Below are 144,179 nucleotides of genomic sequence, written 5' to 3' on the forward strand. Positions count from 1 at the left end.
TTTCGCCGAAGTAAACTAACTGCAATTTCTAATCCAGCTATACGCCGATGTTTTAAATCGCCTGCGATAAATCACTCCGCACCGATTTTCCCCCGAGCCCGAGCGTGCAACCACATTGCAATGCCACGCTACTAAATATATACGTATGCCGAATGTTGCAGCGTCTCTGGGGAAACCATGGAGGAATTTAATCACGATATTCGTACCGACGAGCAAAGGACTTAAGAAACGACATACGTGAACGAAACGCGTCCCAGAAATTGATCAATTCGCGGATTAAAATGGTTCAACTCCGAATACGTCGAATACTATTTTGTGTTTCGAGGAAAGTCGAGACAATATGTGCATATGTATATGCATACAGTCAGTGAAATAGATAAATATATGAATAAGAGTTAGAGAAATAGATAAATAAATCAGATTCAGAGAAATATCATGGGTGTAATGTAATGGGTGTAAACTGCAATACGTTCCAGCGATAATCAAGAGGCAGAGGCATAAAGACACGATTACTTGTCTTTTCCTTTTCTTATTTTTTGCGACGCCCTCAGACTACGCAATCGTCTCCCCTAATTATTCCCACAGTCGATCGGCCGTTACACTCCTATTAATTGACGGGTCAATTGATCCGAATTAAAGTGACGCCCAGTGGATTCAAATTAAGATCAATATCTTAGTCGGTGAATTGGAATATTACTGCAACCGCGACTCGAACTGTAAATTTCTGATGCCCAAACAATGGGAAGCCGTGTGTAATTTTGCCCGAATATACTCTGTACTCGATAAGCATTGACGATAAAACGGTAACGTTACGCGCAGCTTTAATGTTACTATAATTTCTTCGAGTAGAAATCCGTTGTTTGTATCTGCCATGTGCCACGGGCTACGCTAAGTGTCATTAATTTTAATACGATACACATATCGAATTATTATCAATTTCACATGGTATTTTCTTGTAATGTTCTATCGAATTTGAAACATCGCGCACATATCGAATAATTTTCGATATTATAGAACGCTTCGACGAAAAGTTCGATTAAACTGAAAAACAATGGCCAAAGCAGAATTTTGATTTCACGTCGACACTACAAATCTCATTGAATTTGACGATAAAATTTGGAGATCCAAAAGGAACAGAAAGAAGGAAATTTTGTAAAGACAAATATATGTACAACTGTTACGTGTCTAAATGTATATGTATAGAAGTTTAGTTTTAATCTGATACGATAACAGGAATAAGCAGAAATGACAAGTGCAAAATGGAACTTGCAATCCAAGAAATATTAGTTGATATACGAATCAGTGCTTGCAATATTTGCCGTAAATTCGAAACTTCGACTCAGAAAAGTACGCCTGAATGCATATCAAGTTATTATTAATTTTATAAAATATTTCCACGTAAGTTTTTAGTATAGCGAAAATATGGCCGATGAATTTAATCATTTTTATTTCTGAATAATCTTAACGTAAAAATTTAATTTTAATTCGATGGAACTTTTTTCGTTACGAAAAAGTGACTCTACGTTGCCTCTTTACAAGTGTCGCATCTCTCGACTTTCCGGAGCGTATAGCAGATTACTTGGTTCAACGTGTGCAAGAAACAGCCCTTAACAAGAATGTCCCTTTGCCTTATGCAACCTCACTTCGTGATGCAGTCGCATGCATTGCGGCCATCTGACGTAAGCGAGCATCGCGTAATGCCAGCATCAACTATATTATAGGTCTCGCCTACGTCATACCGTGAGTATGATGTCATCTTGGTGGAAACCTTCTGATCATTTATCTCAATGCGAGCTACTTAACTTTTGGCATACACGAATAACGACCGGTGCTCTGTGCTTTAGAAGAAACATATTTTTCATTGCGCACTTTGTACGATGTGTCTTTACGACGTTACATCGCTTCAAATTAGTGGATTATACACCAACCATACTGAGCCGTTGTGTTTCCTTTTCTTGTGCTTACTTTCACAGATATCACGGATAATCAGAAGAGTGTCGAAATATGATATGACTTTAAATATTACTACGGAAATCGAATCAACAAAGCAACCTCAGTCGAGACTGTGATATTTGGAATATTATCGCTGAGTGCAAGCTGTCAAGAATGCATAAAGTGGGGTCTACTTTGGTCGTAGCGTCGTAAGATCGTCGTAAAAGTTCAACCAAATCTTTGCTTCTACGATCTTACGACAACACGATGACTACACATATCCAATCAGCGTTGGCGGTCACGCAAGCACGAAACTTGCATCATAGGTGAGTATCAATAAGGCCAGGAGTTCAGGATACCGACATAACTCTCCTCTGAGAGGCTGGGTCCGCTGGCGTCATCACTGTCAGTGACGTCACCGCCGCGCCGGTGGGAACAGGTGATAGCCACTGTCAGGGAGTGACGTCAAATCGGAGCGGACATCGAACCTCGGCCGGCGCGTTTGCGCAAACTGCGTGTCTCTCGGACGTCTGCGGAATGCAGTGCATACAGATATATCTCGCGATGATTTTACGAATTTCGAGGAGCATCTCATGTGAGAAACTGCGGCCGAAAATAAATGGCGAGAAAATCACGTAACGCGATAATGCGGCCAAGAAACGCGCATGTCAGCCGATAACCTAGCAGTCTCTAGTGACACTCACCTCGTTCAAACTCGTCTTGTATAAGATGTCATGACTCACGAGCGACGCAGGATTATCAGTCATGCTTTGGTGAAGCCTCCCACGGCAGCGATGTCCTTCCCAGGCGATGGCTCACCCAATAAACTTCATGCGCACTCACAACACTGCACTCGAAATCGCAGAAACTGTCACGGCCATTTTGATACTACGGCGACGTCGTTCGCGACGATTTTGCGCGACGTAACGGCCACTGAGTCGCCATCTCGTGATTGCAACGATGCAACGGGGACGAGACGCGAGCGAGCGAGCGAACGAACGAACGAACAAATGAACGAATGTATGTGTGGATAACACGAGCGAGCCGAATGAAACTACGTCGCCGAGTGTGGTCGCCGAGCTCCGAGTATTACCGTCCGCCACAGAGGACTGTTAGCGGTCGAATGCCAAGCACAATACCGACGCTTGGTCGCTAGCGCTACTGTCCTAGGGCTACTGTGTTTATACAGAGTATAAACAACCAAGTGATCCAACTTTTTATCGCACGATTTAACATTACCGACTTTAGCACTTTAGTCAATGGTGTCGCGTATAGATATTGCACGCATCGTGTCGTTATCGGCAAGTTCGGACTGACTTCTCGGCTGCTTAAGCTAAGATCAAGTAAGTAAAAGATGTAGATATTTAACGTGGTAATGCATTATAAAAGTGTAATAAGAATTAACATTATGTACTACGCGCGTTCGAGCTTTGTTTACCTTTTTTGTGATTCTACCTGTTTTATAACCACGACGCGTTGTATATGTTTGCACTCTGCTTGTCTATATACGATATAACTTTTCTATTTGTGACGAATGGTTGATTTTACTTTACGAGTTATTCATGAATTTATCACTGGACAAACACGAAATTCGTAGTCGCATTTATTGCACGGTATTGCAGATTCTGTTTTATCGACACTTACCAACTTCTCCTTTGGCCGAAAGCGTAAGAGCGCTCGTTATCGCGAATTATTATTGCTGACGCGCGACTTTTCACTCGATACTCCTGTTAGTTTCGCCGAAATATTCCACGAAGTATTTATCCTGTTAACGAATACGCGAGACATTCTTTTGGCACTCCCGACAATAATAATCTATACACAAGAAACACACAGAATGGCGTCTCGCATCCGCACTGTAACGTCGCGAAGTACACAGCAACTGATCTGTTAATTGCGATTCTCGAAGTGTCGAACGCGTCAACTTCACTCGGTCAACTTTATTCTCGACTGTTCCGCGATGTTTTCTCGTACGATGACTGTATGGCGATATTTAGGCACGACAGATGCACGAAACTTATTTTAGCCACTCTCGATGATAATTTGCGAATGAGATTACTGATTCGAAAAAATAGCTGATTGAACTTCGAACTGACATAACCTGACAATCGCGCGACAATACTTTCGGTTTCGCCGACCGCGAGATATATTCATTTCCGACGGTTCCTCGATGATATCTTGACATGACAGACGCATGAGCTTTATAGTTTTAATATTTTCGGTTGTAACTCATGCGTGAAGCTTATTTTTGACTAGTCGAAATCGCGAAAAACAGAACGACTTGTTGAGTCCGCCGCGACCGTTTCTTGACTGAATTTTCCTAGATCTCCTTCGAAGTATCCTATTGGCTCAGACAACGTGAGCCAACCAATCGCAAGCGTCTTTTCTATTTTTCAAAATCTACACATATCAATAAGCACAAGATGCTCGAGATAGTTCCGATATAGGAGAGAGATGTACAATTTCGATATAGTGAACATATTTGAAACTTGGTAATATTTTTAATGAAAATCTGCTCACGAAGCCCTCTTTGCGTTACTCTATTTAATTGTACGTGTTGGAAACTACTAAAATTACGATTGTGGTTAACGCTTTACTTTTAGTGTCGTGCGTGAATGTATATCGGAAGTCCGGAATTCAGTGATGGGCGATTGTTTTGCGTGTTCACGGTCCACGAGAGCGCTTCATCTCTCAATGTTCGTAACCGGCGTCTGTAATTGAGTCGTGTCGAAATTATACAGCCGTACGAGGATGCGAGAGAGATGGAGTGACAGAATTTTTTCATCTCTTGGCGAAACGTTTCGAGATTCAATCTTGTGTCTACAGTTTCGGTAAGTTTATGCCTTTTCCCTACATTAATTCTACATGCAAACAAATTCATCGTAACTGTTACACACGGACGAGAAGCTGGTGCATATCAGCATGAACATGTTCGTTCGTGTCTATCAGTGGTGCTCAACGTTAATCAAAAAGCATCGAAGTTACCGATCGTCTCGATCGCTCATCAGATATATTCGGTTAAGTAAAAGCGCGTGATATTGTCTTTTCATCAATTATTAGTCATATCTTAAGGGCTTATACGAATTCGGTATATTTTTTATAATTAACACAGATGCTCGAAATAATTGCATGAACATTTTTCTATCCTTCGGTCTCTAACTCCATTTCAATTATGACATGATAAAGAACAGAACTTTTTTTTTCTTAAGACGATTGTGAGATAAAGCAAACGATAAGAAACCGTATTATGGTAGTTTCCATCAGTCTACGTGAATTTGAATAGCGACTTGCAATAACATCTCGTCGGTGTGTCGGCAACGACCTGCCTGTTGCCAGTAATAAAACCAGTAATAATTACCAACACGAGTTCTCTCGTACCAGGGAACACCGCTTCGTGGTTCACCTCCCGCCATTTTTCCCGTATAACCTTTCACACGGCTGAAACATGGACGTAGACACAGCGAGTGATAATACGTCCATCGACGATAAAATAGACGATTTTTGCGAAAATCCTACGCGAGATGCACTAACGGAGGGTCTTATGAGTTTGTTGAAGCCCACAGTGGACCAGTTGGACGAGAGAATTCGCGCTACAAGGTGAATGAGAATTTTTCATTGTGATTCGGTGCAAAAGTTGCTTACGAATGGTAAACTCCCTTCGCGATATCGTACATATATTATACATAATTTATTGTATTATTATGTGCTTACTATTCTTATGACTTTCATGGAGGGTAATCTCAAACAAATGCATATATATATTCGTTCACACATTTCTGCAATTGCAACAATGAAAAAGTATATCCGATAATTTATTGTTATCTATCTTTCAAATATTGTCGATATAAACTGGGACAGGTTCTGCTACAAAAGGCTCTGATATAAAAATTTGATTTATATAATTATTACTAGAAATCAGGCAGAATCAGCAGAGATTCGGGAGATTTTAATTTGTATGTATTTTTCTTTTTTTACAGGATATGTCAAATAGAGCTGAAACAACGGATTGAATCATTAACCGAGGAACTCCAAAGGATCAATGAGGCACTGCAGTATCCATTAGATACAGATTCTTACGTAAAGAAGCTTATTAATGCTAAGCATAAGATCACTATAGTTAGTAACATCTTGCAAACTACTCAAGAACGATTGAACAAGGTGCATCAAGCTGTAGAAAAGAGTACTGCCAAGAGGAAGACATTGTTAGATAATAGTTCAGCATACAGCAGTGCTACTATCGAGCCAGATAAGGAAGAGCCAGTCCAAGTAGAAACTGATAAACAGAAGCAATAATTGTCTGATGTCCTTAACTGTAAGATTTATGTGATATTATTTCCAAATTATTACTTGAAAATTACTACTTTACAAGTTTTATATCGGAACTTTATATCATTTACATTATAAAAATCATGGAGACACCTATAGTTAAGCTGTCAGACGAAGAGCTCAAAACAGTGTATGAGCCTTCTGAAGATTCGTATCTTCTCATAGATGCTTTAGAAGCAGATCTAAAAGTTCTAGAAGCGATGAAGCCTGTGATTTGTTTAGAGATAGGTAGTGGTTCTGGTGTGGTTATCACAGCTTTAGCGATGGCATTGAAGAGACATCATAGTGCTCAGTTTATTGCAGTTGATATAAATCCTGATGCATGTAGGGCCACCAGGAGAACTAGTCTGGACAATTCTGTTATTGTAAATGTCCTTCAAATGAATCTGTTAGATTGTATACAGATTAGAGGGCAGGTCGATGTTATTTTATTTAATCCTCCATATGTAGCTACCGAATATGAGGAAGTGTTGGATGACAGACTTGTGTTTAAAACTTGGGCAGGTGGTAAACATGGTAGGCAAGTTATGGAACAGGTATTCAGCACGATTCCTGAGATCTTGTCAGATTCTGGGTTATTTTACTTGGTTGTAATTAAAGAGAACGATCCTGAATATATTCTAAGTGCGTTTCAAAAGTTGAACATGTCTGGTAGTATCGTTTGCGAGAGGAAAGTTAGGGGAGAGCATTTGTATGTTTTACGTTTTTGTAAAACCAAAGTGAATGAGATAAGTTAACGTTGCATTTTCGTTGTGTCATCTATTGCATTTTTAACTCTCGATTTCCATTAATGATGAACTGTAAATAGGAGGTATCACATTCATTTGAGTCATATTGTAGATAACTGTAACATCAGTTAGATCACTTTATCGTCGTTTACGAGCGATTGTTATGTACTTTAATTAATTACAGTTAATACAATTATAATATAATTCCTTATTCGGTATATTTTCGGTTTTACTCTCATATCTTTATAAGTTACAGCAGGTAACAGGTGAGAAATAGCGATTGTTTGCTCGCACAAAAGGGGACGATCGAGATGAGACAGCCTTTAGTTTCTTTTTTACAAATATCATAATTTATTTTAACGCTCTTAAGAACTACATTGCTGGGATCGAAGTATATAATAAATACCATGTATATCGCGGTATTCAATATTATGCGGAATGAGCACTATATCGTCGTCCACAAGGACTGTACGAATAGTTTGTTAGATATATTCGTATATTGATATGTAAAATATGGCTGCACCCCTGTTCTGCTGACGAAATGGAACGAATTTACTAAGTTCGGACAACGTTAACGCGCTGTATAAGATTTACTTATAGAGATATGTAGAAGCAACGAGTTCAATAAAATTATCGACACATTATTGCCGTTATTCGCTAACTGTGGCTCCAAACAGTTACTCCAAACATTTCGGTGTGATATTCTCCGGCGTTCCTTCCATTCCTCGATCAGTTCCTTCGTAGGGTAAGTAATAGTAGTGAAGCGATAGGATAACGGTCACTTGTTCCTTAAGCAGGTATTATTTGATTACTGGCACGCGTTCATTGTTCGCTACGCAACTTGTTTTCTGGTGTTATGCACGATGATAAGGAGAAAGAGGTATTACGAGTAACACCTTTCTACGAATCCACGAATTTCGTTCTGCGGATCCGTTGCAATTTGATGTAGAACACAGCCGCGCTCACGATCGCGATCGAGAGCATGCTCAGCATGAGAGAGAACGTCGTGTAAAAGCCTCCGTTACTCATGCAAACATTCTTCTCTTTTGTCATCGTCTCGATAGCTGTCTCCTCCATGCTCTCTAAAATCTGGTTGGATGCTGCGCTTAAATCATCTAGCATGACGACTTTGAAGCCGCGTCCAATACGGACAGGGTCCGATAAGAGAACCGGGTTTGTTGTGGTGTTCAATGGCGGTGCATATGTTAACGACCGGCGACGTCTGCCTGGTTCGATTTGCTGAAATAGATTAGTCATTTGGAATATAAGCCATAAAATTTCCTTACGTGATTCTATATAATTTGTGCATATAATTGGTATTGGTATTTACAAGAAAAGTTGTAATTTATTTTTAGATGTAATTGAAATGTTATTTTGTTTACATAACATTTTTTTAGGGAACTATGTATATGTCCTATAAAGTTAGATTATATATATATATAATTTAACTTTATATATATATAAAGTTAGATAATTTTAATATTTAATATTGTCTTACTTGATTTGCTTCTGGGCAAGACTCGCAATCCGTTTTGCAGAGCTCGACGTTACATTCGATGAATAGGTCCATGACATCAGGGAATTTGAAAGCTTGGAAAAACGCGTAAGCTATAATAGAGGCGCCTGTGTTTCCTGTGTCGTTTGTCTTTTGGAAGGCACCAAACAACTTTGGCTTCAGAATGCAACCTCTTTCGTCAGTAAGTTGCAGCGTATTAGTCGAGGCTTCATCTCGCGCCAAACAATCGCGCACCTTGAAAACGATCGTATATTGTTCAGTGTCATTTTTTGAATTCGTGTTTATTGCTTCTAATCTAAAATCTTTACCAAGTTATGCAATCTGAAAAATATTAACACACCGGAGAGTAATTGTAAACTTGTAATTATTTTGTGTATGCTCGATTGCATTTACACATTATTTTAATATCGACGAACTACTCGCGCGTAATTCTATTATACAAATCACCATCGCGGATATAATTTTCGACATACCTGAAGATCGAAACCTGGATCGCCTTCCACGGTAACGACCAGGGTCATTGTTTCTCCGATCTTCACGAGTCCGTCGGCGGCTGGTGCGAAGGGTCCTCTGCCAATTTGAATGTCCAACTTGGCCGAAGCTGTGTCACCGCTAAAGGTAACGATCTCCTGGTTCAGCATGTCCACGGAGAAATTAACAACTAAGGCCTTGTTAATATTTCCTTCCCAAAGGCATCTCACCCTTCGCACTGTGTCCCACACTTCTTGTATGCCCGGTTCGTTCTGAAGCAAGGAGAACATTTTAATCGATGTCTGTTGGTCAAATGTGGTTTTTCACGCGAAAACTAAAGTAAATCTAGAGAAAATTAAGATAAGTTAGGAAAGTAGATTCAGAAATATTGATGGCTCGGTATCGACCTGCAACACGAGGACATTTTCCAGGTACGCTTGGCCAGCTTCACCCTCAAAGTCGTTGATGAATTGAGTTCCGCACGAATCCAAATTCACGGTGAAAGAGTACATTGTCTGGCCAGAATTTTGTGCCACGTATCTGCATTCCGGGTTCATATAGAATCCCTGAATTTCGATAGAATCGATATATTATTGATAAGATTCAGGGTAAGACCATTTCGTTCGAGGAGTGTTTCGTGTTTACCTTGGAATAAATAACACCGTCGAAAGCGCGGTTGAATTCAATGTTGATCGTCATCATGGTCTTACTACATATCACATCGAGACTGTGAATGTGTGGGGGATGATTGAGGTCGTCTTCGACAGCTTAACGATAAAATTATGAATTATTACTTCATTTTCACCTCATCATGCACCTGTTACATTAGTGTAGTAATTTCAACATACCGTTTCCACCTTCACTAGTACCTGGTCCACCTCCGGTTTCTGAACTCCCTGTACCGACTTCGGTGCCAGCACCCGTTTGACCAGATGTGAAAGGCGGGCGCGGTCTTTGCGTGGTAGATGGATATCCAGCAGTCGAAGTAGACGGTGGATATCCTCCGCCCGTACCTGGATAACCACCACCGGTGCTGCTCTCGCCGGGAGTAGGGAAGCTGGGAGCTGGCCGTTCCGACGGATAGCCGTATGACGTGGAGAAACCAGCTGGTGGTGAGTATATTCCTGTAATCGGTGGTGTTAAAGTTCCACTGCTACTTCCTCCGATGCTTGCAGGATATCCTCCTGAGGTGCTGCCGATACCGGCCGAAGTCTGGAAGCCGCTAGGCGAGAACCCACCGGCGACAACCGTGGAACTAGACAGAGGCGGTCTTGGGCTGGTCGACGAGGGGAAGGACGACGGCTGTGGCGGAAGGTAAGTGGTTGATGTGTCAGGTGGATTTAATGGCGGAAAAGCAGACGAGCCGGCGTTCGTGTACGAAGGCTGGCTCGGTCGAGGATTGTAGGACGTGGAGCCGCTGAAACTTTGCGGCACGTATGTCGATGAAGGTTGTTGGTTACTGGGGTAACCCGGTCGGGGAGTGGAGAACGGCGGTTGCCCGACGCTCGGCGGGGTGTAGAGTGACGACGGCCTCTGAACGGGGAAGCTCGTTACATCGTTTTGGCTAGGTGATGGGTAACCCGGTTGAGGGGCCGGTTGAAAGGGTCGGGGTTTCTCGGGCGGTCGTTGAGTGCTGTAAGGCGGCAGATATGCGTTCGAGTCCGATTGCTGGCGAACTGTAAGAACACGTATGCTAATCAAGAGTGAGAAATCACTGGTAATAGTGACGTTTACGAATACAAATGAGCCTTAGTAATCTGTGAATAATTTTATTCGCAATAACGATTACAAAAAGAGATTATTCGACAGTAATTGAGAGAGAGAGAGAGAGAGAGAGAGAGAGAGAGAGAGAGAGAGAGAGAGAGAGAGAGAGAGAGAGAGAGAGAGAGAGAGAGGGAAAAAGGAATAAAATAGAGAAAGAGGGCGTGAAGTGCGTGTGCTGAATAGTTAATAGACTTGACTGGTGCATCGTAAATGAAAACGTTCGCTGTCGAACGGATCAAGCGTGCATCAAAGCCAATCCCAGCGTCATGAACATGAAGAGACTTCCGTGACGCCCACGGCGTCACGGTGAAGTGATTGATGAATAGCGCGGCAAAATGGATTAATAATTTTGCACGTCTCAGTTTAATTGGACGCGGCGGCGTCGGGCTGCGCATAGTCGCAGCTTTTGCGCACAGAATTCTCATCTACGTCCATGGTAGCGGTAGCGTTCCCCTGACCATCGGCGCGTCACTGAACTGTCTATAAATCAGAGCGCGCAACGTCAGATAGCTAAAAACCGATCGCCGTGAAAAGAATACTCGTTACTCGGTGATGTATATGTGTACGCGCGTGGCGATGGGACGGCTTCGCATCGCGCCGTTTCCTCTCGACGGCTGAAAGCGGAACCTACTTTTACGTGCGCCTTGCTGGTAGATCCCCTGAATCCACTCTAGGATATTTTGCGCCATCACGTCTGCCGGCGATGCTGGGGCAGCTCGCGGGACTCTCGAGCGTGCTAACGAATTTTAAACCATTTTGTTTGTCATCAAGTCTCATAATTATCACCGACAATTTTCGCACTGCCTCTCTCTCCGCCGATCTCATCGATCGCATCGAAGACGGACTCGCGGGGTCCTTTCGCACTTTGTTTCTTTTTCTCTTTTTTTTTCTTTTGTTTTCTTTTTTCTTACCGGCATCCGCGTCTGCAGTTCTGACGAATAAAGCGTGACTGCCGAAGTCTTGGCCCACCGCTGCGCCTGAGAAAGCGACGACGAGGATCGTCGCGATCAGCCTCATCCTCCCCCTGCAAAAATTCGCTTCGGTCAATACAGCGTTCCCTTCTCGCTCTGCATCAGTACTCTCGATTTCGCGAGGAATTCCTTCGACAATATAATCAGCTCTCGAAATCGCCTTCGTGCCGCGGAGGTCAAGTGTCATCGGCATGGGTCTCGGTATAACCAAGGATGATGAGTCGCGGACGCGGCGGTAGGCCGGTCGAAAGTAGAAAGTGATCATTATGAAATCTATGGCCGTGATCGCAGCTTTTGACAGTTGACGTCACCGTGCACAAGCGAGATGACTTATTATTGTGAGCAGAGGAGCGAGAACGGTGCGAACGCGCTCACGTGTCATGATTTCTCCTCAAGGTCTGGGTTTCCGCGTTCTGGAGTAACGCGCACGAAAAATGTTGGCGGTTATAAAATCACGTTCTAATGCATTATGTGCATATGTTCAGATATATTGTGCGTTTCCATTCAAGGTCTCGGTATACGCGTGCGCGCGTGCGCCTGAGCTGTGCGAAACGATCTAACTGTTTTCAGTCGAATTTCGAAAGCTGGATGGCCGAAGGATATCTCAGATTTCTAATTGGACTGTGACTGCCGGCGTTTCGAATCACGCGAATGAAATTCAACGGTGAAAATTAATTAACCGCGAAGATTTCGGCAAGCGATGACTGTACGCGGATAATTATCCATCCCGTCGGAGCGAGCTACGATTGGCCCGTTAATCTCCAAGGTCCTGCTTACCAGCGTGCTCTCCGTGGCACGTTGGCGAAATTAATCGTCGTAGAAAAGAAAAAAAGAGAAAAAAAGGGAAGCAAAGAAACCGCACAATTATGTGTCGACAGAGTTTTAGCGGAAAATTTAGCGTGCGAGTACTAGCGCTTGTCTTTAATCTCGGATCGCGATCGCTGAGATATCTTTTTACTCGTAGCCGGTGCCGCGTTTCCATTATTGTTCGCTCTTATTCTCACGTGTGCGGCAGAGCGGCAGTGGCGGCGGCGAACGTTGGCGCGTTTCGTCAGGACGAATTACGAACGGCATAAATCGCGTCTCGTCTCACACGTCTCATAATTCCAGGCTACCTTGTTGGGAGGTAATTTATGTGTACGCTCGTGGGCGCTTAATCATGTATTTTTGGTCATACGAATGCTGCCGGGTGACTTTCTTCCGCGTAGACAAGACGGGGCACGTCTTTTCACGGGCGACGATCTTCATTAATATTATAACGCTCGCAAGATCACCATAAATCCAGCTTTAAATATGATCTCCGCGTGTTTATCCGCGTTCCTCTCGCGTTCCATACGAGAAACAATGTCATATTCACTGTAGAAGACAAGATGACATGAAGAGACAAGAGTGAAGAAGTGGAACGGAGGAGACACGAGTACTTCTCGAGACGAGCGCGAGACGTAACGGCGGGGAATTGGTATACAATGGAATTATCGATCAAGATGCGATCTGAAAATTGAACGTTTAACTCGGACATCGCACAGCACACCAATTAACGTACTCGAATAATCACTCTGTTACAATAATTACGTGCGGTCAATCGCGCGTAAGATAGCACCAATTGTCCGCGTGGCATCGGGCGGACGGTAATTGTTTTCCGTTCGCGTCGTTTGCGCAACACTCGATACGCTCGATACACAGAGCGCACGATTCCTCTGCGGGAACTGTCGGCTGGAACTTTTCCGGCAGCTTCCGGCCGCTCAAACGAGCGAGTGTCATCTCGTCACGGTCGCGTTCGATCTTACGGTCACTTTCAGTTAACTCGACCCCGGTACACCTCTGTAGGAAGCAGCAGAGCGCGCCGCTACGTCTTCGCACGGGTGCTTTCCATCGCTTCAGTTTTATGCTACGAATGCGCCAGTGAAACCGAATCGTGACGCGCGCCTTTTTCGGCCGTCTCGCTGCTCGCTGCTCGCTACTCGTACGATCGTCCGCCGCGGATGCTGCATCCGATCCGCTTGCGGATCGATGCATCGGTGGGGTAAGAGTTCGAGAAGTCAACGGTGGAATCGTGCTCGAGCGAGGTGAAAGGTGAAAGTCGCGCGCCGACTAGACGAACGTGTGTTCACATTGGAGAGACACGCTAGAGCGTCCCTCTTTCTCACTCTCCCGTAACGTGCGAGTACACGTATCGCGAGATTCATCACAGGATCCGCGTCGACCTATATATGCCTAAACCCTACGACTTCGTCTCCCTCTCTTTCTCCTTCTCGTCGCGTCCTTTCTCGTCCTTCGGTCGTTTCACACACGCGGATAAAACGCCGTGGTTTTTGATTTTCTGGGATCTTGGTTCCATATTTCGTCGACCGCACAGGTACATAGCTACTATTGGATTTTCCACGGGACTCCGATAACATAAAGTTTGGGCTCCTCGGGATATCCTCGATTCCGCGGGGTGCCCCTCTCTGTATCACAGATCTCGGATCTCGCGGATTCCCGCGTCTATAAATCATTAGCTCCGCGAACTTGCGGTTCCGAAGATTCTTATAGGAAATGATGCATACGCGCGCAGCGGGGAAATTCTCCCGAGTTTCACGACGGACGTAAAAAACCGTACGTAACATCCGACGGATGTTAAATCGTATTAACATAATCGTGAGAGAGAAATTCTCGTTACGGAGAACGGCAGGAAGGGGACACCTTGATTGCATTAAATTAAATAAAAATTCAATTCATATGCGATCGTACGAAGATCGTACGAACGCGTGAACGAGCCAGTCTCTGAACGCGGTCTGAAAGGTGAATTCGAGCGGGTTATGAAGAAATCACTCATGCAACACATTGTGCGCGTTCCGTAACAGCCCGGGATTGCCGAATGTGACAACAACAACGGAACTAGCAAGGCTACAAAAAAGAGTCGCGGCCGAGCGTAGCGCGTTTAATCGGCTAAGTGCGTGCGAAAATCGTCAACCGCCGACAAGTGGCAACACCTGTTACACGAGAGGGAATTACGTTCTGTCGTCGCCGTCGTCGTTGCTACGCTCGTGTTTAACGTAATTGCCGCACGCGCAACGCGTAATTGATAACCGCGTCGATATTATTAAACCGGCGCGACGATCGTTGCGGTCTCGCCAGATGCACGTGCGTCGCTTTCAAACGTGGAGCGAGCTGCGGCCGGCATTTTTGCGTGGTTCATTTATCTCTCTCTCTCTCTCTCTCTCTTTCTTTTTTATTTTTTATGTTTTTCATCGTCTCTCGCCATAATTTAGCGAACGCAATATCGCGCGGTGATGCCCGGCGATATTCTCTGTCTCCCCCCCCCCTCCATTGTGTTGCACCGTTGCAAATAAAATTAATGCGCCGGTACTAATTACTCGTTAATTAGCCCACACCCCTCTCTCTCTCTCTCTCTCTCTCTCTTTCTCTCTATCTATCTATCTATCTATCTCTCTCTCTCTCTCTCTCTCTCTCTCTCTCTCTCTCTTTCTCTCTGTCGCACGCAGGCAAGCAGGATCATTGCAAAATCGCCCCGAGGCCGGCTCGCGGTGTATTAGGGTATCACGATTCGCGTCTTAAAAGAAATCCAGCGGGTCGACCGCGTCCGCGTCATGTAATTATCGTGCGAAATTCGCCGGAGCTTTGCGCAGCGGTTCGACCGTAACGTCGCTGTTTGCGGTCGCGCGATTAGGCAAGTGTAGCGTGCACTTGAGATGCTGCGGTTTTCTTCCCGCCGGCGTGTCGCCCGTTTCATTTCGACGTCGGCATTTTAATAACGAGGTGGGACAGCACTCGTTTATTATGGAGATTTCATGACGAGCCCGGTCTCCGCCGGTCCTGAGACGCTCCCTTCTGAAACTGGGCTACTCGAGGTCACCACGCGATTTCCGAGCCGACGCGTCTCTACCTAAGCCAGCTATCGACTGGAAATTACCGCGGGAATTGGAAGACGATTAAGAAGGGCGCGCTAAAGTGTCTTTAATTCGGGAACGGCGCAGCGTGGAAACTGCGTGCCGGAGAGCACAAAGTGTGAACGCGGAACGATTGTATTATTCACGATAATCCGAGCAATTAGTGGCTGCATGCGTCGCGTCTGTGCGGGATTAAATGTCGCCCTGTTAATGTGAGCCGTCATTAATAGAGCAAATTCCATTAATAATAAATTGATACGTGTAAAACATGCAAAATGCCTGTAATGTGACGCGCGGTCCGCCGTATATCGGCGAATAACCGAAATTAACGCGCTAACGTACTCGCTGGCGGTGTAATTTCTCGTTTAAAATGCTGACACCGTTTCGAGATCGCTTATGGTCGCTTGGACGCGCGTGCGTTATAAGGGAACACGGCGAAAACAAGGCCGGTTCCGTTGGGCGGGAGGTAAATGAAATTACTGCGATGAATCTTCGTCGGGAGTGATGTTTCAAAGCGGCGGTTAGAGAAATTGTTCGCGCGTATATATACGCAGAATAAGCGTTGCAATTAAATTCGAGATCGAGCAAGGAAACAACATGGCCCGCACGAGCGAGCGAGCACAAGCCTGAGATGCCAGACGTTAATGGCACGAATGATGCTAATAATGACGAAACGACTTAAGTACGGCGGTTAGGTAGATTTGTTCGGAGACCGCGCGGGTCTCGCAGTGAAAACTGTTACGTCCAATAGGTCTGGGTTACGGGGACATCGATTTCCTTATACACGCGCGCCGCGCAGCACGCGTCGACCGCGTGAAAAATCGCTGTCCGCTCGGCGCATTTCTACCGTACAATGTCAGCAGCCGACGAACGACCAAATACGTAACTCCGTAGACATACGGACGGACGGGAGAGACAGCCGGGAAAATGGGGTTTCATTATAGCGCTCGGTGGCAAAAATCGCACCAGCGGAATTCCTTGACCGTGTTAATCGACGTATCTCACATCTTCTCGCGTCGCGTCGTTTCGCGTCTCTGTCTATCGAACGACTCACGCGCCGTCGTCGTCGGGCCCTTCGATTTCTCGGACGTCGCGCGTCTCGCCGAGAAACGCTTTTCGTATATTCGCCGGGGGGAAAAAGTAGCTCGCGCGTTTGCTGTGCAGTCGCGGCAATACGTCTCGTTGCGCGCTTTTTATCGTTGCCGACGACATACGTATGTAGTCACTTGGCAGAGTTTCGACCGCGAATCGCCACGCCGAAACAATTCATCCGTCCACGCGCGGATTTTTACACGTCCGCAAAAACGCGCTCCCTCTCGGGGGGAAAGCGTGAACTTTTGCCGTTAAATTCCTTGCGTAGCCGGGCGCTGCGTATTTTCAAGCCTGTTCATTGACATTTAATACTCTTTGCGCGCGATTCATCCGTCCGTTCTCTTCTTCTTCCCCCCCCTCTCTCTCTCTCTCTCTCTCTCTCACTCCTTCTCTTTATCTCTGTCTATCTCTCTCATCTCCCTCCACGTCCTTCTTTGCGCGTCCCCCGTCTTTCCTCATTTTTTTGTCAATCTCTACAAACACGTGTCTTCGCTATTATATAGCTCCGTAGAAAACGCATCTTGAGCGACGCGGCTAGCGAAAGGATGTCACTATGTAGGACTGCCGCGAAAAGCGCGACTCACAGCATCGCGAGATGTAGTATAGTGTGTTTGTACAATCTTGAGACTAAATCACTTTGAAAAATCGTCCTCTTCGTATTCTTTGGTATTATTGCACGAGCAGAGCCTCGGAGTTCGGAAGAAGATTCAAGCAGCGTCGCGCCGCTCGTCACGTCGCTGTGCCCGCGACGAGAAGATCAGTGGACACATTTTGACAGAGTTTCGCAGAGTTATTCCTATACAAAGACTTCCTTTGCGACCTAAATAACATATCCAGCCCAGAAGCGAATATCCTTCTGTGGACGTCGTCTCTTTCAAGCGGGCCATAAATCTGCCGATGCGATTGGCACGAAGTCACTTTCTTTTCAATGAGGATAGATTTATTCGGTCGCCCGTTGGCGCCCATTGGCCAAATTATAGTTATTGGCGAGACCGTTATATTCAAAATGCGCACGTGTCTGTACGACGCGAGAATCACGATAAGAAACGTATCGGAGGATATTTCGAGTCTTCGAGGACGGCATTACGGTTTTTCTCGAGCATGATTTCTCTCGATTTCGGATTGATTGGACGAACAGCAACGCCGGCGAGAACTTTACTGGAAAGTTTACATAGCGCGCGTTGCACAATTCGATTCGTAAGCCTCTCATGTTCCTCGATCGCGAATCGTGTTACTCAACGGATACATTGTGAACGAATTTTTTCTTCCCCGTCTCAGGTTTTGCAACGGATCCACCGTGAATTCACGTACAGCCGCGTCGCGTTGATGTTGCCGGGAGATCACAAATTGAGCGATGATGAATAATTGCTTTATCGAAAAGAACACGTGACATAACTCGCGATATACGTTCGCGTGGAACGGTTGAAACCCCGCGATATCTTCCTCTCGTCCTTGCATCACTGCGTTTATATTTTTATTAAGATACAAAGGAAGGAGAGGGGAGGGAGAGGACCGAAGGATGCGCCGAAGATGTCGTAAAGTCGTCTTATTTCCTCGCGTTGTGTTTCGTAACGTGTAATCCGCGAAGATAAATGTCACGAGATGTGTGCAAGAAAAATTCCGATAATCATTTCTTCGTGTTTTGAAACGTGCGTTTAAGGTGCCAGTTATGCGAAAGATGTAACGCGAAATCATTCCAGTCGCGGACGAGTGTCGTTGTGATTTTATCTTCCTTCGCTTCTCGCGTGCGCGTCACGGGGATTGGGAAAATAAGATACGATCGTTCTCGAACTTTGAGATATTATTTTATTCAGAGTCCCCCGTGAGGAGGTAAAAATACTGAGAATCTTCGCTGTCCCCCGTATTTTTCGACGTTTTCATTCCGAGATCTCTTACGTGTGCGATGCGCGAAGGGAAATTTTTAATTACTTTTATGGAAAAACTTTCCGAAGAAGAATCGACGACGACGACACAGTTGTCGCGGTTGTAGACCGTCACCGAAGAGTCACCGTTTGCGTATTTGTTTTTCTATACTCGACACGTTTGGCTACTTGTTAGAGATATTCGAAACCAAGACAAACTCCACGGCATCTGCATACACTATGTGCGTGCAACAAGTATGTATTCGCAGCGTCGTGCGGTGCGTACCGTATACTCGCGCGTATATCTCTGCATGTTCACATGTGTACTCACTTTCTTCGAGGAGATGCGGTGACCAAAACGAGCAATCATCATTTCTCACTCTCACTCTCGCACAATCTCTCACTTCTCACACTCGCTTCTCTTTTCTCTCTCAGCTGAGGCTCGCCCGCGGCTTTGACGTCGCGTACATTCGCGAGGAAAGAAGAAACGCGCGCGGCTTCGTTCGAACGGTTGCGTTAAAAAAGAAAAATATGTATGCATAAAAAACTCGTTTATGTCACAGGAGTCGCACGAGTCTCGCGATCTCTCCACTCGAAGTGTGGACACACAATTTCTAAAAGTGCGGGATAAGTGCTGCTTGTGAGAGAGACGCTATTAAAGTTAATGTCAGGTTGAAATAGGAAGCAGCGTCTTCGGCCAACCCACGATGTCCCGTCTCGATTTACTTAAGGAAATTGTTAAATAAATCGCCGCGCGAACTACGAATGAAGATCCATTAGACACATACACGTGCACATACACTATATGATTTGACACTTACGCTTCGATATCGACTGTAAAGACGGAAATAAGTAATTAATCATACTTGGTTAAAATAATAAAGATGTACGTCTGCGCGATGCGCGAAGGAAATTGGCGGTTAGAAAGTGCGCGAGAGCGCGGTACCAATATCTGTGTAATATTTTCTAAATTAGTATGCCATCCTTATCTGAACGCACGTTGATGCGACATTTATAATATATGTATGTTCGTAAATCGAGACTCACCTGCAATAGAAATCCTTTTCGCGAGGAATTATCGTTCAGGTAGTTCAGCCGTAGTCGATCTTCCTTCGCGATTCGGCCGGAAGATTTGCGTCGTGCGCGCGCTTATGAGAAAGGTGAGAGTGAATAGCCGGGAGCATCTTCATTCAAGCTTTATATAGGTATTGTACCCCCTTACCTAGGCACTCTGTAGAAAGAGCGTGCCATCACCCGAGCCGTAATTTTATCATCAACGAGAAGACGAAAAAAGCACTCGCTGACGAAATTGCATTAGGCGAAAATATCCCCACATTCGAAGTCCTGCCGATGTTTACGCCCTGCCCATTTCGGTATTACCTTCGGATTTCTTTGTCAAATTAACTGCACGTTCTCGTTTTCGCCATTGCAAATAGCGCGAAGATAAAATCATCGACCTTGGATCAACGACGGTAATGATAATAAAAAATAATCTTTAATAAAAAATATATAAGTAGATTATTCGAGAAACAAGGGAAAGAAAACAATATCGACATTATAAAATACGACATTATAAATACTGCTTGCTTCACATATCTTGTAATAATAAACATATCTTTTAATACACATATGTCTATGCGCTATATAAGAAGAAACAGAATAACATAATAACATTATGCAATTTCTGTGCTTAACAATATTCCGCGTTTACTTTGTTTAATTTCTAGAAAGACAGGTATATACACCAGATCCGAAAGTGACATAAATATAATTTGGGACATCGGCAAAAGATTAGGAATATTCATCCTTACAAAAATAACGTCGTGCGTTTTACATCCTTCACGACACGGCTAAATTCCGTCCTACGAAGTCAACGAAATAAATCGATAAACGACAATTTAAATGATTTAACGCGTGCTATTATCAGATCTGTAGCGTCGCTTCCTGAGATTGACGTGCGCGCTTAAGAAAGCGCGACTTTCTGAGTCACGTTCGGGAATAATGACGATAATATATGAATTCCTGCGTTCGAAGATTCGTCACCCGTACAAGGAGCGACGACACTTTGAACATGCGGTCTTTTCCGGGTACGAAGTGCGTTCCTAATTTGGCGCGCGATGGAAAACCTATATTTTTCCCCGAATGAAATACGATCTTCCGCCTCTTGTACCTGGCGAATGAATTTTCCGGTTGCGACCTAATTCGTCCGTCCTGAATCCGTTTATAATTCACATGACGGATCGTGTGGATACAGTCGTGTGACGAATCTTATGCAACCTGCAACTTGTGCCTTAGAACACGATCTTTAGAATTCTATGGTAATCACATGGCAGTCATATTAATCGAATTAATGAGGTAATAAAGGGAAATTACATTGCTTACGCGCTTATACGTGACATACATTGTCCTACAATCCTCTCGTCGCTTATCAAAAAACTTATTAGAATTTTATGCAGTCTCTGAATTAACTCCAACTCAATTTTTTGTTATTACATTTCTTTCTCATTATAACATAATGCATAATGTTATTGTCGCAAATATCATTCACAAGGCGAAAGATTGAATATTGTATGTGTACTTTTACTCGTTTCTTCTAAAACAACAGAGCAAAAAGAAAATGCGAAATCAGAGAAGTTGAATCTCAACAAATTGCGAATAATTGGCTCATACTTTATATGTCGCGCAGTTAATATGAAAGATATGAATCGCGTTTCTACGAATAGCGCGTGACCAAAATCGAACTCGTTAGATAAAATTCGCGGTTTTACTAGCGTCATGACCTTTAACCGAGAAAGAGAGACAGAACGGGGACTTTACGAAAGAGAAAGTTGACGTAACAATTCAAGCGAAAATATATTTGTGGGCACGGCGATTTTACGCCAGACAAAGTAACTAAGCGCGTGGATTGCCTGATCGAACGCTCCTCCGTAGAATTTATTTTGTCATGCGAGAGAGATAGATAAAGAGAGAGAAATGACAGGGAGAGAGAGAGAGAGAGAGAGAGAGAGAGAGAGAGAGAGAGAGAGAGAGAGAGAGAGAAACGAAACAGAGCATCACACCGCTGCCGGTATGAAATTCAACAATGAGACATTTATCTATTATTATACCTACATGATAATCGAAGGGGGTTAAATATTCAGCGCGTTTCCGCAGTCAGGTTGCCTCGAGGTCCGCGAGGGTGGCAAATGCGAACGTGAGTGCACCGATGTACCTGACGTCGTAACTGCTCATCATACATCATTACGTGCCATTAGACTTCTCCGACATGTATTTCGCGAGAACATTTCGGGAATAGATTTCGCACGGTAGCTTCGCGCCACGGCCTCTCTCGCTCGTGTCTACGTGAGCGCGGTTTTGCCGGACGCAACAAAGTGCAACAGCTGCCGCGCAACGCAAAATGTGCTGCCACCTGCTCACCCAGGTAAGACCGTAACGCTGCATCGGTACACGTCGAGACGGTTTTGCGAGTGCTATTAAGTAGCGCGCGCGCGTATATGCTGGTTACGTATTTTAGGTTTGGAAAAAGTTTACAGCATGATTAGAATTCTCTTTCTCTCTCTCTCTCTCTCTCTCTCTCCCTGTCATTTTCTCTATTTTTATCTATCTCTTTTCTTCTCTTACTTTCGCTCGTTTGCTCGTTCCTTCTCTCGCGTGCGCCATCGCAGGCTGCGGTAATTATCGGTTAAGCAACGCGGCAACCGTTGCCAGGAACCGGACGGACAAAGAGAACCTTCTACCTTATTGGCGCGTTTGGAATGGCCTCGCTGCCGTTTTCCGGCATATCTCCGTCGAGAGCTGTACTACGCAATGCGTTTTTCAGCGACGGTGCGGTCAATAAATTTAACGAGATAATCTAGAGGTTATTCATGTTCCACGCCTCGTGGGTTTAATTTCCCTCTCGACGTGCTTTCGACGTTCGCGTTCGCAAGGCCGTGTTGTTTGGAAACAAGAAGGGTTGAAGGAAAGATAGGGGCAAGGGGTAAAATTACGAAATTGATCGCGCGTGTGCACGTTTATCGTGTTTCCACGAAATAATATTTTGTTTAAGCTATATTTTATTCATAAACAGTGCGCGCGCGTGCGCGCACGTTTCCCGCTTCTCGACGGCAAAACAATATCGCGGTGTAATCGACGCGTTACTCACGTCTACGTAATTACTTCTCGTTATCATAACTCTCTCGAGCATTCCTATTACGTCACACGTTAAATAATAAAAACGTCACGTGCCGCGGCAATTACCTCCGCGCACGCATCTCGTACGCGAATAACAACAGGACAAAAATTGCCCGTGGCTCACGCGCTATTACGCTTTAAAGCGTGCACTTTATAAAGACCGGTTGAAAGAAGGGAAGGAAAAAAGGAGAATGCGCGCTTTATTTGCACTGAAACCAACGGCAAAAGTATCACTAATACCGGCTAAATACGCGAGAAAATAAGACATTGACATAAGAAAAAGGAAATAGAAGATAGAAGAAAGGCAAGACCTGCGACTTCGTGTTGAATCGAGATGGAGCCGGGCATAATTACAAATACATAAATCTGAAAGACAAGAAGAGAGGACGTTTTGCAATTCATATTATCTGTCATTGTAGTCCTGCATTTCCCAAGTAATTTATTATCGCTCATATGTGCCGGCTATTAAACAATCGCGTTCGACATTAAACCGCAGTGAGAATGCGAATTGGCGGTAATTGGTGGACGTGACTGCAACCAACATGGTAGCGAGCATACGAGCGACGTGTTTTATTCTAAGGGGAAATAACGATAATCACTCGCGATAATAATGTCGAGACCGTCACACGTGCGCACGATGACGTACGATTTCTCGATTAAACGGAGCGCAGCGGAGGAGAAACGCGGCTTCGAACGATTATCGCCGGAAAACCACCTTCTCGCCCCGTTTCATTCCGGATCGTGATCGCATCCCCCCTCGCCCCCCCCCCAGTCCATCGAACCCTCTGATTGTGTGCACGCGTGTGATTCTCACGCGTTAAAATATACGGACGCAGAGCCGCAAAGGTAAAAGCATTAGTCGGCCCATTACGCCGGTGCCTTTTACACAATCCGGTTAGATCCCGAGTGCCTTATGTCTCTCGCGCGTGCGTGTCGAAATGCAGCGTCGGGACAGCATCTCGCCGACGTCGTATCGGCTCCGTGATAACCCAACCGTCGTCCATCAATCATTGCGCAGCAACGTTCGTCGCAGGGGCCCGTAAACACATGGGATCCCCGTGTCGCAGCGACGCGGCCGGCAGGTGAGATTGGATACCTATTCTCGCTCGCGCGCGCGCGCGCTTCCATTTCGAAGCATGAGATTATTAATTACCGGCGCTGCCGCGCCGTCCCTACGCTGCTATCAATCGCGCGACACGATGTTCCCCCGGACAAGTTTCGAGATAATCACCAAGTTCTCTAACAGGCACTTAATATTCGATCGCTTCCGGCCCAATTTTCGACATCCGGCATCACGAACTCTCTGAATGGAGCATTTATCCGAGGTGCGAAAATGCCGCCTGACTGGGATATTTGCAATGCGGAACGCTCTCCGATCGATTTTAGGAAGATGAGAAAGGAAATCTTTTCTTTTGTCTTTTTTTCTTTCTCCCCGTCGTATACATTCTCTCTCTCTCTCTCTCTCTCTCTCTCTCTCTCTCTCTCTCTCTCTCTCTTTCTTCGCCTCATATACTCTCTTGCCCTCTTTTTCATCCCCTCTTTTTCGTCCTCTTTGTTGAATTCTATATTTGCAGTCTAACTGTGCAATTTGCACGTTTATACCGTATTAAATAAAGGCGAATATATGCATGCGAGGAACGTCATTGCAACGCGTTAAGCGTACCAGTTTGCCGGATGAAATGTTTACAATGTAAATATGTAAGCGCGTGGGTTGTTAATGAAACTATATTTCGTTATTCATATTTTACATTATATCCAGGAGCGAAATGTGCCAGGATTTTCGTCTTGTACAATATACGCAGCGGTTAAAATTCCGCATGCGCGCACATTCATGCGCGTGCTCCTTATCAAAAATTTCGCAGTCGGCACATTTCGTCGATAAGGATCAAATTTCGTTAGCCTTAATCGCGATGAGCGATAATTCGTAAATTAATTCGCGAATTCGCGCAACGTCGCATCGTCGTGACGAAAATACGAGAGGACTTTGTCGGTTTTTCGCGCGACGAAAATCCAGTAATTACTCGCATACCGGAATAAGCTCGGCCGAGCGGTTCGGCGAGGTTAAATCGACCTGACTCGAGTCGCATTTATCATTCTCATTGGCTTCTTCAATCGTCGAATGGGATTGCCGTTTTGCCTCAATTTGTCAACGGTATCGTCCCCCCGGCGTGCCTCGACGACCGAGAAATTTCGGTGAAAGTTGCGTCCGCGAGATATTCGTCAAATCCTCATCTTCGCGAGATTCGCCCCGCCTCTTTAGAATTTTATCGCGGCGCGACGAAAGAGTCGCCCAAAGAGGCAAAAAGAGGCTAGTCTTGTTTTCCCGATGGTTATTTATGCATAGCGAGAGCCGCCTTTTTACAACACGCGCGCTCGTCGCGCGAAATGGTGCGAATTTGCGATTCTTCCAATCGTACGGCGCTCGGCTTCGTCGTAAACGTTTGAGAAACTATGCTCGCCTCCCTCTCCCTTACGCCATGGATTTTTCATTTCAACCGCGCGAATACAGAAACGAAAAGATTTACGAGGAAAATCCCGGCCGGCGGATGGAGCTATTAATGGTAACGGGATTGATTACGAGATCGGAACGGCGCGCGCGTATCAAGCACGCGGAAACAAAGTCATAAAGTTCAGCGACGCTTTCGCACGTAATTCTTATCGTCTGAGAATCGATGCGTCAGCCGTGTTTTCCGCGGCATTTGAGCGCATGCTCACTTTATTCGCTTCATTTCCGCGCGCTACGCGCCCCGTACTCGCGCGAGATAATTCTTTTCCGTAAAGCTTAACGTCGCAACCTCAAAGTCCAACATTCTCCGGCACTGTTTGATCGTGATTTTGTAACGCTGATCCACGGGTTCTCTCTCTCGCGCGAGATTGTGCGTCCGCCCGCGTCCGGCCGCTCACTCGCGCGCACGTCAATTATTCCGGACCGTGCAACACGCCGACGAAGATGACAGCGCGTTTTGCAAAGCGATTTTGCAAAGAAAAAAGAACGAGGCACGTTAAGCAGTGTCGGAGGCGAATTTTCGAGCGCGCTTCTTTGAAGTCCTCGAAGCGTGAACGATCTGTATATCGACTCGTTTTCTGGGTTACCACCTGTCGCTCCTTTGCCGAGATTATGCAAAGTCCCGACGGCGTGGACCGCGGAGAAAATGTGTAATTAATCAGCGGATATTGTTGAACACTCACCGTGACGGTTGCTCGAGCGCGTGTGTCTGCGTTTTACGACCTTTTACACTAGTGCTGCACACAAAGACCGGCTGTCGCTTTCTCGCGACGCTCTTTTAGAACACCGGACGATCCCAGGTTACGGATATTACGGTTATTGCGTACAGCGAGGAGAAAAAGAAGCAGCGCGGGATGAACATGTGTGTGTGTGTGTGTGTGGATGTACTTTTGCGAAATCTCGTCGTTAGATCCGTCGTTCAATTTGCAAATCGCCCGTGAGCAGGATTATCGGGCCGCGTCTAAATGCCGGACAAAGGGAGGGCGGCTCGTGACGGCATTTGTTTCGCGCGCTCGTGTACGTCGCGTTGGTTTCTCTCTGCCATGTGCAAACAGAGCCGGGCGAATTCTTTTTTCCCGGGAAGACCGCTTCCCGAACCGTCGTAAATTGCGCTAACACCCACTCGCGCTCTCGTGCGAGATCTCGGCGAGATCTCTTGAGGAAGCCGAGGAGGACGGTAAATATTACGCAAATAACGATATACGTCGATGTAGTCATCACCGTAGGAGACACGCTCGGACGATAGAAAGTCGAGTGTCCCCTGGGCATACAATTACAATACCGGCGATACGTCGTCGCTGTAATATCGACTGCGCGCGTGCGGTTAAGCGTCGCACGCGCGCGGGAGAAGCGAGGAGGAGATAAATGGTCCGTCAATACTGCGTGTATGCGATCACTACAATTGTTGCTACTTATTTCGCTGGAACCGCACAAAAATACGATCTCGAGTTGCGGCTTGCGCAAGGAAAGCGAGAGGGGGACCGTGGAGATCCTCGAGTCGGTGCGAGCGTCGAGAGCGCAGCGAGAGAACATAGTACGTACGCTACATACACGTAACATGGCAAAAAAAAAAAAACAAAAAACAAAGATCTGCGCATCGCGACGGCACGTTTCGTCGAAACAAAAGCTAGGAAGATTAAAAGTTGACGCGTGTGCCCTCGCGGCTGAAATTCCCGGAGTCGTCGAAGGTGCGGACAGCGGTGGACAGGAACACAGGAATCTGCGCAAAAATGTTCCCGTGCCGCTCGACGGCGGACGAGTCCAAAAGGAAGAATCAATTCAGCAAGGACGAGCGGCTGCATTTGTTGAACATTATGGGCCAGTATGCGCCACTGCTAGACGACAAGAGCGCGTCGCTGTTCGGTCGCAGGGAAATCTGGCGTGCGATCGAGCGGGATTTCCATCAGGCGGGTTTCACCGGCAAGACCTCGGCGCAATTGAAGAAGTACTGGCAGAACTACAAGTACCACGGCAAGCGAGCGCAGACGGTACGACGGTCTCTGCGCGGATTTCTCTCTTTCTCTCTCTCTCTCTCTCTCTCTCTCTCTCTCCCCCTCTCTCTCTCTCTCTCTCTCTCTCTCTCTCTCTCTCTCTCTCTCTCTCTCTCTCTCTCTCTCTCTCCCCCTCTCTCTTTGTTTTCTACTTTCTTCCTCTTTCTTTCTCTCTCTCTCTCTCTCTCTCTCTCTCTCTCTCTCTCTTTCTCTCCTCGTGTCTCTTCCTCAAACGTTGTACACGACGTTACTGTGAAATTAGCGTCGATGAGTGACTTGAAATTCGCTAAACGACGCGTGAGAGACGCGCTCGTCTCTTTCTTCGGATCCGTTGCTTAGCCTTCGGCTGTTCGGCTGTCGTCCATAGGATAGGAGCTCTTCCTCATCGCCGTCCTCGAATTTTCTATTTTTTCTACACGGACACGCTCGGCTGTATCTTGGAGTTTGGAAATGGATGAGAGTAAATCCGTGTAAGAGAGAGAGATATAGTCATCATAATAACTTCGTCATGCGATAGTTTGCGTGTCACCGAACGGGCCATTAGGCGATTACGAAAGAACGATGGGGGCTCCCGTCCGATCGTTTTCGCTTTTTTCGCGCCACACCGCGCGGGATTTACGGTTTCGAGCAGTGCGCTCGTGCCAAAACTCTTGAATATTTGCCAAAGGTCACTCGGCCTTTCGTTCGCGTCTTCTCTTATCTCGTATCACCGTCGCGCCATTATCTCGCCGTGAAAATCCTCCGTGCAACGCTCGTGAAGGCGAAATAGACGCCGATCAGTTGGACGCGCGTCGTAAATTGTTTCGTAAATGATCGTACAGGGCGTAAGGAAGTGCTCCAGCTCGGCTGCGAAAGAGACAACGGAGAAGACGTCGCAGTCGCTGCTTCCCGAGGATAATCGCGATAATCTCGAGACGAAGAACGCGAAGGAATCAACCGGTGCCTGCGTTCCTCCTCCTCCTTCTCCTCCTCCCTCCCCTCCTCCATCACCTTTTCCTCTCGCTGATGCGTCGCTGCAAAATCTCGAGTCAGGATGTCGTCAGCGTCAGATGTACGGGGATAATGGAACGTTCTTCCGGAAATTAAGTGCCACGCCGATCCGCCACCCGACTGGTATGCTCCCAGCTTATCGTGCCGCTTTAAAGGGATATCTCCGTTTTTAAGCTCTCCTGCGGCGGTAACGCGCGAATCATTGTGTCCTTTCGAGTTACAATTATTCACTTTCATCAGTCAAGTCCGGTGGGCTTGACAAAATAGCGTAAATATGCCGGAGTTCGTAGACGTATTATCTGATATTAGAGAGGAAGGCTGCGAGGCCGATAAATTCACGATCAGATATATTGCGAGGGAGAGGCTCGTTCTTACCAATGATTCGTTGTGTGCAACGATTAATTGTATAATGTCGGCTCACATGTGACGAAAACGAACGATTTACCCTCGCACATTTTATCTTCATCAGCGTCGGCTTTTAGGGGATGTCTCGAGAGAGAGAGAGAGAGAGAGAGAAAATATCGCGTGTTTTTTCGATCTCTTGGCGTGTGCCGCGACGATAAGGCACCACTGTAGAGGTGCCCGGGCGTTCCTAAGATGTCCTAAGTTTTATTACATTCCTTATCCTTATTACTCCGTTCGCTTATCGTCCCAGCTCTCTGAAGAATATTTCGTGCTTCTTTAAACCTGTCAAGTTCCCCGCGAGTCGATAAGCCTCCCCTTTGGATTCACGTTTGATCGCCCGGAGACTGCGGTCGGCTTTTATCAAGGCTCAATAACGCGGAGCTCTTTATCCCTCTTATTATTCTGCTCGTTTACCGTGAGTGTACCAAAGAATACCGCGACTTTCTCCGCCGACCTTTCAGTATTGCTACCAATTGTGACTTTAAAAAGAGACCTTTCCATTCGCCCGCTGTTTTACGACCACATTCAATCGGAAGTCGTCTCTCTCGATCGAAATCTACAACGTTCGTGTTCATTCAATCCGTATCCAATTGACCTTCCGACGAAACCTAGAAATTACAAGTCCTCCGCTCGTGGAGAGTCATACGCGTTTTTTTTTTTTTTTTTTTTTTTTTTTTTTTAATTAAAGCTATATCGAAAAAGGAAAGAGAAAGAGATCACAACTACCGATAATGAAAAGGCCGGCGACCGATCAGTGGATAATACAAAGGGGGTTGCGACTTTTAGATTCAGAGATACCCGGCAAGAATCGCTCAAACTCGGAGATCGCGCAAAGAAAGAGTTTCTCAAGTAAGATTTATGGGGGACCAAGGTCGTCAGATGCGATAGACTCTAATCCGGAGAAACCAATAGGCACGGAGGTGATAGTATCTAACACTGACATCTCGGACAATAGCGTGACTGTGTCAGTGATTTGCCCTGAAAGGAGTCCCCAGCAGCTCCCCAGTAAGAACCAGCTGAAAAGAAAACGCGAAGGCGACGTCCCGTCAGATAGGTCCTCCTCTTTTCCGAGCGGCCAGGTTTCCGTCGCGCCAGGTGAAAGAATTTAATTTAATTTCTGCACTCGAGTTTTCCTGGCCGGCTTCGCGTCGAAACGCCGTGCCATCAGCTCGCACAATAACGGGTGACTGCGACAATGTTATCTCGACTCTATTTTCGTTGGAAAGTTTAATCGTTTGTACGTTTCGCGCCGGGCTCTCTACATCTTTATTTACGTAACATGCGCATTTGCACTCAATTATAATAAGCGAGAATAGAACGTTTCTCCGCGACGGAGAACGACATCACGACTTGCCGTTTTCTTTTTTTTTTCTTTTTTTTTGCAAATCTAACCCTCGTGCGAATACGAGCGGATAAAAAGGTCGAGGGAGAGAAAGACGAAATTGCAGACAAATTGCCGGCGCATTGTGGTGATAAAAAATTTCATCTCTCCAACCAACCACCAGCTGCATCGCCAGGCAAGAAACGCGAGGACGACGATCATTCTATTTTCTCGACCGCCGCCGGCGTCGCGAAAGGACGCTGCTTCTTGCTGCAACCTCGACAGTCTGATAATCGCGGCGAGGTAATTAACGACAGAAGGAGCGCGGCTGAAACATGCCGGAAATTGGACCCGGCGAAGAAAGACTCCTCCGCCGTATTACCGTCAAGATTCGCATCGCTGAGCGAGACTCCGCGCCATCCGGAATCCACGAGGGGAATCCCCGCGATCGTGCACGAATCCAGGGAATATCTACCGTGGCGAGATCCGGCGGCTTCCCGTGCTTGGGATATTCAAGATTCGATCTGTGACGAAGGACGACGCGAAGAATCGAGAATTCGTCGCGGGATCGCAACGTCGTGGAATCAACGGGACGATGATGATTTATGCGTCGGAGCGCGTAGCTCGGCTGGAGACCCGGGATCGTGGGATCGGAATACGATTGATCCGGTCCGATCGGAACTGCGGAACGAACTGAACTATCGGCTGATGCTGCACCGACTGGAAGTATGCGAATCCGGTTGCGCGAGAATTCGGATGCGTCTACAAGGTACGATTATGTTGCAGACCGAGGAGAAGCGACTGAAAGTGAAAATCGCTGAGATGGCTATTCAGGAGATACGATTCAGGATCCGAGCTCTGAACGAGGACATTCGGCGCGCGGACGAGCTGCACGAGTTGCATCTGGCACTTGCGACGGCTCAAGCGGTAAGCCGGGTCGAATCTGCGAACACGATATTGCAAAAGCGCATTCACCGGGATACTGTCACCCGCAGTCAATGGCGCCATTAATTCCTTTTTTCTCTTTCTTTCCGCTGCTACGCGAGCGAGCGCGCAGTGCGTCACGTCGCGTCGCGTCGCGTTGTTCGATTTTTCACGAGATATCCGATAGTCCGTCGTTCCTTTTGAGCGGAACATTTTTTCCCCTGCATCTATGTGGAACATAAATAATCGTCAGGGAAAATATTTTTAACCGTGTTTCCATAGCGGTTTATACAGGGTGTCTCAAGATTGTAACACACCAATTCCACAGGGGCATAGGGCTAAGCCCTATGAGAGAGAAACGAAAAAGTCCTTTTCCATTTAGCTATGTCTCGTATAGTTTTTTTAATAATAACCGCGTTAAGTTTGGCGTTTGTCACGCCCATCGCACACCATCGCCTGTAGACGCTCCGCAACGAGCTATGCGCGTCGAGGCTGAGCGGTAACGCGGCTCGCGCTGACTGTCGCGATCATTGCGTTCAGTGGAGGAAACCGCTCAGTGAGCGATTAGTGACTATTGGTATCCTTACCGTTAGATCCTTACATTCAGACCAATAATGTTGACGAATTATTCAACAGTTGCTCAACCGTTGAGCAACTGTCGTGAACGCACCCGATGGCTCGCCGCGGAGCGTCTATAGGCCGCGGGCGTGACAAACGCCAAACTTTACATGGTTATTACTAAAAAATTATACGAGACATATCGCTAAACGGAAGAGGACTCTTTCGTTCCTCTCGCTTAGCCCTACGCCCCTATGGCGTTGATGTGTGTACAACAGTTTGAGTTTGAGACACTCTGTATATTCGCATTATAATATGACGTAAACGTAACGTCAATGTTGCGTACGAGACTTATATCAGGATCGTTCGTATATCGTTTAAATTTTATTCGCATTCTTGAAAAATTAATTTCTTCAGCTCAACGCTATATTTTGGAATTAAAATCTTTTGTATGGAAGCTTTCGTTAAAGCATCAAAGATTTTTGGCAATGATATCTTCCGTGTGTAAATTGAAAGTTTTATACGGCAATTGAAAATTGCGGTTGAATGAAAGACAAGTAGTACTTACGTTGCGAGAGCATGTCCTATGAAGGAAATTTTATTCTTACCGGCAGGATACTCAAGAGCTGCGTGTCTAAGAATCCCGTAACTCCGCTGGAAGCGAATAACGGAAACACCGCGACGGGCAGGTGTCGGGAGAATTATGAGAAAAGAGAGAAAGGGAGAGACTGTTGTGCTTGAAGTTATTTTTATTAATCACCATCATATATCGCATGACACGATGTCGTCATTTAGAAAAAACGCATGGGACCATACAAAATAACAATGCGCTTAGATTTTTGTGGTAATCGAGCAACGTCTCGAGGTCTCGCGTTATATGGTGCGCTTGCTCTTTCTGCTATGCTTCTTCTTCTTTCTTCTCTTCTTCTTTCTTTTGTCCTCTATTCTTTTGTGTCTTACCACGCGTTGCAGAATCAGAGCAAATGCAACCATTTCAACGGATCGTCGATCGTACAACAAACTACGGAACAATAATTTTATATCACCTAACAAGACGCCTTTTGTCCCTGTCAACGCCGTACTCTCTTCCTTCCCTCCCCCCCCTCTTCATTCCATACACGGTTTTATCAGACTCTTTTTTTTTAACTTTGCGTTAGATTTTCCGCCTTCTCGCTTCTCTTCCAATTTCTCGCTCCATACTTAGTGTTTCTCCTCGCATTTAGTGATTGTTAATAATTATCACAGAAAGTTCGTAAAACAATGATGTTGACGTTTATCAAGTGTACGTGTCTCTGTTCGTGTTTCCTCTTTCTTATGTGATGTCCGAATTTGTATGTGTATGTGTGTGTGTGTGTGTGTATGTGTGTGTGTGTGTGTATATGTGTGTGTGTGCGGTATATCGGGTGTGTCTCTCGAGAGTATATATTATGCTTTTAGACGGAAAAGTTTCGCACGTTGCTGCAAATATAGTAACAGTAGTTAGCATTAGAATACATTCTAGCGGTAATAGTAGCGGTACAAGTAGCGATAAGTAAGTAACGGTACACATTAGAGTAGCTTTCGTGTTCGCAGCGCTTAAGAATATAGTAATCTTACTATAGTAGAATATACTTCTTTTTTTTTTGTTTTTTTCCTTTTTCTTTCATTTAACTTTAGCGTTGAAAACCTCTTTCGCCATTGCGTTAAACGAGTGAGAGAGAGAGAGAGAGAGAGAGAGAGAGAGAGAGAGAGAGAGAGAGAGAGAAAAGAGAGACAGAAAGAAAGAGACAGAGATAGAGAGTGAGAGAGAAGATAATTGCGGAGAGAAATATGTCGGGAAAAAACTCACGCTTATCCGCATGCAGATATCTGTTCAATTCCATTGCAGTTCCGTTACGTTACGTTTGTCGTCTCCCGGAGCGCACGTCTGCGGAAGTGACTATCGAAGGAAATGTATGAATAATTCACGGTATTGACCGTCGTATTTACACCTTGCAATTTCGCAATGTTGTCAGAATAAGACTCCAACATGGTCGGTTAAACAAGAGTGGATTTTGAGACCCGTGTATATAGAGACAGCCCCAGCACTATCGCCTTTTCTTCCATCTACGACGTAGTCTTCCATCATCGTAGGTAACGCACTCTCAAGGGAGAAAAATTAAGGAGTTCTGCGCGCGGTACGTGTACCTTCGGAATTTTCTACTCTCTTGGAATATCTCGATAATAAAACCATAAAAAAGCCCGCTCGAGACGAAGTTGAAGCGAAATTAACCGAGAAATGGACTTATGTCAACAAATTTGCATGGTTAATGCGAGAGATCATTTTTACCCGTCTGGAATAATTTGTGCTCCGACGCTATGGAAATCCTCCGGTATTACGCAGTAATCCTTCGCTAAGGATCCTTCGCCGAAGTGATCGGAGAATTCGTCGAGAGGACTGATAATAGTCCTGGGGCACTCTACGTAATCACGTGCACGCGTTCTCCTTACGTCAACCTTCTATAACTCACAGCGGAGTAAACGCCCTAAGGCTATTTTTACGTTACACTGGCAAGAAATATACTGAAGATTCGTGTATTCTCTCCGAGATGATCAGCGCTCTCCGGCGGAGAAGTGGTACATAACACGCCGAGAGTGGCTCGATAACAATCAGAAAATGGATTATAGAAGGTTAAGCTCCGCGATCTCTCACGAGGCACGTAAAATTGCAGCGGATTTATATCTGGGCATTAATAAACATATCAAAGCGAGCGAGCACGTGTTTGCGTTCCGTGCGAGAAGGCGAGTCCTAGGAAAATAACGGAAAATACGGTGTGCAAGTCCTGGAGAAAAATTTCGTCTAGTCTTCCGCCGTCGGTACCGAATCTAATCACCATAAATATTCCATTTGTTTCCGTGATACGGGCATTCGGGGACCGTGGGTCAAATTCGCGATTGTGCTGGGATCACGGTGGAAAACTCGGAGTCTCAGGGCGACTTTGATTGAAGCATGCTGAGAGAGGCGCGATTCCGCATGGACGGTAGTTCGCGGAGATATGCTCGCGACGGATTGTCGCGCAACTTTATTCTCGAAAGCGCCTTTTGTCTCGATGGCGTTTCTCTCTGAGCAACGCCAGATCCTTTGTCGCGAATCGAGAGCTTGATTGCCGGACACATGTATTCGCGTTCTAGCTCCGGTTCTTTGTGAGAAATAATTCATTTCTCGTTTCGTCGTAACACGATAAGACTCGAATCCTTTTGCACAGAGCGGTAGCCGCGAATTAATTATTATGATGCGCGCTGAAAGAGAGAGAGAGAAAGAGAGAGAGAGAAAGTTTTCAGAGGATTGTGGCGTCGTATAATGCGATAAACGGTTAACGAGTGCAAGTAAACGTCGCGACTTATTCGTCGAATGAGATTTGCATCAAGCACTCTTATTTCATAGCCGTTATAACGCTATCGAAATGAAATCGGATCGACCCACCGGTGGAGTTACGTCGTAAAGAATCGTAAAGAATAATAAGCCGCGCTGCGGCGCAACAGATAATCTATCGCGTCGAATAAATATGTAAACCCGTTTAACGAATACAAATGGAATGATTATCTCGGTCTGACGGTTACGTAATGACGCCGGGGTGCCCTGTCGCGATTACTTTTCGCTCATGCTCTTTTCTTCTCTTCTCATTTCTTCTTTTTCCGTGTTCTCGTCTGTCTTCGCGCGCTCTCGAGTTCCCGTTAATCGCTAATTACTAGCGTTAACGGCCCATTCCGCGAATGACCGCCTGCGAAAAGACGCGCCGAGATGAACGCAGAGAAAATTGGAAAGCTTCGCCCGGAACAGGCGCGGTATGCTTTTTGATTTTCATTCGCCTGCGCTTTCTTGCCTGCGCTTATCGTCATGCTCGTTCACCTCCTTTTGTCTTCGCTCTTCCCACTCTTCGCCCATTATCCCTTAAACTTGTTTCGCGAGTTTACGAGAAACCTTCGAGTCGTTCACAAAGCGTTCATACTACGAGAATTCATTTAACACGAAAAGCATATCTAGGAATTTCACTAAGCGAGATTCGGCTCTTACATTTATGCTTCCCTTTGAAAATTGTAAAAATTGCTTAAGACGACTTTTTCTTTTTCTTTTTTTTTTTTTTTTTTTTTTCTTGCTTTTTTCTTTAATCTTATAACCTCTTATACGAAGGTAAACTTAACTCGATACATATACCGTCGCTCGCGCGCGTCTCCTCATATCCTTCGCGCTTCCATTCCACCCTCCTCAGCTTAGCTCAGGATTAGAGTCCATCAGCGGGCTTAACTTTGCGCCAGAGTGGGAAACTCGTCGTGTTCCATGGCGTCCCGGAGTTCCGGCATTTAAGAAAATAATCGACGGGCCATAGGAACGTCGCACCGAAGTCGGCCGCAGATATTGCCGTAGCTGAACTCGCTAAAGCCCCGACGGATTATTTTCCTGCTCATTAAGCGCTTCTGAAAATCATTCTGCGTCGTAGCGGCGCATAGTTACTTCCGCTGGCGCAATCTCTGTCCTCCCACCTGACATTCCCATCGAGATCGATGCGCGAACGCCTGGCGATAAAAATCCCGAGCGCGGAATCTCGCGGCAGGGTCGAGGCGGGTGACAAAGCGATGCTCTGGCTGCAGCTTCCGACGGAACGAACAAACGATCGAGCGGTGTGCGGTTCTGGACGCATCGATGAAGTCGAGCGCGTGATAGAAAAATAGAACCCTCGATCGCCGCGATTATTTGAGGAGGGGAAGGGGCAATTTCGAAAAGAGGAAGAAAGAGAAAGAAGAAGAGAGGGTTTTGACGAAGTTGCGATCTCCGCAGGAGTTCGTCGTTGCACTCTCCGCCCCGACCATTTAACGCGTCTCCGAGTAATTAGCTCCGCCGTCTCGCGCGTCACTGAACCGAGTATGCACGCTGCTCGCAACTTGGGCTGACTTGCACCGACAGTCTGGTTTAACTAACTCTGAGATTAGTGATTCTCTATATCCGGTCAGATTATAGCTCTACTTAGGAAGATAGAAGCGGGAGGAGAGAGAGAGAGAGAGAGAGAGAGAGAGAGAGATTAAATCCTTGGTTACGTAATATCGAGGAAATTACGGCGAAGTAAGATGCTCGTAGATGCGGATGCAAACGGACGACGAAATCATTGTCCACCGATTAATTAATTTGAGGTCCATTACTCATTCGTAAGTGAAGCTTGATTACCGTTGATAAACCATGGGCTCGGTAACGACAGTTGAGAGTTGCCTCAATTCACCGAGCGAACGCGCGTCTTGGAATTTGATGCAGAGTTTACGAGGAGTCCTGTGCGGGGAGAGAAAGAGGTGAAGTGAGATAGACGGAGAGGAGGAATGAAATTCATGCGAACGCGAGTGTTGGTGCAACCAGCGCCCGACAGCAATTAAAAACAAACCCTGCCACGACCTAACAAAGTGTTCCATGATTATTGCTAAAGTTCAAGTGATATACAGGCCGCGTTTCAGACTTTAAACGCGGTTGCATCCATTTCTTTCGGACAGGTCGGAGTGGAACGTCTCTCGGTTATCAGCGCGTTTGCACTTTCTTTCCCGATGAGAAAAATCGCCTCCTCGCGATTGCACCGCGTCAAGCACCGCGCGCGTTTCTCGGCGCTCCTCACTCCGGCTTGTCAGAGACCAGGACATTTTCAAGGTGTGCTACGAGAAAAAAAAAGACTGCTCTCACGACCGTTCGAGCCATGTCCACGATTCCGCGAGGCGAGCATGCACGCTGCTTTAAATACCGTTAGAAGAAGAAGTCGTAAAATCTTACGAAGTAGAAGTATCAGCGAGAATGTAGAGCGCTTATGTATTACAGTGATAGTAGTAGTGAAGTCGAGTTTTTAAAGCCTTACCAAGTACCTTAGTAACGTAGAGGTATAAAAATAACGAGCTGACGATTCGTCCGAAGATCCCCCCCCGCCCCCCGTGCGAGTAACTTTCAAAATAAGAGATTGAAAATATACAAGTAAGTTCAAGCGGCCGCGGTATATAAGGTGAAGTCCTTTAACTCGCGGATACATCTCACTGGAGTAGTTATGCTCTATTTCTTACGGCGCTATGTAATGTCGGTATAACTATAGTAATACATCTCTCGAAGAATATATAACGTCTACGGGTACGAACGATGAAGGAGCCCATTTTCGTCAGTCGGAATGTTTCTCATCGTGTGTCACCTAGCCAGTGAGGGATTTGTATCGTTCTAGAATTCATCGTCTATATCTGCTTTGACGTGATCTCGGTCGATCGTTAATTTTCAGTCTAATTACGTCACAATTATCATCACTCATTCCCTGCGAGATCCAAGCGTGGCGCAAAAGTGGAGTTGCTCCTGCCTTGGTGGTACACGAGATTTGTCATAATTTAAATGTCTGGCGTGATTGGCCGAACAAGATCAGCGAACAAGAAAATAATTGAGAGAAAAGAGTCTGCAAATTCTCTTGATAAGTACATAGCGACGTCTACGAGCGAGCGCTCGAGGCGAGCGCTGAGGACGAGAGAGAAATGGTACGAAATTCTTGGCGTTTTCGATGACATGTCCGCGAATAAATCTCCGCGACGTGGCTCGGCACGTCGGTAAATTTGCTCGGCAGCGTAAAATACGCGTCATGAAATATTCGTTATTTAAACTGGGTTGCAAGAGTCCCCTGCGCGAGTCTAATGCGCGGCGCGCGTGCACGGCTGTAGTGGCGACACGTGTTGATTTTCGCCAATATTTATATTCGTATTAGGCGAACCCCTGCGCGCGCCAGAGGCGATCATGTTTGCACCTTGCTCTTTGCGACGATTGATCTTTGTTGTTGCTCGTCAAGGAGGTGATCAAACTGCGATAAATAATTAATGCGGTCCCCCCAGCTGTAACGTTAAAGCTCGCCTCGTGCCAGAGCTCGCGAGATTCTCTTTCTTGCGTATTTGAGTGGCGTTTCGCCAACAAGCAACGTTTGCCCGATTTGATGTCTCGTCAGCGGGTTTGTCGTCTGAGACGCCTCGACTCGCACGAATAACACTTTCTGTTTCCCCGCGTCTCGTGTCGTGTACATAAAATACTTTCGACGGCTGTTATTGCTTTCGCAAACTATTTCCCATAGAAGGGGTTTATAAATATTGTTTCTGCCATCGGCGAGAACGCGGCTGAACGCGTCTCTCCGGCGCTCGGCGGTCGTGTCGCCGCGATGCGACGACGCGATACGAGACGAGTCGGTGATGGTTACAGCGACTGCAAGTGCAAACCGCAATAGGTATCGGAGACATTAAAATCGCATCGAAACTCGGCAAATAAGAATTTATTTGTTTACGCGTGGTCATAACCGCGTGGTCGGGACTTCTGATTGCGGGTGTCTAACGACGACGCAGGCACTTGGCAAATTCCTTGGTGCGACGCGACTCTCGCGGAGATGGGACTAGCAAGGAGGAGGGCGTAGAGAATTCTGACATCGCGACTGTTCGTAAAGTTCGCAACGTGGTGTGTCGCGAAAGCAAGTTAGCCAAGCAATTCTCTCAATTGAACGAGCATTGGGAACGGTCCGAATGCCCTTTAGCGCGATACGGTGTTTCTGCACGAATATCGTTCGGCCCACCCAAACGTGAGCGATTTCGAAAGGGGGTTACATCGGAATATTCCCGGATCGATTCGATACAATGACCGAGCTCGGGACACGATTACGTGTCCCTGCCAGGCTTGACTTCTGCGAGCGCAGAACTTCGTCGTCGAGACAACTCGAGGCGGGTGATTGGGAGAGAGAGAGGAAAAGGGTCCCGACTTGTCGTCGGGAATTTTAACTCGAGACGCTTACAAAGGCTGCCCAACGGGTTCCGCGGCGGCGATCTACTTACGTGAAATTCCGATCATGACGTAAACACGACGGCGAGATAAATCTTGGAACGACGACGGACGTGAATTCGATATTGATGGCGTCGTCGTCGTTGTTGTGGAAAGTATTCCCTTCAGTTCGATTCATTACGCGATTACGATTACGCCCGGAGTCAACAAGTCGACGTGAACGGCGATCCTGTTCACTTCACTTCTCCGTTTGCTCGTCGTTATTACACCGCGAATTAACAAAAGCATCGTTGAGAATCGTACGCGCGTGATCGTCGCGAGGTTCGCCGCGGCGTTTGATGTCGTAATTCGCAGCAACCGACGTACGCGTCGAGGACCCTTTATTTCGCGCGGCTCACGTGACGCGAGATAAAAGATTGCTCCTCGAGGAGCAAAGCGTCTCTCCGTCATCCCCGGCCAGCGCATATTATTACATAAGCGCATATCGTGGCCAATAGCCGCGCATCGAACGCGGCTCTCCGCCCGCCTTCGGAAGTAGATCGCAGGTAATAATGTTAATGCCGTACTTCGCCGAATAATATTTGCCAATATCATCTCCGCCGAGAATTCTGGACGCGAGGCTGGCCCTCGCGTAAAGAGAGAAAAAGGAAGAGAGAGGGAAAAAGAGAGAGAGAGAGAGAGAGAGAGAAAGAGAGAGAGAGCCGTTACTGACGGGAAAGGAGAAGGGAAAAAAAAACACGCAGTCGCCGCGGAAAGTTTGCCAATATCGGAGTGGTTTTGCGATGCCCGTCACGCAGAGAAAACGTTCGCCATTTCGACGCGAGGACACGCGCGGGCCGTCCGCTTGCGCGAGTGTCGTATCCGTATATCATAAATATTTTGCGACTCCTCGCAATAATGGGTTCATCATCCATCGATCCATAATGAGTGATTGATATCTCATTGGCGCGACAGCGCTGACTTCCGACTTTCGGAAATTGACCTTTTCACTGCCAATTAGTCTCGCGACTTCGGTCGCGCTCTTCAAGGATCGACACTCCGGGTGGGTCGACAAGGACGGGTTAATATTTGCTTCTCAGCGGCTCGTAGGCGAAGGCTCGAGGTTGTAAGACGCAAATTTTCCCAGCTGACCTTTGCAGCATATTATTATTTGTGTGGAATGTCTTTGAAACTGTGGTTTTTCGCATGTATATAGATGCATAACAACAGGATGGAGAGTATTCTATGAAATTCCAGAACGGATAATAGTCGCTGCGGGCGCGAATTCTCTTGAACGCCTCTTAAGCGAACACGATGTCGAGAGTTTAATGTTTTTCAAATTTATCTCTGGTATAATTAATCGCTTCCGCCCCCTCTTTCTCTCCCTCTTTCTCTCTCTCTCTCTCTCTCTCTCTCTCTCTCTCTCTCTCTCTCTCTCTCTTTCTCTCTTATACTGGCTTGATGTATGGCGATGCGCGTAAACGCTTATTTCGGGATTTGCTTCGTCGAGATATCGTGTTGTTTACCGCCGTGCGATTTTCAGTCGCTGCTGAATACGAATCCGCTAACCGCATTGTTGCCCGCTGTGTACGTTCCGTTGGCGCATCCCTCGATAAAGAAAGGAATGAAACGAGGGTAAGCGAGGAAGAGGAGGGGGTGAAAAAGTAAGGCGAGCGAATGAGCGGCCAAGCAAGCGTGAGAGGAAAAATATGCTTGGCGGTGGCGGTTGTGCGAAGAATGTCGGGGGAGTTTTACGAATGGAAAGGTGGGAAATAAAGGAAGGATTGAAGGATAACTCAAATTTTAACCGGCTATAAATCTCGAACCGGGCAAAGCTCCGGGGTTAGAAGCGGGTTTGCGAAATTAGCGACGAATTGGGGAGTAAATCGGAACCGCGCAGGATGCGAGGAACGATTCTGTCGTCAAATATATCCTTTATGAGTGGAATGAGTTTCGCCAATCGCGGAAGAGAAAGTGAGAGATGGAGAGAGATAGATAGATGGATAGATAAAGATAAAGATGAATAGATAGATAGATAGAGAGAGAGAGAGAGAGAGAGAGAGAGAGAGAGAGAGACCGCGGGCTTTGACGTAGTACAAGTTTCAGCTGGAAATAAACTTCTCCGTGGTCGTCACTGAAATTATGACCATGTGAGAACTTAGACGAGTGCAGGTGGCAAAAGGAATGACGAGAAATGCCAAGGGATGGAAGAAGGAGAGGAGAGAGAGGGATGAATCGTTTGGTTGAAACGACGCGTAGATGTTGAGGGTGCGCGAGCGCGCCTTGAATTTACGGCGGGTTTGTAGCACGGCTGAAAAATTAAGAAAAGGCGAAACGGCGGAGAAGTATACGCCCATAACGTCGACTGATGCAAATTTGACAGCGATGGGAAAAGTGGGACGCGTGGGAAAAGTATGAAACTCGTACGCGCGCGCGCGCGCGCGCGCATGCTCACGTCGAGATTAAAACTGCAAAAATATGGACGTCGCGAGCAGCTCTCGCTGTTGTCCCGTAAATTGTGAGCTTCGCGACATAACGTTCGACTCTTACGCACGTCGCGCGGGCAGAAATTCGCGGAGCGTCGTGAGAAATGTCCTTCCGGGAGCGCGCGAACGCAGCGTCGTGTCGCGAGAAGAAGCTCGTGCTCGCCGATGTGCCATTTCGTTCGAATTCCACTTCTCGATATACATCTCGCTTTCTTCGCTTCTTCACCGTGTGTGGTTCTTCCGGACCGGAAGGTCCGAAATATATAGGGAGCGACGGTAATATTTTATTGGTGACGTTGATGCCGGACGAGCTAGTCATAATTTTGCGCGGAAGGCTTTTACACGACAGGGCTGGCTACCGAGTTTCTGCATAAATTTGCCGCAAGTGAAAAATTAAAGGACTGAGGCGCACTGTGCTGTCAAGAAAAACGCTTGAATAACGTATCGTGCGTCCTGCATCGTTAAAATGACGGCGTTAACGGCGTAATAAAAAGCGAGCGGTCGATTGGGAAGATTCATAGAATTTCGTCGCATTGTGTGCCGCTTGCGCGGTCTGAATACGTAGCGATTCTTAAATCATCCGAGAAAGCAGTCGAATCCCGAGGCTGGAGCCGATTCATTTGGTTGGCGAAGCCGAGAACAATGTATATGAACGAAATTGATATTGTCCTATCATCAAGCATCAAGCGTCGTCGTCGTCGTCATCTCGTCGCGCGTGTCCATTGGAGCTGACGATTTTTGCGCGCCGCGCGCCACTCCGTCGATTTTCAGCGACATTTTCGCCGTCTCGTGAATTTACTGCGAGCGCACGTTATTCGGGATAATAACACGCGCTCTCGCAGCATGCCGCGCGCTTAAATCTCCCGAGGGATCTCGCGCTCGTGAATCTGCGCGGCCGTTTCTGTGACATTACTTTCTGCCTCTCGCACGTCCCTGCATTGCGTCGACTCGTATCTCGCATCTCGCTTCGCAGCCGCCCAATCGTCGAATGGCGAGCGTGTGGCGATAGAAAGAGATAGGGCGCTGCTTTGAAAGCTCAATGACACCGTAAACCCCGGCTTTCCAAAAGGGCTTCCTTTCTTTATTCACCTTCGCAAACTTACTCTCCCTTCTTCACTCGTTTCGAGCATTTAATTCTCTGTCTCGGCGGAAACGAAACTTCGCAGGCGCACACGTCTCGAGTTCGTTTTCACCGCTCGCCAGTCAGCCAGCCATTACACCGGTGCGTAAACTCACTCGCGAATTCGCTCATTAACACGATTGCAATTAGTTCCCGCAGTTTTTGCTTGCGTTTTAATCACCGGGCCGTTCAATTCCGCGTCGCGCACACACGTGAGACGCGAGATAAAAATTGCAGGTCGGTCGCCGCGCGCGATCCAGCGGGTCGAAGGTCATTGTCCCATCGTCGGTGTAACACGCTTCGAATTCCCGACGTTTTCACGCGTTGCATCACGTCGCGTCTCGTCGCCGTCGACAGAAACTCTCAGGCAGACGCGCGCCGTGCAGTCTTAGCGACGATGCGCTACATATTGCATGGCCGGAGCGCCGGACCAAGTGCGCCTATGCATCTTTCATAAGTCGTCCGCGATCCTTTCGGACCTTATTTAACTTGGCTCTATCTCGCCGGGACCAGGTTTGCTTTGACCGAGATGGTTTCGCAATTTTCTTAGCGTCGACAACTACTCACCCCCGAGTAGTAGCCTGCGTGCGTGTCGCACAGTTTATTCTTGAAAAAGCGCCGACCGAGGGACGCGGAACCATGCAAGATGTATAGCTGACCCTCGGCTCGTCCCGTCCCGACCCTCATCGTCTCGTCTCGTCTCGTCCCGTTCGATCTTGCCTCGCGGTGGAATCTATCCTCGAGTGATCTCGCGTGAGCGAGAAATATCATCGGAATAACCGGGCACCGTCTTTTCGACGGCTTCTCGTCTCTCGTTTGAACCTACTCGGCTCTCCCTCCCATATCCGCGATTCTCACACTTTTCACTCCCTTTGTTCTCCTTAAGCTCATTGCCCGCATTCGCCATCCGGCGGTCGGTGTGCACTCCGCGGAATGCAGAGTGATATAGCGGATCGATCGGAGACGCGACGCGTCTCTCTATGTACGTTACGTACCGCTATACTCACCTACCTACCTATCTACTCCCTTTAATCGTCCTCTCGTACTCTCGCCCAGTCGCGCTGAATTTTTCCCGTTCTTTTATCCGACCACCATCTGACGCTTCTTAATATCGGCGAACGGAAGATCCGAAATTCCGAAATAAATTATACCAATGATGTCACCGTCGCAGGCAGATGGGCGCCCCTAACTAAATGTCGTCTTTGTAATAGTGATGGTGGCGGTGTTAGTTCGCTCTTTATCTCGCTCTTTATCTCTGGTTTTTTTTTGGTTTTGTTTTGTTTTTTTGTTTTTTTTTGTTTTTTTTTTTGTTTTTTTTTTTATTGTCTCCTATATGCGCCGCGCGATTATAGAAAATCAATCGCCTCAATCAAGAAATCTTCGACGTGAATTATTGCCCCTCGTTTGTCTTAATCACTCTCGCGTAACACAAATATCGCCCTCGAGCGTGACCTATCGGCCTCCTCGTTTAATTTAATCACCTTCTCTCCCGGAATATTCGCTTTATTTCCATCGGACGTTTCTCCCCCCTATATTTTCGTTCTCCCTGTCTTTCGATTTTCTTTTTTAATATCTCGAGGAAGCGCGACTTCCCCTGCGTCGTCACACATTGATTAATCGATCGCCATTTCGTAAAATAATACAGTTCGCTTTTCACGCTTCCCTCTCTGGCGCACAACGCCCTTGACTCTGCTGCTTTTACCCACGTAATTTTAATTCGTTCAATTTGCAATTTAATTCGTCCGGGATCGCGCGTCTGACGTTTTATTTTCTTTGATCGATCGTTCGTTTTGCACCGTACGGATCGCTTCGAATGAAAATTCGGATCGCCCAAGTTCGAAAGTAGAGCATTCGAGGAGGAAGGAGGAGCAAGAGGAGGGCAAGAAGGAGGAGGATGGATCGACGATTGCGACTAAAGGTTTTCGAGAGTTGCAAGAGGATTTGCGGGAGCGGATGCAACTTTGCTCGTTAATATTTGACGATCGGTTGTTACTACGCGACGCGGCATTCATATTTAATAAGCTTTTCCGTTATTCCGATTAGTTGTGCTTCTTCTCGTCCTTTCTTTCCGCAATCACGTCCGTGCGTAGTTTTCAGAGCGGTATCCCCGTTGCCGCGCGGTGCGCGGTGCGCGCACAAACATGGCCAATAATAACGCAAAACTCGGCTCGTTACAATCGAGTAGTCAGTCGGCATCGTGTTCTACGCGGCGCGCGCGTGCATTTACCTTAATTATATTTCTCGCGCTTTTCTTCGCTTTCGTAACGCGGCCTCGCGAGCGCGGCGGGAGTTTCATTGATAGCGCGAGCGCGCGCCGCAGCTGGCGAATTACAAGAGCCGGCCGCTTCTCGCCTCATCGTAAGTGACGTAAAACACGCAACGTTCATTAATAGCGAAAAGTAGATTGCCATTATCCGTCTTGGCCGTTTGCCCAGTCATCATCGGGCCGATCCGCGCGTTATTATAGACGCGACGAATTTTTGCACCACGCCGTTCTAATGCGCGCGCGCGCGCGCGCGCGGGACTTACGCAATCGCGATACTCAGCCAGTCGATACTCGCGACCGGCGCCGTGTTTGTTAAGAAGTCATCTTGCACGCGCGCACAAGTGGCAGCAGAGCGGTACACACGAGCGGCGTCAAATCGACGCGGCAATTTTGCCAGTAGCACGTAACGCTCGTTAATACGCGGTCTCGGCTACTTTTTCGATTCTTAGCGGGTCGACATTTGAGCGTATGAATAATCCGCGCCGTTCGGCACGCCGCGTGTTATATAAAAGCGCGCTCGCATTAGCGCTCGCGTTCGCGATTGACTTGGCGAACGACGAGAAAATTCGACGGAATTGCGTGGCGTTGCGCAAGGAGGGAAGAACGAACGAAAGTGGAGAAAGGGAACCGGGAGGGGAACCGCCGAAACGCCGCGACGCAGTGTTATTGCAGCTCTATTCACGATCACGAAATTCGCACGTCTCCCGCGTTCTCTTTTGTCGGTTCCGCCGTTAATGCGCTGCTCGGCCGGCCGTTGAAGTACGTAGCACACATTGTGACTTTTGGAATTTTTGCTCGTCGCCGCCTCCGTCCCCGCCGCCGCCGCACGCAACGCACCGAACAATACGCGATCAGTTGTCCGCCGATTCGAATGCTCACCCCCGCTGCAATTTCCCTGCTATGTACCTACCTATCCACCCATCTACCCATCCCCCTCCTCTTTTCCCCTAATGTAGAGCAACCCTCCAATCGGAAATAACCCCGGCGAGCTTCATTGAAATTCGAGCGGCACGCTCGTCGAGTGTCTTTGAATTTTACTCGTTATCCTTGTATTACCGCGATATTATCTTCTCGCCGGCGGAATAAGAGCGAAGTGGAAGAAAAGCGAAGAGAGAGAGAGAGAGAGAGAGAGAGAGAAAGAGAGAGAAGGAAAGACGAGAGAATGGGACAGGAGTCGCTTTCGACTCGGGAGGCGATTAACGGCGACCGACCAAGAGGGGGGGAATTCTCCTCTAAATGATTTATACCTTCATCGTTCGTAACAGTTTGTCTGGTATTAAAGGCCTGCAACGCGCTCTCCTATCGAAAACTGCAAAATTCGCCCCACGTCCGGTCTCCTCGAAAGCTACGATTACTCGAACGCTAGAGACACTTACTACTTAGCACCGAGATTCTTGAGAATTGATCGTTAACGAAGAAGACGGAGGGATCGATTCGCCAAAGGGGGATGGAAACCGATCTGCTCCGAGAACGAGAGTGTAGAAAAAAGAAGTGCGATAGACTCTCTCTAGGATCTCCTCCGCGGCGGCGACGCCGGCGGAGACGGAGGATGAGAAGAGAGGGAGAGACCACCCCCGGAAACACTCGCGTCGAGTCTCCGCGTCTCGCGGACGCCGCGTTTCGCTCGCGTTTATTGCCTATCTGTTACGTGCATGCCGAAGCCGCGCGGACGTGGACTTGCCTTTCTCAGGTCGTCATTCCTCATCGGCCGATTAATCGGGGCGTGCGGCTCGCCCAGCTCGCGTCGGCAATTACGACAATGACAACGACGTAATCGCCCGGTTTCGATGGCTCGCCCATGGAAATCGGAGGTTACTCGCCGCCCAGCGACAACGCTTGCACGATCCTCGGATCAGCCTTGCTGCCTTCCCGGAACTCCTCCAGAGTGAGTTTGTCGTCATGGTTCTTGTCCATCTGATCGAAGATCTTATCGACCCTCTTCTGGGGCGTGTTCTCGTCTTCGGATTGCGGCTGCTGTCCCTGGAACATTCCACGTTATCCGGCGCTTAAAGTTCCGTTAATTAATTGGGGCCACCTGCCCGCGCCGTTCCGCCGTTCTCATTACAGCGGCTAAAGATCATGATTTCTCCTTATCCACACGGACAATACAAATCTCTCTCTGTCTCTCTCGAGACTGAACGTTGAAAGCTGACGATAAATATCTCGGCGCGATTAATCGATCGCAGAAACCGATGCTCGCGGGAACGATGCTCTATCGTAATCTCGTGGAACTTGGACAATCTTTGTTTAAACAAACAGCAAGCAACTTCGCGAACAAAGTCATGTGCAATAACGGCCGGCCGATGGACGTCGCGCAACGATTGATTTTTTATTCGAGTCTGTTGCGGAATTCGCGATTTTAATAGAAATCGGACCGATATTCGCGTTAATTCACGGCGAATCGCTGCCTCGTAATCCGTGTATCGCTTTATCCATCGGCTGCATTTAGCTCTCAATCGTATTATTACGCGGCTTTGTCAGCTTTATTGTTCCAAAGTCGATATGTGTTATCAAAGTTTCGGCGCCGTGCCTTTGTTGGCCACCACCCGCATGTTTATGGATTACCGTGTGTAAGCCACGGGTGCGCACATAATATGTCACGCTGTATTTCTCTTTGAAATTAATATTAACGAGACCTCAGGTGATTAATGGCGGTTGTTGTCGCGAGACGCGGAATTTGTGGCCGCCGCGTCGAACGAATTTTACGTTGAAATCTACGTGACAAGGCCATCCCTCTTTCTCTCTCTCTCTCTCTCTCTCTCTCTCTCTCTCTCTCTCTCTCTCTCTCGCGGTAGAATTTTCCCGTTGCAGCCGGAATTCGTCCGGACGTGTCTCTCGCGATGGTTTTCTCGCAAACGTCCGCGACTTTTTTCTATCGGTCACGTGAATTTCGGCAAACTCCGACCGAAAGCGCGCAATCACGACGCGATGACGACGTGTGTGACTTGGCTCGTATCGGCGATTTAATTAGAACGCGCGTGGAGACAAGTTCCTTCGAGCTGTTAGCTGAAGAGAAGCGTGTCGCGCGCACTTCGCCACCGGTGGGACGTCTTCGGCGCGACACAATGTTCACGTCTCACAGACGAAACAATTAAAGTTTTAGCAGCTAGTTACGTAATTATCGTGCATGCGCGCGGTACAAAAGGCCATTATGCGCATAATGGAAGATGACATTAAAACTTGAAAAAAGTCGTATATATCGCGCGCGCGCGCGCACGCACTTAGACGCATTAAGGAGAGCTCGCTCGTCTAATTCGCTTGCAGCTATACCCGGTGGAAACTGTGCGCGAGAGGGCTTACAACTTCCGCTGGAGGTTGCGAGTTGCACGCGGTATAACGCGCTCGTTGAGGTAAAATATTGAACCGATATCGGAGAATACGCGGCCGGTCGTTACAATTGCAGCGATGTGAACCGCTCGGCCGGGACGGACCGACCGCCGCGCCCGGTGGGAACGCTTTCTGTCTGTGCAAACGTTTTCTGCTTGCAATTATTTAATGAGCTGTACAAACCGCGCGTTTGTGAAAGTGCGACGTGCGTGACAATGGGCTCTTTTTTGCTTTTCCTTCCATTTTGCCTCTTTCTTTTTTCATACGAAACGGAACGTGTGCGCTTGCGGCACACGCGAGAACGCGTATTAAAAGCGGCTAAATTGCGAAACGACCGGCCGAGCACTCCACATCGAGGGCTTCCTCGCGGACCCGGCGAGTTCTTTGAAAAGAACGCACTCACCACCATCTGATATATCGCGTCGACTATATTGTACATCTCGTCTCTCGTGATGAAGCCGTCGTTGTCCACGTCGTACAAACGAAAGGCCCCTGAAAAGAGGAAAACGAGGAAAGAGAGAAAAACAATTGACTTTCGCGAGTGAATTCCTGGGGAATACAAATTCCGAAATCCGAGTTCTTTACGGAGGAAAAGGGAGGGAGGGGATTGAGAAAAACCCCGCGATGGGGTTATCTCTCGTAGCTTTTCGTACAGCTCGGTTCTCTCGCGAGTTCACTATGAACTTTCCTCTCCTCCGTACGATATCCCGTTCTGCAATTTCGATATCGTCGTGCGGAGCTGCACATCTTATTGCCGCTTGTCCACTTTCGTCGGAATTGTCATCGTTGTATGATAGTGCAGATTCGCAAGAGGGATAATCGAGGGAAAGTCCCGTCCGTTTATCGTCTCACACTGCGGCGATCATATTCTATGGCTCGTCTCGAATTTTATGTGTGCCAATTCTCGGCGGACCGCGCGAATCTCCCTTCTCGAGGCGTTCGCAACAAGCGTAGGTATCGGTTTGTCAGTCACTTGTTTGAGGAAGCACCGGAGGGGGGAGACAGTGAACAAGCTAATTTTGTCGAATTTTGCAACGTACGTAAATTATCGTTGTTTTTAAAGCAATTATTTTATTCTTGATATTTTTGATATTGCTCAGAAATTGCGGAGCGATCATACGAGTACGTGTATCGCGAAATCTCGATTCGATTGCGAGCAGTTTCGAGAGGAAATGGGGCGGTGAATTTTTCCCTCTTCCCATATACGATCGGACGGCTCGTAAGTCTTCGACTTAGCTGTCGCGACCGCGTCAAATAGGACGCGGAGGTTTTTCACCAATCGTATCCGCGATGTATCCCAAGTAGATGGGCAAACAGAATAGCTCGCGAGAGAACTCTTCCAGATTTGAGTGGATAAGTTTCTCGAGAGGAATAAGAGGAGAGCGAGAAGTACTCACAGTGAAGTTTTTCGTCCAGGTTGCCGCGTGACGTCACCGAGAGCGCTCTTATGAACTCCTCGAACTCTATCGTGCCGTCCTGAAACAACAATCCGGCGTATCCTTATTTGTCGTGAGTCGCGTTACATCGCCTATCGATCGTGTTTCTCTTCCGCCGTCAAGGATCACTTCGCGATCGCGTTTCAGTCGTAGACAGATGAACGGACGGACGGAGCAGCTGCCTCTTGATAGTCGAACAGCTACCGAACGATACACCGAGTAAATAATATTCCTTCTATCTTTCTCTTTATCTCTCTCTCTCTCACTCTCTCTCTCCCTCCCTCTCTCTCTCTCTCTCTCTCTCTCTCTCTCTCTCTCTCTCTCTCTCTCTCAAATACACTTCGAACCGCAGCGCGTTTAAGCCGACTCGCGAGAGAAATCCGAAGAAAACTCCCGACTCGCGTATACCATCTACTCTATATCGTCGACAAACATACGCGATTCCGCGAGAATGCCAATGCTGGCTCGCTCGTTCACTCGGCAAGCGAACGTGCGCGTTGATTAAACATTAGCGGATTAGCTCGCGTCCGCCATATCGACGCTCGCCTCCTCACTCCAACGTGGAAATTTATTCAGCGTGCGATTCTCGTTATGTAAATCAACAGGACGCCCTCCAGTTCTTATCTAACGCCAGTCTGAATAAATGCCCCGTCAATGGTTAAACGGCAATAAAGACATGGCGAGGGCGGGCTAGAAAAATAATTTTAGCAAGACGGCTGAGAGCGTTTGCGTGACACGTCTTGCACGCGAACGTCTTGCATGGCGAACGCGAGCTTAAACGAACGTGAGGGTTCGTGGAAAGCCGCGACGTGTATGTACACACGATGTGGCCGAAACTCACGGCGTTCTCGTCGAAGACCCTGAAGACGAGGGAGGCGAACTTTGACGGGTCACCCTGGGGGAAGAACTGCTTGTAGATCTTTATGAAGCCCTGAAAACACGCGAGTGCGCCGTGCAGCTTTTTCTTTGTTATTGATTTGGGCCGACTAACCCTTCTCTCCTCCGCGTTGTCTCCTTACATGTCTCACTGACATTTCGCGTCGAGTAAAATACATTCACTCGACAATTCATAACATGAGACTCTGATAGCTTTTATATCTTTTTGTTTTTCTGTTTTTATTCTTACAGTACGACGGGAGGAGAAAATGATTAATATGAATAGAGTTTATTCGTGAGAGTATCGCATACCTGTTCCGTCAACAGTCCGTCAGGGCAGTCTTTCAGGAATCCTTTGTGCCTAAGTAATAAAGTGACTGCATTGTATTTCACGTTGTCGAAAATCACGAATTTTTCGCTCTATCTTAATAACCTTTTTTTTTTTACATTTTGATTTATCGCAAGATGGAATCGATACAGCTTCTGTATCTGTCTCTCTGTCTTTCTCTCATAACAAATTACATTCTGACATTAACGAGATCTTTAATCATCTTGTCGAAATTTCTACAAGTTCGCGCGCCTCATTACCTAGCACGTCGCCTCATTACCTCGAAGTTGGGCTTACCATTGACGGATCTCTTTCTCAGTAACTGAAACAGAAATAAAAGGAACATTTGGAGAGGCTGCATTAATTGTCGGCTGTACGGCGACGGACAACAAGGTCGGGTCATTCCACGCATGAAAAGTGCTCGGTAAGAAAAAGCGTGCACGTGGGCATAAGGAGTCAGGAGGGGTTGCGGGAGAGCAACGGGGGAGAGAATTATTGTCCTCCGGTGCTCGCCAGGTCGTATCAACTGCCGTGTGATTTACCGCGCGACGGATTTTCTCAGTAAATATAGTACGGAGGTACGTGTCATTGAAAAACTCGATTGTCCCGCGACAGCGATCAAATTTTTATACGGCGTCGCGGGTGTAGACCGGATCGTTTTTCGTTGCGTCAGCCGAAGGATATTTGTATAAAGTGCGATATGTTACGTGTTCTCTTCCGCGTTTACTCGTAAACAGAGAGTAGATACGCGAATTGCGACTGGCGCGGCGTGATGGATTAAAAACAGAAAAAGAAAAAGAGGAGGAAGAATAGAAAATAAAAAAAAAGAAAGAACGAAACTCGCCGCAATGCAGGCGATATGCTACTCGCACGGTCAATTGGACTAATTCGATCGATGGAAGAGGAACGGCTAACTGATATCGCGTTGTGAAAGAGGCAATCGATATTGTTTGTGCTTGTTTCTACCGGGAGAGAGAGAGAGAGAGAGAGAGAGAGAGAGAGAGAGAGAGAGAAAGAGAGACAGATGGGGAAGGGACAAAGGAGGAGAGGGAGAGAAAAAGACGAGAGTTTGTCGGAATAACGAAAGTTTCCCCTCGAATCTTTGTATTTAAGCGAACGGATTACCCGTTCCCGTCATTCTTTATAGCTACGGGCGTACGAAAGGATTGGAAGGAATAGGGAAGAAGAAGAGAAGAAACGCGGTCGGCGATTATGCGTTCCGTCGGTTCGTTGGTTAATCTTCCGGTCCAGCAGAAAAGTACCAACATTTGTCAGAGCGCACTCGCCTCTCTCTCTCTCTCTCTCTCTCTCTCTCTCTCTCTCTCTCTCTCTCTCTCTCTCCTCCTCTTTCCCTCTCTCTTGATATGAGGCGACGAAAAATATCGGAACGATTCGACACACTGAAATTACGGTGCGTGGGTCAAATGGGTCCTTTCGTTATTTCCGAAGTAACCTCCGTGATTGCGCGCCTGAAATGGCATTCCACTTTTTCCCGACAAAAGGTTTTATCGATACTGCCATTTAATTGATAACCGGACGGTGCGGCGGCCTATCATTCAAAAGGATATGTAGGTAAGAGAAAAAGAAAAAAGAGGGAAGCACTTTGCTGTCCTACGTCAGTTAAAGCGAATGTGTTATAATAGGTGTTATAGTGTTACAGTGTGTTATAGCAGGTAAGTGTAGATAAGGACGAAGGGCGAAGGTGAGCTCGGTAGAACTATAGGGAATATGAAGAGTTTTGTGGTCTATATGGTAATCCTGCGTCGCCTCGAGTTGACATTAGCTTTTGTAAACAATGCAGATGCAGCGCGAGCTGCTCTCTCTCTCTCTCTCTCTTCGTCCTGCGGAGGAAGCGCTAAACCGCGAACGGAAATCGTACGCTCCGTTTACCAGGCGGGAAATCAAACGCGATAATTTCTCAACTTTCCTCCGCTTGTCACTAGCGTCGGCAAAGATATTCGAAAACTTTCTTAACGTCACCGCTATCGCCGAACATATCGCGGGACATATCAGCGTGTCACTACTGCGAGTATTCTCGTTTCACACGATTGAAAGCGAAATTGCCCGCGCGATTAGATAACGTACCGGTTACGGTCTCGGTAGATCGAGTCGAGTATCGAGAGGCGCGATTAAACGGGACGGTTACTCCGCGAATCTCGCAAGCGACGCTAGCAGGCTGATCGTTACTTCTCGAAGCTGCGCCCTCGGTGGATGGTTGGGCGCGGACTCGATGCGGGTGGCTTTGAAATATTGCTATAACTATGTAAATGAGATCTCTTGGTACGAGGAAGAGGGGGAGGGATATTATCGACGGTCGCGTCTAATCCTTCCGCGGTTTCACGACGGTACGTACGACGAGAAGAAAAAAAGGAGGGAAAAGCGCAGAGAAAAGCTTGTTGAAACTCGAATTATTAATGCACATCACGCCGGCTACAGTGCATATCGCGACAAATCTCGTTATACGTTGTTTCACTTTTGACTTTTCGCGGCGGCATCTCGCCCGCCGATCGATCGATCCACGCCCGCCGGTTATCCGTCGTGAGCACGCATTTCTGCGTGAAGCGTATCACGCAGGGATATCAGTTTCGTGATCAATCTCGAGCATAATCAAGCGCTACTTGGCGAACAACTCCGCTGACATGCGTCCTTCGTTAGATGTGTTCTCGCGCCGTCCGCGGAATGTTGCGGGGTGACGCGGGGCTAACGACGAGTCACGCGAGGACGCTTGATTCGTTGTTTTCGTCAGTGGAAATAAAAAAGTTTTACGCCAGCCTCGTTTCTTTTTTTTTTTTTTTTTTGTATTTTCATACGATTGATTCGCCACGGAGATTCGCGGCGATGCACGTTTCCCGCTTTTCGTGTCTCGTTTAATTATTAACGCACACCACGTCGCCATCGGTGCTAGCGATCGGCGATATGACGACACGTGGATATTGTTTCGCGTGACAGTCCGAATTTGACGAGTAATTTCCGCAAAACACGAAACTGTGTGTCGCGCTGATTGCAAAACTTATGCCGCACGAGACATATTATGCGGCTGCGCGTTCGCGCGAGCGTCGACTCCTCTGACTTTCGCGCCGATATACTAGAGTGCTATAATTGATTCGACGCCGTGGATGCTTAATTGGCCGTAACTGCTCCTCTGCTACTCGATTTAGGGCTTACGCCGACTAAATTGCACCCTTCTTCTTCATCGTACACCCCTCCTCCCTTCTCTCGTTCAACCGACCCACGCCCCCTGCTTTCCCCGTACCGCCGTTAAGTCTCTCGATACCTTCACCGGCTGCGGCGGTGAAGTTTTTTACGCTCTCAGCTCGTGCGTGCAGCTGATAGAGGGAGCGAGAGAGAGAGAGAGAGAGAGAGAGAGAGGGAAGGAGAGAGAATGCGTCTCTCTAAATAATAATCCGGTTTATCGCGTTAATTCGAATAAATGCGCTCGGGTGCAGATAAGCCGCGCCAACGAGACCGCGATGGCGTCCCTCTCGTCCCTTGTGCGCACTGTTTAAATATGAAATTATTTCACCGCAATACGGATGCGCACGTATATATATTCGCATATTTAATCGTTGCGATGAAACAGGTCGTTTTGAGGATCAATCGCAATAGAGAATGCGCAATGAAGGACTTATGCGCAAGAAGAATGCACACACGTCGCGTATAATATTCAATATATTTTTTCGCTGTCATCACTTGTGCGCGTCGCGTTCTGCATAGCAACGATTGAGTCGCACGTTGAACAATTCGAATTTCCACGAATTTCGTGCGTAATGCTCCTGTATTTTTTGGACGTAAAGGTGAGAGAGAAAAAAGTGATCACAGCAAGGACAGGAAAGACGCGAAATGGTCGACAGAGGAAGAGTCTCGGCGCTCCGCGCCGCTCGGTCGGAAAATGACGGGAAAATAACCTGACGCGCTTTAGCTCGCTCGTCGAGCTTCGTCGAGTCTTCCAGTTAAAATGATTATTCGGCCTCTGGATCGCGCCGTGATGCTTGTGGACAGTGGATTTTTGCCAGGTTCTTCGACATGTTTGTCTCTCCTTCAAACGATGCGGCCGCTTTCGCGCGTCACTCCGCTTGTAAAGACTCGCTCGTCTCCGTCCAAGCGGTAATAATCTCGGCAGCTACTTTCCTCAAGCGCATCCTCTGTCGTTGGGAGAGCACGAGTTTTTCTAATCTGCGGCTCAATGATGCCCGCAAGAGAGACACACGACGGAAGAGCGTCGAGGAACGTCGCGCCTCGATGTGGAGGAGACGACGACAAGCTGGCGGCGTCTCGGAAATTCAGCGATATTGCTATCACTGCCTCTGTCACCATACTAAAGTAATCTCTGCTTATTTCTCGGCGGTTAGATTGGCCCCTTTTTCCCAAGCTCATCGTCTCGCTCACCCTTCGTCGCGACGATAACGTCGAGTCTATCGAATCAATCAACGCGCGCGCGAACCTTCTCTCGTTTTCGCGTCGCGTCGCGTCGCGTCGCGTCGCGTCGCGTCGCATTGTACTTCCACACGTAGCGCGTTTTCCATTTGCGATTTACTTCGGGAGACGCGCGTGTGAACGAAACGACCAAGACATTCCATCCGCGTTCCTTCCGGGATGGCTTTTCCGAGTCAAAATTCTGGTTTTCCATTAACCCTACAAATTCCGTTGCATTTGGAGAATATTGCACAGGCTATTATGCTATCTTGATGAAATAAATGGCTGCTTCATGACTATTTTCTTCCTGTTGAATTGTCCTCAAATAAAGATCAAAATTATTTAATATTCGATTTCACACATTTCAATATTCCATCTGCATTTAATCTCTATTCTCAGTTTCCATTACAGCAATAAATTAATTATACAATTTACTGAAAATTAATTATACAATTTACTGAATTGCGGATGGAATACGCGAGATGAGCAAATATTAAATAATCTAACAAAAATTAATGGACGAAATGGATAAAAGGAGCAGCGTCATTTTATATTCTCATAATCCCTCTTTCCTATTTCTTTTCTTTTCTTAGCATTGGAAGTTTCAACGGAATTCGAAACTTTTAAGAGAGCTTATAAGAGAGAAGCTGTAAAGACAAAGATAATAGTTGGGTGTCCAATAATACAGTTTACCAATGGAGATTTAATTTCGATTCCGTACAGTAACGAGACTAAACAGAAAGCAAGAAAAAAAGGCGTTGGCGAATATCGATAGGACCAAACTCGTTCACAGTTATAAATTATTTAGAGTCTTTAATTAACAACATAATTAATTACGAATTTGTATTCATGAGCTGTTATTTAACTGTTTGGACTAATATTTCCTGCATGAAATTCCATACCAGGATAGAATAATAGCTGGTACAATATTATATTCTTCATTATGTGCTTAAACCTCTCGTCTGAAAGCTTCTCATTGGTTCTTCAAGTTTGATGGGACTTGTAAAAATGAGTTAACGTAGAACTAAAATTTCGACTCGGGTCTTAATCGGATATTAACGGATACCTCGACAACTCATAGCGGAGCCGATGGATTTTTAGAGGTGACATAAACAGGTGTGTAAACGCACAGTATTGCACGGGCTGCGTCTAACCCAGTAGCGAGACCCAAAGCTGTGTTTAATCGCGTGCCGTAAGTGCGGCGCGCGAGTCTTGAATTAATTCCGTGGAGCTCGGTTTCACTCGCGCTCCGCTCCGTTATTCAAATTCGCCGAGGGAATACTCGCGGGCGTGCCAAACGACTGTCGAGCCGCAGGATGCGTTTATCAAAAATGACTGCGTTAATATGGTACTTCTATTTTATGGCGGCGGGCACACGTTTCTACGATATCGCGTAATCTCGCGGGACTACGTGCGCATCGCCTCGTGTTCTTTTTTTAGCTCGGGCAGACAATTGTATTTTATCTTCAATATTTTTATTACATCGAAATCGCATACGCTTTGGAAAATATGACTGAAAATGTAGTCTCGATCCGCAAGAGGTGTGAATCGTGTCGAATGGTCGTTAAATTTAACCAATATTTAGTTTCATTCGCACTGCATTCTGCTAAGTAATTTATAGCATCATCTACGCTAAACTATGTTTATAAGTATATAAACATAGTTATGCGCTTGTAGCGTTGAGCGTTAATGTGAACAAGGGATTAGATCGAGCTACCAAAGTTTTGCAATAAACCGTGTGCGAGTGGAATTTCCGAAAATATCGCAGTTTCGCGAACATTGCACGTGTGTCCCTTCACTCACGTAGCGAGATAGAAAAACGTCCCGTGTATAAAAATAGCGTTCGTGGAACGGCGTTATCTCGGGCCAGATTAGTTCGTCGAGTTTCGGGATCCATTTTATCATGCGTGTAGTGGTAGTGGCGGTAGTATCGCTACATAAGAGAGAGAGAGAGAGAGAGAGAGAGAGAGAGAGAGAGAGAGAGAGAGCGAAGGCAGAGAGGGAAATCTAGGTAGGAGTGCGCCTTTTCAAATAGTTGCTCCGAAAACTCATCTCGATATATACCGACTCTTTATCCCGCGAGAACCTAATCCCTGCTTATTTTCCTGACGGAGGCGAAGAATCCTCGTCGCCAACTCATTGCCGGGTTGCGATCGATCGCGACCGATCCTTTCAAAGCAAGATATACCCCCACTTGCCCCTCTCCCTCTTCGTCCCTCTACGTATAACGCTCCACGAGGAAGCGCTCTGGCTCGTCGCCGATCTCGGGCAGGGAGTGGGAATGGTTTTTTATTAGCCGATCGTTCGTTCGGTTGGATAATAACGCGAAGAGGAAAAATCCGTTGGAAATTTGCGAAAAAATAGCCGATCCGATGGCGATCGTTTTTCACGATCCCGTCCTCCTCTCCGCGATTGATGTAGAATAATGTAGGTAGGGGTACTCTCCTCTCCCTTTCGACCCCGACCCAATTGTCTCCGGAGTATTTTTCGCAAGCCATGCCATTCTTTACGAGCGGAAGTGGCGGCGAGGAAACAAGAGGAGCAAAAAGCCCCTCTGCCGGGGGAGAATCGTTCCGATGGGAAAAATTCCGATCGAACCGGGAGAATTGTTTCCACGAGTTAAGCGGGATTACGAATTGATCACCAGCCCGGCAAATTATCCATCCATCTGTCTCTCTCTCTCCCTCTCGCTTTCCCTTTCTCTCTGTCGGCTTGTAAACTCGCGCTGTCAATCGCAGCGGAAAGAAACGCTCTCGCAACGAGTGTTGCGACCGTGAAGTAGGAGGGATGGCTGATGATGGGGGAGGGATGGTGGGAGAAATGGAGCGAGAGGGCGCGATACGATTCGGGGCAGCCGCACTCGCGCGTCATTACTCGCGAATTTCCGCGACGCACGCCGTCCGATGTGGATAACTTGGCGCGATTAAAGAACGGCGCGGCGAGAGTACGAAGAGGATGTTGGCGGGTTTGATAGAAATGGCCCGAAAATAGGGGACAGCCGGCGGCAGAGCCAGCGTTCGAGGATAATTGCGCAACTTTTTAGCCGCCTACCGACCGCCTGTGCCGCTTGACGCGTTTTCTCGCGATAATCGCTCGTAAAAGTCGCCGAGGCTCGTAAAAGTCGCCCGCGCTCCTCCCCGAGCGTTGCTCGACGATCAACGAACCTCCCAGAGCCAGCCGGGGCCGTCGGCCCCGGTCCGTTAATTAAAATAGCTTTTGAAAACTTCATCGCGCCCGCGACGACATGGAAATGGGAAAACTCTTCGAGCGGTGCCAACGACTGCCGACGTCGCAGCCGGGCCATCGCCGTCTATCGGCTGGCGTTGCTTCTCTTATGGCTGGATTTTGCTCCGATCTTTCTCAAATTCTCGTTAACCCCGGCGCGGGGCCGATCGCGCGCGCACGTGCGATAGATGTAATTTACACCCCGAAGACTCGCAATCGATAAACCATTACTCCCGTTCCGTGCAGACTCCGATCGGACTTATTAACGAGTTTTGTTTTTCAGTTAATTAAATCGGGAATCATCGGGAGAATTTTTTTTGCGGGGCACGATGTGAAAGTTCGTTAAGAGAACTGCGAGTCGCGCACGGGATGTGGCGGTAATCGTATTTCGTACGACATACCTCCCCGTAAGTGATGGAGACGAAAGCGAATTTTTCGTGCGCGGTCTCTCGTATGTAACAATAACAATTCACGAACGGGTTGCGAAACACGCGGCGGTTAGCCGCATGTCGGCGAGAAATCGCGTGCTTGTTCGATGATCAACATACATCAGAACGGCCGACATTTACGCAATATTCTTTCTTTGTTGTCTCATTATCCCTTTTCTCGATGGACGAATTTCTCCTCTATTCGAATTTCGAGTTGTTGACGAGTTACAGGTTTATTCTGTTTGCCCGCATAATTTATATTCTATATTTTAATTTTTTCTATTTAATATCCAGTTAAATTTTACGATACTCATATTCAATGTTTCAATGTTTGTTCCCTATACGATATAAGACATGAAGTATATATTTTAATAAAACAAATGTCAAAATTTATAATATTGCAAATTTATGTTATTAATATTATAAATTTGCAATATTATAGATTTCAAAATTGGATTGGTTAAAACATATAAATCATATCTTGTATCATATAGATAAAATAACGTTGATCATATTAAATAGAAAAAATTAAAATATAGAAGCGGATTTTGAAATTTTCCTGGAATGAAAAATATAATAAGCTTCTTTGAAAATATAGAAATCTTCTTTAGAGATATATTCATGATTCAAAAGTCGCTGTTTATCGAGTAAATCACTAGATACATAAATAACAACTAGATACATAAATAACAATTTTACAATTATTATGATTAAAAAGTTACAGGAGGAGATTAAAAAACTAAAAGAAATGATTGCACAATTGTAATCAACGTCTCGTTCAGAGCTACTGCCGCAGCCACCAAGACCTGAACGAGATGTTGATTGCAATTGTGCAATCATTTCTTTTAGTCTTTTAATTTCTTCCTGTAACTTTTTATTTGCAATTAACAAAATATATAATATACAATAACATCATAATACTGAATATCGAACAAAGATAGAATGACTTCTATGTCAATATATCTTTTGCTGGAAATATATCACAGCTAGTCGCGATTCAGTGGTCAAGTCTGCTGATTAATCCCGCTATTATTTTATCCGCAAAAGATATATCGATACAGAACTCTTCTGTCTGTTCAATATTCAATATTTCTATAAAAAACTACCCCTGTTGGCTGAGTGTCGTGAAGCGCATTTATCTATGTACTAACGTAACGTATGCACTTTAAAGGACTCAGAGCCAATAGAGGTAGTTTTTTATAGCAATACTATGATATTGTACACTATGATACGCAATGATGCGCAATAAATAGTTGAAACGCGATTTTTTATATACACACTTTTCGCGCGTTATCAACTGCAAGCTACCATCTACTAGTACCATCTTGTGTTGGAAATTGGAAAAGGACAACTCCGACGACGACGACGACGACGACGACGTTTCTTATTTAATTAAAAATTTTCACATTGAAATTATGCATCGTAATATCTCTAAGAGATACGTAGAGCAAAAATAAAAATACTTTCATTATATAATTCAACCCCAAGCTATCGATTAAGCCTAATGTGAAATCAACCCATTCAGCCGTCATTGAGATCCGATATCGACGAGACTTCCCAACTAGACGCGTCGCGTAGATATATAATCTTGATAAAATAAATAAATACACGTTCCGTCTCGCCGTTGCTGCGCGTGAACTTGGCGACTGTGTCTCCTGATCGAATGACAGAGAACATTCGAAAAGGCAGCATTTTTCATAGTTCGCAAATTATACGTACAGCGCGCGTCATTTGAACATTTATTTCGAGCGATGGATTCTCCACAAATTTCTCAAATGAAAACGACGACGAATGGTTTCCCTCCATCGGGAGCGATTGACGCGGATTCGCACGGGCTGAAAAGGCGTGAGACGTGAGATCTTAGATTCCGAAGCGAAATGTGTCTCTGTTGATAGAGACGGAATATATCTCTTGCTCTCGATAGAAAAATCCTCTCTCGCACTCTAGTGGAGCGTGATGGAGAGATGGCGCGCGACGTGCGGTATGTTAAAGGGACACAGTGCGCCCGGGATACGTCGCCTTGGTCGCCTGGCATCGTAATACGTCTGGCGCGCGATACGTAAGCTCCTTCCTCCGTGGAGATATACAACGCCTGGTTGCGCGTAAATGCCGCCTGTCGTGGCTGCATCGTCCCGTATATACAAGTAGTATTTTGTTTGCACGCACGCGAGAACGCGAACGATTGCGCAAACACGGCAACAGCCGTCGACGACGCGGCGCGGCGCGACGCGGCATGGCGTGGCGTGGCGTGGCGCGGCGGCCAACCTCGCGAGAATTTCGGGACATTGCGCGTGTGCGCGCACACACGCGAGTACGAACGTAATTTGTACAGACAGTTGTTAATGTTTACAAGCTGGCGGGTGCACCTCGCCCGTAATTAGGCCAGTCAGCGTGGAGTAAGAGAGATAATTACAAGTTTCTCGTCTTGCCAGGCATCTCGCACATGCGAGAAGGTGCGTGCAGCTTTCGCGGCGTAAGTGCAAATTGGACGTTAATTGATCGTCCCTCGTTGCCGATCTAAACGGCCTTGCGAAGCGTGTCGCGACGGAAACGTTATAACCAAACGTGGGCAATCCAATATTCTCGCGTTGTGTCGCGCCACGCCACAAGCCCTCTTCGGCCGGTGCTAATGTAATTCCCATTCATTAACGCTAGAAGGGCTAGAGAGTTCGTGACTGTTGCCACGAGTCCAGCGCAATTTTATCCCCACGAGAACAACAACCGATCCTCCCGGGGGGGGAGGGAAGGAGGGATTTTGACGTGTACTCCCCCCCCGTATCTCCCCTCGTTGCATCGCCGCCAATGTCGGCGCTACTACCCGCGACGATCAGTCCGTCCGTCGTGTTGCAGCTTAAACGAGAGGGGAATAGAGAGACTGGTGGTGACCAGAGGGAACAGGAGTGAGAGAGTCTCTCTTCGTTTCCGGCGGAATTCAATTTCCACGTGGTCGTTATCGAGGTCCACTTCCGCCTCGCTATGCAGATTGCCGATCCGTCGGTGCGTCGCAGCCTCCTGTCGTCGCGCTATCATCGGCATCGACGATTTACGACGCTTATCCGACGCACGTGCAGGCGTAACGCCCTCGCAATTTGCGACGATAACTGGCGCGACGCCGTACCGTGACTAAGACGACGACGATGACGGTGAGGGTGAGAGCGAGGACGCGGCGGCGGCTTTGGCGGCGGCGGCGGCAAGACGGAGAATCGCCACGGGGAGGGTGAAATCTCGTTCCTTATTATAGCGAGCGACGTCGATGCGGCCGATGGGACGCTGGCTTTTAATGCTTCGTTATCTCGTTCGAGCTAAGAGACGCTCGTAAATGCAACGAGCCGCGCTCTCCACGTGAAGAGTGTGCTCTATCGCTCGGAGTTTTACCCGGAGGAGTATGATGAACGCATATCGCTGCACGCGATGTTCCCCTCGGCACGCGCTGTCCCTCCCGTTGTCTTAAATTTACACTTGAATCTCGTCGGAGGAAGGTGGCGCGAAAATAACGCTGTAAAACTAAAACAATTATCGATCGGGGCTGAATTTTCGTGCGTGCCGAGCCGCCTCTCGAGCGCTCGTGTCGAATCGCGCTTTGCATCCCGACACGAAATATTTATTTTGACGAGTGTAATCGTTTTATCGTCGGCTGAGAGACGGGACATATTGCGGCCGTCGATCAATTCGCGAGCGAACGAGCGAATTTCGCGCGAAACGGATTTCGCGATTGCCTACATTTGGGACAACCGGCCGGCATTTTAATAGAATGCTCAAATTAACGGCGCTGTAGTAACGGCTGTGTAACGCGAGTCCGCCAAAACCATCGCGTCTCGATGCACCGCGAGAATGCAGTTACCGATTCGTACGTTCTATTTACGCGGCTGTCCCCTCCGATGCGAGTACACACGCATGAACTCACGCACAAGTGCCTACGCGCGCACGTATGTTGCAATCGCGTAATACAATTGGAACAGTATCTCGTCAGATTGATAAAAGCGTATCGCGTCGGAGTCCCGATGACTTTTGCGTTTGCGTTGGCAATTTTGCCGCACAATAAAGTCAGCGGCCGATGATCTTTATTACATAATAACATTCCGTGGCTCACTCTTTCTCTCTCTCTCTCTCTCTCTCTCTCTCTCTCTCTCTCTCTCTCTCTCTCTCTCTCTCTCTCTCTCTCTCTCTCTCTCTCTCTCTCTCTCTCTCTCTCTCTCTCTCTCTCTCTCTCTCTCTCTCTCTCTGGAGCGCACACTCTTGCATGCGCGATAGTCAAATGAAATTTGCAGACCCGTCGCGCGCGATGTGGTCCGTATCGGATGTCGTTGTTTTATTAAGCGCAGACGACTGGTGTAATAAGAAAGATTAAAAGTTGTATACTGCGCGGACTACGCATCGATTCTGTGGATTTTTCATTCGTTCATAGCGCCACGACGTCGCGAGCTTGCGCGACTCAAGTTCTCTCTCCCATCTTCCGATCTTACCGGGATGAAAGCGCGTCGAATGGAGTTTCTCGATGACTTTTACGCGCTACAATTCTTCTCTCTCATATCGACGGATTCGCCGAGTACATTTCGCCCGAGTTTTGTTGTCCAGGGGACAATGCTAGCGCTCAGCGAATAATTCGTGCATACAAATAATTATCAGTTAGACATAGTGGCGCGTTTAATTAACGATAATAATCGGAACCGCCCGCACAAAGGGCCATTTGCGTCACTTGGGAATTGCGCGCACGTCGAATGCGGAATCCCTTCCCTAATATACTAATTCCTTTATTGACACTCTCGACACATACACAGACGATACAGCGAACACGAGCTTGCGCGAGATCCCTTTGATAAATCGTCGATCTCCGTCCTCGTCTTCTTTCCCTCTCCTCCCTCTCTCTCTCTCTCTCTCTATACATATATGTATATGTGTGTGTGTGTGTGTGTGTGTGTGTGTGTGTTGGTCATACATGTCAGTGTTAGTCTCGCGCGTTACCTATCTTACCACCCGTCTACTTCCTATCCTCTCGCAAGTCCAATTACGGAGGTACACACATATACGCTATACGTGCGCGTACACACGCACACATACGCATACGTCGCTTCGGCAGACGATAGAAACGTGGATTTCACGCGGTTTACTCTCCCCTGTATAGCCAGCGTCGCCATTGTTGAAGCGTGACAAGACAGTAGAACACGTCGCGCATCCCCCGCGAAAAGCGTCACGAAAACAGACGTCGAGACGGTTTTTAATCCTCCTTCGTGGCGGCAGCGAGTCAGGCATCGCGACCTCAATTGGATTCGCCCGACCTATATTCTCGCTGGAAGATTTATTAGAAAATTCCTATTTCTATTACAGACCGATAAAACGGTGTGCGCGTAACACCGATCGAATATTTCGCTCGACGAAATCGACGAAAATCGCTTTCCGTCGAGATCGACGCGCGTGCGATTGTCCAGTTCAAAGAAATCAGCGTAATGTGTTTATTTTTTTGCAGAGTCGCGCGAGTAAACACGCGTTGTCAAATCCATGGGAAACTTCGGGAATCTTCCCCTTCCCCACGGATTCCTCGGAAAATCATCCTTGGGAGGTTGAGTCGTACGCGACTTGTTGACATTCGGCTCGCAACATTAGGTTCGCTCGGATCGGCGGGTTCCGCGTGAATGTCCGAATACGGATCTTTTGCTCACGTCCACGCGAGATCAAATCCGCGACGACGAATCAATATCGGGAGTGCCGAGTGCAAAGTGTCGGTCGATTATTACCGCATTAATTAACACGCGTGATCATGAGTGACCGTTACGTTCGTTATCGTCCCTTTGTTTTTTTCTTTCGCGCGTGAATAACTGCAACGCGTCGGGAGTGCCGAGAAAGTAGTCGGGCGATTACAATATCGTATTAATCGTATTAATCGTATTAATCTTCTTTTGTAACTTTTGCGTGAGTGCGCGAGTGCACGAGTGAATATCTTCAAGAGACAAAGTTGGCTGTCAAATCGACGTCCATCGGCAGCGCTGAGAGGACGTCCGTCGCAGTCAAGGCTGCGGTGCGGTGCTGCCCGACTGGTAAACGAGTTGACTTATTTATCGTAATTTTGCTAATTGCTTGCACGTTTGTTTTAATATCGTCGTCGTTATCATTTATGCGGTAACACGATAATGAAGGATTATTTACCGGCTCGTTCGCGATGTTGTAATCGCAATTTGCTCGTCGTTTCTTCATTCGCGACGCGCACCGGGGTATTTGTGTTTGCGGCAAATGTTAATAATACGCAATCTGTTTGTTTCAGGATGATCCGGTGGCGCAGCGACAGGTCAGTGGAATTTGATTCCAAATCTAGCGAGTCCAAATGTGCAGACACATTTGTCAATGTGACAAAGAGAATATTATTTGACGAAAACACACGTATGTATGTGATACGTGCGAAACAAACGCGTATCTCGCGAATTTAAAATAATGTTTAAATTACGATGACGCGTCGCCGCGTCATGTAGATTGAATATTTTGACGCGGACAAGGGAAAAAAAGCGAAAAAACATTTACAGTTTGCAGCGGCGAAATTTTAGGCTCTCGTGTTGTAATGTTTACAAACGATCTTGTGTCGTTGTAGCGCGCGATTCAACAAAAGCTCCATCATTCACGTGTTCTCGTTGAACTGAACGAGAAATGATATAATTTATTCCTGATGTCATCGAGCTTTCGTTTTTCTCTTTTCTTTTTTTTTCTTCTTTTTCTTTCTTTTTCCTTTTTTTTTTTTTTTTTGACGACATGGGCGATCACGTTTGAAAACGCTCGCGTGAGTGTTCCAAATATTTTCTCTCCTACAATATCCGCGCGTATTTCCTCTTATAAAGTTCCTGATACGTTACACAAATATATACGTTGGCCATCGAAATAAATTCTGCCGCTACGGCGGCGGCGGCGACGACGACGACGGTTCCTTTGCGTTCGCCTTCGTTCGCGTAAATCCATCTTCGAAAAATCTATTTAAGGGGAGATCCTGGTGTAGAGGACCGGGAAAATCGATTTTTTTTCGCTGAATCGCTATAATATCGCAATAGTTTTCGATCTGTAGAATGTACTCTTAGAGCCCTATTTGAAGTGTTATTTGTCTTTTGGAGCACATTTTGCGTGCTCCAAAAGGGCGCGCAGCAGCCCGCGCCTAGCGGAGCGCCCGGTGCGGCCGCACTAGTCTTTTGTGCCGATATCCTTTGCTCAGCGGGCCCATTGACAATAAACAGCAGATATTTCTAAAGCGTTTGGGTAAGTAATCTTATACCTGCTCGGAGAAATAATTATAAAAATAATTAAATAGTTGAGTCACCGCTTTTATTACTGCAAGCTTACTTCAACGAAGGCTACTATGCAGTTCTGAAGATTATGGAAATATCAAAATTTGATATCAAAATTGGACCGACATCCGTTATGGTCGGTTGAATTCGTTTTGGTCGATTAATTGCTATTTTCGAGCCAATCGAGCATCTTTAGTGCTACTTCCTTGGGCTGCGACGCTCTTGTCATTTCGTGCGGCCGGCTATCAGCGAACGTTTTGCATGTCGATCCAATTTTGATATCTTTGATATCAGGGTTCCCATAATCTTCAAAACTGCATAGTAGCCTTCGTTGAAGATGCTTGCGGTAATAAAAGATCTCAAAAAAAAAATTGCTAAAAATACCCTTATTTTTAAGCTTTTACACCAGGATCCCCCTTAAGGGGAATAGGAGAGAGAACATACAGTAGCGAGAATAATAGTCATAAATTTGCGAAAATATATACTGCGAGTTCGCATTCGTTCTATTACACTGTCTATCCGCATCCCCCCTATCTCCATCTTCCGTTCTCGCGATAAAGATGAGAATCGTGTTTGTGCGGTCATGAAAGGGCGTGGTAGGAGAATTCTAAGAAGAAATAAAGAGGTAGCCTAGATATAGAGGGGAAAGTGGAGAGAAAGAGAGAAAAAATGAGCGAGCTATAGAGAGAGAAGATAGTCTTGTGCTTCCTCTTTAGCCTCCCCATTTGTATTCTATTCTCTTTGAATAAAGAGCTATCGTTTTTCACTCTTGTCGTTTTCTCTCTCCTTCTCTCTTTCTTCCCTCTTCTCGCGCCTGACGTATCCGCCGCCGTTGTCGGACGCATCGCGTCTTCTGACTTTTTTACTACTGAAATCATTGAGGATGTGCAGTAACGGGCAGGGCGGAGATGTGCAGGCGCGTACACGCCAACGAGATACGCTCGAACAACCGGAAGAAAATATTCCACACGCAATCCGCTGGTATTTCGAGGCAAAGTAAATACGTCCGCGTTCATATCGTCGCGGTTAGAAACGCGAAATCGATTCTCGCATCTCGAGACAAATTTGCCGTGACATAGAGACGTTTCGTTCTCTAACAGGTGATCCTTGCGAATTCGCTTTTATCGGACTTTTCTCGTTCCGGTAGCTTTCTTGTCCGATGGCAACCGCATCTCTCAGATTTATTATACAGATTACAAAAGAAATCGACAGTACAGAGAGTTATCGCTCTCCGCCTCGGTAAAGTAACGACATTATTGTCCCATTGAAACGCTTCGCAGGTACATTCACGCGGTCGGCTAAAAGCTCGAGATTGAACCTCTTCGGCTGGTAACGGGGTTAACGCGTCGAAAATAGCGGATTTTATTTCCGACATCGCGGAACGGTGCTCGTTAAAGTCGGCGACATTTGAAATGCACCAAACGTGCTCGGGCGAGTTTCAGCAAAAAAATATGCCCGCTCCCGCGGTGGCGAGGGCGCGTGTTTCCGTGCTTTTCGAGTAGATAAAAGATGGAGGAAAGACTACAGCGTCATGAATCCTCTCCGTCCATGCTCCCTCGCGGTCCGTATTCCCGCCAGGTGCATTGCGCCTTTATGCGCCCGCAACGCGAGACCGGGATCAGCTCGCAGACCGAACGTGATCGGCATCGCTTCGCGAGCGAGCGCTCGCGCACGAAAGATATTACGTGACATTACTCGACGTGTGCGTCGCGCCCCGCTGCGGTAGCCATGAAATTTTACGGCCAGCAAAAGCTACTTTCGTGTCTGCGCAGACGAGCGTCGGCAGACTAATCAACGATTCGATTTCGACGGTCTCATTTATTATTCCTGTCGACGAGGGCGCGGGCGCGAGAAATTTTCAAGGTCGCCCGACTTTCCGATAGCCGCCCGAGTTCGAGAGACGACCAGCTTATTCGAACCCGAAAGCTCGAGTGAAGCTTCTCTCTTCTGCGCATCCGATTATCTCCGGATTCCTCGCGTGCAGGTGTGCGACTCTTTTGGGACATTCTCGGGAGGCTTCTTCTGAAGATAAAAGCAACCAAGCTATATCGTCTGTGGATATTACGTCGTTACGAGAGCGTTTCAGCCTTCTTCTCTTTTTTCTTTCTTTCTTTCTTTCTTTCTTTCTTTCTTTCTTCCTTTAACACAGCGGCATAAAATTCAATATACAGCAGCGGTCGATCGCTTGCTTAATGGATCAAACCGGCTCGACATCTCGCGCGAGTGTAATATTGAGGCCAGGATTTTTCGGTACGCTTGAAGGCGGATATTTAATTAACGGTATCGAGCGATTCTATGTAAAGCCACGGTAATGTCTCTCGCGTTATAAAAGGAAACCGCTTTTGCCAAAGTTCGATTAAAGTCGAACGCCCGGAGCCGTTCTTTGAGCGCAATTCTTCCCTTTGGACTCGCCTGAAATACACTCGTTCCACTCGTTCGCGTTCATTAATCGAATTTCCATCGAATCGACCGAGCGACGCTCGGACCAACTTTTTCTTCGCGGATCGAGCACTTTGATCTCATTAGACTCGTTGAAAGCTCATCCCCTCCACCGGTCTCTTTCTTCAAGAAGATGATAGATATTCTTCCGTACGTTTCGTTATATCCCTCATCGCGTGTCCATGTAAATGCGTATGCAAATGCGGCGGTATTTCTTTCTTTCTCTCGCTTCCTCCCTCTCTCTCTCTCTCTCTCTCTCTCTCTCTCTCTCTCTCTGTTTCTCCCGCTACGTAGCGCAAGCCACACCGAGGACGGAGAACGAGCGGTTCGTGCGAAAAATTTTTACAATCTGCTCCGGATCTTAATCGCCTTGTTTTCCTCGGCGAGTCCTGATGCTATTTTTTCGCATCGAATATCTCTTTGCATTACCGGGGGGGATCCCTCTCGTTCTCCCTCTACTTATGACCTACGGGAAAATTATGTATTCGGTCGAATCGAGTCTCCCGACATTCATCACCGGACAATTTCCTGGTACCCGATAAATATTTCGCGAGTACGTCAAAGATATTTCCGATATCGTCAAAGTCCGAATAAAAAAATATCCACTTTCGGCGCGATGGGGAAACGATACGACATCCCGATAAGATTGCGTAACTATTTCGGAGTCACCAGTGCAGTGGTTTACACAGGTTTGCAAAATTTCCAAAACTTTATGCGTTTTGGAATTAAGAGGCTATTTCCTGCGTAATTTTGACCGCTCAGTACGAATCCGGCTTTAGAATTTCTCTATCATGTCAGGTTTTCGGGTTAATTAGGTTTGAATAGCCCAAAGATGCCGATTTTGACTATATTCAACCGATTATTGCTGACAAAGTAATTTTTTCTCAACAAATTCGCTCACGGCATCTTAATGTACTATTCATCCTCTTTAAAATGACAGTAACATTTCCTAGAAAATTTTCACCATGTGAACAATGATGTTTAGTTGGTATATAGTATTATAAAAATAACTTCTAAAGAATCCTATCTTTGTGCTTTCATTTTTTCTCACTGTGTACTATAAAATACTATATTTTTTTCATTTTGCTGCTTTTAATTTCTTATAGTTTTAATAATAATAAATTTATCAATTCAAGTCATGCTAGAGAAATAGATTGTCACATAATGTCTATAATATCTATAATGTGCTTTGAATCTCATATAGACTTCAATATCAATAAATTTCAGTATCTCCATAAAAAATAATCGTAAAATAAAAAATCTTATATGATTTTAAAGAGGAAGAATAGTACATTAAAATGCCGTTAGCGACTTTGTTGAGAAAAAATTACTTTGTTAACAATAATCGGTTGAATATAGTAAAAATCGGCATTTTTTGACTGTTTAAACCTAATTATCTAAAAAATCTGACGTGATAGGGAAATTCTAAGGCCGGATTCGTATTCAGCGGATAAAATTACGTAAGAAATGATCTTTGAAATCCAAAATACAAAACCATGCAGAATTGTGTTATTGGCGCGATATTATTGATACCGTTGATGAGATCCGGCTGTGTGGGCGCGCACGGTTCCTGTTACAATCAAATGGCAGCGCAGAATACCGTGCTGTAAAGCGTACAGAGGCGCATGCAAAAATGCACCAGAAGATCCGCTGCGAATCCAATTACCTTTCTTCTGGCACAGCTTTATTCGCTATAACTTAGCAGAAATACAACGATATTTCCGTTCGGTTTAATAAAAGTCTCTTAAGCACACATAGCAAATCGTAAATCTCTTTTATGTATTTCGATGTACGTATATAGAACGTGGTCCTCGTGTACAGCGGCGACGGCGTACGGTGCTTTAAAATGCTTCCCCCCTTTTCTCTCTCTCTCTCTCGCGCGCGCGCCTCTCTGCTCCGATCCATGCAATCATAGATAGAAACAAAATGTAATGTACGAATCCGTATAGTTTCGTGCACAATGTATACATGCAAAGAGAGAGAGAGAGAGAGAGAGAGAGAGAGAGAAAATGTATATGTGTGTATTCGTGTTGCTCAATTGAAATATCCGTCCGCGCATAGTTTCTCCACATGAAAAAAGCAATCACGGCCTTTTTACAACACCATCGTCGGGGGAGAGGAAGTTCCGATATTCCGCTCGCTCTCTCGTTCGCGTTCCATCATCTCCCTCTCCCCCGTTTTTTTCCACGATACAATTTCGAGCAATTAATTTCGCCGCGAACGCACTCGCTATCACGTTGCACAACGCGTCATTAACGGGACCATTGACGATATCAGCGCGACGCCCGACACACGCGCTACCATGCTTTATATGGAAGGGCCCGTGGGATTATAGTGACCCATAAATTTCCCTCTTTCCCGCTCGAACAAAGGGCGGATTCTCGGGCATATCCGGTCCCTGCGTCAGCCGTGCGCGTATCTATCGTTGTCCTAGATTCTAGTTTCGAACAGCGTTTCGGGATTGTAACGAGATTACGAGGCCCCGAAAATTAACATGAGATGGCATTTTGCGCGAAGTTGATCGTGCCGCAGTTGAACGTCGACGTTACATCTCCTCGTCTAGTTTCACATCGATGTCACATCGTGTCGCGCGCTTTACGCCAATCGGCCCGTCGAAGAATGCGGAAAGCGGTGATTACTCGTAGTCAATTAGCGCTCGTTTAGCGGATCGCGCGTTAATACGCCGGCTGTGCCTGCCGATTTCGTTCAGTCTGTTCGTCCATTCGTTCCGCTGGCTTATTCGCCGTTATTCACGCGGATATTCAATTTTCTCGGGGATAATTGCCATCAGCGCGTCCCCTCCGCCCCTCGACTACTCTGTATCTTCTCGGATGAACGGAGCCATAACTGATCGGATGGGATTTCGTGTCTCCTCCTCGTCAGCCGACCCGGGCAGGGTAAATGTGACCCGCAGGACTCGTTCCGTGGAATAACTGACGTGTAAATAACGTGCGTGCAAGAGTTTGCACTTTCCGCCTCGGCTGTTGTATCCGGCAAATTAAATTAAGGCCATGACGCGCACGCGCGCTCGTCCCTGCGTTGCCGAAAAATTTAGGATAAGTGCATTTCGAGATAGGACGGCTGGCCGCTCTTTTCGCTCTAAAGAATATACGCGACGGCGATATATGGGGCTGCTCCATAAAGGATGCTTTACGCTTTTACGACCAATGTTCGTTATCCTTCTACTGTGAAAGTGGAATAGCGATGCGCGAGCTAGAGAACGTACGGCGGCGATTCTTCGCCGCGTCGAATGAGATCTCCTTTTCCCTTCTTCATCCTCTTCTTCTTTCCCTTAACTCTTTGCACCATGATTTAAATTGTGCCAAATCGCAGGTCGCAGAACTTAAATCGCAGACACAGAAAATTGATCAAAACACATAAAAATTGAACACGAAAAATTGAAAGTCTCACTTGTGTTTCCTATGTTTGGCTCGCAAAACATACGATGAATCTTACCCGTTCTCTCTATATTTAGCCCAATATACGTATCACGATTCGTCTTTCTTATGTTTGGCCCGAATTCCTTACCACAAGTCTCACACGGATATTGTAGGGGCGAAGGGGTTAATCTAATTCTCCAAGGGCGGTTCCATTCAGTTTTGTCAATTTAGCTATTTAATCGCGCTTCCTCTCCCGCGCGAGGTTTCCGTTGTACCGCTTTCGAACGGATAACGTATACCGTAGAACGTATAACGAACCGCGTGGAATCTATATAAATTCGACGGTTTTGCATATTTAAACAAGCTCTCCGAGCTTCCGATTTAATATTAGTCGCCCGCGCAACGTATCGACGTATAAAGCCTTTCAATTCCCCCGTACGTACGCCCGCGAGCGAGCGGCTGCGCGGCCGTTGGACGTAACAAAAGAGGTGAAAAAGAAACGACTTTGGATATACGCAACGCGAAACGCAATCGAGCGCAAGCGACCGCATTAACTAGCGATTGAAATGGAGCCGTAAGCTAATCCAACCGATGATGCGGTCGCTCAGCCAACAACGCGATATTCCGAAGTGTGGTGAAGGTCTCGAATTCCACGGGGCCGGGGGTTGGGCCCTGGGCTCCGGAGGGGCTGGGAATACAGTCGTACCCGGGTATCAGGTAAAACGCGCCGCAAACGCGAGAGTCGCGACAAGACGGCGGCCCGTGCGCGCGCGCGATGGCCGGTCATCCGCGCGCGCGGTAATCGTCGACGTCAAGTTCGCACACGTATGCACCGCGCGGTGTGCGCGACGAGTGGAAAAGCATCGCATGCATCGATCGTGTAGCCTGACAAACGATCCACTGGATGGTCGGCCGCTGGGCTGAGAGGGAGTGTAGGCGGTGGGTAGTTGGAAAACATCGCAATAATGAATAATAACCGAGAACGTAGGGCACTCGCCGCCGCGTCCACAAAGGACGGAAAAAGGAGGCTTTTTGCTTCGCAACCTCTTGGCTTATCTCGATCGTCGTTTTCTGTGCGGTGTCGCATCGCGTCGCGTCGCGTCGCGTCGCGTCGCGTCGCGTCGCGTCGCGTCGCAAGACTTGGCAACGCGACGGTAGGACGAATCCGCTCGCGGCGCGGGGGTGACGGCTTGAAAGACGTAGCCGCAGGGAAAAATAGCCAGCGGCGGTTTCCATTACCCCGAGGAGGGCAGAAGGATGCGCGGGCTTTTAGCGCGCGACGGCGGCCGCGAAGCCGCGCGTCGCGTCGACGGACTCGAGAGTGAAGCTGCGCACTATCACGCCCCGCTGACTTCCGCGAGACACTCGTTTGATTTTTCCGTCCTCGTGTCCTGTTCCGCGCCGAATGAAACTGCAGCGTTCCACAAAAAGTAGCCCGCGTCTTCGCGATTGCAAATCGCGACGGAGCGCGCACGTGGAAATCGCCCGTGAAATAGACCTCTCCGATTGTAATTCCCACAGGAGGCAGGCAGAAGCATGTGACGCGCAGGGAATTTCAAGGGATGATTCATGTGTCCCCGTCGTTGCTCGGTTGGAGCTCTCGACGTTGGTGTTACTTCTTGCCGGGTGGAACACGGTGAACGCGCGAGAAATGTAAAGGTAATGCGGGGATGTTAAGGGCGGAGGGGCAGGAGGAGAGGCGAGCGTAAGTATCGGCCGTAAAAAAGCGTCCGCGAATTTATTATTCTTCTTGACTTTGTAATACGCGACGTAAAGATGAAATATCCAATATGTAAACGCAGCTGGGGTGGCGCAATAGAAGCGGCGGGAAGAATTCACAACGTGAGGGAAGATATGTCCGGAGACTATAACGATAAAAGTCCGGGGAGCTGTCGCTCTCCTCGGACGGAGACGCCGGGTATTTTCAATTCCCGTCCGACGCCGAAATACGCGACTCGCGTTGTGCATGAGGGAGCGGCTCGTTCTCGGAGACGGCTCGTATCGTTTTAAATGCTCGTAAATAAAGCTATAAACGCCTCCGCGTTTGCGGTATGGCTAGTAGAGAAGAGCTAGCCGCCAGGAGAGAAGGAGGAGGAATAGGGGGTAAGTTTGTTGTAACCGATCGTTCTTCGGTGATGTCGTGCTTTTGGAGAGAGAGAGAGAGAGAGAGAGAGAGAGAGAGAGAGAGAGAGAAGAGAAGAGATCGCTTTCGTGAGAGACGGGGGACGATGGTCCTATCCGTATTTGAGGACGTTGCGCGATAAGACCGGGTCGTTGCGAGTTATTCGTAGCGTCGGAAACCGGGGAAATGGCGCGAAAACTTCCTTCGTCGACGCGTGCGAGCGTGCGTAAATCGGTAAAGAGTACGGGGAGAGGAGGTGACGTATAGATCAGGGGCACTCGAGATAAAGCGAGGAGAGGGAGGGGGAGGAAAGTATACAAGGCAAACTCTCAAATCAGATAAATTAATAAGCCGGCGAGATAACGGCGCACGAATCACGCGAACCGCTGCACGAACGAATGCCGAAGCTCGGGACGCCCTCGTAATCGCTGGTAACGCAACGTGCCGAGTCGCGAAACATTGTTTCGCCGGACTGCCTATTGATTTTCGCGGGCCGATTAAATGGAAGTTTCCTGAGCGCGTGGATAGGCGGATGGACGGGCGAATAGACGGAGTTACACCGGCCTTACGAGAAAGGCCGCAACGACATGGTGAGCGTTTGTCGCTGGACATGTAGTAGCCTTCTCTATGCTTTTTTCTTCCTTTGTTCATTAATATCACCTATGTCAAGACTTTTTTTTTTTTTTTTCTTTTTGCGTGACTGGTTGCGTTTCTTTCTGCTGCGCTTGTACGATGCCCCGATAGGATTATCCCGGAGTATAATAAGCTAGTTATCCGAGTGAATTTCTGTTTATTTCATTTAAATGAGACGCTTTTTACTTTGAGGATTGTTTCATGTATAAATATAATCGCTAAAATCCTGGTAATCTTAAACAAATGAACACGCCAGTATTCAATCCTTTGTTATTTTGTACTTTTTGTGGATAATTATCGTGAACTACTTTTCGCGGTGTTCAGCAGCAATGTTCCACGCAATGTAACGTAACGTCACGGGATATTCGTGACTGAATACTCGCAGAAAGATTAATCTTAATCAGTCACCGGGAATGACTTTGTGAATGAGTAAAATGTTCCTTATCTGTCATTCCTTATCTGGATTTTGATCACCGATTGCTTTCTCAACCATCGTACGAATATTTCGCAATATTTTTCACATTTCAATCACTTTCCCAGAGAAGGAGACACGATTGAACGATAACTTAAAACCGATTTATGTTGTGGTGTTTTTTTATATCGAACATACCGCGAGGGAAAACTGGTCGCTGGTAATTATGTTGAGGGAAATTGCATGTCCGAACTAAGAACGATGAAGTTTGTTGTCCGACATTTGAAATTCCACGGTGCGGCAGTGACTTGAGTTATCAAAAGCGAATTTCGTTATAACGCGCTACGTAGCATATTCCTGCCTTACGTATCTGGGCGATAATTAACAGCCATTTCGAATGGCTTTTTCACGAGTGTGGTATTAGCGAAATCACCTCTTTTATTGCTCGGGATTATGCTGTGCTTAATCGAAAAATCGAATGAGATTTTCGCGGACGAACGAACGTGCGGGCTTGTTTATGCGATGTAGCGGCTTATCCTCCGCTCTCGCGAAAATGTTACGCTAAGCGAGAACATGAAAAAATATATGTCACGGAGGTTTTCATTTCTCTACGTGCGACACGTATCTCCCTGTGTGTTGTGAGATATTTTATCTCCCAAAAAAAAAAGAAGCAGATTACACAAAAGCAATCGACTCAGACCGAATATTATATATCAATCATCATGCACATTGTTATACGATGTGCATGATGATTGATACCATAAAAGTAATGCATATGACGGTCGATATATGCAATAATACATACACACGCGCGCACGCATAGTGATTAGTGATATAATAATAATTGACGGTAAGTGGGATTGCTTTGAGTGTAGACTGCGATTAATTCGGTTTACTGTACATTAAAACTCGGAGGAATCTGATTACTCGATAATTAGCCTCGCGACCGGCATTAGCGTTAAAGTGCTACTTCTTTATCGCTACTGATGTAATATCATTTCATTGCGCTGTATAACGTGTGATACGGGATCAGAGCGAAAATCAGATTGCCGTCGTGAGCCTATATTAAATTATTCGTCGCAATTTCGCCGAGTCACACACACACACACACACACACACACACACACACACACACACATGCGCCGATAAGGTGAAGTATATATCCGAATTAACGAGACGTGTATGTAACGTTGCTTACGACACCATGCAATTTGTTACATCGGCTGATTTAATACGTCGAGTATAATTTGTCGCGTCCAGCGTTGCGTTTAATGGGCGTGCGTTTTATTCGAGCGCGCTACAACGCGACGGTGAGCTGGCTCTGCAAGTAAATGCGATCACGCTAAATATAATAATCGCGGGCGAGGATGCATTTACGTCGCAATTAGATATTCTCCCATTTGTGTCAAGGATGCCTTGCTAATTTGAATTTTATCAAAGGTACATGCGTGCCGCCTTCAAACATCGTTAATACGTGCAGGCGAGCGCGCCATGTAGGACCGCGCGCGGTATCTACAATATTCGCGACATGACGGCCGAGCGCTCCCCCCCCCCCCCCCGCCGTAATTAATACTTACTGATCGTTAATTGCTCGCAACAATTGCAACGGCGGCGAAACGCGGCTCTCACACTCTCGCTCGCTCACCCGAGCAAAAGTTCGGGGAGAATAATATTGCCGACCGTAGCTGAATTTACGCCCCGAAAGGACGACGCTGATCGGACGCGCTAAAGATGCAGCCGTGCGTGAAATTCCTCATGACCGGCTCCTATTAACGAGGTTGTAATCCGTAATAGCTTGTAATTCCATAGTTATTATTCTCATAACGCCCGCGCGACCTTCCCCAGCGCGTGCCCGGTAGGGTCCAGCTGGCAAATTCGCGCCAGTAATTTGCCGGGCCTATAGACGCGCGCACGTTATCGCATTAAACCGCGCTTAAACGCGTCCGCTTGACGCGTACGCGTGTCACCGTCACCGCGGAGACGTCACATCGACATCGATAGCATAAGCAATTTAAGCGCCATGTTTACGTTCGGATATCTATCGTGCCAATCCATTCGTGACGATTTGCATCACGAGTATCGTATGCTCTTATTTCGCGCCCTTCTATTTTTTGTCTTTTCTGCATCGTGTTTTTCCATTCTCAAATCGCCATTTCCTATTTGACTTTTTATAAATATCACATCTGTATTAAACATTAGACTTTAGGTATATATATACAGGGTGTTCCATTTGCACTTTCGCATTAAAAAATCTCGAAAACTATTATTATCTCGAAAGATATTAAAAAAAACTAAAACATATTTTCCATGATTTCGAAGGGGAAAGAGAATGACATTATCAGTTTTTTATTTGGAGGGCATTTTCAAAGTCGGTTGAAGGTCAACTTAATTTTTTTAAATTGAAAGCCCAATTTTTTATTATATCTTCTTTTTCTACCAATTAATTTCAACAACTTTTGTCTGAAACATTTTTTTATTTACCTAATATTTTTTTAAATATTTAAGGAAAACTTGGTAACTTTTTCAACATTTAACTTACGATATCTCGTTAACTATTCGTCGAAGGAAAAAAATAGTATTAGACTTTATTACTTTATTTACTATCGAGAATACATTAATATAACAGTGCCTTAACTTTTGTTAACTTATCGACCTTTGGAAATTTCAAAATTATTAAATTGTATATGTATTAATATATTAATTATTGATATATTAATTGCAGTTATTATAGATTGATTAAATTGAAATTATCGAAATTATAGAATTATAAAATGAAATTATAGAACAATAATTTAGTTTCAAGGAAACTCTAACATTTACCAAGCACGCTAGTCTTCTCCAATTATTTCCATCATGTTTGGATATAACGCGATATGACACATCAAGCTGTCAAAATGATAGATTAGTCGAATAATCATATCAGAATGTATACGCATATCCAGTTTTTTCCCTCTGTCTGCCTCTTTTTAACATTTTATGAGGGTATTCAGCGAAAGAGAATAGATCGACGAAAATCGATTCTGCCCTGGGCTTTCTACCCGTTTGCACCGCTCATCGTAATCAACGACGCCCCATTGTCGAGTCGCTCTCTAATCTGAGATTAAATTTCGTACGACGACAACAGCGAGGACGACGGGGTCAGCGCCACCGTGTTCGCTATGCTATACTTCGCGATATATCTAGAAGGCTATTCATGCGTCCGTGGAAATTTTTACGGAGATATTCACGAAAGTCCCACCTCGTATATCGATCCGACCCGTGCGAAAATTGCGGAATCCCGAATAGGTTCGCAGATAAGATGGGAATTTTCCGGGGCGTTAAACACGCGAGAAGAAGGAGGTGCGCGCACGCGGTTGAAATTCACCGACGGGAGATAAAGGGAGATAGGGTCTATCCATCGGCTATCACAATTAAAATTTGATGAACGGTGTCTCGCTTGGAACGAATCTCTCAAGAAACTGCCGCACCCCTTTCCATTTTGCCTCGCCGCTTTCCTGATTTATCTCTTGAAAATCGATATATCGATTTAAAATAAATGAATGATGGAAAGCAATTTTTTGAGACACTTCCGGTGGAAAGAAAAAGTCGAGGGTGATGCCGTCTTACGTATTTTGACGAGTACTATCGAATGCAATTGTAAAGGTTCACAGAAAACGTCTAGACTTGGTTAAATTTTAGGAAGTCGGTAAATTTTAAAGGGCTGCGAATTTTGGTTCGAATCTAGGTTAAAATCTTTTTTTTAGTCGAAACTCCTCGGTTAGGGAGAGAGAGAAAGAGAGAGAGAGAGAGAGAGAGAGAGAAAATGCGCGCGCGCAGTTTCACCTCGTTATCAATAATATAAAATCCCCAGTAGAGAGCCATAAATAGCGCACCGAATAGCGCGATCTGGAGCGAATTTCCGCGACAACTGAGTTCCTACGAAGAAGCTGCCCGGCGGGAAAGTGCCCTTCGGAAGTGGTGTAACTCCCAACGAGTCGAGTATTAGAATCGAAAGTTATATCGGAGGTGCAGTGGCGGATCGCCGAAAGATCTGTCCGTCCGAGCGGCATAATCGACGCGAGAGAGGAAGATTTTTAGACTCGTAGCTGATTAACGAGGCGTGTACACGTACTCTCGGTGTACAAAGGCTAACCTATATGTATCCACAGCAGTTTAATGGATAAGAGCTTAGACTCGTGTCTGGCTACCTGAAGATTGAGGCTATCCATCACTCTCGAGTCTTTTGACCGACTCTTCGTCTGGGCAGCTTGTAATCCACTTTAGGGAAATACATGTGTGTGTGTGTGTGTGTGTGTGTGTGTGTGTGTGTGTGTGTGTGTGTGTGTGTGTGTGTGTGTGTGTGTATGTATGTATACAGAGTGTCTTATAACCAACGTTGCAGAGCTCGTGGAGACATAGAGCGGGTTAAGACAAATATAAAAGTCCCATACCGTTTTGTAATTCGCAATAATTATCGAGTTATTAATGACAGAAATTTGAGAAAAATGTTTGGTTGAATGAACCAATTTTCTGGCGAAGTAAAAGAGAGAGAGAGAGAGAGAGAGAGAGAGAGAGAGAGAGAGAGAGAGAGAGAACGATTAAGAAATTTTGACTGAAAATACCACAATTTTTAAGTTAATCACAAACCTTGATAAATTAGACGAGTGTTAATATTTTCAGTCGGTATTTCTCTGTTCTACCGTTCATATTTCATTTGCAAGCTGTATCATGGACCAAACATTTTTACTCATGAAGAAATTGTCGTAATCAGTGGTATATTAACGATAGAAGAAACTTAAAGTTCTCTGTCGTATAATTGCGAAAGGAGGACCATCGTTGTCAATGGTGCACCAACGATACTTGGCATAAAATTGATTCCTAGATATAATCGCGATACGATGCAAACGCGAGTATGTTATTTTGACACGTTGAATCGTGTCATTTGATTCATGTAGACATCATTTAACGTATCAAATGACACGAGCAAGAAACGGCAAGAAACGTGTAAAGAACGTGTAAAGAAAGCTTCAATCAATCACATACTTATACGTGTCAAAATAACATACTCGGATTTGCATCCCGTTTCGTATAATATTGAATTGAATGTGGAAGATTCATTTCAATTTGTTCGCGAGAAGGATACCGCGCGGTCAACATTAATTTTCCCGCATGGACCAATTCCTCGTGTGCGCGCATGTTTGCGCGTACGATCCGCGACGCCCACATCCACATTGTTCGCATCTTTAGCAAATATTTCGGAACAACGGAGATTAATTATCGCGAATAAACGTGGAGACGCGTGAGCGAGATATTTAATATCGTCCATCGTGGCATCGAGCGTTTCATCAGCCGCATCGTAAACATCCCTCGAAGTCTTGTGGCTCTTCGAATTCGCGCGATCGTGAGGAGATGGTGATCTGAACGTAAGTAATCCGAACGTCGGTATAAGGAAACGCACGCACGACGATTTGCACAGATCACTTGTAAACTGACAGCTCGGAAAAACCGAAATTATCATCCCGTTCCCGCACGATATAGAACCGAACGTACAAGTGGAACACAGAAGCAACGAGCAATTCAAAGGAGAGGTTGTTCTGCTCGTTAGGCGCGTGTAACGTTGCACCGAGATTATTTCTACATGCGGGTGTGGCGGAGACAGGACAGTAAATGAGCGCGATGTGCGAATTTCACGGCATGCTGAACCACTCGGTGTGCCTGAAAGAAAAGCAGTAAACCGAAGAATATTGTTGCACAAAATTGCATTTTTCCGCCGGCGCCACTCAACGTACACCATATAGTAAACAGGATGCTTTCAGCGAAGAACAAAAAGAGAGAGAGAGAGAGAGAGAGAGAGAGAGAGAGAGAGGAAAGACGGAGAGAGGAGATAATTTCAGACTATTTTAGCACGAACAACGTTGTTTAATTAATTCATGTTATACATTAGCGCAAGGTCCCGATGAGTAAAACGATATGAATGTTGTTTCGTATCATTTCCTGTAATTGCAGAAATTGAAAAAATACATTTGCGTGTGTGCGTGAGAATCGATTGAAATCTGTTTTTTTCACATGCTGATAGACGTATATATAGAGCGAACATGTCGGAGAGAGAAAGAGAGAGAGAGGGAGGGAGGGAGGGAGAGAGAGAGAGAGAGAGAGAGAGAGAGAGAGAGGTAGGATAGAAAGAGAGAGACAGAAATTAATATTTTATCTCGATAAAATATCGTCTCCCGTTAGTTGGGAAAAAAGAGGGGTAAATGTTCACACGCGTGTTTTCATGCGCACGGCTTGTCGCGGCGAGCTCAGGCGCGATTTACTTCATTTGCGAGATCAAAGCGCCGGTGTGACGTCAACGGCGGCGTGTAATGCGAAATGCGACTCGGCGATAGAATACGTCGGCACGCATTATTGATGGCAGGCGCGAACTCGCGAGACGCTACGTGGTTTAATAAAGTTCACGAAGCCGCATTCGCAGTGGTTATCCCTTCGTTGCGCGGTGTGCGCACAAGTTTTTACGTTGACGTATACTGGGTCATCAGAGTCGATCGAGTTAATAAATTGTAGACGCATTGAAGTACGAAGAAGCAAATAAGCGAACGATAGCTAGGCTGTCAGGAGATTCTGCGCACGGTGTCATTGTCTATATCTGACATAGTTTTTTCTTCATCTAGCGACTCGGCAGAAATGTTACACGCTCTAGACGCACTAGGTGGAAAAGCACCGCTTCTGTGCTTAGCGCGCATTCCAGATTTCGACGCGAGGCCTTTGCGGTCGTCGATTAAATTTCCTCGAGAAAGCTGGAGATTTCACTTTGCGAACATTCTGGATATCCATAAGGAGCTCTCAGCTCTCGGTGCGGACCGGTTTACGAAGAATAAGCGAAAAAAATTAGACATTAAGATAAAATGAAACGTCTCCGAAACGTTTCCGAAATCATTTCGCTGAGTGGCTCGGAAAATATTTATTGAATAAATATACTATTGCGAGGGAAACGAAGAGAGCGGGAATCAGGCCTGACCGCGATTCGTCTTTTCTCTTATCTTTCGAGCTCCTTCATAATACAGCTTCAGTTAACGGGAAGAACGAACACTTTCTCGCGAGCAGACAACGGTAGAATCTTATCGAGTCAATATATATTTTTCGTTTATTTTGCCAATTATCTTTCTTCGAGTCAAGAACAAATAATAAGATGGGCGGGAGAATGGCATTCTCTTTGAGGATAATCTACGTGGTCTTTCGTATCACCGACACAAACGATGACGTCGGAATCATCGGGTCCCTTCGTAAGAGTGAGAAGCAGGAACGCGTGTAGGAGGAATCGCCGACTTAGGATTCCGGAGTCGGTGGCCGATTCTCACGAAAGCGCTCGAAGCGGTTGAAATGGTTCGCGCGTCTCGATACGTAATGTCTATAATTGAGTTTGCCTGTGAGCGTGAGATCGTATCCGGATCGGAGTGACGAGGGCGAAATAATAAAGATCTACGTGAAATCCATCATCGATATCAGAGCGCGTAACGCAGGTCGCTTGGAAATATTCGAGCCAGAAATGCATCGCCCCTCGACGAATTTTGACCCGAATAACGCTAGCCAGCTCACAGAGAGAGAGAGAGAGAGAGAGAGAGAGAGAATAGAGTTTATTATCCTATGGGATGCAGTCGTCTATCGCCTAAGATATATAAAAATATTAGAAATAGAGCCAAGTGTCAATGCGGAAAAAGAAGAGAAATGCAAACAGCAGACGTATTAATAATTTGCAACATAAAGAGAAGAGAAATATGGCGCAAAATAGAAATGTATGTGAGAGAGAGAGAGAGAAAGAGAGAGAGGGGAGGGGGGCGGAGGCAGAGCACGTTGTATTAAAAGCTATATTCGGTCGGCCGATTGAACGGCTCCGTGAATTTTCTACGCTGGAATTATCTGGACTTATCGTCTCACGTGGTGTGAGGCTCTTGTCACGCAGGCTCGCGCGAGAACAATCCTAACCGCAGAAGACCCGCATTCTCGTATGCACGCGCGGATCGTTCGTTTTCCGTGTTCTCGATGTAAAACCGCGTCGTAAATATTAGACCTGTTCATACAAATGCGGTCGGTGCAGCAACTTTTTGCTGAAAGATTAAACAGAAGTCCGCGCCTGGATGTCGCGTTGCGCCGTGTCGTGCAGACATCGCGCGCGCGCGCTATCGAATGCAGCAGAGCTCGTTCAACGGAAACAAAGCCACGTGGCGTCGAAGCGCGGCGGTGTGCCTGTCGCTTCCGACAGGCCAACTTTGCTACGGCAATGGATTAAACACGTTTTATCGAATGAAGTAGAGGATACGTCGCTGCGACGAGTATTGAACGACTGCGCGATCGATGCGCGTTTAGCGCGCGCGGACAGAGGGAATAGAGTGCGGAGTAGAACGCGGAATGGACAAGTTAGAAAGAGAGACAGAGAGGGGGAGAGAGAGAGAGAGAGAGAGAGAGAGAGAGAGGGGGGGGGTGGACGCGAAAGGGAAAGAGAGGAAAACAGGCGAGAGGATGAAGAGCGCCCGGGGACTGTTTCCACGATTATATGCATCGCCAAAATAACGCGATAGGTCACTCGGAAAAACCCGTATCGAGGAGCGCCGCAACAGCACTTCGGCGCTCCTTTTCCTACGACGATCCACGCGCCAGATCGCTCGGAAGAATTCGTTGCCGGGGGACTTTTTGAAGAATGCCGCGCTGAAGAGGCTGAAGAGGGTCGTCGTTGTCGTCCGTCAAGCGTGCCCGACGCGTCGCGTCGCGCCGCAAAGACCATTTAACTCGGCGTTTACGCTCGGCGGATCGCGGTATCGCGGAAATTTATGGCGATCGCGATAATTAGGGACGACACGCGCCTCCGTATAATCCGCCGGCGGCACGACTTCGCACGCGTTCATTCGTTCGCGCACTCGCGAACGCGGGGACGAGGACGAGGAGTACGAGACGGAGTACGAGAATAAGGCACGCGCAGTAAACGAAGGAGCTGTTCGACGACAGCGGGGGTTTATTACTTACAGTACGTGTCGGTGGTGAGTCGATCGATGGTATCTTGCTTGAGTTTGCTGTTCTTCTTGCCCATCTTCGCAGCCGCGAACCTGACGCTCGCGCGAGTTGACGGTCTCCCTTGCCGCTCAATCGAATGTACTGTCCTTGGGGTTTTCCACTTCTGTCGGCAGCTTCGTTCTCACCGTCGAGCTCGCATGTCTCGAAGGCCGCCGCCGAGGTGCGCTTGATGAGCCGAGAGTGAAGCGCGAAGAATTGAAGGTCGCTCGAACTCGATGTCCCTCCCTTCGAGATCGAACACTGCGCCTAGAAGTCCGCGAAGGAAGCGGGACAGACACGCAGGAAGGAAGATGCCGTTCCTCAGCAAAGTTTCAGCACAAGGAGCGATCGTCCTTTCTGAAGCGCTTCCTTCCTATCGCGGGTTCCTTGACTCTTCCTTGTTTCGAGGTCGCGCAGGGACTCTCTATCGAATCCACTCGATAACTTTGCCGGCCGCAACTTCCTCTGCCGTTGAGGTACCAACAGAGTCCACTGTCTCGAGAAGTTTGCCGGTAGATCTAATTTGGTGGTGTATTTTGCAGGAAGCCGAACTTTCTTCGGTTTCGAGAAGCCGACGGCGCCGCGCGCGATAAATTTACGTCGCGATCGAGGGAGGTGCGCGCAGAGTCGGTTGTAACGCTCGGTCGAGTAAGTCGTAAGTGGAAAAGTTTGATTTAATTCGTCTGGCGCGCTCGGGTTTTCTTTAATTGATTTAAGTACGCACAGCGAGGGCGACGCGGGTCTCTCCGATACCACTCGTGCCACTCGTCTTGCTCAATGCGATCGACTCGTCGGTACGTCTTCCGCGTTGCGCTCTTTTTTCGATGATATTGCTTTTTCTGTGGGGAAGATATAGGAAGATCTTAATGCATCGGCTGCGAGGAAACTCTTCGTGCCCGCGTTTCCTGACTCTCGAAGCTGGTCGACGTAAAAGACAGCGGACGAGAAACCAAGAGGACTTGACCCGCGCGAAAATTTCTCAAGATGCGAAAATCAGCGCGTCCCTGACAATAATTTTCCGGCACAGCGAGCTCTCTCTCATGAAATTTTTAATCGCGCGCCGCTTGATCTCTTCGGCAAAGTTTCCAAGTAATGCTGCGCAGATGAGCACTCGCGACTCGCGGAGTTCGCATCGGAAAATTAAGACCAACTTGCCGAGGATGAGACGCTCGGAAGAAACGTCGCAGGAGTTCGTCGGGGGCGGTCGTGCAATCGATAAATTTGCCTTTGACTCTCGCAATTTTGGCGAGTTTGATCAATGACGCTGCTAAGTGGTGTCGCCGAATTTCCGCGACTGGTGCGCGCGATATTTTTATTTTTCGCGGACATATATACACACACACACACACACTCTCTCTCTCTCTCTCTCTCTCTCTCTCTCTCTCATCCACCGAAGATATTGGAAAGAGTAGCATGTACGAATGTTACTGACAGGAAGACATTATATCCCAGATCGAGCGCATCAAAGCTTCAAAGGTCGTAAGACGAAACGACCGATACGATCTACTTTCCGGATTCGCGCTAGTAGCCAATCCCTCCTAGACCATTATGTGAAGGGCTTTAAAGGTCAACAACGTTACGATATCTCCAGCCTTATCCGCGGGATTAAACAGTATTTCCACTAATGTATTTCCTTAGCTCTCGCTGTCATGCTTCGCCCGCTCCGCCACGATCCGCCTTTAATCCTTCCGCTTTTCCGAGCGTCGTAAAGACATTATATACATTAAATACATTGAAACGTTTATTGTATTAATATCGTATTAATATAATAGTCGCTGCTGATGCGAAATTTAAAGACACAGGAGTATAAAACTATTTTATTATCCGGTGCTGTTAATTGGAGCCACCGAAATTCCACTTTTTTGCGGATGTATGTCCGCAAGAAACGTCGAACGCGCGAGCTCGACACACCGTCTTTCGCGAAAACTTGCGATTAGGAACACGCGAGCGCACAAATCCCCGTCCACGTACAAACGATCGAAATAATTACGCGCGGTGACTCGGTGATAGAGACCGCGATCGATTATACGGCGGAAGAGACTTCGACAGTTTTATCAATACATTGATCGATCGCAACGTCATTAGCGCCGCTGAATAATGAATCTCGCCGTTCCCGCGTTTTCGACGTCTTTCATCTTGACGTGTCTCGGCTTATCGGCCGAGTGGATTAATTGAGTCATTATCGGAGGCTGCGAAAAATCCCGGCGCATGCTGGAGAATTCCGGTCCGCGGCCGGCTGTGGACAGCGAGGCAAGATGGAGAAATACGGTCCCTCGCGGGCGCGCACCTAACTGATTCGAAACGAAGTCATGTCCGTTCATCGAAACTTCGTGAAAACTTGATCCGACGGGATAACAATAAGTGAACAAGGCTGGTCTTTCTCCTCGAGCGGGTCGAACGAGATGAAGTTACGGCAAAGTTACTTTCCTCCGCCTTAATATGGAGATCTTATTCACTCCTGGTGACGTTTGTGGTCGGGTAAGAGGAAGCGGGTAACTGTCTCGCCGGCAGAAGGAGGGACAGAGCGGAGAAGAGTCTTCGCACGTATATCCATGCATTCGAATGCAGATCAGCTGTTGATGCGAATTCACGTCACGTCGCGTCGCGTCACGTCGCGTCGCGTCGCGTCGCGTCGCGTTCTGCCGTTCCACGAACTTGGCGGCCGCTGGATACTCCGGCTTTGATTCATACGCTGTTCATAGCGTTGCGTCGCGCGGAATCGCGCGGAAGTCGATCCGTCCTTTGCGCGACACACAGCGACACACACCAAGGCTGCGGAGGAGAGGGCGAAGGGTGGCCTGCGAAATTCAGCGTTACCGAAGGCCGCGGGAGGACCTCGTCGAATGATTAACTTCCGGTCGAGGTCGTGCTGCACCCTTGACCTCGCGCCACGTCGCGTCGCGTCGCGCCGCGTCGTGCGCGATTACGGCGGCTGCAGGAGCACGCTTAATATTACGTTGTAACGAACAGGCGAACGATGACGAACGGTGACGGAAATGTTCGAGGACGCGCTTCCGAGGACGGTGCGTGCGTAGTAAGGAGCGACGCGAGGCGGAAGAGCAGAGAGCGAGGCTGGAACGCGAACGCGAATGCGGACGGTGGCTGGTGGGTGTTGGGGGCGGCGGCGGTGGCGGCGGTGGCGGCGGGATCGAGCGCAATTTCACGTTCTCCGCGAATTCGGGTCCTCTGGAGAACGCTTCCGGCTGCAACCTGATTATCGGCAGCGACACACACCGGCGCGCGGCGTAGCGACCATTCATAAAACGGGGACCAGATATCGACACGAGCCTCTCCGAAGTGCACTAAAGCGTTGTGCGTCGTTCGAAAGCTTTCTTCGTTAACCGTGCGATAAAGCATATTATCGTCGCGAAAGAGAAAACTGAGAGGAAAAAGGCAGAGAGAGAGAGGGAGAGAGAGAGAGAGAGAGAGAGAGAGAGAGAGAGAGAGAGAGAGAGAGAGAGAGAGAGAGAGAGAGAGAGCGAGAGAGAGAGAGAGAGCGAGAGAGAGAACACCAGCTCACACGCTTTTCGCAAAAACGTCGATAGCTCGATGGAGAACACCGCGGAGACACTGAATGAAGGCGGCGAGAGAGTAACAGCTGGCGGGAACTGCGTTACGCGTACATTCCAAAGAGCCCTTCGCGTTATCAACCCGAGTTATCACTGATAAAACAGACAGGTTAGGAAGAGGGGGAGAGAGAGAGAGAGAGAGAGAGAGAGAGAGACATTATGCTGGACAGTTTGACGAAGATTCAGAACATCGGTGTCCAGATAATTCGCTCGCGATACGCTCGCTCCGACCGAGGCTCATCCTCCACCGATATGTAAATCATAATCTCGGTAAGCGGAGTCGTGTCCGACTCATTGCGATAACATCATGGCGGATCGATCGCTCGCTCGCAATCGGCTTTGTCACACGTAAGTCCGCACGATTAAACGGGACAGATGCTCCCACGGACGCGCGACGAATCCAGGCTTGCCTCCTCTCTCTCTCTCTCTCTCTCTCTCTCTCGGCCTCACGTTTCCGGTGTAATCGCTTCCGAGAGAGCGCGGTCGCGCGTGCGATCGTGCGAACCCGCTCGGCGGCGCGTTCCTTCGCGAGGACTTTACCGGAGATTCCGTCGTAAATAGGGTTTCATTCATGAGTTCTCACCGCTGGCGAGGTACGTTCGTCGGTGAAGCGCGGACCAGTGACGTCATAGCGTCGCGGCGCCTGGCGTCAGACTGGCTCGGCGATGACATTATGTGGAAGTGTGGTGGAAGCTTACGAGGGCGCAAGCGCACCCACCATTCGAACTCGCAGGAGATGCTCGACTATCCTCCCTCCTGTTTCCACCCTCCCTCCCTCAACCGCCCTCCTGTCCCCCGTCCTACCTAGGTTCCACCGTCCGATTCCGCTACCTTCGATCCTCCTCGCGTTTTCTCCCTCTCTCTGTCGGCCGGTTGCTTGCCATCTCGGTCGATCGCGCGTATCGCGTCGCGTTTCCGTCCTTATCTCTCTTCCGTCGATTTTCCGACTCTCTCCCTCCCTCCCACGCTTGCTTGCTCGCTCGCCTCGCTGCCCTCCCGTCTTTTTTTCCATCCTCGTAGAAGATCGTTCCGTCTCGATTCTTCGTACGGCGACGGTGGCAGTCGTTCTCTCTCTTTCTTTCTCTCTCTTCACCTCGCTTCGCCTCACCTCACCTCACCTCACCTCACCTCACCAAACCTCACCTCACCTCACCTCACCTCACCTTACCTCACTTCACTTCACCTCACCGCACCTCACCGCACCTCGCTTTGCCCCGCCTCGTCTCGCCTCGCCTCGTCTCGCCTCACCTCGCCTCGTCTCGCCTCGCTCCGCTTCGCGCCGTCTCTTTCGCGGACCTGTTTCTGCCGCTTTTCATCCCTTTCTGCCCTATTCCTATGCTGGATGCTTTTGCTTCCTGACTTCCATTTGATCATAATTCTCATCTTATAAATATTATTAACACCCCTGCGCTTTCGGAGGAGATTCAGTCTCCAGGTACGTCCTGTAAACTTCCATTATAGAATTAACCCGCCCGAATATTCGTAGGGACACGTTTTTATTGTTATTTATCATTGTCTCTTATTGCCGGAACGCCAGCGTCGTTTCCCCTGCCACCACCAGTTGTGCTCTCGTTTTTAACTTTATTCGGAACTGCAATAAGTATTACTTTGCGCCGTGCTTGCGCGCTTGACCCCTCAGTGCACGGAATTTTTACCGTTCCTTGCATGCGATACGCAAAGCGCGCGAGTTTCCTTACACCGTCAAACAGAATTTCTAACAAATTGAAAGAAGTCGACGTTATTGCGTTAAAATACGTCGACCTTTGTCTCAGACATAATATGACACGACGTGACGCGGGGGAACGACGACGGTGGCGAAGCAAAAAAAGACGCGACGCGTCTCTGGTACGTGATGAGACTTTTCCCGGCGTCTCTCTCACCGGGGACGCGACGAGATCAATCACTGCGTTATTAGAAAGAAAAAAGAACTCATCGGCCGCGGGGCAAAGGGATTAATCGCTTTGCGCGTGCGCGCGCTGATAACAGCTGCTCCGAAAATAGAAAGAAATGAGAAAATGTAAAGTGTGAAAGCGGTGTGAGAAACGGGATCGCGGCGAAGAAACGCGCAGGGAAGCGTAACGCGGGCGGAAAGTAGTTTTCCTGGTGTTTTATCGCGATGAGATCAATCACTTAAAAACGCTGTCGGTTGCCGCTCGTAGCATTTTAACGCGAGGGATACAGCTGCGGAGCAACATTTCTCGATTGAGCGCAACTTGAAGGGATGCAGTGGAGGAGGAAGGGGGGAGGCGATGGTGGTGATGGTGGTGATGGTGGTGATCGACGGTGTGTAAATTTCTGCTATCGCAGATTTTCGTTGGCACGCGCCCGAGCCGGACGGTCGCTCGATTTCTCTCGACCGATCTAAACCAGCGCGCGGCGGCTCCATGAATAAAAGAAGAGGTTCGCGTGACGCCGCTGATTCGCCGGCTGGTTCGATGACAAAACGATTTATTTAAGCCTCCGCTTTATCCACGCCGGTGCTCGCGGAACCGATTACGTCGCCGTAAATGTTGTGTATCACGTGATACCGGCCTCTCAGACACTCGCAATCGGCATAGAAATCACGGAGAACTGGGGAGGGAGGGGGGCGAATGTCGCTCGGAGAACTTTGTGATTTTTGTGCGGAGTTCAAAATCGTGATCTCGCTATAATATAATGGTTTACTTCGCTCTTAATCCTTTCTCCCAATAGGATGATTACTTACGTGACGCCACAATTACAAATCTTCACAGAGCGACGTCTAATTAAGCCGTGACAAAAGCGCTCTGCGAGCGCGCTCGAGCTACGTCCTATCCTCCTCCCTCTCAAGAATCCATCCTCCACCCGAGAACGCGAGCGCACTCGCTCGCTCGTATTTTTGCTGACCACCGCGAATTGATTTAACCGGTCTTTATCGGTGAGCCGCGAGGTTCTCGGTAACGACCGTGAGCACGCATTAACCCTCCTCCCTCCGGGACGTGGCATCCCGTCCGCGAAGTAATAACAAAAGTGTTTGGACGCGGCGGCGGCGGCTAACAAACGGAACGCGGACGGAAACGGAGCACGTCAGCAGTCCTATGGTACCCTCGACATAAAAACGTCGTCAATGATGACCTCCCGCTTCGGCCCTCATCCTCTCCCACGTCGTCCTGGCGAGTGGAGCCGCGATCAACAAGGATGTCGGCGACAATAACAGAATACATTCGCGGTGCGCGAGCGTAAAACGCGATTCGTCAAACTGTTTACGGCCGTCCGCGATGCTTCGGTGAATAATTGCCCGTTCGCCGCCTCCCGCCTCCCGCCACACCCGCCGCCGCCGCCGCCCCGCGACACACGGACCTACCTACGCCGTCCGGCCGCGGGACGGGGTGATTCCTCAACTTCAGCTCGGGAGAGCTCGCAAGAGAAAAACGTCACACTGCCGAGGCGAAACGCGACGCGGTAATTGATGCAACGGTGGAAACGGCATGTTCCCCGGCGTGACGAATGCAATGCAAATTACATCGCGTTTTACCACCGACTTATCCCCCGTCCGCACGTCCTCGATTCATCTCGGCGCGTCGAAGATTTTTATTCTGCTTAAACATTAGGCGCGCGCCGCCCCGTAATGTTATTCACCTAATGCATTCTTAATAACGCCGTCGCTGCTTTATCAAGAAATACATCTCGCGCGAGGTATGAAGTTGGCCGCGCCACGCGAAATTAAAGTCGTATCTTCGGCCGACCACTCGTCGGACAAAAAACGGTGTTAACGAGAAAAGAAATAGCGTCGAGCGATATGTTGTGCTTATGCTATTATAAATATTCATACGCGCATCTCTTTTTCGGAGCGCGCGCGTGTGCGCCTTTAATTTTCTTTCGTGGGAGCTCGACAGCGAAGGATAGCAGAGGGTGAGAGAGAGAGGGAGGGGGGAAGAGAGAATGCTGGAGAAACGCTCAGAAATATTAGATATGTCGGCTAGTGTGTATTCAATCTGTCGTTATTTTCCTCTCCGTCATTGTACATCTCGTTTTTTCCTCGAATTATCTGTGCGACAAGCCGCGTCTTACAGAGAGGGTCTTATGGTTGTTACACAATTGTAATAACTCTTAAGCGGTTGTATATATATGTCCACTGTTGCACTCAACCCGATCTATTCCTCTTCCACGCGCGCAACACCTCTTCGATGTGACATCGATTGATGAAGCTCACTCGCGAGTTTCTTTTGAAAATCTATCGATCTTGATTAATTCCTTTAATTTCCTCCTTCGTAGCGGGAGCGGTAGAAGTTCGAGAGAATGGGGAGAGGGGATCGTGCAAAGATGGATTCTCGTCGTCACGGTATGACGAAGAAAGTCGGAAGAAGAAATCTCGATAGTATTTCGGCAAGTCCCACGGTGGCGTGTCATGCGAAAATTGCGGTTAGAGCTGCTCTGTTCGTCGAAGAAATAAATCGCAGGGAAACGTGACTCCCGTTCCTTAGAGGGATATATGATTCTATTTGCGGGAACGACCGAGAGAGAAAGAGAGAAAGAGGGAGGAGAGAGAGAGGCAGTATGAGAGAAAGAGATGACAATATGAGCGAAATAATGATGTCGACGACGGTGGTCTCGAGCGGAAAATTGAATCCGCGTTAAAACGCAGCCGAAAACCGTCCGGATTGCACCGCTACGTCTAATCTGAATATCCGCCTCGCTTCGCGACGCATCGCTCAAATTTGCGCGCTTGTTTCGCACTTCCTTCTTTGGTCTCTCTTGGGTTTCTTGGGTCGCTGTTTTATTTCCTTGTCCTGCGCGCAATGAAGCCCCTAAGCCCCGCGTGCGAGCGCGTGCTCGGTTGTTGAACAATTTCTGTAACAAGCGCAGTAATTAGGAAAGTGTGTGAAAGTTCGTGCGAAAACCGGATTAATCCCTCTCCCCCTCCGTCCACCCTCACGCTCAAACACGTTCAACCGACTTGGTAAGAGGAAAATTTGATATCTCAGTCGGTCGGGGATGGGGTTTCGCGTCCGCGAAATTAAGTCGGTACATTGTCGCGTTTGTTTTTGCAGCTGCGTTGTGAGAGGACGTAGAGGAGGGAGGGCTAAGAGGAGGAAGTCTACGGCGATTTATCTTAATGGTAGCCACGTTAATTGCGAGGCAAATTGCGACACTCGGGTAAAACTCGCCGTCGCGGCGGTGGCGGCGCCGGCGCCGGCTCTATCGTCGAAATCTTGCCGCGCGCTCTCGAGGCTTCTCGGCGTTCGTACTCGAGACTGACCGCGAATTACACAGTCCGCGCACGGCGCTTTTGTTTGATTTTGCGTTTGCAGCAGATGCGCGGCCGCGCCGGCTCTCGAAGCGAATGTCCTCGGAGCGAGAGGCGAACGGTCCGCGCTCACGGAGACGTGCTCAAGAGGGCGACTCGGTACTCTGGAAGTTCCACGCGTTCGCGTCGTCATACCACGCGCCGACTAATTTACTTATTTGCATTGAATTCCGCGCTCTGGTGCGCTGAATTCTCGGCGGAATAAAACGTTCGTCGCGTGGCGCCCCGTGAGAAAAAAGAGAGAGAGAGAGAGAGAGGAGAGAGAGAGAGAGAGAGAGAGAATGTTCGTCGAGGGACGCTCCACGACGCGAACCGCCGCGCAGGCCAACTTTTTTCGTCGCTAATTAACCAGCGTTCTTTTACTTATCTCACTTTCATGGCACAGAGAAACTTCTTTCTAGCCGCGATCCTTCGATCGGAAGATCCTCGACGGTAGTCGAGGCGTAAAACGACGAGGATTCGCCGCTGCGGCGAAATTCGCGCCGCCACCGTGTGTATATTCTCCCGTGTGTGCACAATCCGCCCGATATGCAAACCCGCGGCGTGCATCTCATTTGCGTTTCGTGACAATTTAGTAATTGCGAGTTAGCACAGTGAAGGGCCTTCCCAGTAGTAGCAATTAGAATGGGAGCGAGACGCTCCAATAATGTCGGCACTGATTTATCGGACTATTTCCGCTCGGGTGTCTCTATCTGCCGCGGCGCAGCCGCTTCTTTATCAACGGCCTGCGGAATGCGGCGGGGCGTGAGTAAACGGCTTCGTTAGAGGCCCACCGGACCTACCGACCGGAAGAGTCGTTAACCACGGCAGCGAAGTACACGCGAGCAATTTGCATCGACGCCAATTTCGCACGCGCAGCGAAGCAAGCTGCTTCCCATTTGCACCCTGAAATAAATTACGAATAATTATTATCGGACGGCACCTCGCGCTCTGTCGCGCATTATGCACATTCCGTCTCGGCGGCAGCTTCGGAATCGGGAATGGGCTCGCACGCACGCACGCACGCATGCACGCACGCACGCACGCACGCATTACGATTGTATAGCGGTAATCGTTTTATATCGATCTCCGTAATTCGAATGTACCATCCATTGACCGCGCCGCGCTCCTCGTACCTTTCATTTGTTGCGATAAAACGCGCAACATCTGTAACGCGGCGACTCGAATGTACGACCGTCCGGAATTTATCAGGCGCGATGCATCGTAATTTCAACGCGCTAATACGCTACTTCCGCGAACGTGAGCCAGCGCTGGGTGTTATAAATTAATCAATGCGCAACTGGAGCAGCAGCCGGTGAAAAATAAATGTTCGCATTCGATATCGAGGGGAATATCATGCATCTGATTATACAGACTGACGATACGAGGCTGGCGAATAATTAATGGTATTCAAACAACGAATATCAATATTCACTGCTGTTCGATTGATCCGCGCGGGAGAACACGCTATTAGTCACTGGGAAATATTCCTGCAAATTTTTTTTATTTCAATCTATTCCTCTTATATTAAATTGTCCCTTTGCGCGATGCTCCTCCTTCTCTCTCTCTCTTTCTCTTTCTCTCTTTCTCTCTCTCCCTCTGAGATCTAAAGTAAACGAGCTGTCAATGGTTCAACTTTTGAGAGAGCCGATACCTTCATCAATTTCTCGTTATTACAACGAGAGCTCGCGACGCCTAAGAAAGAGAGCCTAATTAATAACGTGACAGGGTGACTCTTGCGGATCGTTCTCCCTTCGACGCGTCTCGTTTGACATGCGACTAATAAGAGAAACGTCTGTCTAAGGGACAAGCTAATTCGCCCGAAAGAGTCGCGCGACCCCGAACGTAATCGCCGAAAGAGAATTGCCGAAGGGTAGACAGTAGAGAGTGCTCGTTCACCCCTGTGGGTGCTTTCGTCGACGAAGCCACCCTGTATCGACCCAGCAACGCCCACCCAAAGAGCAACCCCCACCATGGATGACCCCATCCACCAGAGCGACCGGTACCATTTCGTCCAAAAATTCCAGCACAATGCGTCGCTCGCGCACGCCAAGTCTACGCCGGCCACTTTTTATTCGCAGCACGTGAGATCAACGATCCTCCCTTCCTCCTTTTCCCCTTACCCGTCGAATGTTCGTCGCTAATCCCTTCTTCCCCTCCCCCTTCGAGTCTTCGCAGTGCTGACTGGACAATTTTGCCTGCGCTTTTTTTTTCTTTCCTTCTCCTCCTCCTCGGGTCTCCGCCGAATCTTGGAGCGGATACAGAACGGAGGTCCGCGATGCGACGCGGTGTCGCGTCCCGATCCGGAGCCGGACGGGGGACATTATCCGCATTACGTCGGTCGGGCGAGAGAACAAGAGCGAGACACGCTCGGACTTGAAAAATCGGGGATGATTTACAACCGGCATGACAAAGCTGGAGGGGAATAATTCGCGACGCGACTTCGCACGAGTACGCGATGTTATTGTATATAACGAACTCTTTCTCTCTCTCTCTCTCTCTCTCTCTCTCTCTCTCTCTCTCTCTCTCTCCTCCTTTTTCTTTTCCCCCTCTTTCCTCTCACTCACCGAGCTTTCACTTCTTCCCCTCCCTCCGGAGGGGTAAGAAGATATAAAAGTAAAGTTTGCGGCAAGTGGATCCATCGGCGCACCGCCCGCCGCCGCCGAGTTGTACAATATTATTCGCGAGTGTATTCGCCGCTTCACGAGTAATAAGGGACAAACGATGCTACTACTAATATTTCATTAAACTTCCCCTTTGTGCACGAGGCGCAATAAAACGTCCCAGCCCGGCCGAGTTGTAAACCTGCGAAGTGCCAGTAACGGAATAAATTGAACGCTGTAAACGTAGTGTCGTCGTCGTCGTCGTCGTCGTCGTCGTCGTCGTCGCGGCGGCGGCGGCGGCGGCGGCGGTGACAGCGACGTCCCAGAATCCCGGATATGGATAACGATTTAATTCCTTTCGCACTGGAGTCTATTCCCGGCGGAAGGCCCTCGCATTCGTGGAGAGTTCCCTCCCGGGAGCGCCGCGCAGTAAAAAGGATAACGAGGACCGCCGCGGCGCGGAGAATGCACTTTGTATGCAAACGCACGGGGGATGGTCGTTAATTCTCCGGCACCGAACGAACGAGCGAGCAGCTATCTCCTCAGATAACCCCTCGTTATGCCGAATGACTAGTTAAAACTTCCGCTCGGCCACGAGCGCTCGCGTCGGCGCACCGTGTGCGCCGCTTGATTAATCTCTCTCTCTCTCTCTCTCTCTCTCTCTCATCTCCCATTGCTTTCTCCCATGGAAAGTAACTGGGTGATACGATCTCGCGATACGACGGGGCATTCGACGAGCGAAGACTGCACAGGGGGATCTTACGATTGTCTCACAGACGCGCAGGTTGTTTCGACAAGCGGAAGATCAGGGGAATCTACTTCGGAAAATTTTACACCGTCCCTCTCCTCGACGTTTCTCGTCCTCGTGCGAGAACGTGCATTCGTCCGAGACGAGGCAAGCGACGCGAATGTGTCGCACGTAGTTGGCTGCCGACACGGCCAATTGCGTTCCCTCGATTCGCGATCGCTCGGGATTTAAACTGCAGACGAACGAGCGAGCGAGCGCAACGTCAACGAAAAGAGAGTTATTGTAATCCTTCGCGCGTCTCTATCCATCTGAGGACGCGATTCCGTCGAACGTTCGGAATTTCGCGCGATATGCGCGGCGATGCGCGACGTTATTTCCCTGGAGAGACGCGTGTCGAGGACACACGTGCGAATTAAATCCTCTCGCTTCTCGCGAACACGTTCTTCGCGGAGCAGTCGCGTATCAACGTGCGACAATCGGCATTCTCGCGCCTTCTTCGCGATTCCTGTCTATCCTGTGACCGACGAGAGCCGGTCACATCCTTGAACAGCCGTCGCTGTTCCCTCGATTTGAATCGATCACCCGTAGTCGCTTCCACTCGCAAAACCTCTTTCATCATCTTCGCGGAGATTCTCTCGTTGTCTTACTCTCATCGCGAGATAATATGACGCATTCATCCTTGCCGCGCTTATTTTCTGCCGCACGAGATGCTCGCCATTTATTTCGCCGTGAAATCTACGTGCAGACGCCGAGACCGAACGTCTACGTTAATCCGCGAGCTTTGTCCACGTCTGGAATACAAGCGGCGATTAAAGATGATGACGACGACGACGACGACGACGACGACGGTCGCGAATCCCGAGGAATCCGCGCGCAAATTTCTTCGCTCGCGCGAACGTCGTTGGTGTCGGTGAAGGGCCCACACTTTTCGTTATCTTTGCGCCACAATATTACCACAGAGCGGTTCATTGCCGAGTGTGCGATATTGCACAACGCCCACCCCCTCTCGGTTGCCTCTCACCACCATCATTCCCAGCCGTTATGAGTTTCCAACGTCGAGTCACACTGGCACTCTTTCAAGCGGCTTGATCCTTTTCGCGTTTCGTTCTTCGACCGAGTCTTCCCTGGCTGAACCATTCGCTAATAAATTTCAAGAGCACGGTGGCGAAACGCCGCACGATGATAGAAGCCAGCCATTGTCTCAATCTGATTCAGCCTTCAACAGGTCTCCCCCTCCGCCTCACGCTCGGCGCTTGATCGCAAACTTTACGATTCGACCACCGACGCGAATCTTAATTTATCGTTCTGGCGAAGCGGCGACAGTTACGAACGTTTTGTTTCCTTACACTGTATAAAGTAAAATTAATGGAGCCAACTCGAGTCGAGTTAAGTAACATCGACTTTAGAATTATAAATATATGATTAATCAACTGTCTCTCCCAGTTTTCCAAAATTTAGATGTTCTTTTATGGGTTTCTGTTCTGGCGTAAGACAAGCTCAAAATTTAATTCAAAGAGATGCAATTCCTCTCTAAGTTTCAGTTTCGTTTACTTTTTAACGTTGACTAAGTTGTGTAGTTAAAATTTCAAAGGCAGATTGTCGATCTCGCTATTACTTACCTTAGTTTGACCGTACTAGCGGTTTACGCAACAAAATTCGCGTGTAATTCTGAGACTTGGTCCTTTCCGCTCAATTTTTTTTCCAATATACGAGAGACAAAGAGAAATAGGAATCAGCTGAAATTACTCGACCGCGATAAACCGCATGCTAAATATTGCTCGACATAATCTCGATCGCTTATGGTAAGCTCGCAAAAGTCAAGTCGCGCCAAGTCCGCGGCGTTTCCTCGCTACACGAGAAAGTGCAGATTTCGTGATCAGCATCGTGAGCATTCGTGAGCATGTGGCTCTAAAAGGAGAGATTCTCAAGATCGCGCGGATCGAGGGTCACACACGCACACACACACACACAGTAAGGAGGATTAACTGCTCGCCCGCGACAAGTGATCGCTCAGCTACCTGACTTCGCCAGCCGTCACTACAATCGCTGCCGACGCGTTGCTTTCTCCTTGTTCAAAGAAAAAAAAAAAAAAGAGAGAGACAAAAAACACGCGCGTCGGGCAACAGGTGTAGAAAGAGAATTACGCGCGTCTGGATCGAGCCAGTTAAAACCTATTTCCGAATGAGAGGTCGAAAGAAATCACTCTTCTCTCTTGCTCTCTTTTTCTCGCGTGAAGCTGTTGAATTAACACGCGAAATGTCCCGACGACGAGCGTAATCTTTCGCGCGCACGTGGGTATTAGATATCAAGTATTAACAAACTCTCACACTGACCCGACGGAAGCGGAACTTGCCGTCAGAATGATTAATACGTGCCATTATACGTTCCGGCGAAATTAAACCTCCAGATCCAATCGGGAGACGGGCGTCGAGACGGGCGGCCGCGCGCGATGTAACTATTGTTTCGGGCGTTTATTAACTCGCGGTACGTGAATGAACGTCGCTGCGCCGGGAGACACCAGCGAAGTATGGCTGAAGTATAAGACACACGTCGAGCGTCCGCGCGAGTAACGGCAGCTCTCGTATTACTCGCGTTTTTCAACAGGTGGTGTGAACGTTGGCAGCGCGACGCGAGCAGCGATGAGCAGCGCGACAAAACGAATGCGCCGAATGTGGGAAAACACTCCGCTAAATTCAGCATCTGCCATCTGCGCCGCTGCGGCTTCAGCGATATTTTCCAGATACACGCACGCGGCACGTCACTGCGTTCTTCGATGCGACTTGCGCGAGAGTTGACGCGGCGCGTTAAAATGTTCCCGCGCGAAGCAGCCGGCCGGCTTTGAGGTGCGTCCGCTCGTTCGTTCGTTCGTTCGTCGCGAATCCGCGACTTTTCAAACCAGATGATCCGGACGAGCGTTATTTTTATCGTTTGTTTCTTCGAGAAAGCATCTCTTCGATCTGTCCACAGTCGTCACGGATAACGCGGATAACTTCGACGGTATCTCGTCTCATCTTCGAACAACACTCGTCATTTCTGACCTACTTATTCGCGACTTTTCGCGCGCATACACGCGCGCGCGCGCGCGTGAGATGCGCTCCTTCGACGCGAGGAACGACAGATTAATGAGCTGCGCGGAAACAGCCGCTTTTGTGGAGTTAAAAGCGCACGCGACATCATCGGCGCGGTGCGCGGTGTTTCGCGTAGACGCGGACCTTGACAAATGGACGCTGCAGCTGGCTTCTCCCTCGGGATTTCGATAAATTAAACATGCCGGGGAAGGATACGATTTGTAAAACGTCGCCGCGGGATGCCGGGCAACAACGACGCCCGTCTCGCGCAAGACATCGCGACATTTTTCTTCGCTACTCCGGCATTCGTCCACACGCGCGCGCAAGCATGCATATTAATATCGCGCACCTGTACGCGTACGCGCGCCGCCGCACACATCGTGCGGACACACGACCCGACATGGAGGGTGCGCGGCACTGATTATCACGATGATGATGCGGCGCATACGCGACACAGGTAACACGTCCGCGAGTCGCGAGGATCTTCAACGCGAGCGTCGCAATCGCGAGGAAAGTGTCTGGAATCAATTAGCATAAAACGACATGTTAACAATTGCAACAAGTGCTGCAAAGTGCTGAACACGGCGATAAAAGACGCCGGGGGATGACGGCTTACCGATATTTCCGCCCGACAACATGGCCGTCTGACTCGTCGATTTCACATCGTGTGAAAACGAGAGGATACGAAAGTAACGAGACTTGTTTCCTCAGAAATCGGCGAGTCCGCGGCGAATAGACCACCAAGACGAGAAACCCGACATGTTTAGCGCAGACGTGCCTTCCGCGAAGGCTGTGCTTCCGAAGGGACATAAAAATTCCTCGGACCACATCGGCGCCGCGGCACGCAGGGATATTCAGACCCGGATTTTTTTTTTCGCCCGATTACTTTTCCAATCAGAATTTTACGAGTCTGCCGGCCGTCTTTTCGCGCAGCCCTCCTGCCACCGCGCGCCGTGCGGTTGCGACGCGGCGGTCCGGACACAGAGAAAAAGAGAAAGAAAACGGCCGGGGAATCGGCCAATCGGCGTTATAGGGTTTGCTGAACGAACCCTTAAACGGGTCACCGATACATTAATTCCTGTCGCTGTGTCTGCTCAACGTTAACGAACTCATTACGTAACGACGCTCGTGCGGTAACGACGCCCACACCATCGTCCGCTCGTCGCCTCTAGAAAAATGGGAAGCGCAGATCAGCCGTGGCGACGGCGGCGGTGGTTTCCGGTAATTGAGGAACGGCCACGGGTACTTACGATGCGCTTCCTCTCATCTTACGCGATTTAAGAGACGCGTTCATTAAAGGAAAAACTCGTTGGGAGTCGGCAAACGGCTGTATCCCCCGCTCGTATGTACATAACAAGGGATAAGTCGAAAATAACGATGGTTTTATCATATCGCGTCCGCGGTAGTTTAGTTACGACACACGCACACACATGTATACATGCGCTTACCGTGAAACGATCATCGTGTACCAGCGAGTTCTTCGATCCGCAAAATAATCGTATTCGCTCAAGCACAGTTGCACGGTTGCGCTATTTTCGCGCGATCCACTTCCGACGAGAATTGACTTCTCCGAGTTGATGTCTCAATAACGGCGTGTGCTAAAAGAAAAAGTGCACAGTCTTACGACTCGTACAATCGCGCTGAGTTGTCCCGGCAGTTTGACCAAGAATCACGCGATCAAGTGTTGATTTTGAGAAAAGCGACGAGGCGAGAGACGAGCGCAGGGATCGAAATCCGCCGCCGTCGGCGACGAGAAGCGCTCGGTGCCGCCGCTATTCGTCGAAGCCGCGCCAACTGCTCGGCGGGGTTAATAAAACCGGGCTACTTCCTCGCTACTTGGTGCGCTATAGGACGAGCGACGGGCCGCGAGAAATCGTAATTTAAATGGAGAGATGCAATTTCGCGTTAATGGGGAGAGCCGCGGCGTAAAAAGTTTTACGAGCTTCCACGACGCGTCGTCGTGTGTAGCCGGGTGGAAAACTCGACTTCCATTCGCGCGACATTAGCCAATTTCCGGGACTCTCGCGCGACTTTCATACTCCGGCGGGCGTGTATCGCGCGCTTTAATGAACTTGGACGCGGACGGACCCCGGCGGAACTTTTCCCTTGCAATTAAAGTGACTGTCGTGACTGCCGGGTGAGACACGTTCAGAGAGGGAGAGACGGAGATAGAGATGAAGATAGAAAGAGAGGGAGAGAAAGCGAGAGAAATCCGCGAGAGGACCGCGGAAGCGGGCCAGTTGGTAACGAGGAGATATCGACTGACAAGCTGGAGGGTTGAAACTACCTCGCGCTTGCCGTAGCCGGCAAGCGTTATCATCGACCAAGGAAAATCGAACACCCCGTGTTACCGGCGTTACACAGAAACAGAATATATGCTTTCGGCGAGTCAACGTCTCTCATTCTTTTCTTCCTTTTTCTCATTTTTCAAATCGAAGGGGCTATATTGCCATCACGATATTTCCAAATGTCATCGAAATTCCATCAATCTACTTGTTCACAGACTTCTTCAATGAGTAAACTTAATTCTACGACATTGATCAATTTTGTCGCTAAATCTATTTCTCTTCATTCGCATTTCTTTTCGTTTCAATTTCCCCCAAGGTTTCTCTCCTGGCTCGGAGATCTTCATTCTTCGGTGGTAAAGTTTATTAACCGGGACTGATAAAAGTAATAAATCATTTAGTTAAGACGCAAACCCTACTTAGCTGAGACTCGAACCTGGTTGAGACTCGAACTGGTCTTTCCGCGAAATCGCTAGATTGTACCACGTAACCCATTTAACGCGTTTTGATCCTACAGTCGCATTTACGACTAGCGGGTCGAGCTCTTATTGCAAAGTGAAGTTCTCACGTCTCTGCTGCGAGTCGCCACCATCTTTAATGAAAAATCGAAACTCCTATACGACGTGATTGTAAGATCGGACGACCTTTCTTCATCTCCAAGTGGTACGGCTCGACGTTAGGTCAGACGAGCTTTTACTTTCAGATAGCACGACTCTCAATGGCGAGAATTGTGAAGCCCATGAAATATTATTAATAATAATTCGTCCAATTATTCGTTTATTATTCATCGAATTCATCGGTCTATCGAATATTAAATAATCGCGCAAAAAAGTAAAATTTAATCAATAATTTTCACATGTCGATTCCTTTTCTCAACATCGTAAATCCCTACCGGCATGTTTCCCGCGCTCATCGACGGATGGAAGCTCGCAAATAGACGGCGCGATAAAAGCGATGGTTGATAAACCTGCACCTGCCAGTCTACGCGCATCGCATATTGATCGAAGGTAATCCCGCGAATAACTAGTTCACGTCAAAAGCGGAAAACGAATGTACGAACTCTTGCGTGCTTTCTATACGCATGTGCCTGACATTTATTAAATAACGACAACGTAAATTTTTCGGATAATTTTTTCTACAGGCTTTATCTACATGAAAAAAATTGTTTTCTCTTGAAGTAATATAATAAGCTCTTTTTCAAGTACATTCGGACAAGCTTCCATTGCTTCTCTTATGCATTCGCATGATCTAGAGCATGTAAATAATTTTCCGGGCAATATGCAGTTGCGAACGACATGGAATCAGGAATGCGCGACGCGAATCGTCTAATTGCGCTCAGGAAATTCTACGAAACGGTAAATACAGGGTGTTAATTGATGTCAATGAGCGGCGTAAAAGCCCGTAACACGAGACGAGTCGAGACGACATGAGAGAGAAAGAGAGAGAGAGAGAGAGAGAGAGATAGTGGGCGGAGGAAGAAGAGAGGGGGAAGGAGAAAAAAAGGAGAGGAAAAGCAGCGCTAAAGCTTCCCACGTGAAAACACAATCAACCGATGGAAATTGACAAAAAAGCGTATATCCAATTTTGATTGCTTGCAATCACTGCGCGCGGCCGACCGGCGGAATCGAGACGGGCCGGTAACGCTTACGATCAATTAATAATTGAGCAATACGTGTGCAAAACAAACAAAAACACGATATTCAGGATCGCGGGGGAAATGATGTGCAACGCGGCGAGGCAGAAACTGGCGGAGTATCGTAAGCGCGACGATAAAACCACCAAGCAGTCGAGAAGGCGAAAAAGGGACAAGGAGACACAGTCGAGAATCCCGGAATAGATCCTGAAGAGCGATTTAATCCTATTTGTGTCGTCCTACGAACACGGAGCACGCACAAGAGAAAGAGAGAGGAGAGAAAAAGAGAGCGAGACAGAGAGAGGTAGGGGGATGTCCCGAGGGCGAGGCGGAATGAAAAATTCCCCGGCGGCTGGAATATTCCGAGAAGTTACGGAATGATTAAGTGAATCGCGCGCCACGTTCGCCTAGCTGTTCCGGGTTTATGAAATCGAATTAACTCGCTCGGTGCTCCGTCTTATTTTTCCTTATCCGACTATCCCCGCTTAACCGCGCATTCGATTCTGCTTTATGTTGCAGGTTACTCCGCGGCGGCACTCCTGGCGATTCTCTTCTGCATCCCCTTCGCGCTCAGGGTGCTCATCCATAAAGAAACGGGAGGATGGACCAGCTGGTCGCAGGCCTTCTACCATGTCCATCTCGAGCTCTTCCTCGGTAACGGTTGCCTGGGTAAGTGCAACAACGATGATGACGACGACGACGACGACGACGACGACGACGACGACGACGATGATGACGACGGTGTTGCTTCCCATCAAAACGCCACGAGAAAATTCCGCATCACACCAGCGGAAAAAAAGCCGAGACCGCGACGACAACCACTCTTCTCCCATTCACCATTCTCTCTCGCGGATACAGCTGATACAGTGATCCATACCGAGGGAATAAATTTATCTCTGCCCTCTTTCCTTCGCGCATTATCCGGAAAACTGTGCGCGCCGAAAGAAACAGAAGATGCTCGAAAGTTCGTGCTCGCGGCGCGGGCGCGGCGGCGGTAAACTTTGGCCACTTCGTATCTCGCCGAGCTCTTATAAGTTACGATGCGATGATAGCGATTAGAAGTTTGCCCCGATGTATAGCTGAAAGTGGTGCCGCTCGGGCAAACGGCGCGAGTACGCGAGGTCACTTTGCGTAAACGCGATGAATTGCGAGAGCCGTCCGCTCTTCTCTGTCTCCCTCTCTTCCCCTTTTTTTCTTTTATTTCTCGTTTCCCCCGCGGCTATGAAATCGCGCGACGGTTTGGGCGGGCGACCGTGACGAAGAGGGACAGAGACAAAGAGAGAGAGGGTGAGAAGGGGGAAGGGCTTTTAAGGTCGACTCGTATAGCGCATTCGAGAGATATAGAGGTTAATTGTATGCACAGGGGTTGGAGTAATGATGCTTCTGGCATTGACAGTGGAGCGTTACGTAAGCGTCTGTCATCCTGGACAACACACACGGCCACTCTGTGGACCTCCTCACCTAACAGTGGTGCTCATACCACTGGCTACATTTCTCGTTTATCTGCCGAGCGTATTTCGGGATGAAATTACGACCTGCCTGCTGGCGCCCGGCAGCCCCCTAATCTACCAGAAGAGAGAGAATCAGTCGTTTCTCAACTCGTGGTACTATCAGGTAATTTGTGCATTTTATGCGGGCTCTCGTTGCTGTCTCTCTCCTTTCTTTCTCTCTCTCTCTCCCCCCCTCTCTCTCCCTCTCTCTCTCTCTCTCTCTCTCTCTCTCTCTCTCTCTCTCTCTCTCTCTCTCTGCTAGTCTCGTGTATCTCGAGGCCGGAGTGTTACGTAGCGTTACAAGATAGTTCTCCCGTACTAATTAACGATAAAGAGCGTCCGTGTCAATTGCACCGGACGTCCCATTAGCCCCAAACTGCTAAAAACAATCTGACATCCAAGCCGCGGGGTCGCGGATCGGCGTCCTATATATTCAATTATGCATCCTGTTTACGATCTTAAAGCCTTACCTTTGACTTCACGTTACAATTTAACGAGGCTGTGACGTGTGGCGCGATAATGTATTTTCAGGTGTACAAGGTGGTGCTGGAGGTGGTTTTTAAAGTGGCGCCGACGATCCTACTCGCGGGATTCAATCTGAGGATAATGATAGTGTACAGGAGATCCTGCGAGCGACGTCGCAGGATGACTTTATCGAGGACCGTCAGCAACGACGAGGATCCCAGAACTTTCGCCGAGGAGCGAAGGCTCATCCTGCTTTTAGGTAGCACCAGTATCCTGTTCCTCGTCTGCGTCAGCCCAATGGTTATCTTGAACGTCACTCTCAGCGAGAGTAATCTCAGCCACTATCCTTACCAGGTGACAAATTTCGTACTGCGTAACGTCTACGACTTTCTCGGTCGTGCCCGGCGGAAATTCGCGAAGAAACGTCGTACCTCCGCTGCCCTTAGCCTCTTTCGCGCAATCCATAATCAAATCGCGCCCCGAAACGGAAGCGATGAATCTGCTCCTCCGAGTCTCTCGACTCTGCTCTTCTTCTTCGGACGGTGCGCTGCCGCCGCCTTTTCGAGCCTTCTTCCGAGCGAACCGAGCCATTCGAACGAATTCGCCCGACGCCACGTTCGATTCTCCTCGATTATTCCCGCGCCTAATCCTTCGACTCACATCAATTATGATTCCGTCCACTTGGTAATTCGCCGCACTTGGTTGCAGGTGTTCCGAGCGCTCGCCAATCTGCTGGAGGTGATCTATTATTCGATCACGTTTTACATTTATTGCCTCTTTTCTGAGGACTTTCGCAACACCCTAATCCGCACTCTGCAATGGCCATGGGTGAAGAACGAGCAGGGCGGCAGGGGGCTGCCCATGAAGCGGTCTCCGATACCGAGGCCGACGACGACGACGACGACTCCGCCGACCACCGCGGTCGCAACCCCTGGACATCTGGCTCGTGCTAGCGTTTAACGCGGATTTTTTGCCGTCGACTCCGCCGTCAGCCGCCGTCCGGTCGGTCGCTGGCCGTCGCGCAAAAAGAGACGCAAAGAGAGCACGGATCTAGCACACATAATAGTCGCGCGCGTGAATGCCCGGGTGAATCAATTGTACGGGCGTGAACTCTGCGAAACAGCCAAATATCCGGACGATAAATGAACAAATAAAAGAGACGCATGAAAACAGTCCTAGTACCGCGCGGGAAGAGGCGAGCGTCAAATAATCTCGTGCTCGAGACCGGCGGCGAGACAGTGTATGTACCTGTGTATACATCCGCGTGTGTATGTGTGTGCATGCGTATGCATGCACCGGACGATGCATATAGGTTGTCGAAAATCCCCGGCGGTGTTCAGCACCTACCCTCCCTGCCGTTTCCCTTTCGGCGAGAGCAAAATAATTACAGGCGGTGAGGGAAAGCCCGAGCTACAGGCGTCATCAATTTTCCCTGCGGGCCGCTCTCCGGGCGAATCTTCCGATTCTTACGAGCGAAGTATCCGAACTATGTATATTTCGTGCACCGGCGGACTAGGGAATAGTTGCTGACTGCTTGCAGAGAGCAAGCAGCCACATCCATGGCGCAGCATTCTTGCGTACTAACGGCTCAAGCCGGCAGCGTGTCTGCATGTAGCTGCCGCTAAAGTTCGACTATTACGGAGGTCAAATCGACCGATCCGATTAGCCGGTTAATGTACGAATATTTCTCTCGAATGCGCGTGCGAACGTTGAACGGGCGAGCGAGCGAGTGAGCGAGCGATTCAACAGCTTTCAACAGGGCCGCGGCGATCGTATACGAATATCTCCTCATCGGTAGCTGAGAGCTGAGTAGCTCACGCGAGTTATCGCGTCGACTCCTCGAAACAACGACGAGAGTATATAAAGAGGCAAGGGATTCCGTGTAAGCCGTCGTCGAAGATCCCATGGGGACTCTTTCGTACTCTCGAGCACAAGCTGGGAAAGTTTCTCGCAGAGCGTTACGCCGGTGATCGAGTTTGCACGGGAAGCCGGGGCGCGACAGCTGAGGAAAAGAGAACACAGACGAGAAGGGGAGAAAGTGCGAGAAAGTGCGAGAGAGAAGGAGAAGAGACAGAGCTGGAGAAAGAGAAGCGAAGGAAAGGCTGGGAAAGAAATGCCGCGGTGAGAGCCGCAGCGGTGCGCGTCCGTCGCATTGTGACGCGAGGAATTTAGCAGAATTCGCGCACGGAGACGCGACGACAAGACTTGTGCATTGAGCCGCCCGAGCGATCACCGTCGCCGTTGGAAATTAAACCAGGAGCCCATCGGAGGAGGCAGAACGGCGGCGGGAGAACGCGGAGAGAAAGAGAAGGAGAGAGGAAAACGGTGAAAACGTACCTGATCGCGAGGGATGTTGTTTTTCTTCTTTTCTCCTTCGTCACGGAGAAAAGACAGACGAAAGACCGTCGAGAGGAAAATCAGATGGGGAACGAGGAGGTGCCAGTCGCACGTGTGCGGCCCGAAATCAGCGGCAACCAACGGATGAGAGCCATATTTATGAGGGCAACCGAGAGCGCGGTGTGCCAAAAAATTCCACGCGACCATTCAACGCGCGAAATTAACAAGAGCGATGTCGCACGCACGCTTGAGGGCAGAAGACGGGGGAAGTGTACTTATTCGACGCGATGAATATCGAGCCACGTGTCACTTCCGTGCGAACGCTGCGTAATTAAAGCGCCGGCGCAATATTAAGCGATACTACGTCGCCGCTGCCGCCGCCGCCGCCGCCGCCGCCATCGCCATCGCCGCCGCTGCCGCTGCCGCACGTCTGCGGCATTGATCTTTTGTATTCGCGGGAGAGCACGATGCACTCTCTCGCCGCATCGGGTCGCCGCCAAGTGACACGGTCGTTCGATCAGACCCGAGAGCGATCCACGCTCCGAGCGCTGATGCCGGATACTGAGAGACGGGGAATTGAATCTCGAGGAGATACACGTGCCCTGCGCGTGTCTACCAAAAGCGTGTCTAACAAGAACGTAACCGCGAGCATACCGCGGCAGCGAGCGTACGTACGTAGCCGCGAGCGCTCGACATTGCGCGGAACCGACGGCAGGACCGCGCCGCTGCGATGATAATATCGAACCCTCCGAAATAAGAGCGGCGCCGCCGCCGCCGCCGCCGCCGCCGCCGCCGCCGCTCTATCCCAGAAAGGTATTCTCGCCCCAGAGGAATCGATAATTTAATTCACCGACCGCGGCGGTCGGTCCGCGCGTGTTCCTGGCTCAATGGTAATATTATTTCGCTCATTTACATATGTACACGAAAGACACCTCGCACCTACGCAACGAGCTCTCTTTCGGAGACGTCGTTAGCGCACCCCGCGCGCCCGCTAATTTCGCCGAGAGCCAACGCTGAAATAAATCCGGACAAATGTCTACTCTACTTTCACACCTCCTCCCCGCGCAAACAGCCGTCCAATCCCGACGAGCACGAACGTGTCAAAGCCGCGATGCAGCTGTGCATAAAAATTTCACGTAAGTAATTTCGTGAGAAAGCAGGAAACATCAGCTCGCTCTCTTTCTTTCGTTCTCGTTTCTTTCCTTCAGACGTCTCTCGTTGCGCTTAACTTAATTTCCTGACCGCGGCCAAGTGATTTATGACGCGCACGAGTCCGCCGGAGAATTCCACGCTCGCGAATTTCTTGAGCCACTGTTTCCCGACGCTTCCCGCGAAAAAAACATAAATAAATAAATGAAAAAGAAAAAAAAAATATTTGCGCTACGTGTCCGACGGATATACTCGTCATGTCGAATGCGACAGCGGACTCGCTGTCGAAGCAGTTGACGAGTGAATGACGAATCCCCGCGTGTAAACGCGGCCCGCGGTCAATCGTTCCCGCGATCGATTTTCGCATCACGCGTCAGGCCGCGAGTTTTTCATATTTATCCGCTGGCACGTGCGCGCATCCTTGCCACACGGAGCGCCGATGAAATTGCGACGGAGGACGGAAGTGGTGGGAAAAATCGCCGCTGGTCGGTTTCGGTTCCATCGTGCGAGTTGCGGAGAAACCATTTCCGCACGGACGAAGAACACGCGAGAGAGGAACGAAGAGACAGCGAGAGAGAGAGAGAGAGGGGGGGGGAGCATGGAGTTGGTGGAATTTGCGCAGAGAACACGGAGTTAAGTGGAGGCGGCCCGAACTCCTCCGACCTCGGTACACCGCTATTTGGAAATAATTTAGACCGGCACGTGGGGTTCGTTTCGACCACTATAAATATGTCGCGGTGAGCGAGATGCATCGCGTGAGCACACAACGCCGGCTAGTCGAGCGGCCAACTGGTCGGCTAGTTGGCCGGCTAGTTGGCTGGCTGCATAGACCTGTCATCGTTCAGAGATAATTCAAGCGCGCGTACATCTTCGTTGGGTACCACGAGAGATATACGGTACGAGAGAAAGTGTGTTACGGCGAATACTGTACGTCATAATAAAATTCCGAAATGCACAACGGGCGATATTTACCGCCGACGATACAGGAGCCGCAGCCCCAACCGCGCCCGCACCCGCTCTCGCTTGTCCGTCTAATGCCAACAGCGGGCTGCTACACGAGGATCGGTGTACGTGCGCGGAAAGATATCCCTCCAACGCGTCTGGAGAATAAAATCGTGCGGGAGGCAATAGTCTGTACGATAAACCGAGGGATACGACCGATAGCAGCGGCGGCGGCGACGGCGGTTTCGCCAATAATGCTCCCTCGTATTTTTTTACTTGCAACCGTAGCACGGTAGGATGATGTACAACTGACGCCGTAAATTCCGCCGGATGATTCACGAGGTTATTCAGAGGGGGAAAAGAAAAAGCGTCTCTCGCGCAAGCAGAGAGAGAGAGAGAGAGAGAGAGAGAGAGAGAGAGAGAGAGAGAGAGAGAGAGAGAGAGAAAGAGTTCGTTATATACAATAACATCGCGTACTCGTGCGAAGTCGCGTCGCGAATTATTCCCCTCCAGCTTTGTCATGCCGGTTGTAAATCATCCCCGATTTCTTCAAGTCCGAGCGTGTCTCGCTCTTGTTCTCTCGCCCGACCGACGTAATGCGGATAATGTCCCCCGTCCGGCTCCGGATCGGGACGCGACACCGCGTCGCATCGCGGACCTCCGTTCTGTATCCGCTCCAAGATTCGGCGGAGACCCGAGGAGGAGGAGAAGGAAGAAAAAAAAGCGCAGGCAAAATTGTCCAGTCAGCACTGCGAAGACTCGAAGGGGGAGGGGAAGAAGGGATTAGCGACGAACATTCGACGGGTAAGGGGAAAAGGAGGAAGGGAGGGATCGTTGATCTCACGTGCTGCGAATAAAAAGTGGCCGGCGTAGACTTGGCGTGCGCGAGCGACGCATTGTGCTGGAATTTTTGGACGAAATGGTACCGGTCGCTCTGGTGGATGGGGTCATCCATGGTGGGGGTTGCTCTTTGGGTGGGCGTTGCTGGGTCGATACAGGGTGGCTTCGTCGACGAAAGCACCCACAGGGGTGAACGAGCACTCTCTACTGTCTACCCTTCGGCAATTCTCTTTCGGCGATTACGTTCGGGGTCGCGCGACTCTTTCGGGCGAATTAGCTTGTCCCTTAGACAGACGTTTCTCTTATTAGTCGCATGTCAAACGAGACGCGTCGAAGGGAGAACGATCCGCAAGAGTCACCCTGTCACGTTATTAATTAGGCTCTCTTTCTTAGGCGTCGCGAGCTCTCGTTGTAATAACGAGAAATTGATGAAGGTATCGGCTCTCTCAAAAGTTGAACCATTGACAGCTCGTTTACTTTAGATCTCAGAGGGAGAGAGAGAAAGAGAGAAAGAGAAAGAGAGAGAGAGAGAAGGAGAAGCATCGCGCAAAGGGACAATTTAATATAAGAGGAATAGATTGAAATAAAAAAAATTTGCAGGAATATTTCCCAGTGACTAATAGCGTGTTCTCCCGCGCGGATCAATCGAACAGCAGTGAATATTGATATTCGTTGTTTGAATACCATTAATTATTCGCCAGCCTCGTATCGTCAGTCTGTATAATCAGATGCATGATATTCCCCTCGATATCGAATGCGAACATTTATTTTTCACCGGCTGCTGCTCCAGTTGCGCATTGATTAATTTATAACACCCAGCGCTGGCTCACGTTCGCGGAAGTAGCGTATTAGCGCGTTGAAATTACGATGCATCGCGCCTGATAAATTCCGGACGGTCGTACATTCGAGTCGCCGCGTTACAGATGTTGCGCGTTTTATCGCAACAAATGAAAGGTACGAGGAGCGCGCGCGGTCAATGGATGGTACATTCGAAATTACGGAGATCGATATAAAACGATTACCGCTATACAATCGTAATGCGTGCGTGCGTGCGTGCATGCGTGCGTGCGTGCGTGCGAGCCCATTCCCGATTCCGAAGCTGCCGCCGAGACGGAATGTGCATAATGCGCGACAGAGCGCGAGGTGCCGTCCGATAATAATTATTCGTAATTTATTTCAGGGTGCAAATGGGAAGCAGCTTGCTTCGCTGCGCGTGCGAAATTGGCGTCGATGCAAATTGCTCGCGTGTACTTCGCTGCCGTGGTTAACGACTCTTCCGGTCGGTAGGTCCGGTGGGCCTCTAACGAAGCCGTTTACTCACGCCCCGCCGCATTCCGCAGGCCGTTGATAAAGAAGCGGCTGCGCCGCGGCAGATAGAGACACCCGAGCGGAAATAGTCCGATAAATCAGTGCCCGACATTATTGGAGCGTCTCGCTCCCATTCTAATTGCTACTACTGGGAAGGCCCTTCACTGTGCTAACTCGCAATTACTAAATTGTCACGAAACGCAAATGAGATGCACGCCGCGGGTTTGCATATCGGGCGGATTGTGCACACACGGGAGAATATACACACGGTGGCGGCGCGAATTTCGCCGCAGCGGCGAATCCTCGTCGTTTTACGCCTCGACTACCGTCGAGGATCTTCCGATCGAAGGATCGCGGCTAGAAAGAAGTTTCTCTGTGCCATGAAAGTGAGATAAGTAAAAGAACGCTGGTTAATTAGCGACGAAAAAAGTTGGCCTGCGCGGCGGTTCGCGTCGTGGAGCGTCCCTCGACGAACATTCTCTCTCTCTCTCTCTCTCTCTCTCTCTCTCTCTCTCTCTCTTTTTTCTCACGGGGCGCCACGCGACGAACGTTTTATTCCGCCGAGAATTCAGCGCACCAGAGCGCGGAATTCAATGCAAATAAGTAAATTAGTCGGCGCGTGGTATGACGACGCGAACGCGTGGAACTTCCAGAGTACCGAGTCGCCCTCTTGAGCACGTCTCCGTGAGCGCGGACCGTTCGCTCCGAGGACATTCGCTTCGAGAGCCGGCGCGGCCGCGCATCTGCTGCAAACGCAAAATCAAACAAAAGCGCCGTGCGCGGACTGTGTAATTCGCGGTCAGTCTCGAGTACGAACGCCGAGAAGCCTCGAGAGCGCGCGGCAAGATTTCGACGATAGAGCCGGCGCCGGCGCCGCCACCGCCGCGACGGCGAGTTTTACCCGAGTGTCGCAATTTGCCTCGCAATTAACGTGGCTACCATTAAGATAAATCGCCGTAGACTTCCTCCTCTTAGCCCTCCCTCCTCTACGTCCTCTCACAACGCAGCTGCAAAAACAAACGCGACAATGTACCGACTTAATTTCGCGGACGCGAAACCCCATCCCCGACCGACTGAGATATCAAATTTTCCTCTTACCAAGTCGGTTGAACGTGTTTGAGCGTGAGGGTGGACGGAGGGGGAGAGGGATTAATCCGGTTTTCGCACGAACTTTCACACACTTTCCTAATTACTGCGCTTGTTACAGAAATTGTTCAACAACCGAGCACGCGCTCGCACGCGGGGCTTAGGGGCTTCATTGCGCGCAGGACAAGGAAATAAAACAGCGACCCAAGAAACCCAAGAGAGACCAAAGAAGGAAGTGCGAAACAAGCGCGCAAATTTGAGCGATGCGTCGCGAAGCGAGGCGGATATTCAGATTAGACGTAGCGGTGCAATCCGGACGGTTTTCGGCTGCGTTTTAACGCGGATTCAATTTTCCGCTCGAGACCACCGTCGTCGACATCATTATTTCGCTCATATTGTCATCTCTTTCTCTCATACTGCCTCTCTCTCTCCTCCCTCTTTCTCTCTTTCTCTCTCGGTCGTTCCCGCAAATAGAATCATATATCCCTCTAAGGAACGGGAGTCACGTTTCCCTGCGATTTATTTCTTCGACGAACAGAGCAGCTCTAACCGCAATTTTCGCATGACACGCCACCGTGGGACTTGCCGAAATACTATCGAGATTTCTTCTTCCGACTTTCTTCGTCATACCGTGACGACGAGAATCCATCTTTGCACGATCCCTCTCCCCATTCTCTCGAACTTCTACCGCTCCCGCTACGAAGGAGGAAATTAAAGGAATTAATCAAGATCGATAGATTTTCAAAAGAAACTCGCGAGTGAGCTTCATCAATCGATGTCACATCGAAGAGGTGTTGCGCGCGTGGAAGAGGAATAGATCGGGTTGAGTGCAACAGTGGACATATATATACAACCGCTTAAGAGTTATTACAATTGTGTAACAACCATAAGACCCTCTCTGTAAGACGCGGCTTGTCGCACAGATAATTCGAGGAAAAAACGAGATGTACAATGACGGAGAGGAAAATAACGACAGATTGAATACACACTAGCCGACATATCTAATATTTCTGAGCGTTTCTCCAGCATTCTCTCTTCCCCCCTCCCTCTCTCTCTCACCCTCTGCTATCCTTCGCTGTCGAGCTCCCACGAAAGAAAATTAAAGGCGCACACGCGCGCGCTCCGAAAAAGAGATGCGCGTATGAATATTTATAATAGCATAAGCACAACATATCGCTCGACGCTATTTCTTTTCTCGTTAACACCGTTTTTTGTCCGACGAGTGGTCGGCCGAAGATACGACTTTAATTTCGCGTGGCGCGGCCAACTTCATACCTCGCGCGAGATGTATTTCTTGATAAAGCAGCGACGGCGTTATTAAGAATGCATTAGGTGAATAACATTACGGGGCGGCGCGCGCCTAATGTTTAAGCAGAATAAAAATCTTCGACGCGCCGAGATGAATCGAGGACGTGCGGACGGGGGATAAGTCGGTGGTAAAACGCGATGTAATTTGCATTGCATTCGTCACGCCGGGGAACATGCCGTTTCCACCGTTGCATCAATTACCGCGTCGCGTTTCGCCTCGGCAGTGTGACGTTTTTCTCTTGCGAGCTCTCCCGAGCTGAAGTTGAGGAATCACCCCGTCCCGCGGCCGGACGGCGTAGGTAGGTCCGTGTGTCGCGGAGCGGCGGCGGCGGCGGGTGTGGCGGGAGGCGGGAGGCGGCGAACGGGCAATTATTCACCGAAGCATCGCGGACGGCCGTAAACAGTTTGACGAATCGCGTTTTACGCTCGCGCACCGCGAATGTATTCTGTTATTGTCGCCGACATCCTTGTTGATCGCGGCTCCACTCGCCAGGACGACGTGGGAGAGGATGAGGGCCGAAGCGGGAGGTCATCATTGACGACGTTTTTATGTCGAGGGTACCATAGGACTGCTGACGTGCTCCGTTTCCGTCCGCGTTCCGTTTGTTAGCCGCCGCCGCCGCGTCCAAACACTTTTGTTATTACTTCGCGGACGGGATGCCACGTCCCGGAGGGAGGAGGGTTAATGCGTGCTCACGGTCGTTACCGAGAACCTCGCGGCTCACCGATAAAGACCGGTTAAATCAATTCGCGGTGGTCAGCAAAAATACGAGCGAGCGAGTGCGCTCGCGTTCTCGGGTGGAGGATGGATTCTTGAGAGGGAGGAGGATAGGACGTAGCTCGAGCGCGCTCGCAGAGCGCTTTTGTCACGGCTTAATTAGACGTCGCTCTGTGAAGATTTGTAATTGTGGCGTCACGTAAGTAATCATCCTATTGGGAGAAAGGATTAAGAGCGAAGTAAACCATTATATTATAGCGAGATCACGATTTTGAACTCCGCACAAAAATCACAAAGTTCTCCGAGCGACATTCGCCCCCCTCCCTCCCCAGTTCTCCGTGATTTCTATGCCGATTGCGAGTGTCTGAGAGGCCGGTATCACGTGATACACAACATTTACGGCGACGTAATCGGTTCCGCGAGCACCGGCGTGGATAAAGCGGAGGCTTAAATAAATCGNCCTTGCGCAACACACAGCTGATCTCATTGAAGAGCTTTAACCCTTTCGATACAGCTATGTCGTTCGCGAGTATGCTTCCGCTGTACGGATACTCGAGTCGCGAGATAAGATTCTATTGTACGGGCCAGTTACAACGTACATTTTACGTACGTCAAGTGAGTACAACATTTGATATTCGGTAAAATCATGTAAATTACAGATAAATTGTTCATACAGGATGAGATATTACAATGTAATATATTTTAAATTATTCAGATTTAAAAGATTGTTTTTTAACGATATAATTTCGACGATAGGTGACTACAGTCACCGGTAGTATCGAAAGGGTTAAACGACGCGGCTTTAAACGATGCGCCGATTGAAAATGCGGCGGCTCGATGGAAATTTTAATATCTTTACTTAGGTGGCTCGTAGGTCGCTGTCAGCTAGGAGTCGTTGGAAAGCTGAGACTGCCGCGCTTTTAATACGCATAGAGTCATTCCGCTGTGAAATGAGGATCAATCGCGAAAGACAAATTTTTGCGACAGGAAATATCGATTGTTTCCAAATTATGGGAATTAATCTACGATGGGTACTTTATAATTTCCACTTGAATTGGTGACAGGGTAAGGCGTCAGCTTTCGACTTTTAATGACGATAAAATATGATTTTAGAAAAGCAAGGACATCATTAGAATTCCTTCTCTTGATTTTTTTATGTCTACGGGAACTGATCTAACTTCTTCCGTACACACTGATCTAACTTCTTTCGTACACAAATTTACACGGAGAGATCTAGACCCGAAAATTCATAATAAACAATATCTGAAATTGGCAAATATTATAATTATGTAACTTCAATCATGATTGGTTCTATCAACCGCGATAACTTTCCTGTTTATTTCCATAAGTTCTATTAATCTCCTGAGTTTTTATAATTCCAAGACATACAACATGTGTTTAACCCCTTGACTGTGGATGACGTGTATACACGCATCGAAGAAAAAAAATAGTAAAACTATTGTTTTTTGCATACAGGTGGGTATCTATATGTTTTTGGAGTTGCTGACTCCGAATTTGATATCAAAATTTCGAAATTCAAAATGGCGGATCCAACATAAAGAGTCAAAATTATAAAAATAATCGGATTTTTATGAAAGTGGGTATCTATATGTTTTTGGGGTCGCTGAATCCGAATTTGATATCAAAATTTCGAAATTCAAAATGGCGGATCCAACATAGCGAATCAAAATTATAAAAATAATCGGATTTTTATGAGAGTGGGTATCTATATGTTTTTGGGGTCGCTGAATCCGAATTTGATATCAAAATTTCGAAATTCAAAATGGCGGATCCAACATAGCGAATCAAAATTATAAAAATAATCGGATTTTTATGAGAGTGGGTATCTATATGTTTTTGGGGTCGCTGAATCCGAATTTGATATCACAATTTCGAAATTCAAAATGGCGGATCCAACATAGCGAGTCAAAATTATAAAAATAATCGGATTTTTATGAGAGCGGGTATCTATATGTTTTTGGGGTCGCTGAATCCGAATTTGATATCAAAATTTCGAAATTCAAAATCATCAAAATCTGATTTTCAAAATTTAGGTCCGCCATTTTTAATTTTAAAATTTTGATATCAAATTTGGATTCAGCGATCCCAAAAACATATAAATACTGGCTTTCATTAAAATCTGATTATTTTCATAATTTTGACACACCATGGTCGATCCAGCATTTTGAATTTTGAAATTTTGACATCAGATTCGGATTCAGCGCAAAAACATGTAGATACTCACTTTCATAAATATCCGATTATTTTCACCCACTATATTTTGATCCACTATATTGGATCCGTCATTTTGAATTTTGGAATTTTAATATCAAATTTGGATTCAGCGAGCCCAAAAACCCTTATTATAAAAATATCATAAAGAAAATTCGACATTTTTTCCAACACAAAAATGGCAAGACTAGTAAGTACATTTCTGCCTCCACAGTCAAGGGGTTAATTAAATCATTGTAATCATCGCGAAACAGTAATCGATAAAAATTGCAGATTACATGAAATAACATCAACAGAAAAATAAGACCAGCGCGTACTCAGAATCGTGAACCATTTATCGACATTATCTCAAAGGGTCAAGGGGTCAAGAATCCTTTGCCGACAAAATAACGGGATAAAAACGCGTAGAAGCACGGAAAAGAAAACGGGGCAAAGTTTCTTCGCGGGAGAGTTCGCGAGAGACTGGCGGAGTCACAAACTGTGATCGACTGTGCGGAACTTATGTTAATACCGCGGGCAGCGCAAAGACGCCGTCGTAAACGTAAAATCGGTTCGATTTGCCCCCTCCCGCCCCTTCCCAACCCTGTTCAGAATCGGCGGAACGTATCTTGTTCGCTATATTCCGGCAGTCCCGCGGGAGGACCGCGGCGTTCGCATAGAAGACGAATGCATAATGCTCGACCGGCACGCCCGAGTTTTCTCCTTCTTCGGTCGCGTTGCGTATTTTAAGTCGCAGCTGCCACACGGAGCTTGCGGAGGAAGGAAGTCGCGCAGAGAGAGAGAGAGAGAGAGAGAGAGAGAGAGAGAGAGAGAGAGAGAGAGAGAGAGCGAGAGAGAGAGAGAGAGAGAGAGAGAGAGAGAGAGAGAGAGAGAGAGAGAGAGCGAGAGAGAGAGAGAGAGCGAAGCGAACGTGGGCGAACAAGAGAGGCTAAAGCGCGAAACTTGCGCGAGTTTGTCACAGTCCGCCGCGAAATACACTGCTGCTCCGCGAGCGTGCGAGCGCACGTGGTCGAGAAAATTGCAAAATTTCCGGCGGGACTTTCGCGCACCACGTGTCAATTCCGCGCCGCCACCACCACAGCCCCGTTCTGCAGTCCCGCATCGTCCGTTTCTCCGTTCTCTCTGCGACGTTTCCTCCGTTACGGCCACGTCGCGTCACGCGCCGAAATATTAACTACCGCGCATTCGTCGGCAACGTTTCCCCTCCGTATTTTTTCTCGCAAGGCTCTCGAGTACGGTCATTCAGACGATAATAAAAAGGGTCCCGGCTCGTCTAGAATTCGAGTGGTTCTCGCGGTTGAAATCCGGCACGCGCATTCTACTTCGGCGTCGTTATACTACATCGGCGGACCTGATAATGCGACTCTCGAGACAATATAACGGAGACGGGAAAGAAAGAAAGAAGGAAAGGGGAAAAGGAGACGCGCGATATACAGAATAGGGAAAGTCCTCGAAGTATTACAGTCCGTGGCGTTGTTTCCTTTTCTTCCACACAATGAGTTTTGCAACTCGCTCGTATCTAATACGAGAATTTATTCGTCGGTATTTCTTGGAAGAGAACTTTTTCTAGTGGATACTTCGGACTGACATTCCGCAGATGAGGTGAAATGTCGCCATCCTTTTTAGAGCCGTTGACTGTACACCTCACGTTGTTCACGCGTGTATGATAAAAAAAATTGTCACTCATGCAGGCTGATCTTGTAAGAAAAAACTGCTTGCGTGAATTACGTCACTTTAACGGGCAATTGAAGTAATAGAAGTAGAAGAGCAAATTCTCTCGTAGGAGAGATTCTCGAACATCGATCGCGCGATGTTCCCCAGCTCGAGCCTCGCCGTGGCGTGGACAACTCGATCAAATAATAGGAAGTCGCGATTCGTTTAGACAAGAAGTTTGCGGCCGTCTCTTGTTCTTACGCCAAGCCTCCGCAAGTCGCGACGAGCTGTTGTTCCCGTTCAAACAGCTGCCCCATGATTTATCGTCGCCGGCGTATTTTCCACGCCACGTGCACACGCGCCTTGTTGCTACTGAGCATACAGCAGTGCGGCGACGCGGATAATAGGTGACGCGCGCGGTGTGTACGCAACACGGATCGAATTGCAACGTTTTAGCATAACGACCCGCGCTCTCGTTCGCCATCGCGATAACGCTGATGCGTATGTATTCGAACTGCCAGCCCACCCACTTCACTGCACTCGTCCTCGTCTCGCGAAATGTCCGCGAGAGGAGGAGGAGGAGGAGGAGGAGATTTGCGCCGAGAATCATCGGCGCGATGAGGACGATCCCCGTCGGTTCGAGCGGAGCCGCGAATTTGAACGAATAAACTCGATCAAGAGGAAAAGTCAACCATCGAGAATCTCGTGAAAATCGAGAGCGCGCCGGCGACGCGCTGCTGCGTCCTCGTGTCGCAGGGGGCGCGTGAAAGTTGACTTCGACGGGAAACTTCCACGCATACCGACAAATCCACACAAATTGCGGATCGTATTGCGGATCGTAGGAAGACGGGAGCGAAAGTTGTGTACATCGTGTGCGTAAAGCGGGTCAACGACGCATTTCTTCCAGGCGATAGTAACTGATAACGCACGGTATCCGGACAGTCGAGCCGGGCGACTTGGTTACGACCTGATTCGCGATAACGTTGATAGCGAGCGATCAATTCACGAGGGTGAACTCGAAGAGCGCTCGTCAAGCAGTTGATCAACCTCATCAGCGCGTCAAAAGGCCTCTCTCTCTCTCTCTCTCTCTCTCTCTCTCTCTCTCTCTCTCTCTCTCTCTCTCAGCACGTTCCTGGACTTTCTCTCGAATTCTCGCCGAACGACTTACGGTTATGGAAGTTTCTGGGCTTACATTTTCATAGTATTACTTTAACATAATAATTTGCCAATTAAAGTATCAGTTCTCTTTTAAACGAATGTGCGTATCTTTTCTTTCCCAGGTATCTTCGCAATATCTTCCAAGTCACTTTTCGGTAATTGCTTTGGTAATTGTAGCTTACTTTTTGATAATTATTTCTAGAATCGACATGGTTCTGTTTAACGATTTTTATTATTGTCAGATACTACGTAACAATGACGAGGAAACAATTATGCAGAATAAGCAGATCGTGCTGCATTCGAGAATTTGTGTCGCGATTTATCATGACAGTTCGACGTTCTCTTGCGACTGTAGCTTTCGTATGGTAAAAATTGCGAAGGGGCACGGAAATTCGTGATACCGATGCTAATCAGAGTAATTTACAATCAGTACACGCCACTTTGATTTCATCCGATCTCCCCGGCGTGAGGGGACAGCACACCTCACTTTTGAAGAAACCCGCCGTCGTCGGTTCTTCGCCGACTCCGGCGACATTTGAATATCGAAGAAGCCGCATCCCTCCTCTCCCCTGCGCGAATTTTAATCCCCCGGATGTCCCGCGAGTCCGCCAATTTCGGGGATATTTTCCCAACATTATGATAATGATATTCAAACGGCATTCGCGCCGTAATCATACGTTTGTCGCGTGACATAATTCGATGGAATAATTCATCGAGTATCCCCGTCGCAACCCCTATACGCCACTTACACGCCGGCTCGCCTCGTCCCTTCAAGATCGCGCGGACGAAGGGTAACGCGCTCGTGATTGTACTTGGAAAATTCGTCACGTTTTCGTGAGTTTCGGAAACTTGCGAGATAGAGATAGATAGAGAGAGAGAGAGAGAGAGAGAGGGGGGGAGGAGGGGAGAGAGGAAGATAAGCAAGCGAGCGATCTCATCTGCCCGTCCTGTTTCATCAGTCAGTCCGGGGTGCAATTTGACGGTCTACCGATCGCGATTTTACAGCTTATACCCGGGAAGGGTCTATTACACCGTAAACTCGTGGTATCGCGCGCGATCTGACGAGAGAAAAGTAGAGAGAGAGAGAGAAAGAGAGAGAGAGGGGGGGCAGGGCAAGAGAGGCAAAGGGGAAGAGGAAAAAATGATATAAAAAGATATGCCGGTGTGAGCGACGGGGCTGACGTATCTCGGTTAAGTGATCGATAAGCTATCTGCGAGACGACAAGAGAAGTGCGTTATACATGCGTATTGCTCGTATTTGCTCACTGTCGAGAGAATTCGCGATACTCTTCGGCTTTCGTGTTGATCTCGAGAACGCTCGCGCGTGTCTAGAAGCATTTGCGAGGCCAGGCGTAAAACGCTCGGATTTGCAGGACGTCGGCGATAGGGACGCCGCGGATTAATCCTGGCGATCCTCCCGTGAGGTACATGTGAGAACTTGAATAATTCCCGCATCCGGGCCAGCGATCCGGTTCAAGCTGTCATTCGTCGGGTTTGCGACGGCCGGTTGATTCTTTCGCGTAACCCGTCCATTCCTCCTTCACCTTCACAATTGGATTCGGTTTAATCGCGGCGAATCACAGCGCACGATTAGTTCTTGAAATGTGCGAGCACCGCTGAGACATCGTTAATTCCAATTATTTCGGAAGGAGCTGAGCGTCCTAAAAAACCTCGCTCCAGACTAATGGCGCGACGCCGAGAGTACACCCTTACACTTTCGTTTACGATCCTCGAGGGCCCCACAAGACGGCATGTCTTACTTGGGGAGCAGGGAATAGGCCATTGACAATGGTTTCAATCTTGAATGTTGTTTAAGCAACGAGAAAATACGCGTTTCCTTTCCGACGTAACACTGATTGCTGACCAATAACGGTATACCGTCCCTCTCATGTCGTCTCGATGCGGAGATTGTTAAGAATTCTGAAAAAAGTCGCCTCGGAAGAGACAACTGACTGAGAACATGGTTGTATAATCCCGCAAATATCCCATAAAAATTGGGGCAAAATGAGAAACGCGCGTTTCCCGTCGGCACGTCGGACACGAAACCCAAGTGAATATTTCGTTCGCCGCGGCGGAAAATCGATTTTCAGCTCGCATCCGCCGGAAACTCGCGCCGGGCGGAATATACTTCTCGCTTGGGGAAGTTCCCGAATGTCGCGAACGTCACCGGTGTGAGAAACGCGATCGCGGGGCAACGCGGCGCAACTTCGAGGCCGCCGCGATCGCGAAGTTTGCGAGGGCGCTCGGTGGACGCACACAGACGTCGCGCTTTGACGGCGACGAGTCAAGTCGGCGATAGGCGTGCACAGAGAAGCGTCGTTGACAAGCATTTTCGCCGGAGAGTCGGCTCGCAGACGCGACAACACCCGAAGATTATATTCAAGCGACGCGCGGTTCCCGCCCGCGCGTTTTTGCCTTCGCCCGTCGACGGAGGAATATTTCGCCACGAACGGAACTCGCCGAGACACGGGAGCGAACGTCTTGAATATAAACTGGGCTGGGCGACCTGAGGTAGGACCGCCCCACCCGACGAGGGTGGTTGCCGGACGGGCGGGTTATCCATTTTCGTCCGGGATCTGAATTTCAGCCGTTTCTCGAGCCGCAAGCTCTCGAAATCCGGAAGTGGAGGAGTCGGCTGCTGAATCTAAATCCGCGCGTTGCTGCCAGCAACGATTTCCTTCCTGCGAGACGCGAGACGCGATGCTCCGAATTCCTCGGGTATGGCTCGTTCCGGCCGGGGGTGGGGGGGGGGGGGGTGGGGAGGGGGAAGCCCCGAAGCGAAGAAATCACGCCCGCAGCCCGATTCATTAGTCTGCCTTTCGCGACAGGAGATGTTCGATTTTGCTTGCAATCATTGCAGCATTTTCGCAGCCCCCGCGCGACTTTATGGAGGATACGTGACGCGGGAGCTAGATATAGAAATTTCTCAAGAAGATTTACATTACTCGATGGTGTTATATCCGTTGAACCGAGAATAGCCCGGAACGCAAGTTCGCGTCGAGCGGAATTTAGAATGCTTCGAGGACGAGAGCCGCGATGAGATTTTGAAAGTACCCTCCAAACCTCGCAGGGATTATTAAATCCTCAAAGTAGAATCTTCTCTCAATGCCTCTCTCACCTGCCGACGTAGCAACGTTGCAATTGTTCTAAGACTTCCACTTGCGCAAGAGCTCTAACAACGGTCAGATTATTATCGGTCAGGGCATCACTCTTCATGACAGAAACAAACCGCTCGCGCTCAATTCCCGAGCTCATGACGCCAATTAAAATTCCCCGCGAGCGAGGCACGGAGGGAAATAGCTAGTCGATCGCGGCGAATGCATTCCATTTGCGAGCTGGCATACACACGGACAACTGTTTGTTTTCAGGATAGCTCGGCGTAGCGCAGCTGCCGCTCGAAGATGCCGGCGTACAAATTGTCAAGGAGAACACGTTCGGATTCCTCGGTGAAATAAGCAGTCGCGGATATCGAGCGCGGCAAAGCCGCTTATTCGGGGCCGACGGGCTCGTTCGGACTTCCAAACTCGCGGGTGCTGCCCACGGAGTGGAGTGAAGAAGCTTTTGTCTCGCACCTGTTGCGTGACGCAGGTGTACTTTTGACGGATGCGCGCGACACACAACCCGCTGCGACCGCTGCGGGTCATCGTTCGCGAGTCATCGGCGCTCTTGTTCAACGAACGACATCCTCGAGTCCCCCACCCCTCTTCCGTGCTTCTCGCATCTGCTTAATTTTCGACCGCATCTCGAAATCGTGATTTCGCGGAGCGGTGCTCGCGGAAATGTCATTGGGCTGCGACGTCCGGGAGACGCGGCCGCATCCCTAAGTTGATTGCAAGATGCACGTAAGGTGGCCGGACGAGAGACGGCTTCGTCGAGCACGGGCTCGCGTACACGGTGGCACGGGCAAAGTTATCGCGAGTTGTGAGAGACGCTGAAGAGAGAACGGCAAGATGGTGGACGTGCTCAATATAAGCAACGTCCGGAATATCTGCCTGCTGCCGGAAGACATGGAGGATCCGCGCACGCCGGCTCTGAGGAGGGTCAGTTACGGTATCGTGATGCCGACCATTTGTTGCCTCGGCATCATCGGCAACATCCTGAATCTCGTCGTTCTCACGAGGAGGAACATGCGCGGCGCCGCTTACATCTACATGCGAGGTGAGAGAGAGAGAAAGAGATAGAGATAGAGATAGAGATAGAGAGATAGAGATAGAGAGATAGAGAGATAGAGATAGAGATAGAGATAGAGAGATAGAGATAGAGATAGAGAGATAGAGATAGAGATAGAGAGAGAGAGAGAGAGAGAGAGAGAGAGAGAGAGAGAGAGAGAGAGAGAGAGAGAGACAGAGAGAACGTTATCTGTCTCCTTCCCCGGAGCCTCGCGAGTTTCCAGACGCGCCGATAAAAATTTCACTCGTTTGTCCGCGTGGACTCCGAATTGAATGACTAAAATATGTCGCGTTGCGAACTGAACTCGCGTGCGAATATCTCTTTGAGATTTCCCACGCGGCGCGCTAAGAAGAATGATACATGTTTTTTACGAGAGAGAGAGAGAGAAAGAGAGAGAGAGAGAGAGAGAGAGAGAGAGAGAGAGAGAGAGAGAGAGAGAGAGAAAGCAGAAGGAGAGGGTGAGGGGAATGAGATAGAGAAAAGAAACATGAAGGTCTTTGTCGACGAGGGACCGGGGCGAAATGAAATTATCGAGGACGCGAGGAGCATTATCACGACGAGACGCGATACGGAAATGAATTTAGGTTAACGAAAAATGAGTCTGAAGGCAGCCGTTCGCCTAGCTGACGTCTTTTTAGGCGGACGGGAAGGGAGAAGGGGCTAGGTTGCGCGTTGAAACAGGAGCCGATGAGGAGGCAAGGAAGAAAGAAGCGGAGCGCCGTTAATAGAGAATGGTGTAACACCCTGCGATAAAGTTATTCGATATTTATGTAATATCGAGATAGGAGGCGCGATTGTATTATTTTCCACGGCCGGGGTGCATTACCGGACAGCGTCGCACGTTCGAGTACATCGCGCCCGTAGCGCGCGCTGAGCCGAGCCGGCGATTATATACCCGCAATTTTTCACGGAACTGCCCGCCGAGAAACATCGAAGATTACAAGCAGCCCTGAGCCTATTACTTGAGTATCCAGAGAGAGTTGCTTATTCTCATTATTATTATTTCCTCTTGTTTAATTCTCGCGACATTTTGCGCGTAAAAGTATCACGATGAGATCAGCACGAATGTATCTTAGATATCTTACGAAACATTTGAATATTTAAATATTTAAAACACACGAAATATCTGACAAGGTGTTCACTTTTCGTTGACGTTCATATTCCCTTGTACGCACATCGACGGGAAAAATATATTTGTGCAAAGACAAGCGCATGATCTCATCGGAAAAGAATTTTTTTTCCTCAGTGCGAGAGTAGCCGGGTGGTACTTTGTAGGGAAAACAGGGACGAGAGAGGGACGCTGCACCTTTCAGAATTTCTGCTCTCTCGCGATGTAAATTGAACGATGATACGCGCGCCTTCAATGGCGGACTTACTTAAGAAAATTTTAAGCGCCCTCGACTTCTCCTCGGTTTACTTCTCACCTCTGCTTGCGGAGAAAACACTCCGGCCGAGGTCGCGCGTTCGCGTCTCATATCCGGCGGAATCGCCCGTCGACGAATACTCCTCGAAAGCCAAAGAAAAGTCGATCGTTACGCAGCGCGCGAGATTGACGGGCGGGCTCTCTTCGAGCGGAAAAAGACGGGCATTACTCTCGATTAGCCCCGCGATCGTTACGCTTTCACCGTGTTCGTGTTTCACCGTTTCGTGCAGCGTGCGCATACGTGCGCCGGCCATCAATATTCATCGCGATGCCCTCGACGAACAACAACGCGGCCGCGCGAGCGTGACGGAGATTCGTTCGGAGATACGTGCGCCGGGGGCATGTTTCGCTTTCGGCTCCGTCGAGAGTTCAACTAGCCGGCGGGGGTCTCGTCTTACCCCGAAAATAAATAGCGAAATTTCGGCTGCTAATTAACGTCCGTGACGTTCGACAGTTCAACTCTTCGCTTGCGCGGTGCCTTTCAATCGGGTCCGCTTCGACACTCGAGCGTCGTTCGATCGAAAAATCACGACTCAAGCAATAGTTGCTCTCATCGAGCAACAAGCCGCGGAGGGAAATTTCCCGAATGGGGGAGGAAGAGCAATGCCACACGCGTATCTTATCGTGCTAATAATCGATACACAGATCGCGCGTGATAGATCCCGCACAGCCGCGTCGATCGTGACATCGGCAAATGGCGAGCGCGGCTTCGCTGGCAAATATACTACTCGTCGTTCGTGAACGAGAGGCTAATTCTCGCGGGGACGTAAATACACGGTTTCACGCGGGAGGGGGGAGAGCTACGGTTTCGCGCGACGGCCGGGATTTGTCCGCGGAACGTCGCACGCGCCGTGCTTGCGAGAGATAAACATCGTCAAATAGACCGGCTCTCGTTTCGAGACACGGTCCGAGCGCCAGAATCGCGATTTTCCGCGAGCGAGACTCCAGGCACGTCCCGCACACGACTGCGACTCGGATTATTTTTTCGCGCCGCGCCATTGTTTGCGATGCTGCCCACGAATTCATCCATTAGCCATACACCGCCCTTAAGTATATTAATAGCTTCGCCAGAGAGAACGATCCATCGTCATCGAACCTGTTGCCCGCGCCGCCCCGCGTCGGGTTAATTGTCGTAAGTGGGTTTAGCAGGAAACATGCCCACGTGGCGCCGGGATGAAATTGATTAACTTCGACAAGACCGGAAGTGTTACTTCCGACATATCGGATATATCCCGGATATTTCCCCGAAGCTCTCTCTCTCTCTCTCTCTCTCTCTCTCTTCGTGGCTCCATTGGTAATAAAGCCAAAGCCGCGTGTCCATCAGGAACACATTTAACCCTTATATTGAGAGGGGGGGGTCTGATATTTTTTTGTTCGTCCATCGTTTGATGTGCAGGAGGAAAAGTTCCGGTTGAAAAGTTCCAGTTCCGCAAAAGTCGTCCGAAAAACCGCTTGAACTGCGAAAGTTAATGGCCGCGTCCCGATTCCCACACAGTTCGAGACGAAGAGAAAAGCACGTCGACGAGCTTTTCAAGAACGCACACGCCTGCGTCTCGCGATTCATCTCCCCACCCCGCCGCCGCCAGTGTCGATATCGCTGAGAATAAACACGATAAAATACACGCGATCACTCCCTAGAGATGGCTAATTTATTTTTCAATGCGGCGCGGCGAGCGCGATGAAATTGAATCGCGCATACCGGAGACGACGGTCGTTCTCGACGCGAAAGTCGAGAAGTTTCGAAAACAACAACGAGGTTTTCGACGTCGGTCCGCATTCGACGCTCCCGTGTGTATCCCGACGAGTTTCCTCTCCCCCCCCCTCCCGCGCTCTCCCTCTCACTCTCTCTCTCTCTCTCTCTCTCTCCCGGCGTTCCAGGGACCGAGGATTCGGCGGTTTTTGCGGTACCGGCGACGTCCGCGCTCGTTTCCGGAGCAACGAGGCTAGTGCATTAGGGAGGAAATTACTCGGCAATTCGATTTTGGTATTTTCGCCGCGCCGTGCCGTGTCCTTTCGTATGGGGTCGCGCGGCACTACGCAGGCGCCATATCCCCGGCCGTCTTTATCGCCGGATTCCTTAAGGATTAAAGCCACCCACGCTCGTAACACGTCGCCCTCGCGTATATGTGCCTAGCCGGCGCTGCCGCCGCGTTTAACTCGCAGCTGCAAAGTCGCGGAATATAGCCCCGAAGAGAGAGCCTCTGCACACACGGGGTCGCGCCGCAAGGGTGCAAATCCGACTCTAAGTGGTTTATGCCGGAGTACGCCAACTGCGAGGGAGCGCATTGTCTCGCGCGCGTGCTCGTTTCATTCGCCAGTCCGGCTCCGGTCCGGCCGAGGATCAATTTTTCTGGCGCGCGACTGCGCTCCTCCCTCGCGACGCGCCGTGCTCGCGGATGAGCGTCTAAAATCTAGACCTCTCGGCGAGATCGCGCTCCTCAAACTCGTCGGCGATGGAGCATGGCGGTACTCGCATCTCGTCTCGATCGAGATGACCACCGGAATCAAGCGGATTACTTGAGAGTGATATGAGAAGAAGCAGTTCTACATGAACGAATTAAGTCGAAAATGGATGTAACGTTTTCTTCTTTTTAATGAATTCGTATTGGAAAATTATCAGTTACGTGCTTGGTTCGCAACAATCTATCAGATCGTTGACGGGGTTTTATTGATTCAAAGGACGAGTAATTTTATGAAACGGACGATCATCTAGAAAGTGACAGAAAGTGGTGGATAACGCGATGGCGGAAACTGTCATTGAATATGACACACACGTATTATTTCGTTGCTATTAACAAGAAGAGATAAGGCTAAAAATCCGGCGAACTTTTGCAAGCCCCTGGTATGGAACTACGCGACAAGAATGCAAGCGCACGAAAATCTTTTCGTACGACCACCGTTTCGCGAGATCGCTTCGTTCCGTCACCGGATAGATCCGCCTTGGAGAAGCCCGCGAATCCCGGCGTGTCGCTGATTCGATATCGATACTTGAGCAAGTTACCCCGGGAGGTAAGCCGGACGCGAGAGATCGCGCGAAATTTCCGTTTTACTCGGTTTTCCCGCACAAGGTGTTGCGAGCGCTGCCTTAAGTGGGTTTACAGGATTAGAGGTCGACGAGACAGGGAGAAGCGAGACAGACCAAAGGGATATGGCGGATCGGCTTCGCTCGGAGCTTCTTCGTGAGAAGCCTCCCTCCCTCCCCCATCTCGATTCCCTATATCGATATATATATATATATATATATTCCCTATATCTTATATACCTATATATATATATATATATATATGTATGTATGAGAGAGAGAGAGAGAGAGAGAGAGAGAGTGTGTGTGTGTTCCAGACTTTAATCGCCTCCTCCGAGTTTCCACGGCGCCGGGTTCAAACATCCTTGATCCCGGCATCCATCAGGAAACTTGCCGAGCGACGAGTGAGTGCACCGACATATCTCTGTCTCATTCTTACTTTCCTTCTCTCTCTCTCACTCTCTCTCTCTCTCTCTCTCTCTCTCTCTCTCTCTCTCTCTCTCTCTCCCCCCCCCTCTTCCTTCCTACCTCGAAAATTCTTACCTACTTTTATAATCGAGTTTATATCAAGATTAATGATTTAACTAGCAGGCCGCGCGAGCTAATCAAACTCCATTCAGAAGTTCCGCTGCAAACGACGCGACGCGACGCGACGTAGTCGCCCCGCAGATTACGAACGTCCCGCAACGCGACGTGCAACTTGGCCGATTACAATCGATTAGAATTGCGGGCAGAAATATAATCGGCTCGTTATAATCGGTGTCGGATGAATAATCGTATCACTGACAAGTGGCTTTCTCCTGTCGGCGACCTTCGGGATAAACTGCGAGGGATGCGGTGTCAAAAGCCGCGAAACAACGACAGGCGTGACGCGCGACTTTCCCCTTCCTCCTTTTTCGAAACGTTATACGTCGCGAGGATACGTGTTTCAGCGTTCGCTGAAAAAGAATCGCGTTCGGATTTGTCAGAGAAGATCCGCGTCAGCGGCAGAGGAAGCACCCAACATTTTTCGTGCCTCAGAGGCACATACGCGCGAGTTACGTTAATCCAGGCTCGCGTGTGCAGGGATGCCGGAATAAAACCCCGGCAGTGTCTCGTTCCACCCGCCCGTGTAATTCGAGTTCCGCGGCTTCCGGCTATCCTTGATCCCGCTGCCAGGCAAGAAATTCGAATATCCCGTCTGTGTGCGCAAAGGAGAGAAGGCGATGCCTCGTGACGAGACCTCCGACTCGCTAGCCACCTTTCATCATGCGTCTCGCCGCAACAGCGGCTCAAGTGAGCTTTACCAAACACTTTGTAGGGGACACGCGAGCGACTTATATTAATAAAAAGGAAGAAGGCCGCTGTCTCTGTTCCCGTAAGAGGGACTCTCGTGGCTTTGATCGCGGCCTTTTCCGGAGAATAAAAAAAACGAAACTGTTTTCGAGAAGCCAGTAAGTTCTTTCGTCGACGGACTCGCCATGACGATGCAGCAGATATTAACTTAACATCTTCGCGGAGCTAAACAGAAAATCACTCGGTTGTCCCGTCCCGCTCGTCCCACAACCACGTCGTCCGCTGGGCAGACTTATTCGCGACGATGTACGTATACGTATGCGGCGAGGGGAGCCTCGTCATCGTTAGAATTCCAAAGAGGTCGATGGCAATCCCGTTAGATAAGTGTATCGTACAGTATGCACACCGGTGTCTCTCTCTCTCTCTCTCTCTCTCTATATATATATATATATATGTATGTATATCCGCGCGCGTGCGCGCAGCGCTGTGAAGCTGGTGCATCAAAATTCTAGTAGCGTCAAATATCAGAGCGAGCAGCGGTGACCATCATGGTGCTCGACGTGTCAAAGGAAGAAAAGAAAGGCGGAGGAGAGGAGGAGGAGGAGAAGGAGGAGGAGAGCCTTTACGCCCGGCACGGCGAGTATTCTCGCCCGCGCGTGCATCTCGCGCACACAGGTGCGCATCGGCCCCGACGCGTATGTAAATAAGCGAGCAGCCGCGACGTGCTCGTCACACGCCGGAGTGCATCGATATGCACAACGTACGACGTCGAGGACGAGGAGGATGCGGACCGGGAATAAGGCTGCCTGCGTTCGCTCGACGGGGCAGGGGGACGGGCGGGCGAAGCGACGCGACGGCTCGGGGTGGCGTAGGGACGTGCCTTTGAGTCTGGAAATATTGCGAATCGCGGGCTATTGGGGCGGAAGAATTTGTGCGTAAGGAAATGCAATTCGAAACGTGCGCGGAAAACTGCGAGGAAACGGCCGAGCGTTACACGACGCTGGCTGGATCTCGTCCGGATCTTGCTCCGGCGAAGGGCCAGGGAGTTGCGGAAACCCTGCATGTCGATTTTACATCCCCCTAACGGCAACGGGCTAACATCCGCCGACGAGGGCGCTTAACGGCGCCGCTTGCATGTCGTCGTCGCCCTCACGCTCAAACTTTGCGATAACTCGCGGATAAAGCATCCGCGCGGCGGTCACGCGTGCACGATATCGCTTCGTCGTCGTCGTCGTCGTCGTTGTCGCGGCGGAATCCGTGCCGCCGCGCGACCTCTTATCCCGATACGTCGTTTTTCGTTTCTCGATACTTCGCCGTGACCCACTTCCTTTCCCGCGCATCGTTTACGAATGCCTCACACGGCGGATAAACGTCCGTATCCTTCGCGGCGCTTCCTCTTCTCGCCCTTCTCTCTCCGCCTCGTCGTCTTTTCGTGCCTATTGTAATCACGACTGAAACGCGCTAGCGAAGCGCCGCGCCAGATGGAACTCGGCCTTGCGGCCCACGGAATTATTTCGAGATCGAGGGCTGACGCCAACTCGGGCGATTTACTCGGAATTTATCAGTAAATCTGGAGAATGACGGGAACGCATCGAAATAAGCCCCGCGACGCGCGACCGGGAGAACACACGAATGTTTCCTCGGTGGGATAAACACGCGCGTGTTGACGTTCTCCGTTTCTTTCTCTCTGTCTCTGTCTCTGTTTCTCTTGGGAGAGTTTCGCGCTCGAGACTGGATTGTTGTCGAGCCGTAGTGATTCCGAGGAATTACCGGTGAAACCGCGTTACGCTCTCCGCCAAAGACGAGAAATAGGTCTCGCTCAGCTCATTGTTTTCCTGCCGAAAAACACCCTTTGTGGTCTGCGCCCGTGATCGATACGTCGAGATGACGTACACACACACACACACACGCACACACGCACACACGGTGAAAAGGACGGCGGGAGCATCCGAGTTTGATTATCCCGGGTTGGGAAGACAATCAGAGGCGCTGCGCCGCGACACGCGCTGGTCAAAGGAATTATCAGGAGCGGGACGTGTACCCGCTTCAAAGTAATTCCTTTAACACGCCGCACCTGCGCGCGTGCAGACGGGGAGATCCATCGCATTTTTGAGTCCCCGCGGAAACCTCATTATTCGCGGACGAAGCGCGATCGCGAAAGGACACAGAGCCTCGAGTTCTCATCGCGCCGCATGGCCGAAAGGAGGCCTATTGTTCTTAACTTCGGGGCGAACGGTGACAATTTAATGAAAGGATCTCGCCGGTCTGGAAAGAAAGGGTGGTCTCTGAATAAAGCGACGCGCTCTCGGTCGATTACACGAAGAAATTGAGGGTATTAGCTCGCCGACGCCCAGCTAGACGCGACGTTTCTCGCTAATTAATTCGCCCGCACCGCCGGGACCTCGGACGAAAGTCCCGAGAGTCTTCGCGCGGCCTAATGAATGCTTTAGAAATTTATTCCTCCCGAGGACACGGAGAGATCGTGCGATTCAGGCCGCGACACGAAACGCCCGACGCGGTCAATTTTAGCGACCGCGTCTCGAAGAGACTAACAACCGCTCCTCGATAAATCCGCTCGATCGCCGAACGTTAGCGCAACTTTCTCGAGATATTTTCCGAACAAGCGAACAAGCGACACGCGACTCACGCGCGAAACATCAAGAAGCGCGATCGCGTAGAAAGACAATCGGGAGAAGGGCTTTCCCTTGCTCGAAAGAAACGGATTCTCTCGTTGTCGGAGAGACAGATCACAGGGTCGTGTCGATTAATTACGAGAGCAACGGGCACGTCTCCTCCCGGGAGATATTACATTCGTGGAAACGGATCGAGCGAAGAGAAAAGGATAAGCTTTCTCTGTCGTACATCGAGTCGCCAGCTCATTTTACTCGGGGAATCCGACTCAGGGCTATCGATGTCGACGAGGAATTCCCCTCCGATGCCAATCGGACAAAGTTCCCGACTGCTCGAGTCTATCGCTCATTTCGCGACGCAAGATCCCCCCCCCTTCCTCCTCCTCCCCGTTGTCCTCGTCGATAGCCCCCGTCGTGGCCGTCGCCGCGGCGAGAGAAAATCCCACGCTAAGCCCACGCAGCCGGACTTGTTACACAAGTCCGAGTAACGGCGTTGCTTCCAGCTTTATGAATATTAATGATCGCGCGTGCGCGTGTGTACGAGAACATCTCGTCTCGTTTTCTCGCGCCGCGCCGCGCCGCGCCGCGCAGGGGTGTATCAACAACCAACTACCGTCCTAAGCAACGGAGAGAGACAGCGATAGACAGATGAGGAGCTCTCGGTTTGTGACAACATCAATTGAAGCGAGCGCGGGCACGGGCGTGAAATCGGCTCTCCTTGTAATTTGCGATTGCCTATCGTATAATTCGTAATCCCCAATCGCAACGCTACGGAGACGCTACGGATAGCGCGCGCGCTCGCGCTACTCGAGCCAGCCGATCGACGTTCGACTGCGCGAAAGGTAGGTCAAGACCGTAATCCTGATACCTCTCATTTCGTAGTCCCCACCGTGCTGTACACCGTGCTGATCGACCCGATGCTTGATAAGGTAATACCAGAGACGCTAGGACATATACTACTCCACTGCGCTATAGTTAGGTAAATAAGGGTTGGGTCGGGGCGGGGATGGTGCACGTAAGAAGTCGAGTTGAAGACGAAAAAATGTTTATCGCGTCGAAAGCTTTCGGAATTTTCCGAAATTCCGGACGAGAGTCAGGACTTCTTTGAGCTTCTGTAATTTAATCTTTGCGAAGATTCCCTAAAAGTTTCGTCCGCGTGCTCGGTACGTACTTTTCTTCCCGGGCCTCCGGGTGAAGGGAGGAAAGGAGGGAGCTATCTCTCTCGTCTGCGAGGTGGAGGATAATTAAATGTAGAATAAAACGCGAAGCAAAATAACACCGCGACGTTTGTAATGTTTAATGGAGGCCGCGAGGAATGCGTAACGGAAGGAGAAAGTGGCGCTACTGGAAATCGGCAGAGCGATCCTCGAGAATGGTTATCGAAAAGAAAATCTTTTTAATATACATAGATCTTAAGTTAGGCGCGGAGTTCCCGAATCGCGGTTTTTGATTTTGCAATTTATACGCGACGTGAGCAACTTGTTCGTCTTGGCATTCGAGAGAGGCTGACCTGTAGTTACGTATAACAGGTGACTACTCGACGTTGAGTGACGCACCGACCGAATGAGATCGATTCGCTCCTTCTCCCTCTCTCTTTCCTTCTCGGAAATTCGTGCCATTTTCACGACAACGCGACGTCTCGGACAGCCAATTTGACTGAAGGGTGAGCGGCATTCTCACCTTGCTCGCCCCGACGGACTCGGGACACAGAGGTGTATCGTCCGATACAGATTACGATCGCGTCGGATCGTCCGCCGGCTCTCAGCGACTCCTCGAATACTTTCCGACGAAGGAAATCACGCGAGCGCTCACGGTAATTGAATCTCGACACGATCGAAAATTGCACATCTCTCCGCGTGATCTCGATATGTCCTTTTATTGCTCTCACAGAATTACACGACGAATCGCGGTCTTCCTCTTCCTCCTCCTCCTCCTCCTCCTCCTCTTTCTCCTCCTCTTCGTTGCCTGTCATCCGAGTCGGAATGCGACAACGAGAACGCGGGTCCGGAATTCATAAATTCATAGCGCTCAGTGTCGACGTGGATCTAAGCGGATTCGTGGTAACGCGCGAGATATTAAGCAATTGCGGTGCACCCGCGAGTCGCCCATAAATATTCATATCCGCTACGGTGTGTCACCGCGTCTAAGATAATAATTAACAATTCAATTTACTCGCGCGTCCCGCCATCGGCGTTGTCGTATTTTTCGCGCGAGCGGCAAGTGACGCCGCTCGCGCGAAAACAGAAGCCGTGAGTAGCAGCCGAGTAGCAGCGCGGCTCCTACGCGGCAGGAATCATCGTGCAAAATCGCGCTCTCTTATCGTGGAATTCGCGCGTCCGGAGGAATCACGGCGCAGAGGTATTCGCGAAGCTGCACCAGCTGGATCGCGCGCTTCTCGCACCGCGTGCGCGCGTGAACCCTGCATTTCCGACAGGGATCGTCCCCGACTTCCGCGCGCGAGAACGAGTCGGAGGGGAACTCTTTGTCTCTTTCTCCCTATTTCTATCACATGCGAACACATGCAGCACACGCGCGTCCGCGTCGAGACGAGGGCGATAAGGCCGAGAAATTTCGCGGACTTCCCGAATCACGTTCCATTCGCCCCCGCGTCTATTTTTTCTCCCCCCGCGCGTCTTCTTCGCGCAACGCACAACGTTTTGCATTTACGCTCGCGATAAAATCGCGCCGCAATTATCGAGCAGCAAGCGGCCCGCGACGTTCCCTTTCTTCCCCTTTCTTTTGTCCCGCTCGATGTGCCGCTCCGACGGCACGACGCTGCGGCGTTTTCCGAAGCGGATAAACAGCTGCAATGTTCGCTTAAGCCGAACGAACATTTGCATGGCGCGGCGGCGACATCACGTTTCAGTCGACGACTAAGGAGATTCAGTGGCCCCGATCTTAAGGTTCGCCCCGTAAGGTAAGACAACTTGAGATTACAAGGGACAAACGAATGTTTTGCGCTCGTCAGCTCCCTTGTAGCCTTCTTTCCGCTTGCCTCTCCTCCCTTCCACTGAGCGGCCCTCAGACTCAGATCCGCGCTCCGCCACGGGCGGCCACTCTTCTTCGCCGCGTTTAAACGCCGCCGAATGAGGTCGTCTGTATATATAATCGAATCGTCCATTAACGTCGGAGGAAAAAGAGAAAAGGAGTTTCGCCTCTTGCCGCGAAAAGGATCAATTCCCGTGAGAATTCTCTCGTCGAACATACACGGGAGAGGTTTGTATCCTCGCGCATTTACCGCCAAAAGCGCGCTCGTTAACGCGCTAATCTCCACGACTTGTTTCGAAACTTAGCTCTGAGGCTTGAATGACCAAAGCTTGTAATCCCACATTAGAGATAAATCCAAACCACGGTAAATCTGTCCCCTGATATTTGTCGGCCGGTTCTATCAGCTCCCATGTTGGCCACATATTTAACTTGCTACGTGCAATTAGTTGCGTCTTGCTCGTAAAACGTAATGGGAATTCGCGAGACGGAATCGCGCGATTTCTCGGAGCGCTCTCGATCTCTGTTCGCGACGGGTCGCTGAATCCGCGACTCGGAAATCGCATGCGACGAAAGCGCGCGTGCAATTCGAAGCCCCGCCGGGAAAGTTGACTCTCCCCGCGATGATCTTGCGGCGAAACGGTTCCAGCAAGAAACGTTCTATACTCTGAACACGTATCGATTATCAAGTATGCCTTTCTGACTTCTCCGGTCGCGGAGCACTTCGTTGTACGCGACGCCCGTGTTGGGAAAACGAAGCTTAGAATTAAAAAGGCTTGGAATTAAAGGGGACTGGAGAGTCAGATTGCTGAAAAATCGTGCTTGTTCTTCATAATATTTTGTGACGAACTGAATAAATGCAAGTGCAAGAATAAAAATTTTAGGTATATTTATACAACATATGAAGAGTAGAAAAATTTTGTTTACTAACAAATACTCATATAAATATATGATATATATAGCTGAAATATACTCTCCTCTTTTTTTCAAGTTGTCGTTTTTACAGTAACATCTCGGCTCTCGATGGTCCGATCAGAGCGAATTTTAGCTAGAAATCTTGAGGAGGCTTAACATTAGCCGGTGAACCACTACATAAAAGAATCGAACAAAATTAACAAAATGGCAGCTATTGTCAAGAAAACATCCAAATTTTTCCGTTCTTTTACAATAAAAAAATTAATATCTCGAAATGAAATATTTTGACGTAATTGTCCATGGTTCATCTGAGAACCAGATGAACAAATATTATTGCTTTAAAATTTCAAATCGATACGAAGCTCAGTTTCGGAGAAATCATTGCAAAAAGTTGAACAATAAAATTCCGAGAAAAACGCGTTTAAAATTTAAGTGGACGTATATTTATATGAGTATTTGTTAATAAACAAAATTTTTCTACTCTTCATATGTTATACAAATATATGTAAAATTTTCATTCTTGCACATTTATTCAGTTCGTCACAAAATATCATGAAAAACAAGCACGATTTTTCAGCAATCTGACCCTCCAGTCCCCTTAAAATACAGAACGTTCGCTATGCGTCCGCAAGTCCGTAGAACTTCCGATCCCGATTCGCCCGAAATTCCCGAGGAGACCACCGGATCAAGCTCGACTGTATCCCCCTTCGATTCGATTTGCCCCACTGGGCGGCATGTTGTTGCCGAAAGTAGATGACGAGCGCGTTTTTCTCGACGCGCGCTCGCGACCGAGTTTCCAGCGAAGAAGATACGCGCGCCGCGCTGTCGCGTCGACGAGATCCGCGTCTCGCCGACGGACGTATCCACCTCGGCATCGCTTGATTTTTTGACGTGGCTCCAGCGGAGCCCGATTTCACGGCGGATATATGAGCGCGAGTCCGCTGCTCGCCGCTGCGGTGTCCGATTCCCGCCGGACGATTTAGGACAACGGTTAATCTCCTGGCGAAGTTTCGCCGGACGACGTTCTCGCCCAACTTTTCTGACAGCCGTCGTACGAGCCGCTCAATCCCGCGCCCGTCCTCGCGACGGTCCTTTTTGTCCTCCGGGGAAACTCCCGACGTTCTACCCGGCGTGCGTGTCACAATGCCCGTCCGCACACGCACGCACGCACGACACGACCACACGTACAGACGTTTATACATACACACATGGACGCAAGAGAGCGCCACGTCGGACGCTTCCAAACTCGCGGCCGAACTAGATAACGCGGCCAACAACTGGGCGACGCATAACTTGACTCGCGCGCGACTCTGTTTACGCTCGCGGAAACGGCCGCGACAACCCCGTCCACACACTTTGCTTCGATCATCCCGAGATCGATATTTTCGAGTTCGCGCGGCAAGCGTGAACGGGAGCGTACCACTCGGTCGAATAATCTTTAAGAAGCCATTACCCGTCTTCTCGGCGTCGCGAGGTAACTTCGCGGCCGAGACGGCCCGACAGCCGCATGAGATATCCGCCAATCGCGCAAATTAACCCGAATGCAGTCGGGTTTCTTCGGGAGATACCGAGAATAAATACTACCTCGAGACTCATTAAGAATAAAGTCGGACCGGGCGGCGGGCGGCTGAAGCGATTCCAGATAAAACGCAAAGCTCTCTCTCTCTCTCTCTCTCTCTCTCTCTCTCTCTCTCTCTCTCTCTCTCTCTCTCTCTCTCTCTCTCTCTCTCTCACTCACCGAGCTTTTCACTCTCTTCCCCCTCCCTCCGGAGGGGTAAGAAGATATAAAAGTAAAGTTTGCGGCAAGTTGGATCCATCGCGCGCCACCGCCGCCGCCGCCGAGTTGTACAATATTATTCGCGAGTGTATTCGCCGCTTCACGAGTAATAAGGGACAAACGATGCTACTACTAATATTTCATTAAACTTCCCCTTTGTGCACGAGGCGCAATAAAACGTCCCAGCCCGGCCGAGTTTGTAAACCTGCGAAGTGCCAGTAACGGAATAAATTGAACGCTGTAAACGTAGTGTCGTCGTCGTCGTCGTCGTCGTCGTCGTCGTCGGCGGCGGCGGCGGCGGCGGCGGCGGTGACAGCGACGTCCCAGAATCCCGGATATGGATAACGATTTAATTCCTTTCGCACTGGAGTCTATTCCCGGCGGAAGGCCTCGCATTCGTGGAGAGTTCCCTCCCGGGAGCGCCGCGCAGTAAAAAGGATAACGAGGACCGCCGCGGCGCGGAGAATGCACTTTGTATGCAAACGCACGGGGGATGGTCGTTAATTCTCCGGCACCGAACGAACCGAGCGAGCAGCTATCTCCTCAGATAACCCCTCGTTATGCCGAATGACTAGTTAAAACTTCCGCTCGGCCACGAGCGCTCGCGTCGGCGCACCGTGTGCGCCGCTTGATTAATCTCTCTCTCTCTCTCTCTCTCTCTCTCTCATCTCCCATTGCTTTCTCCCATGGAAAGTAACTGGGTGATACGATCTCGCGATACGACGGGGCATTCGACGAGCGAAGACTGCACAGGGGATCTTACGATTGTCTCACAGACGCGCAGGTTGTTTCGACAAGCGGAAGATCAGGGGAATCTACTTCGGAAAATTTTACACCGTCCCTCTCCTCGACGTTTCTCGTCCTCGTGCGAGAACGTGCATTCGTCCGAGACGAGGCAAGCGACGCGAATGTGTCGCACGTAGTTGGCTGCCGACACGGCCAATTGCGTTCCCTCGATTCGCGATCGCTCGGGATTTAAACTGCAGACGAACGAGCGAGCGAGCGCAACGTCAACGAAAAGAGAGTTATTGTAATCCTTCGCGCGTCTCTATCCATCTGAGGACGCGATTCCGTCGAACGTTCGGAATTTCGCGCGATATGCGCGGCGATGCGCGACGTTATTTCCCTGGAGAGACGCGTGTCGAGGACACACGTGCGAATTAAATCCTCTCGCTTCTCGCGAACACGTTCTTCGCGGAGCAGTCGCGTATCAACGTGCGACAATCGGCATTCTCGCGCCTTCTTCGCGATTCCTGTCTATCCTGTGACCGACGAGAGCCGGTCACATCCTTGAACAGCCGTCGCTGTTCCCTCGATTTGAATCGATCACCCGTAGTCGCTTCCACTCGCAAAACCTCTTTCATCATCTTCGCGGAGATTCTCTCGTTGTCTTACTCTCATCGCGAGATAATATGACGCATTCATCCTTGCCGCGCTTATTTTCTGCCGCACGAGATGCTCGCCATTTATTTCGCCGTGAAATCTACGTGCAGACGCCGAGACCGAACGTCTACGTTAATCCGCGAGCTTTGTCCACGTCTGGAATACAAGCGGCGATTAAAGATGATGACGACGACGACGACGACGACGACGACGACGGTCGCGAATCCCGAGGAATCCGCGCGCAAATTTCTTCGCTCGCGCGAACGTCGTTGGTGTCGGTGAAGGGCCCACACTTTTCGTTATCTTTGCGCCACAATATTACCACAGAGCGGTTCATTGCCGAGTGTGCGATATTGCACAACGCCCACCCCCTCTCGGTTGCCTCTCACCACCATCATTCCCAGCCGTTATGAGTTTCCAACGTCGAGTCACACTGGCACTCTTTCAAGCGGCTTGATCCTTTTCGCGTTTCGTTCTTCGACCGAGTCTTCCCTGGCTGAACCATTCGCTAATAAATTTCAAGAGCACGGTGGCGAAACGCCGCACGATGATAGAAGCCAGCCATTGTCTCAATCTGATTCAGCCTTCAACAGGTCTCCCCCTCCGCCTCACGCTCGGCGCTTGATCGCAAACTTTACGATTCGACCACCGACGCGAATCTTAATTTATCGTTCTGGCGAAGCGGCGACAGTTACGAACGTTTTGTTTCCTTACACTGTATAAAGTAAAATTAATGGAGCCAACTCGAGTCGAGTTAAGTAACATCGACTTTAGAATTATAAATATATGATTAATCAACTGTCTCTCCCAGTTTTCCAAAATTTAGATGTTCTTTTATGGGTTTCTGTTCTGGCGTAAGACAAGCTCAAAATTTAATTCAAAGAGATGCAATTCCTCTCTAAGTTTCAGTTTCGTTTACTTTTTAACGTTGACTAAGTTGTGTAGTTAAAATTTCAAAGGCAGATTGTCGATCTCGCTATTACTTACCTTAGTTTGACCGTACTAGCGGTTTACGCAACAAAATTCGCGTGTAATTCTGAGACTTGGTCCTTTCCGCTCAATTTTTTTTCCAATATACGAGAGACAAAGAGAAATAGGAATCAGCTGAAATTACTCGACCGCGATAAACCGCATGCTAAATATTGCTCGACATAATCTCGATCGCTTATGGTAAGCTCGCAAAAGTCAAGTCGCGCCAAGTCCGCGGCGTTTCCTCGCTACACGAGAAAGTGCAGATTTCGTGATCAGCATCGTGAGCATTCGTGAGCATGTGGCTCTAAAAGGAGAGATTCTCAAGATCGCGCGGATCGAGGGTCACACACGCACACACACACACACAGTAAGGAGGATTAACTGCTCGCCCGCGACAAGTGATCGCTCAGCTACCTGACTTCGCCAGCCGTCACTACAATCGCTGCCGACGCGTTGCTTTCTCCTTGTTCAAAGAAAAAAAAAAAAAGAGAGAGACAAAAAACACGCGCGTCGGGCAACAGGTGTAGAAAGAGAATTACGCGCGTCTGGATCGAGCCAGTTAAAACCTATTTCCGAATGAGAGGTCGAAAGAAATCACTCTTCTCTCTTGCTCTCTTTTTCTCGCGTGAAGCTGTTGAATTAACACGCGAAATGTCCCGACGACGAGCGTAATCTTTCGCGCGCACGTGGGTATTAGATATCAAGTATTAACAAACTCTCACACTGACCCGACGGAAGCGGAACTTGCCGTCAGAATGATTAATACGTGCCATTATACGTTCCGGCGAAATTAAACCTCCAGATCCAATCGGGAGACGGGCGTCGAGACGGGCGGCCGCGCGCGATGTAACTATTGTTTCGGGCGTTTATTAACTCGCGGTACGTGAATGAACGTCGCTGCGCCGGGAGACACCAGCGAAGTATGGCTGAAGTATAAGACACACGTCGAGCGTCCGCGCGAGTAACGGCAGCTCTCGTATTACTCGCGTTTTTCAACAGGTGGTGTGAACGTTGGCAGCGCGACGCGAGCAGCGATGAGCAGCGCGACAAAACGAATGCGCCGAATGTGGGAAAACACTCCGCTAAATTCAGCATCTGCCATCTGCGCCGCTGCGGCTTCAGCGATATTTTCCAGATACACGCACGCGGCACGTCACTGCGTTCTTCGATGCGACTTGCGCGAGAGTTGACGCGGCGCGTTAAAATGTTCCCGCGCGAAGCAGCCGGCCGGCTTTGAGGTGCGTCCGCTCGTTCGTTCGTTCGTTCGTCGCGAATCCGCGACTTTTCAAACCAGATGATCCGGACGAGCGTTATTTTTATCGTTTGTTTCTTCGAGAAAGCATCTCTTCGATCTGTCCACAGTCGTCACGGATAACGCGGATAACTTCGACGGTATCTCGTCTCATCTTCGAACAACACTCGTCATTTCTGACCTACTTATTCGCGACTTTTCGCGCGCATACACGCGCGCGCGCGCGCGTGAGATGCGCTCCTTCGACGCGAGGAACGACAGATTAATGAGCTGCGCGGAAACAGCCGCTTTTGTGGAGTTAAAAGCGCACGCGACATCATCGGCGCGGTGCGCGGTGTTTCGCGTAGACGCGGACCTTGACAAATGGACGCTGCAGCTGGCTTCTCCCTCGGGATTTCGATAAATTAAACATGCCGGGGAAGGATACGATTTGTAAAACGTCGCCGCGGGATGCCGGGCAACAACGACGCCCGTCTCGCGCAAGACATCGCGACATTTTTCTTCGCTACTCCGGCATTCGTCCACACGCGCGCGCAAGCATGCATATTAATATCGCGCACCTGTACGCGTACGCGCGCCGCCGCACACATCGTGCGGACACACGACCCGACATGGAGGGTGCGCGGCACTGATTATCACGATGATGATGCGGCGCATACGCGACACAGGTAACACGTCCGCGAGTCGCGAGGATCTTCAACGCGAGCGTCGCAATCGCGAGGAAAGTGTCTGGAATCAATTAGCATAAAACGACATGTTAACAATTGCAACAAGTGCTGCAAAGTGCTGAACACGGCGATAAAAGACGCCGGGGGATGACGGCTTACCGATATTTCCGCCCGACAACATGGCCGTCTGACTCGTCGATTTCACATCGTGTGAAAACGAGAGGATACGAAAGTAACGAGACTTGTTTCCTCAGAAATCGGCGAGTCCGCGGCGAATAGACCACCAAGACGAGAAACCCGACATGTTTAGCGCAGACGTGCCTTCCGCGAAGGCTGTGCTTCCGAAGGGACATAAAAATTCCTCGGACCACATCGGCGCCGCGGCACGCAGGATATTCAGACCCGGATTTTTTTTTTCGCCCGATTACTTTTCCAATCAGAATTTTACGAGTCTGCCGGCCGTCTTTTCGCGCAGCCCTCCTGCCACCGCGCGCCGTGCGGTTGCGACGCGGCGGTCCGGACACAGAGAAAAAGAGAAAGAAAACGGCCGGGGAATCGGCCAATCGGCGTTATAGGGTTTGCTGAACGAACCCTTAAACGGGTCACCGATACATTAATTCCTGTCGCTGTGTCTGCTCAACGTTAACGAACTCATTACGTAACGACGCTCGTGCGGTAACGACGCCCACACCATCGTCCGCTCGTCGCCTCTAGAAAAATGGGAAGCGCAGATCAGCCGTGGCGACGGCGGCGGTGGTTTCCGGTAATTGAGGAACGGCCACGGGTACTTACGATGCGCTTCCTCTCATCTTACGCGATTTAAGAGACGCGTTCATTAAAGGAAAAACTCGTTGGGAGTCGGCAAACGGCTGTATCCCCCGCTCGTATGTACATAACAAGGGATAAGTCGAAAATAACGATGGTTTTATCATATCGCGTCCGCGGTAGTTTAGTTACGACACACGCACACACATGTATACATGCGCTTACCGTGAAACGATCATCGTGTACCAGCGAGTTCTTCGATCCGCAAAATAATCGTATTCGCTCAAGCACAGTTGCACGGTTGCGCTATTTTCGCGCGATCCACTTCCGACGAGAATTGACTTCTCCGAGTTGATGTCTCAATAACGGCGTGTGCTAAAAGAAAAAGTGCACAGTCTTACGACTCGTACAATCGCGCTGAGTTGTCCCGGCAGTTTGACCAAGAATCACGCGATCAAGTGTTGATTTTGAGAAAAGCGACGAGGCGAGAGACGAGCGCAGGGATCGAAATCCGCCGCCGTCGGCGACGAGAAGCGCTCGGTGCCGCCGCTATTCGTCGAAGCCGCGCCAACTGCTCGGCGGGGTTAATAAAACCGGGCTACTTCCTCGCTACTTGGTGCGCTATAGGACGAGCGACGGGCCGCGAGAAATCGTAATTTAAATGGAGAGATGCAATTTCGCGTTAATGGGGAGAGCCGCGGCGTAAAAAGTTTTACGAGCTTCCACGACGCGTCGTCGTGTGTAGCCGGGTGGAAAACTCGACT

At 48.7% G+C, this 144,179-nt stretch overlaps 6 protein-coding genes across 11 annotated transcripts in view; 3 read left to right on the top strand and 3 right to left on the bottom strand.

Moving 5' to 3' along the window:
* Pdk1 (Phosphoinositide-dependent kinase 1) overlaps positions 1–2,819 on the bottom strand; it is a 366,917-nt gene extending 364,098 nt beyond the window's left edge. Inside the window, exon 1 of one of the 3 annotated variants that reach the window (XM_025307411.1) lies at positions 2,637–2,819. In XM_025307411.1, coding sequence (XP_025163196.1) covers positions 2,637–2,699 — 63 coding nt within the window. In that variant the 5' untranslated portion in view covers positions 2,700–2,819. The remainder of the gene's footprint in view (positions 1–2,636) is intronic. The other 2 variants (XM_025307410.1, XM_025307413.1) reach the window with 2 other exon arrangements.
* Positions 2,820–5,326: 2,507 nt separating this feature from the next.
* On the top strand, positions 5,327–6,249 carry Snapin (SNAP associated protein). The gene is made up of 2 exons (XM_019843087.2): positions 5,327–5,529; positions 5,910–6,249. The coding sequence occupies exons 1-2, from the start codon at positions 5,378–5,380 to the stop codon at positions 6,223–6,225; spliced, it is 468 nt and encodes a 155-aa protein (XP_019698646.1). The 5' UTR covers positions 5,327–5,377; the 3' UTR covers positions 6,226–6,249.
* Positions 6,250–6,299: 50 nt separating this feature from the next.
* HemK2 (HemK methyltransferase 2) lies at positions 6,300–7,630 on the top strand. Its single transcript, XM_011147423.3, has one exon. The coding sequence runs from the start codon at positions 6,342–6,344 to the stop codon at positions 6,993–6,995; it is 654 nt and encodes a 217-aa protein (XP_011145725.1). The 5' UTR covers positions 6,300–6,341; the 3' UTR covers positions 6,996–7,630.
* A 195-nt stretch (positions 7,631–7,825) lies between these two features.
* Positions 7,826–19,689, bottom strand: LOC105186910 (uncharacterized). 2 transcript variants are annotated; one of them, XM_011147421.3, is made up of 9 exons: positions 19,600–19,689; positions 11,649–11,761; positions 11,369–11,473; positions 9,822–10,649; positions 9,619–9,740; positions 9,381–9,539; positions 8,976–9,245; positions 8,485–8,736; positions 7,826–8,225 (listed from the first exon to the last, which is right to left on the bottom strand). In XM_011147421.3, the coding sequence occupies exons 2-9, from the start codon at positions 11,752–11,754 to the stop codon at positions 7,887–7,889; spliced, it is 2,181 nt and encodes a 726-aa protein (XP_011145723.1). In that variant the 5' UTR covers positions 11,755–11,761; positions 19,600–19,689; the 3' UTR covers positions 7,826–7,886. The 2 variants fall into 2 exon arrangements, with proteins under 2 accessions (XP_011145723.1, XP_011145724.1); XM_011147422.3 differs by lacking the exon at positions 11,369–11,473.
* A 24,414-nt stretch (positions 19,690–44,103) lies between these two features.
* On the bottom strand, positions 44,104–88,572 carry LOC105186913 (frequenin-1). 3 transcript variants are annotated; one of them, XM_011147426.3, is made up of 8 exons: positions 88,494–88,572; positions 84,315–85,180; positions 51,307–51,331; positions 50,994–51,042; positions 50,647–50,736; positions 49,767–49,845; positions 48,773–48,861; positions 44,104–47,022 (listed from the first exon to the last, which is right to left on the bottom strand). In XM_011147426.3, the coding sequence occupies exons 2-8, from the start codon at positions 84,376–84,378 to the stop codon at positions 46,855–46,857; spliced, it is 564 nt and encodes a 187-aa protein (XP_011145728.1). In that variant the 5' UTR covers positions 84,379–85,180; positions 88,494–88,572; the 3' UTR covers positions 44,104–46,854. The 3 variants fall into 3 exon arrangements, with proteins under 3 accessions (XP_011145728.1, XP_025163204.1, XP_025163205.1); XM_025307419.1 differs by having other exon boundaries at positions 88,451–88,572; XM_025307420.1 differs by lacking the exon at positions 88,494–88,572 and adding an exon at positions 88,361–88,444.
* Positions 88,573–104,001: 15,429 nt separating this feature from the next.
* LOC105186914 (probable G-protein coupled receptor B0563.6) lies at positions 104,002–107,292 on the top strand (the record flags this gene model as incomplete). Its single annotated transcript, XM_025307446.1, has 4 exons — positions 104,002–104,161; positions 104,856–105,106; positions 105,514–105,801; positions 106,156–107,292. Coding segments are annotated over 4 exons (951 nt in total), but the record flags the coding sequence as incomplete, so codon positions are not given.
* Positions 107,293–144,179: the final 36,887 nt, after the last annotated feature.

This window comes from Harpegnathos saltator, unplaced genomic scaffold (genome assembly GCF_003227715.2).
Source record: "Harpegnathos saltator strain DR-91 unplaced genomic scaffold, Hsal_v8.6 scaffold86, whole genome shotgun sequence".
NCBI classification, from domain to species: Eukaryota; Metazoa; Arthropoda; class Insecta; order Hymenoptera; family Formicidae; genus Harpegnathos; species Harpegnathos saltator.

Bases quoted from the DNA above. Each gene is read 5' to 3' on its own strand.
- Snapin (XM_019843087.2), top strand. From the start codon at position 5,378: ATGGACGTAGACACAGCGAGTGATAATACGTCCATCGACGATAAAATA. The intron at 5,530-5,909 runs GTGAATGAGAAT...CTTTTTTTACAG, and splicing joins GAGAGAATTCGCGCTACAAG to GATATGTCAAATAGAGCTGA.
- HemK2 (XM_011147423.3), top strand. From the start codon at position 6,342: ATGGAGACACCTATAGTTAAGCTGTCAGACGAAGAGCTCAAAACAGTG.
- LOC105186910 (XM_011147421.3), bottom strand. From the start codon at position 11,754: ATGAGGCTGATCGCGACGATCCTCGTCGTCGCTTTCTCAGGCGCAGCG. The intron at 10,650-11,368 runs GTAGGTTCCGCT...GTGTTCTTACAG, and splicing joins CCAGCAAGGCGCACGTAAAA to TTCGCCAGCAATCGGACTCG. The intron at 8,226-8,484 runs GTAAGACAATAT...AATCTATTTCAG, and splicing joins CTTGCCCAGAAGCAAATCAA to CAAATCGAACCAGGCAGACG.
- LOC105186913 (XM_011147426.3), bottom strand. From the start codon at position 84,378: ATGGGCAAGAAGAACAGCAAACTCAAGCAAGATACCATCGATCGACTC. The intron at 51,332-84,314 runs GTAAGTAATAAA...TTTCTGTTTCAG, and splicing joins ACTCACCACCGACACGTACT to TTACTGAGAAAGAGATCCGT. The intron at 47,023-48,772 runs GTGAGTGCGTTC...GGAATGTTCCAG, and splicing joins ACGCGATATATCAGATGGTG to GGACAGCAGCCGCAATCCGA.